The following is a 138,102-nucleotide window of genomic DNA, read 5'->3' on the forward strand; positions in this document are numbered from 1 at the left end:
CTGGCTCATGGTTGTGGGTCACCCACAGGCAGCCCAGTTCCACCTGGGGAAACAATCCAGCTACCTGGATACCACCTGTCTCTGGGAAGGCCTCAAACCCCCCAGGCCTTCCCAGAGACAGCTCACTTGAACAGGTCACGTCCCTCTCTGCCTCAGTTTCCTCATCCATCATGGCGAGTCAGACACTGCCCATAGGGCTGCAAGTCAGCAGTTGAGATGTTTATGCGGAGCCTGAGCTGCCTGCCCGGGGGAGAGTCCTGTGAAGATGCAAAATTCACTTACAAAACCACCCAGCTGTCCCTAGTAATGGCTCTCCAGGTGCCAGTGGCAGGTCCTCAATGGCCACCAGGGGGCAGCACCCCACAGAGCCAGAGCAGGGTGTCCGCATGGCAGGCAGTGTCTGTGCCCACCCTGATCCTTTTCCTCCTCTTTGGCACATCCTTCCAGTCCCTTCCTAAATGTGCACCTGCTTATGGGCATCGTGGAAAATGCATGGTGTGGGTCTCTGTAAGGAGTGGTGAACATTTAAAATTTAGTTTTAATTGACTCATAATAATTGAACATACTTATGGGGTACAGTGTGCTCATTTGGATACATGTATACAGCATGTACTAATGACATGAGTGTAATCAGCATTTCCTTCTCCATAACAACATATCATTTCTAGGCGGGGCATGGTAATCCCAGTGACTCAGGAAGCTGAGACAGGACGATGGCAAGTTCTAGGTCAGACTCAGCAACTTAGTAAAAACCTGTCTCAAAATGAGAAGTAAAGGGGTTGGGTGTAACTCAGTCATAAAGCACCCCTGGGTTCATTCCTGAATACACACACACCCACACACATATATAAACTATATGTACATATGTGTATATATATGTATACGTACACTTGATGATTGGTGTCTTTGAGCTCCTCTCTGCTCCATCCTTATAAAGTCATATTATGGTTATGGTGAACTCAATGCACTGTGAGACACGGAACTCACCCCTCCTGTCTGTGCTTGGGTCCCCTCTTTCCCTACCCTTTCCAGCCTCTGGTAATCACTATTCTGATTTCCGCTTCTACAATCAGGTAGATTTTTTTTTTTAATATTTATTTTTTAGTTGTAGTTGGACACAATACCTTTATTTATTTTTATGTGCTGCTGAGGATCGAACCCAGGGCCTCACGTGTGCTGAGCCACAACCCTGGTCCAAGATCAGGTAGATTTTTATCTAACTTTTTATCCTGAAATAATTTCCAATTTATAGAAAAATGGCAAACAGTACAAAAAATCTGGATGCTCCTTTCCTACATGCCCCAACCTCTAATATTTTCCACATTTGCCTTATTTTTCTTTCTTCCCATTTAACCTTTTTTTCCCACCACCTCAGGATACATTGTAGACTGATGCTTGTGACCCTCCACATCCCCAAGTACTCTGGAAGTAAACAGACTTGCAGAATCAGTCAACATAAGGAAACTGCCACCTGTCCAAGGCCTGCAAGTCTGCAGAACTCCTGCCAAGGTTTCTGCATCTCCAGCAGGAATCCCTCTGGAGTGAGGTCTCTGGAGTGAGGTCTCTCCACTACGTAGCCTATCCCAGGCTCAAGGTGGCTATCTCGGTGGCTCCAGCAATGCTAACTCCTGTTGTCTGGGTGAGGTGGGGGTCCACCAAGTCTCCCCACTGCAAGGTTAGTCAGTAAGCATTTGGCATTCATTATAAAATAAGTAATTCCTGGGAGGTTGAGATCCCTCTGTGAGGTCTGGCCCCTTTCTCCCATATGCATGCATGTTATATACTTTCCATGTCTGAATTTAATTCAGGCTCAAGAGTTGTTCTTCTGCTCTGTAAGGTAGGCTGGTGCTGTGTCCCCTCAGTCTGTCTGTCCACTCTTGAACACTCCTCACTTCCTGGAACACGTTAGTTTACCTGGCTCTGGCCTTGTCTTGGCCCTCCTCCTGGGAGCTGGTGGGGGTTGGAAGCCAAGACCTGGGCTCCAGGTGTGTTGCTGCTAGGGCAGCCATTTCAGAACTTGGAGTATACACGTCTGAACACATGCACATACACATATATGTCTACATCTATATCTAACTATAGTCAAACTGTGGATTTGTATCAATATCTCCAATTTCAATCCAACAGCTGGTCCAGCCTGCCCGTTCCTTATTTGCAGTTCCTTTCTCCAACAGCGAGAGGGCTTGAATTCTTCATCCACACTGTATCTGCTTATTTTTTCAACTCCCAGCAACCTTCAAGATCCTTTCCCTGGCCCCCTAGGCAGGTTAAAGCTGTTTTTCATGAAGAGGTTAGAAAGGAGAAATGGAAGTAGAGATTTTCCCCGCTTATAAGCTCGTAGTCTGTTTTCTGTTGCTATAACATAATATGTGAGCCTGGGTATTATATGAGGAAAAGAGGTTTATTTAGTTCATAGTTTTGGAAGTTCAAGGGCATGGTGCTGGCACTGGCTTGGTTCTGGTAAGGGCCCCATGGCAGATGGCATTACAATGTTGAGAGCATGTGTGAAAAGAGATCACATGGCGAATCAGAGAGCAGGGAGGGCCAGTCTTGCTCTTTACAAAAAAAAAAAAAAAAATTTTTTTTTTAGTTGTCAATGGACCTTTCTTTGTTTATATGTTGATATATGGTGTTGAGGATTGAATCCAGTGTCTCACACTTGCTAGGCACACACTCTGCCACTGAGCTACAATCCCAGCCCAGTCTTGCACCTTTATAACCTTCTCTCTTGGGAACTGAACTGGTACCTCAGAATACCCCTTCCCAGCATGATTTCTCAAGGCCCCACCTCTTAAGGGCCCCACAATCCCCCCAAATCATCGCACTGCAGACCAAGCTCCCAATGCATGAACCCTGGGGACACTGAAACCCTATTCAAACCACAGCTCAGCCAACAGGCTGCCAGTGCTGGGCACATGATGGGAGACTGGAGACTCCTGGGCCTGAGACAAAAGGCTCTGTTACTCATGGCACTGAGGGCACAGTGGGCTTCATATTGTCCTTTGCTCCCCAGGTCCTTCGGGCAACAAGGTGCTTAGATGGCAATAGTGGCAACTGCTAGCTGGTCCTCATCTGGAGCTCAGGACCCGCTCCCAGCTTGTTCCTGTCATGGGTAAGATTTGGCTCCTGTGGTGTAGACCAGAGGTCCCTTTTTTTCTGGTGGCTGCGTCAATGTTCTGAGTCCTTGTAGGGAATTTTTAAAAACATGGCTGTGGTCCTCGTGACCCCCAACCTTGCATTTGGTGTCAGAAGTGAGGGCAGTGCTGTGGACTGTTTTTGAGTCTGTATGTGCATATTTCCCATCCTTTCATCATGAAAGGATGTCAGATCTTATCAGATGCTTTCTTTGTGCTTACTGAGCTTTTCATGCCTTTTTCTCCTTTATTACACTTCTGTGGTGAACTGTGTTGACTCTGGAATGTGAAACCAACCACGCATTCCTGGAGTAAGCCCGACTTGGTTGTGATTGATTATATTTTATCACGCTGGATCTGATTTGGAATCTTAAAGTAAGCTCATGAAAGACTAGCCTGTCCATTTTTCTTGTCCTCTCCAAGTCTCAGCATCAAGGTTTGGCTGACTCTAGTATAACAAACTGGAGACTTGTAGGTGGGCATGGTGGTCAACACTATAGCCCCAACTACTCAGTAGGCCAAGGCAGGAGGATTGCTTAGGCCTAGGAGTTCAAACGCAGCCTGGGCAAACAAGGAAATCTTGCTTCTTAAAAAAGATATTTAGGCAGGTGCAGTCATGCATGCCTGTAATCACAGTGGCTCAGGAGGCTGAGGCAGGAGGATCCAAAGCTTGAGGCCAGCCTCAAAAACTTAGCCAGACCCTCTCTCAAAATAAAAAGGGTTAGGGACGTACCTCAGGGGTGAAGTGTGCCTGGGTTCAATCCCTGGTACAAAAACATAAGAAAGGAGAAAAAAAATAATTAAGATTGATGATGCTATTTCTTCCACCTGGATGGAAGAAAAAAGAAAAAGGAAAAATTTTTTTAAATAGATTCTAGTTTTTGTGGTTAAATTTTCCTGAACACATTAATTACAGTTCCTGAAAACTTGACAACTCTGATATCAGGGTCACACATGTATCTGTTTCTGTTATCTGCCTCTTCTGCCCCCCCCCGCCCCATTTTCCCACCTTTTTTGGTCCTGACATGCCTTGTTAATGTTTTATTGAATATTATTGGACACTGAGTGAAAGCAGAGTCCAGCTGCAGAGAATATTTTTGATCTCTGCAAATTTGGTGGGTGGAAAATGACATACATCACTGCTCCAATTTGCGTTGAACTTCTTGTCACCTGCTTAAGGGTGTGTTATCTCCTTTGCACACTTTCTACTGGTTTGGAGTCTTGTTTTCGTGCACAGGACATCTGCGTATAGGGAACTGCATTTTCTGTGTGGGTCCGGCTACAAGCGTTTGTTTTTTACCGGACGTGGGACATGCAGAGCTTGCAAGTTCTCACAAGCTGGACTGCAGCGACCTGAGCGAGCTGGCTCCTCCACGCTGCGCCTCCCCAAATGTATGCCCAACTGCGATTCTCTGTGGTGAACTGTGTTGACTTCGGAATGTGAAACCAACCACGCATTCCAGCACAATTCAGGTCCTGTCGCTCCTCTGCATCCCGCTGGAGGAAGCTGAGTCCCTCCCGGGGCCACAAGTCCCCCTTCCCCGGAGAGGCGGGCCCCTAGCGCGGGGCACACGGCGCGGCTCGGCTGTCAGAAACAAGGTCCACTCTGGTTTCTCCACGGCGCCGGGCGCACGGCTCTACAGCGAGCCGCCCCCGCCATCACGAAGCCGCCACTGCTCGCTATGCTCACCGCTTCCTTGCTAACGAGCGGGACGGGCGGCACGAGGCACCCGGGCCTCCATACCATAGCCCCGCACGACCTCAGCTACCCTCCACCCGAGAGCTCGCGAGAAGGAGGCGCTGCGCAGACGCGGTCCCAAGCTCGCGCGGAGACTTGGGAGCAGGAGGCGGGCCGGGGCGCGCGGAGACCTGGGAGCAGGAGGGGCGGGGCCGGGCGCGAGGCCGTCTGGGAGCTGGGGCGGGGCCGGGCGTGAGGGCGTCTGGGAGTGGGAGGGCGTACGGCGCGGGGCGGAGTGGCGGAGCACGAGGGCCCAACGGCCACCGCCGCGCGGGAAGCCGTGTCGCCGAAGCCCCGCCCCGCGCGGGTTTGAACGGAGCCCCGCCCAGCGCTCGGCCAATCGGCGGGCGCGCAGCGGCGCCATGGCGACCCTTTGTGGGCGCTGAGCGGCTCCCGGGCTCCGAGCTGAGCGGCGGCCGGCCTGGCGGCGCAGGTGAGAAAGCAGGCGACGGGCTTTGGGGAGCCTCTGCGCGTGCCGAGCGCTCGCGGGGTGGGCGGGTCGCAGAGGGCTTTCCGGCCGCTGCCATGTGCGCGCTCGTCGCACCGCGACCCTTCCGGGAGGGCAGCCGCTTACCGACCGGAGCGACGCCCTGCCGGCGGCCTCCTGCCCACGCGGGCTCCGCGCCCCTCGCCCACCCGCTCTCGGTCCACCCTCCGTCCTCGGCCCCTCTCCGTCGCCCTCCGTCCACCCTCTCCTTCCTCCTCCTGCTCCCACCCTACCTGCGCCTGTGCTGGCCTCTTCCTGCCCGGTTTCCCTCCCGAGGGCGCGTGGGAGCGCTGGGCCTGCCCGGGGTCCTGCTGGCGGAGCAGCCGCGCCGGGGACCCTTCCTCCCCCGGGTGCAGGGCAGGCGTTCTTTGCCTTTGTTTCCCGTGTTATTTAGCGCTCAGGGGGCGTCCCTCCGCCTGCTGCAGTGGACCGTCCTCCCTCTGAGCAGGTCGTGGGCTGCCCTGGACAGTCCTGCCTGTTCTCTTAGGTGGGACCCGAAAAAGCACCAGAGACAATTTCAAAAGCTTCTCTCCCTAAAGTAGGGTCACCAAGGAAAAGGCTTTTCTGAGCACTTTCCGGAGATGCACTGGTCCAGACAGCCTCCGTGTTTTTTCCCCTGCTGGCCTTTGTGTCTGGCCTCTCAGTCCATAGGACTAACCATTCTTTCAAGTGAGCTGATAAAATTAAGATTAACCTCTTAGGAACTTAGTAATATGACTGCTTTGGTCACCATGTTTTTTTAGTGAAAGACTAGAAAGTCAGCCATGACTTTTCTAGGCAGAGCGGCAGGTTTTATCTGGGAAGGAGGCCAGGAAGTTCCCCTCAGTTTGCCCCCGGAACCTGCTTCCAGGCATAAGAAAGTCTTATATCCTCTGAGCATCAAAAGTAATTGCAGTCAACTGGTAGGAGCTGTCAGCAGATGATGGTGGAATGATGAACTCACATGCAGCCTCAGAGACCAGGGGACTCTGCACTTTCCCACCTTGTTACATCCTCCCTGTTTTTTTTTTTTTTAATGATATATTTCACCTGAATCTGATTGTGTGATAGAAATTGACATTTTTAGCATTTAAGCCCAATATCCATAAGAGTGGTTGAGATAAGAGCCAGGACTGTCCCTGACCACCCAGCCCTCCTGATCAGAATATGGGGGTCTGAATTTTCAGCCACCAAGAACTGCTGCTAGAGTACAGTATGCAGCTGGGGGCAGTCCCCGTCTGTCTCCCTTGGGTTGCTCCAGTGGAGTAGTTACAGTCACTCCCCTTGCTCCTGGTTAGCTTCTGCTTTGCCTTGCTGCCATCTCAAGAGTTCCTTTGTTCACCTGGCCCTGTCTTCAGGCTTGTGCTTGGCCTGGAGGAGGCCTGAGGGTGGGGATGGAGGGCTAAATCCTGCTGGTGTTGGCTGTGCTGAAGACACCAGTTGGTGGGATTTGGGTCATTTAACTAGACATGGAAAGACTCTGGCTTCGTTGGAAATAAAGGAGGTGTGAAATAGCTACCGTACTCTATGTACAACTTAGCAGGAAGCCAAGCTCTGCAGCCCACAGGGTTTTGCATTGGAAGGGCTAAGCAACCTCAGTGGATTTCCCAGACCAGGCCAGCTTTAGGGCCAGTCAGAACCATGCTTCATGCAACTTGGTCTCTGACAGAGACTCTGAATAGGGGTTCCTTACAAGTCTCCTGGGCCCACTGTTATCCCCTTATTCTGGATCACAGGTTTTGGGCAATAGCACTTTGGGGTCATGGAATTGTAAAAACTGCCCATGAACTCTTTTTTTGTAGTAGTAAATTTTTTTTTTTTTTTGGAATAACAATATTACCATTTTCTTGGGATTAGGAGGACTTGAAGTGGATGATATTATTAGAGTGCACAGAAGGAGATCTGGCACACCTTACATGCAGAAGAGGCATTTGCCAAAGTGGCTTTCAGTTTTAATGTGGTAGCCCTTTACCACATCCTTAGCTGACTTATTTACTTATTTTCTTTGTAATCAAAGTATAATTTAATACAATAAAATGAATAGATACAGTGCAGTTCAGTGAATATTGACAGATATGTGCCCTATGTTGCTGAGGGGTGTGTCCCCACATCCTAGAGTCCCTCCGACCCTTGCCAGCAGTTGCTACCCGCAGCAGCAGCACTGTCTGCCATGTATTGCTATCTCACCCACTAGGTGTAGACTCAGGTGGGTGGGTCATGTTTCTGTGTATTTCAGCATAGGACCTTTGTGATCCATTCCTGTTGTTAACAGAGGCCTCTATGTTTTTTGTTGCTGAGATGTATTCCATTGTGAGACTACACTGTAGCTTATCCATTAGAGTCATTTTGGGGGGGAGGGTAACTTGGGATTGAACTCAGGGGCACTTGGCCACCGAGCCACACTCCTAGGCCTATTTTGTATTTTTTTTAGAGATGGTTTCACTGAATTGCTTAGCAATTTGCTGAGGCTGGCTTTGAACTCGTGATCTTCCTGCCTCAGCCTCCTGAGCTGTAGACTTGTTTTTTATTTATTTTTGGGGTGCCAGGAATTGAACTCAGGGGCACTCAACCACTGAGTCACATCCCCAGGCCTGTTTTGTATTTTATTTAGAGACAGGGTGTCACTGAGTTGTTGAGCGCTTCACTTTTTGCTGAGGCTGGCTTTGAACTCACTATCCTCCTGTCTCAGCCTCCCAAGCACTGGGATTACAGGCATGCACCACTGCACACAGCAACTTGTTTGTTTTTAATGTTTAAAGAATGTCCTCAAGCTGGGGCTGTAACTGGTGGTAGAACCCTTGCCTGGCATTCTCAGGGCCCTGGGTTCCATCCCCAGTACTGGGATGGGGGAATGTCCTCATCCCAGGGTGGTAAGAGAAGGCTAAGGGCAGAGTGTGAGCCCAGCAGAAGCATGGATGTGGAACAGGGTTACTCTGCATGTAGAGCAGTGAACTTAGAGAACTGGTAAAGCAGTAGGGAGAATTTTCCAGCATATGTGCAATCATTAATGCAGAATAAAATTGGTAGGGTGGTTCAGTCCTCCCAAAAAGCAGCTCGATGTGTTCAACAAGTGCCTTTCAAATGTTTCTGCTCCTGTCCCTGGTACTAATCCAGGAATCAAGGGTTAGGAAACCAAGTGCCAGAACCATTGCAACACCTGAACTTGGAAACCATTATTACCTGTGACAAAAATCTAGGTGTAGGTGAGTGATGTGGCCTGGCCAGGTACAGCTGCTGTGCTCCTGCTGGCTCTGAGTGGGCATCTCCCCACTGTGGGGATCAGCCTTCCATCCAGGCAGAGCTGGCAGTGGACCTGTAGGGAAGGGCTGCCTTGGGAAGGGCTGGGAGGAAGGGATCCAAGGGTGACTGGCTTTCTCTGAGTGCTTAGGATTGTAGGACATTGTGTTTCGTGCTTTTTGATTGTCAGCAAGCTGTCTCAGCAGCCAGGCAGGTGAGAACTGGTGGTGGATGTGTAGGAGCTGCTATAGATAGGGGACAGTTCCACCAGAGACGGAGGCAAGGGTGGGAGGAGGGCTATTTGTTTGCCCCTCTCTGACTAGTCCAACTCTGCAGCAGGGATAGAAACTAGAGCAGCTGTTGTTTTTATGTGTTGGCTGGTGCCTTTGTTAGCAAGTTGCTGTTTAGCTTCCTAGAGAGCCTGTGGACTTCCAGGTTGTCCTGTAGGTCAGCAGCTGGCTTGTGGGCTCCTTGCTGCAGGGTGTGGGTCAGGGTTCTGTTTGAATGTGGTCCAGCTGTTGCTGATGTGCACATTCAAGTTCTAAGAGCACATCCTGTTAAGGGTGCCTTGGCTTGCTTTCTCTGCAGCAGTGCTGTCCTGGCATAGCCTAGGGTCTGCTTACCAGCTGTAGCCTAGCACTGAACTCAGGATTTTTACATTCCCAGGAGGGGTCCTAGGACCACATCTGGCTTCCAGAACTCAGTGTGAGGGTCTTTGTTGAGTGTGCTGCCCAGAGGCTCATGACCAGGAGATAGGGGTGTCAAGGTCATTAGTTCTCAGGATAGTTTTTGGAGCTGTGTCCAGGTTTGAGGGGTGGGTCTTGGTCCTGCCCCATTCTTACTCCTTTTGTGAGTTGCCCCATGTGCCCCTGGTAGGCTGTCCTGACTTCTGGTGGACCTGCCCAGTCATTACTTGGTTTCCAAAGTCAGAGAGGGCAGCCAGAAGTTTTGTAAACTAGGACTTAATTTATGACATTTGAGTCCTACATTAAATCTTGCAGTTGGAATTTTATGGTTGAAAAGAGAAACCCAGAACCAAAAGAGAAAGAGGGACTTGCCACGGAGGAATCTTTGGAGTTTAATTTTTTCCCCCAAACAATTTTTTTTTCTGTGGTTTGACATAATCTTATATTTTCTTGATAAACTTGACAATGTTATACCAGTGATTTAAATGTGATTGGGTTTTTAGAAACAATAATTGTGTAAAAGTTGTATTTGCACCAAGACAAAGAACTTGAATGCTATCATACCAGACGGGATAGAGTGTAATGTGTCTTGGTGGTGAGCTCCTGTTCATTTAAGAACAGGTCCGCTGCTGTGTGCGATGTGCACCTGTGTAGGTGGTCATGCCTCTTTGCTGCTGGGGAAAACCATGGCTCAGGCTTAACTCTTCAGTTTGAAATTCTCTAGACCCACAGCAACTGGCACAGAGGCCCTGTGTGCGTGACCCTGATGCTCCAGGTGGGTGCCAGGGGCGGTGAGGAGTGGGGTCCTCTGCAGTGTAGCACACTTGCCCAGGTGTAGATCCCCTTCACTCCAGGGATTTCTTGTGCCTGCCCTACATAGCCCTCCCACCCCTTAGTTTGCCACTGCATAAATGTCAAGTGAGATCCCACAGGGTGGTGGTCTCTTGGCCTCTTCTTGGCCATCCCCAGCTGAGGGGACTGTTTCCAGCATGGAGCTGTTAGGTGTGAACACTGTGAATGTTCTTGTATACGTTTATACACAAACCTTGGCTTTCATTTCTTTGGGATAAATGCCCAAGGGGTTACTTTAGTTAATAAAATTTAAATTGTTGCAAGCATGGGAGGTGATATCTAGGACTTTGAAAGGATATTCAGAAGGACAGGGGATCTTTTCCTGTCCTTCCCAGGGTAGAGCCAGCAAGAGAGTCACCACCAGGACTGTCCTGGGGAGGGACACTTGGCAGCTGGTTCTTCCACACTGCTTAACTACCGCTTATTCCTGGGCCCTGCGTGGGGGACAGCACATGCCTCCCACATCAGCTCCCCAGAGCCACCTGGCTGCACTCCAACCACAGGGAGTCATTGGATTGAAAAAAAATCCTAAAAGTTTGCATTTTTAAAAGACTCTGTGAATAGTTTGATGAATTTATTCATTTATCTCAAGTTAGTTGAAATAAAAATGTTCAGCTCCTGCACGAGCATGGAAGGAGAGCCCCAGGTAATCACTATGAGCCCCAGCTGTGCTGGGCCACTGTGTTACACAACAGGAGAACAAGGGGGCTTTTCGGGGCCCTGGTCCCTTCTGAACGTGCTGCTGTGGAGCCAGGTAATGCCTGCCCGCTGGAGGACATAGGCCAGCGTTCTGATCTGTGCATCTCTGGAGTACGATTTCCCAGTGAGCCGTCCGCCATAAGGGACCATAATTTTGTTAGTGAGCTCTTGAAGGGAAGGAGCAGCCCTTCTAAAACATGTAGGACTTTATCACTTGTGAGGATCCCATAGCTAATCGGTTTTGGAAGGTGGACAGCATTGTTGATGTGGTCTGCAAGCCCTGTCCTCTCCATGGCCCTGTGTTCTGTGCCTCACCGCAGAGTTCCTCTTCTTTCACAGGCACGAAGGCGTGGATTGTTTCATGCAGATTTTGAGCCTGGCTCTAAGAAATAAAGTTTCTCCTATTTCTGTTCATTTTTCTGTGGGTAGAAAAGTCATGCTACAGCCTTAAGCTTTGTTGTTGCTGACAGTATGGCTATGCGTACATCACAGACACAACACTGCCTTCCAGGACATGCCTTTGTGCCCGTATGCAGATGCCCCTTCTCTCTTTAATGAGTGTCCTGGGGGCACTGTGCCAGGGTGCCAAGATGTGCTAAGTGGCGTCTTCCTTGGTTCCCACAGGGCACAATGTTTGCACGAGGACTGAAGAGGAAATGTGTTGACCAGGAGGAAGATGGGGAGGGTGCCTTGGCTGGCTTTGGCACTGTTCCTGCCTATAGCCTACAGCGGCAGTCGCTCCTGGACATGTCCCTGGTCAAGCTCCAGCTCTGCCACATGCTGGTAGAGCCCAACCTCTGCCGCTCAGTCCTCATTGCCAACACAGTCCGGCAGATCCAGGAGGAGATGAGCCGGGATGGTGCATGGCGAGGGGCAGCACCCCAGAGTGCAGAACGGGTGCCGCTCGACCGCCTTGTGTCCACGGAGATCCTGTGTCGCACAGCAAGGGGGCCAGAGGCAGGGTGCCCTGCTCCTGACCTGGGAGATGACCCCTTGCAAGGTCCAGTTTCTGAACTTTCCACAGTCAGCTCAGCACAGGTGCCGAGGAACACTCAGAGTAGCCTTTGGGATACAGGCAACCCTCGAGAAAACAGAGGAAGCTTTCAGAAGTCTCTAGATCAGATATTTGAGACCCTGGAGAACAAAAGTCCCAGCGCTGTGGAGGAGTTGTTCTCAGATGTGGACAATTCCTACTACGACCTGGACACTGTGCTGACAGGAATGATGGGTGGCACTAAGCCAGGCCTTTGTGATGGGCTCGAGGGCTTTGCCTCGGCAGCCTCACCTCCCGGCTCCAGCTGCAAGTCCGACCTGGCTGAACTGGACCATGTGGTAGAGATCCTAGTGGAAACCTGAGGCCCCAGTGGGCCATGGACAAGGCCACATGCCCCAGAGAGCTTACCTGATATACTGTGGCCCATGTAGAAACGCAGGGCACCAGTCCTGTGCAGAGTTCTCACCACTGCAGCCTGCGTCCTGGCCCTGTGGGGCAGTCTGTTGATTCTGAGAGTGTCCTGGGACAGACTCAATGGCTCCGGCTCCGGCAGCAGAGGCCGGTGCTGGGAGCTGGAGCTCTCTGAAGGCTCCTCAGCCCTGGGCTAGGTGGCATCCCACAGCCCCAGGCCCTCCCTGTGCTGGCTGCACCTCCCACGGAGATGTTGAGCCACAGGCTGCATTCAACCAACCTCATTAAAATCTAGATAGGTGAACTTTTAAAACTCAGTCTTATACGTTTGGGGCAATATTTTGTCTTTTAAGATATATTTTTTAAATGTTTTATACTCTTAGATTTTTGCAGCTATTTTCTTAAAAGTCTATTTTTTGTATAAACATCATTTGCTGCTACATTAGAAACTTGTATAACCTGAATAATTGCAGTTGTGTATTTCATTGTTTGAAGGTTTAAATGGTCATTTCCCACACTCTGATGCAGCAGCGTAAGTGTTCTGTTTTCTACTATGGTTGTTCGCAGGACCCTTATGTCATGTTCTGTGTTACAAAAGAGGATGCTTAAAATGAGAACTGCATGCAGTTAGAACCCTCTTCATTAGACCTGCTCTGAAGCCGTGTCTTTAGACTTAGTGAAAATAATGGAGGGTTCTATTTATGCCTATTTATATATGTAAATGCCACTGGAGGGGAAGGTTGGGTATTTGTGTGAAATCACAGGCACCATTTGATCTCAGCTGTGTCTTCCTTGAGGTGGTCACAGAGGTCGCCTCCCATCTGTTCCCAGCACGGCCCTAGCAGAGCTGCGTGCCCTTTTTAGAGCATACACATGGGCTGCTGTGTGCCAGGCATGTGTGTTTGGAAAGAGCATATGCCTGTGTGCTGTTGGTAGAAATGCTTACACCTGCTCTATTAAATTGGTGCTAGAACAGAATTGTAAGGTTAAATATAAGTCCAGAATGAAAGAACTCTGTAATTCATGTCCTCTCAATCCGAAGGGTCACACAATGAAGGGAGCTGGTGTGGCCCTGTGCCTGGCTGCTACATCTCCAGATCCTTGTTGCCTGCCATGCACGGGTTTCCTCGTGCCTCTTCTGACCTCCCATCTCTGAGCCTGACAGGCATGTGGTTTTCCTTTGTGCATATGACCATATTTTTTTGTATCAACATGACAGTGATGGATGTAAACCTCACTTTATTAAAAATATCCAGCGCACAAAATGGGAATGGTGTGAACTTCACCATGTCATCCTTGTTTTGTTTTCCTCGTTGGTTTCAGCTGTAATGTATGTCTGTCTGTGGTAGGGAAAGAACTTTACTTGAATGCATTAAATAGTCAATGGATGGTTTTTCTTTTCCTAAGCTTGGCGGGGCTTCTGCCAGTCTGCGGTCCAGGGATCAGGCAGCATCACCGTAGCAGGACTGGCCATCTTTGGATCCACGGAGGGCCGCCTCCTGGTGGTGAGAGTGCTGCTTTTCCTGGAAGCAAAAGGGTGCCTGTCGATAGCTGAAGCAGTGTTTGCTTTTTTTTGCAGCATTTCTATTGCAAATCTCATGTGTTCAGTTTCAGAGGTGACTGCAAGGTATTGCTGCCATGGCAGACTGGGAAAAGGTAAGACGGAGTGAGGGAACCGGCTGTCCTCAAGCACGGAGGCCTGGTGCCCTAGCTCTTACACCAGGCGGCTGCCTCCCCTTGTCTACCGGGTGGTGAAGAACCTACGGGACTAGGCAGTGTGGTTGGTGGTGGTGGTGGAGAGCCCCTCAGCCAGTCCCCATTCCCCGGGCTTATAGACCTAGGCCTGGGAAGGTGCCTGCTTCTGCAGTAGTCCCCGTGGCTCATCCATTGTTTTTCAGAAATTTCTGGCTATGTTTTATCATGTATATGTGTTTTTTGAAGATGTAGATATAAGTAATTGACTGGAAGCAGTTTTCCAAACATTTGATAATTTTGCTTACAAAATATCTATATAATAAAAAATATAAATTCCAGTTATCTAAACTCTGTAGTGTTTTGTGGATCTGCCTCCAGTCAAACCCTGACCCCTCTACCCTGAGGGGTCAGGGTATTTGGTTTTCAACTTAGTTGACAGGTTCTCGAATGGCTAGAGTGCATGCTCTAATACACAAGTATCGAGGTGGGGGCCCAAGACCAGGGAGCGTGCTGCAGAAGCCTTGGGAAGCAGCCCTCCTGCAGGGTTTTACACCCTCAGCCTTGGAGCCCCTTTGCCTTGGAAGCTCATTAGGTTTTTAAAGGTTGAAAAGTAAAGCACTGATTTTAAGTATGAGCACCAGTGCACGGCTGCAATCCAGACACTCCGCAGACTGAGAGCTGGGGTGTGCTCCGTGGTGTGCACCAGGGATGAGGAGAACGCGAGAGCCTATAAGTAGATTTTCCACAGTGTACTGTGCCGCATGTCTGCCCAGGTTCTCAGTAGAGGCAAGAACGGCAGGGCTGAGGCGAGTGGTGTCTGTGAGCTTGAGTGTGGCCCCTCAAGGCACTGCAAAGCCCCGCAGGGTCGGCCGTGTGGAGCACTTGCCTGCAGATGGAACTGCACTGTGTAGTCCTCTGTTGAGGTTCAGCCTGGCCACTCCCACGGAGCCCCGCTGCTGCTGAGGGCCCTGCTCCCCTGCAGGTGACCATTTCTGGCCCATACACTTCATCCTGTGCTGCCCAGTAGGCAATAAGCCCCACTACTCCATCTGCCCTCCATGCCTCCCGAGTGAGCTTGTGCTGCCCAGCTGGGATGCCAGGCCATTGGCTAGTGGTTTGCTTCCCAGCATTCCCAGAGCCTGCTGACCAGCCAGGCCCACCTCTTGCTGATGATGTCAATGCCTGAGCAAGAGAATGGAGAACCTGATGGGGGGTGGGGGGCACTGGAAAGCTCAGAAAAAGCCCTAAGAATGAGGTGCTCAGAGCAGCCTCCTAGCACGGCTGCGTAGGGGGGTTGCTGCCGCTGTGGGCTGCACCTCGTCTTTTTTGTAAAAATCCCCCAGATGTGTAAATGACAGCTTATAGCAGCCTTGGGGCTAGACGCTGTGTTCCTGTAGTCAGAATCTGGTTGGACCTGCTGACTTGCTGCTCTGCAGTCAGCAGGGCTGTGGGGGACCCACAGGTGAAGCCCAGAGTGAGCTGAAGATGCCACTGCAGCTGGACTCAGGGCAGAAACTTGGATGGGACTGAAACATGGGTATCCTGCTGCCTCCTGCCCTCTACCTGCCTCCATAAGTGGCTTCATGTGCTCTTGGCACCTGGCGCTCAAGAAAGCTGCCACCCTGCCTGTGTTAAGCTGGGGGACAGGCAGGGCTCAGGCTCCAGGGGAGCAGATGGCCCTGGGCACTGGGTGCCCTGAACTGGAGCAGGCCTGATTCTTGGGAGGCTCTGCCAAGCCCTCACCTCTCCTTCCAGCTCAGGCTGTTGGCCTGGCCCCACTGGGTCAAGGCACCAAGTAGGACAAACAGCGGGAGCATGGGCCCATGGAGGTACCAGGTGCATGACCTGGTACCCTAACACACTCAGCCCGTGTGGTGCCCGTCACCTCTTCTCCAGCCAGGGTGAACAAGGCTGGGGTATGGTGCACTGCCCAAAGCCCAGCCCCTGGTGAGGAATGAGCAGGGAAGGAGCTTTCCCTCTGGGCCAGCCTGCTTTGCTGTGGGCAGCTGTCCAGGGTGGTGTGGGAGAGGGGCATGTGCAGCTGGAGGAAGGGTCAGGCGAGGGCTGGGGACTGGCTGGGGTCACTCGCACCCAGCACCCAGGGTGTCTGAGTGTCTGAGGACCCTTGCTTACCCTGCCCCCACATTCTTGTGGTGCAGCTTCCTAGGGAAGCACCTGGCCTTTCTGTGCTCTTCCCGAGGGCCACAGGGTCACAGCTCCTGCCAACACCTGTCAGGGGCCCCCTTAGCCACAGCCTGCAGTTCCCTGTATTCTCCTGGAAGCACCCAGAAGACGGGCTGTACTTCAAGTAACTGAGGTATGCTGTGCCCGCCGCAAGCCCCTTGTTCCCACTTCACATACTTGACGTAGCAGCTGTATCAGGCCCTTGAGCCTGTTGCCTAGATTGGCCAGTTGTAAATACTGTTTGTCTTTTTTGTTTTTCTGAAATGTGTATATATTTATTTTGGCAGTGCTGCCCAGGGCCTCACACATGTGAGGCAAGTGCTGTGCCTTTGAGCTATTTTCCCAGCCCCCTGAAACAATTTTTAAGCTAATCCAAGCTATAGAGGCCATTTTCACCTTAAAAATCCGGTTAGCCTTAGAAAATAGAGCATGTTTATACATTGACAATTCCATAATCAGAAAATAATTCTTGAATATTCTCTAATACTCAGCTCATGTTCAGACATCTCTGCCCTAAATTTACTCCCCTGTACCACAAAAAAACAAAAACAAAACAGTTAAGAAGGACATTTGGGGCAGTGTTTTTTTGTTTTTTGGTTTTTTTTGGTACTGGGAAATGAACCCAAGGATGCTGTATCACTGAGCTATACCTCCTGTTCTTTTTTAAATTTTTGAGTCAGGACCTTGCTAAGTTGCTGAGGCTAGCTTGGGTCATCCTCTGCCTCAGCCTCCCAAGTCAATGGGATGATGTCAGGCTACCTTTTCAATTTTTTAAGAACAGGTTTCAGGGTTGGGGTTGTAGTCAGGGGTAGAGCACTTGCCTAGCAAGCATGAGATACTGGGTTCGATCCTTAGCACTACATAAAAATAAAATAAAGGTATCATGTCCATGTACGACTTTTATATATATATATAAATTAATTAATTATAAAACGAACAGGTTCCATGCAGTGGAGTTCACAGCATACCCAAATGGCACCCCCTAGGTGATGGTTTATTGGAAAGACTGGTCACACAAGCAGGGTGTGGCCCTCCTTGCCTCACAGCCCCCTTGTGGGCCAATGTGCTGCCGCTGTAGGCAGACAGCCAGGACTCAGCATATCCCCATGCTGTGTGTCCCTGTTCATTACTGGTTCTTCCAGTTAATCTTTAAATAGGAAAATTCGTATCTACAAAGGTATGTGCTGTTTTCTGCATGATGGATGGCTCAGGCCCGTTAGCAGCGTGTCACCTCAAGAGTCATCCTGCTTTGTAGTGGGAACATTTACAATCCAAGAACGTAACTGCTTGTGTGGTGGGTCTCCCTAGGGCTCATCTGGTAGGAGACGGCACCCTTGCCCCTGTAGCCGCATGCCCTTGGCTCCTGTGAGGGTGGCTTCTCTGGTGCACCTGTGCCTGGGGTGTGTCACCCAATGGCGTGCCCAGGGCTACCCCAGGTGGCAGGTTCCGCCTGGCTGGTGGATGGCAGTACTCCCTCATACATGTGTACCACCTGCCTTTACCACTTGTTTGTGGGGGCCACGCGGCCCATTCCTCCCCTGTATTGGGGAGCAGGCTACAAGGAATTGGGCCTGCAGATGCCTTCCACAGCCGGAACTGGCCATCCCCAGTAAGTGCCCAGTAGCAGGGCTGGGATCACACAGGCTGTGTCTTGGGGGCACCTCCATGCTGCTCTCCATGAAGGCTGCACTGCACTGTGCTCCAGCCGAGCGGGCAAGGCCCTTCCTTCTGCCCTCAGCAGCAGGCCTCGGTGTCCCACCCGCACTTCTCTGAGCAGGACTGATCCTTTGGGCCATTTGTGTGTGTGTGTTCAGAGAAGTGTCCCTCCAGGCCCTTTGTCCACCTGTAATTGGTGACACTGCCCCTGCAAGGTCCACACTCTCCCTGCCGCCCGCCTCCCTCTGCTGCGCAGAAACTGCCTTTTCCTTTCTGTGTGCTGGTCCACACGTCCTCTGGTTAAGGGCGAGAGGTCAGAGCAGCTTTCCTGACATCTGGTGCCATGGAAATGATCTGAGCCACCCCTTTGTTGTGGGCCACATGGTATTGATGCACAGCCACCTGGGGTGACCAGGGACAGCCAGCTTCCTTCCTTCTGGCGGGCACAGCAGCTATCACCTGCACCTGTATCAGTGGGTCAGGTAAAGGGAAGCTGGCACCTCCTGAGCAAATTGGTCCTAGAGTGGCCTTGGTACAGAGACAGCAGGGGCTCTACCTGGAGTGCCAGTCCCCAGCATGGTCTCTGTAGCCCCTCCAGCCTCAGGTCTCCCCTTCGGGACAGAATGTTGTCATCAGTCCTTGCAGAGTCAACGAGTCAGCAAAAGCACAGGCTTACTGAGGCCCTTTATTAAGTAAAGCTCTACAAAGTCAGTGCTGCCCGCTTGGCCCTTTCCTGGAAGAAAACTGTTGATGCAGGAGATGACCAGTGAAATACACTTGCCTACTGACCTGGGCCTCCAGGGCTGGTGCAGTGTGGCCTCCCAGCCATCAGAAAGGCCTGTCCCCAAGGCCACCAGTGTGAATGCGGTGGGGAGTGCTCATGGCACTTCCAGGAACAACACAGAAGCTCAGGACCTCCTGGGACCAGGTGCCAATGCTGTTTCTCAAAGTGCAGCTGTCTCCTCGGTGGTATTTCAGTGCATGCCCCACTTTGGGCCAGGTCTGGGATCATCCCTGACACCCTCCACCAGGAGCAGGTGGCATCTGCTGAGCAGGCCGCAGTGCATCCAGAAACCCCTCCCCTCTGCTTGGGGACTGGCTCTGCCCAAGACACCCTGTGCTTCCTGATCAGACCTGAAGCAGGGGTTTTGAAAGATCCTAGGAAACTGATGTGGGCTTGGGAAACAGCTCTACAAAATAGAACCAAATCCAACCAGTGAGACATGTGAAATGCCTACACGACATACTCCTGTTTCTAGCACACATTCCTTTTTAAAAACGCCAGCTTTAGGTGACGTGGAGGGAAAACCTTTTCCTGTGGACTTGTGATGTGCCGCCCGTTTCCATGCAGAGGTGTCTTCAGAAAGAGGCTGTAGGTAATCAGGCTCCCCTGTCTGCTGCCAGGTGTCCCTGAGAGCTGAGAGGAGAGCAGCAGTCAAATACAAGTGCAGGTGACTAGAGGTGCCAGGTTGGCATCTGCCCTGCCCACCTCTGGCCCCTCAACAATCTCTCCTTGGTCACCATGATCCTAAAAACTTCATTGTGCAGTGCAACCAGAGAAGCGCACAGTGCTGATGTACTGGGACCAAGGCCACTAGTGGCCCACCTGTCCCTGGCCTTCTCCCCACTGCAGCGAGCCACTGCTACCTGACTTCCCAAGTGAAAGGCCAGCTTTCTTACCATTAGCACTAGTAACTGAACCCAGGGCATCTACCACTGAGCAACACTCCCAGCCCTTTTTATTTTGAGACAGGGTCTCATTAAATTGCCGAGGCTGGCCTTGAACTTGGAATCCTCCTATTTCAGTGTCCCAAGTGTGGGATTGCAGGTGTGTGCCACGGTGCCAGAAGAGCCGGTCTGTTTCCTAAGTAGGTTCCTGGCCCTTATCCTGGGTCTGGTCCCCCTGCCCTCCATGCTCCCGGCCTTTCAGTTCCCACATCGCAGCTGCTGCTAGGCACTCGACAGGTAACCTGTTGTGCTCAAAGACAAGTAGTGTCTACCTCGAGGCTTCTTCTAAAGAACAGAGGGACCCAGAATCCTCTGGGGCCTGTGACAGACCTGTGTGTGTTCATGCAAAGGCCTTCCTGGGTGCCTGCACACCTGGCACCATGTGCCAACCATCAAGACTGCAGCTGGCATCAGCTGGGTGGCACCACACCTGCCCCAGACTCCCTAGGAACCTGGCTGCAGTGTCCTCCCACAGAGAGCTGTGCCTCACTGCTGGCCCTCCCCTAGCAGATCTGTAACACACACTGCCCAGTGCCACGCTCTCCCACCTCCCTACTCACACACAGAGCCCTGTGGCTGGGCCTGGCCACCTGCCCCTCCTGTAGCACCTGATCCAAGCTGGGCATGAGACGCCACCCCAGATGAAAGAGGGCTTCTGGAACACAACCTTCCACCTGCCCTTCTTCCTGCCTCAAGTCCCACTATGAGGCTGGCAGCAGGTCTCTCGAGGAAAGCTGCTTGGCTGACTTCAGGCGCCCACCCCTGCCCAGGCAGGAGACCCAGGGCTACCCTGCCTGCAGTGCAGCCTTCCTACCCACGCATTCTAAGTGCCTAGGCATCGAAGAAGAACAGAAGCCAGGCTCTGTGAGGACACAGGGAGCTGTGTGCAGACCCAGCCTTGCCTCCCGAGGCTTCTCCTGTGGGGTGCTCACCTTCGTCTGGATCAGGGCTTTGCAGTGGGGCAGGTCGAAGGTGCTGAGTGCTAGCAGCTCTTCAGGACCTTTGAGGTCAGGACCTTCTGAAATGTGACCCTGGTCTCTGGAAGGACTCTGAAGAGACAAACCTCTATGTCACACAGCTGACAGGGTCACCGTTTCCTCTCACCTTCCGTTTTAACCTGAGCCCCTCTACCTTAATTCTGGACAGGCATAGGCCCTGGGAGGGTCAGGTCAGGGCCCTTCCTGCTCGGCGCTGCCACCTGCTGTCTATCACCTGGTTCAGGGGCAGCCAGACCTGCCTGCAGTGGTTCGAGTGTGTCCCCCGGAACTTCTGTACTGAACACACAACCCCAAATTCACAGGGTTGATGGCACTTGGGGTGATCAGGGTGGAAGGAGGCCATGAGGTGGGGCCCTCCTAGCGGCACTAGTGGCTTTATAAGAAGAGAACTGAGCTGGCGTGACTGCTCTGTCGCCTTGTGATGGCTGGCACCAAGTTAAGGTGCAGCAAACAAGGCCCTCACCGTGCCAGCACCATGCTCTCCTGGGCTTCCATACTCCAGAACCATGAGCCAAACAAAATTCTATGCTTTACAATTCCCAGGCATTTTGTTATAAAGAGAAAATGGAGTACGACAGTGTTCAACAGAAACGCCCTCACGGCCACCTGAAGGATGAGCACCCACAGCCTGCCACCATGGTAGCTGTCCTGCCTGAGCCTCCCCTCCAGAACCCCCTGGTTCTGTTTCCCCTGCACCACGAGGCCTCCTGACCAGTCAGCATGGCACACTGGAGCCGTGGCCATCATCCACATGACTATCTTCACTGAGGCCATGAGGCCCGCCTTGTCAGCTCCTTTTTGAGTTCCATTTTAAAAGTTTCCACCTAAGAATGGAGGGCTGCGGCTGGGGCTCAGTGGTGGAGTGCTTGCCTAGCACACGTGAGGCGCTGGGTTCCACCCTCAGAACCACATAAAAATAAATGAATAAAGGTATATTATGTCCATCTACAACTAAAAATCATTTTAAAAATACTCAAGAGTGGAAAAAGATCTGTTCTATGTTGACTGCTGAAAGGTGGCCCTGTCACTGTTTCTTGATGACACAGGCCTGATGTGTGTACCCTGGGCTTGGCTGGCTCTGGGCTGCTCCTGCCTCATGCAGCAGCAGCTCCTGTCTGAGACTACCTCTGCCCATCATGGTGCACACTGGCCATCCTCCACACTCCAAGGGCCTCTCCCTCTCAGCCTCATGCCTGTGCCCATACTGGAACTTGCCCTTGTCCCCCTCAGCAGGCCCTGGCCTAACCCCAGCACCTCCTGCAACACCTGAGGTGCAAGCACACCTTGGTGGCTTGCAGTGCCCTGCAGAGTGCTCCCGCCCATGCTCTGAACTTCATGGTATTCCACCTCCACACATGGCACCTTCCTCCTCTCCCCACCAAGTCCATGTGCACCCTGTCTCCACATCTACACCCACTCCTGCAGGACCCCACACCAGTGTCCAGGTGCTGCCCACGACAGGCACACCCACACCCCTCACCACCAGTGGCCTTCTAAGTAGTCCGTGGCTTCTGACCTCGGGACAGTTGGCCTTCCAGTGTCATTTCCTCCACCACCCTCCCTGTCCTGGGCCCAGTGAAGTTTCCACCCCCTGAACCATGTCACCTTCTGAGCAGCTTCTATGCCAAGAACCAGGAAGAGCTTCTCCTGGCAGTGAGACTGGCTCCAGAGGCATCTCGAAGCAGACATGGTGCTGGTGTTCTGAAGGGCTTGCCAGACTTTTCTAGATTCAGAACTGGAAAATAGATGTAGTCACTAAAGATGAACTTGAAAGCCTTCTGAGCAGGTCGGGAAGCCCAGTCTCACAAGCAGAGGAGCACCTGGCACAGGTGACACTAGATGGCGCCCCTTCAAGGGCCCTGGCCACCTCCTTCACTCAGACACACACCCCTGCGGTCAGTGTTCCTGATGCTGCCCTGCCTCTTCTTTCCACAGTGCATCCGAGCACAGGGAGTGTCTTCAAGGCCAGATGTTTGCTATCTGGTTCACTATTACAGCTGTGCTGGCCACAAAACCCATGTTTGCAAACTAGGAAAACACTGAGGGTTCAGAAGAATGGATGAAGAAACAAACAGGGTATGGTTACCATCACCACCAGGCACTGGGGCAGAGGGGCCTGCTGGTCAGAAGCTTTTGCCCTAGTGAGGACATGGTGGGTATCCGACAACACGGGAGCAGATGGGACATGTTAAATGCCTAAATCATTTCCCAAACATGCCAATGACTTGGAACATGCAAACAGGGTTCTTCTCCAGCTCAACAACATTCACCACCCTCTCCTGCGTGTCAGCCTGCCAAGACTGACTCTAGAACCACTGTGCCTCTAGGGAATGGTCTGCCAGTGCCACCCCGCAACCCTATGGCCTGAGGGGCCACTCTTGAGGCAGGCTCTTCCTGGGGCTGTGCCAGGCAGGAGCAGCACACACAGGGAGCCAGGCATGTGAACAGTGGAGGTCACAGCCTTTCGGGCTCCAGGTGTCCCTCCCCAGACCACTGTAGCAGGCACACTGGGAAGGTGCTGGGTTACTGCACAGCAGTGGTCATGATGGGTCAAGCCAGAGCTCTGAATGGCCTGCAGAGCTGTGATAAAGCCAGGCCTGTCCAGACATGCACAGACCCCCATGGCTTGCTGACCTGGCCTTCCCCACATTACTGAGGGGCAAAGAAGCCTGCTCATCTCACTTTCTCCCCTCCTGGGGTCTTAGGCCAACTCATCTGGAGCATCTCAGCCCTTCACTGTCTCACCCTGGAGCCTGCTTCTGTCAACAGGTGCTGGAAGCATACCCTTTCAAAGCCACTGTCGGCACCCCCTGCCAAGTGCACCTGATCTTTCTGGGAGCCCGCAGCCCTGCAGGCAGTACTGGAAGCACATGGCCACTCGTGGGTTAGTGGACAGCTTGGGGTGTTTTCTACAGCTCTGTGGCTGAGGCTCAACCAAGTACACCAGGGCTGCTCTGGGGCCCACCATCCCTCCCATCCTCTCCTGCACTCGTGCTGAGACACAAGAGGGCTGGCACCTGGGCCAGCTTGCTCCAGGTGTGCAAGGTCAGCACTGCTGGAGCCTCCAGCTGTGCTGCCAGCTCCCCATAGGACACTGTAGCCCACAGGAGGCTACAGGGGCAGGGATGGTCTCCAGAAGGCATGCACAGAACTTTGTGCAGCCATGTTATCAAACAACCGTGCAGGTACAGCGCTGCCATGGGGTTCTTAGCTCTGTTGGTGTTCATTACCACAGTCTATGTGCAGATGCAAAGCCAGGGTCTTCTTCACTGCTTATGTCCAAGAAATGGTCTAAGGTGGGAACATCTTCAGTTGCCTGCTCAACTGTGACTTCTTGAAAAGCAAACCTAAATATGTTCTCATACCTGAGAACAGGCTGGAAAGAAAGGACATTCCAAATCAGGAGAAATACAGGCATTTAGGTGACCATATTCTGAGTAATTAATTTTGATACAAAAGAAACCTGAGCTCAACTGTGCAGACAGTGCCACCATCACTTGACACAGCCTCTCCTAAAACCTCTGTTCTCTATAAAATCACAGTGAAAACCACAGAGCTCACAGGAGGTGGGTGAGGGCACAACTCAGAGCTCATCGGAGATGCAGGGAAAAGGTGGCCTTTCAACACTGGCACAATTTTTCATGTAAGCTGGCTGAGAAGTTCACACATACATTGGAAACAGCCTCACCTTGAAAAGGCCCTGAGGTTTGCAGGCAGTCAGGTGAGGGGTCGGGGACAGTGTCCTAACACCAGGTGGGATGGGGGTGGTAAACCAGGTGCTGGTAGTTATCTGAGGTGTGCAAGTTTTATGTCTATCAACATGCCTCAGCTCTGTGGGGTGCAGGTGTTCCATTTGCCTAGTGTTTCCTGCAAAATTCCCGTATGCTCAAATGTTCCTTAGTGCATCAATTGCATTGGAAAGGAGTCCTGGTTTTAAAACAAGTGTTACAGCAGAACTGACTGTCCCAAGAGCGGGTCTCACCCAGGGCCAAGAAATCGCTGGTGTAGGAGAGTTTGGATTACCAGCAATACCTTTTACTTCCCTCCTGACTATTGAACTTATCTTTTGTTCCCTGTTGTGTGCGGTGAACCATCTGGGAAGAATTGGCAAAGAGAAACAACAGAAGGAGGAGAATGACCAACAGAGAGGAGCCAGAGGAGGCAAGGGTGGGCACTGAGTTCTGAGGAGCAGACAGGATGAGGGGCTGGGGCTCAGCTGGCCAGCTCTAGTTCCAGGGCCTTGCACAAAGCTATATGTGATTGTGTGACTTTAGGACTTGGAACTTTATAAACCAGTAGATTCAGAAAAAGAGCTTCTTCCCCATAGGCTCTGAATGAGGCCACACAAGTGCCACCTCTGCTGATGGGAAGTGGTCATGGAAAGTGGCCCAGCTTGGGTTGCCCCCACCTGGTCTTGCCCAATCCATTTCTGCAGGCTCTGCTGTCAACTGGTTCCTTCTCTGGTCTTGTGAGGACAGGACAGCCAACCCTATGACAAGGGATGAAGGCCAGAGAGAAGAGGCCCCTCAAAGGCTGGTAGCCCCCCAACCCAGTGCCTGATGCCTTTGAGAGGTCTTAGGGCATTTCGCACTCCGTCTGGTGACAAAGACCACAGAAATACCTCTGAAGATGGGTGGGAAGTGATTCCTGTTGCCCCGGATCCACCCTGGTGTGGCAGGTGAGAACCACCTTCCTTTAAGGCAGGAGTTCCTAGTGGCTGAGGATCGGTGGGTCTCTTCAGGAGTTCAAGGGACTGAGGGAGTCCAGACTTGGCTGAAGATTCTCTAAAGCCTTCAAACTCCCCCCACGTGCTGCTGAGCTCCCCGGCGTCGGTACAACTAGTGGTGCAAGTCGGAAGGCTCTCTCCGGTTGGGGAGCTGCTGGCTTTCCCACCTGGCACAGACAGAGGACCCTCACTGTAGATCCTTATCCGTTCCAAATTGTCACCACTCTGTCCTTCAGCTGTGTAGCAGCGGGAAACCTTTGCCCGTTCCCCTGTGAAGTCACTCACGGACTCTCCCCACCACTTCTGCCGGTCTTGCATCTTCGTGCGGCCAGGCCAGCAGACCAGATAAGGAGCTGCGCACGAGGCATACAGTTGCTGGGCTGAAGCTGCCCAGGGCCTGGGATGCCGCGAGCCACGCTGTTGCGGCCGGCGCGGCTTCCGGGCGAGTGCCCACGTGCTGCTGTGGCCGACGCCGCCTGGCCGCTGCTGACCAGTCCAGCACAGGGGCGTGTCCCGCGGCCAACCAAGGTGCCGGACCCGTAAGCCCACGGGCAGGACCGCCGCAGTCTGGAGCGCGTCTTGGGGGCCCCAACGACAAGGCGGGCTCCCGGGCTCTAGCGCCAGGCCCAAAATGGAAGAAATGGCGCGGCGCTCTAGAGCCCCGGAGCGCGTCCCTGGCGGGAGGGCGAAGGGCAGCCCCACGCACTCCTCTGTGGCTGCTGCCCACATCCCCTCGGGCCGCGCCAGTGTTGCCCGGCAACGGCGCGCGTCGGTCCGCTTCCGGTGCCCGCCGCCGTGGCGTCAGCACGCTGCCGTGGGCGTGGTCTGCCCGCCCGGCCCCACCCCTTGCTCGCCCGGCGCGCTGCACCTGCGGTGACCCCAAGAGTGGTGGCGCGGCCTGGTCGGGTCCTACGTGCCAGCCCGCGGGAGAGGTTCTTGCTTGGTGATCGCGCGCCCCGCGTGCCTTTGTGCACCCCGATGCATGCCCACTTGGTTGCACCCACCGGAATAAGCAAACGCGGGCTGCCCGCTCCGCCCACCGCCGCCGCCGGCCCTGGGTCGCACTTTCTGGCCTTGGTCCCCTCATCCTGCTGCGTAGACGCTGTAGGGGCGATTGTGCTTCTGGGGAAGGATTTTTCTACCGAACTGGAGGCTCCCTGAGGACCAGGGACCAAGTCTGTCTTCCCAGAACCTATCCCTAAATGACTCGAGGTTGTAGGAGAATGAGGGTCCACTGCCTGCAGAGCTAGAGGGGCACGATCCCCCCTGTCTGTCACGAGCCAGCTCCCAGAGTAGGACTAGTTGGGGTGGGGGGACAGTCACCCCCTCCTGCTGCCACCTGCCCCAGCTTAAGGGCACTAATGAGTGACTTTTGCCCTCTGCCAACTGCCTCCCTAGGCATTCCTGGTCTTTTCCCGTCTGTCCATATCCCCTGCCCACATCCCTAGGCTCATGAAGTCAACTTGTGCTTCACTCCATGTCCCCTGCAGCGCCCCCCAGACTGGCAGCCATACTGGCAGCCATGTTGGCCTCCTCTGGGAAGGGGAGGGCCACCTCCATGCTCACCCCACCTCCCGCAGCCTTCTTGAGCCCTGCAGAGGTCTGTCCTTGCATGACTTATCCAGCCTCTCCCTGTCCTCAGCCACGCTACTGAAAATTTTGATTTTAAAAATGACAAGATGAGATCATTCTCTGCACCCTGGACCACAGCCTCCTGACACCACCACCCCACACACTTCCTGAGAGGCAGAGCAGCCTGGCAATGCTCAGGGAGCCTTGCAGTCTGACTGCTCGGTACTAGGTCTCTGCAGCACCGCTCTAGCACCCATGGTGGCCCTGCAGGATGGGGGGTCAGACACTGGCTGGGCTTGCAGACAGTGGCTCCACTTGTCTCATTTTCACCCGGGATAGCCTCAGTCAGCAGTCCTGCTGTCTGTCCAACTCCCCTTTCCCACTGGGCTTGCCTCCTTGAAGTCCAGAATTGGAAAGGGGCTGAGGTCTGGGCCCAGATGCCGAGTGAGAAGGGGAGTGGGTCTGGAATGCTTTTCCAGCAGCTTCCAAGTCCTCTGGCCGCAGCTTTCATGTGGGAAGCATAATGGCCTTCAGGTGGTAATAGAGGAAACCACTCAGGCACCAAACAACGGCAGGTTCCAGCAGTCCCTGACCATGGGCTCAGGTGGGGGCCACCTGCACTTCTTGATATGGCAGATGAATGATGTTTTGGGGAACATCACTCAGTATTTCCTAATCCCTGGCAAGCTGGGTCTTCTGAAGTGGAAGGGACCTCACATATGTGATTAAAGCAAGGCTTTCGAGATGAGGAAGTAGTCCTAAATTATGTGGTTGAGCCCCGGATAATCATGGGGTCCTCATAAGGAGAAAAGAGATGGAAGGTGTGGTGGTGCATCAGAAGGCAGAAGCAAGAGGATCACAAGTTCAAGGACAGCCTCGGCAACTTAGCAAGGCTCTGTCTCAAAAGAAAAAATAAAAAGGGCTGGAGGTGTAGCTCAATGGTAGAGCACCCTTGGGTTCCATTCCCAGTACTGCAGAACTAAATAAGTGAAGGGCTGGAGACACAGCTCAGTTGTAAAGTGGCCCTGGGTTCAATCCCTGGCACTGAAAAGGAAAGAAAGAAAGGCGGGGGGGGGGGGGGAGGGAGGAGAAAGACTGGGAGATAGGTCAGGGCTAGAGAGAAAAGATACAAAGGTGCAAGCAGAGGCCGAACAAGCAAGACCACCAGCCACGCAGGACCACAAGCCCCGGAATGCAGGCAGCAGGAGGTCCAAAGGACCAGGAGGCTGAACTCCCCTGCCGCCTCCAGAAGGAACACAGCCTTGCTGCCAGCACTGGGAGGGAGGATGAGCTTGTGCTCTTTCTAACCCAGGCCAGGTGTGGCATTTTGCTGCAGCAGACATTTGGAACCATTATACCTGGATGACCCCTAGTGACCACACTGAAGAAATGCTGTCTTGAGGAAGGGCCAAGGTGACCCTGACATTGGGTGACCAGCCCTGGCTGCAGGAGAGGTGGGGCGGCCCCAGTAGCTGCTAGGTGGCCTCTGCCACTTGGGCCAGCATCTGGGTGGAATTTCCTGCTTCACAGCAGGGGGCATGAGCCTGGGCAGGACCTCCAGGTGCATGGGCAGATCAGGTAGCTGCTCAGATTTAATTAGCTCCATGTGCTGAGAACAGTGGCCCAAGAGGAGTGATTCCTCGCTAAAGTCAGGAGGCCATGACTTCCCCAGGAGGAGACCAGGCTGGTCTCCCAGCCTCCTCTCCCTCTACTTGTGTCTACCCCCAAACCCCAGTCCTTCTTAGAGCCAAGCCTCCCCTATTCCATCCTCAGGAGGAAGGGCCACCCTGGGCCCTGGAGCACCTGGAGCAGGCACCACTCTGCCTAGAGTCTGTAGTCACCCTGGTGGATCCTGGCATCACCAATAGAAAGAATTGGCTGAGCAGGGGTCCCTTGCCCCAGAGATACCCAGGTGTCCTGCTCCTCCAGGATGCCTAGACTCCAGGGAGATGTCCATCCCTGCCTGTGTCAGCCTGTGGTCCTTGGGTAGAAGGACCAGCCCCGGAATTTGCTGTGACCCTGTGTCCTGATCCTAGGCATGTGCTGAGCTGTACAGGCACAGAGGAAGGCTCTCAGCTTTGGGGGAGACTGAGACAATTAGAGTCAGGGCTGCTGTGGTTGTGTGGCCATGTGCCACCTGCTCATGGCCAACGTCCTCAGACCCTGGGCCAGCAGGCCTGGAACCATCCCCAACATCTCTGCAAAGGACGAAGGGGGCTAGGGTAGCTGAGGAGTCCTAGATGCCCCCACTCCCTCTGGCTGGGCTGGGCTGGGTGAGGCTGTGGCGGGAGGAGTAGGGACAAGGCAGAGCTATTTTCGTTATGCTGCTGCAGTTACTGCAAGGAGGCATCAATCATTGATGCTCTGGGCATCCCGGCCTGCCTGGAGAGACGCAGGAGAGCAGGGGAGCATCCAGAGGGGGGCAGGGTGACATGGCCAGCTCCTGGCCCAGGCCCCACCTGGGAAGGAGAGAGAGCAGGGCGAGTTCTGAACTGGCTTTGTGTCCTCATGATGCTGGGGGGTGAGGGGCACTGATTCTGGAGCTGAGCCTTGCTGCAGTGGCCTTCCCCAGCTGGCACATGTCCCCAGAGGGGCATTTGTGTGTGTGATAACAGGAAGTCCTGGCAGTGCAGGGTCCGCAGTGGATGAAGGTCAGGCTTCAGCTGGAGGGAGGGATGGGGATGGGGCAAGACACACTTTGTCCCGGCTTCTGCTTGCTGTGATCCCGAGGTCCAGGCTGGGCGTCTGAGACCTGGCCCTGGGTATCAAGGTCCAGCTTGTGACTGGCCCCATCTGTGGGTAGGCCCTCTCAGAGACAGCCTCAGGGAGACAGAGCCCACAGTTCCACAGGGACACTTGGGGATGAGTCTGGTCCCTGAGGTGGGGAAGCTCTCTGGGCTGACACCTCAAGTTGTCTATTCCTCAAGACACTGGCGTAAGACCTATGAAGGGGATCCCAGGAGGGCAACAGCAGGCAGGCCTGGGTTAGGGCGCTCAGCTCCCTCTGACAGCCAAACAGCAGCTCCAGCACTGGGGGCAGAGCAGAGCCAGACTCTACCTGCTGGGGGAGGCAGCCCTGGGGACCAGGGCTCATGCCACCCTCAGTCTGGAGTCCAGGGCTCTAAGCCAGCCAGAGGCAACCCAGGGCTGCAGATGAGCAGGACTCCTGCAGGACAGTGAGCATATCTTGAGCTTTACCGAAGCCCAGGGTGGAGCCAGCACCCCTAGGCATGCCCTGGCCAGGATCTGGGACCATCTCTGTGCCAGGAGTGGACAGGACCAGTGGACACAGCTCAGGGGATCTTTGCTGACCCAAAGTGGGGGTGGGGCCGGGGCATGGCCCTCTGGGTGTGATGCTCTCCCACTCTCAGGGTGGCACATGGAAAAGCTTGGTCCCACCCATTCAGTCTTGAGGGCTGTCCTGCTTTGCTGAAGGGGAATACAGGTAGGGGGAGCATTAGGTGAGCCCAGGGTCACACCAGGAGGCCACCCCTGCCTCCTCTCCTCCACGAAGTGGACAGGAGCCACTACAGCCCTGTGGTGATCACACCTGATGATCAGGATGTGTCACATGGAGTGAGTCCACTAGAACTGGGCAGGGCCCAGTGGACCACATGTCTTCCCTAACAGCATACACCTAATGGGGTAGGGGTCACAGTTGGGCCTTTTCCATAGGCCCTTGATTCCACAGACTGGCCCTTGTTCCCAGGACCTGTCCAGGGACCCAGAAGCCAGATTCAGACACAGTGGAACAGCAGGCTGGGCAGACACAGGGACACATCTGGGACACAGGGACACAAATACCCAGGCACATGACGGTTCTCTCTTCCTGAACCCAGGGCGGTTCCCCAGAGGAAGGGGTGAGACCCTGTGCCCCTGCCTGAAAGACAGGGCTATGCACCATTGTGCCACTGGAGGAGGCTGCCAGGGCCCTTTCCCAGCAGTGACTCCAGTGTCCATCTGACCTGCTACTGGCAGCCTGCCTGGCAGCTGCAGTCTGGCTAACGGGAACTGCCAGAGTGAGTCATCCCATCAGCTGGCTCACCTGGGCCCTACTGGTTGAGCACGGTCCCCATGTGAGTTTGAGAGCGTGTGCATCTGTGTGTGAATGTGCAGGTGTCTGCACTGTTGTGCATATAAGTGTGTGTGCGCCTTAGTGTGTGCACATGAGTGTGTCTGGGTACGTGTGAATGTCTGCTGGACTGGGATGTATCCGAGGTGGCCTGTGGTCTGTGTACTGGTGTGTGTATGATCTTGCTCACAGCTGTGTCTATGTGGCCCTTCGGTTGCAGCCTGGCCCTTTGGAGCTTCTCAGCCTTCACTGCCCCCCAGGCTGCCCCCTGCACCAGCTTTCAGCCCCAAGAATAGGTGTGTGTGAGTGAGTGTGTGTGTGTGTGCGGCCAGCATGACCAGCACATTGCCAGGAATGTTTTTTTCTTGGTAGTAGCTGTCCTGTCTGGGTTGTACCTGCCTGCAGTGCCTCCAGGGTGGCACATGGGAGGGCTTAGTCCCAGGATTCTGCTTCTGGCCCAAGGTGTCCTCAAGTCTATGCCAAGCCAGGTCTCAGTAATCTCTCTGCTGTTGGGCCCTGCCCTCCATGCCCATCCCCTATGCATGGTGCCTATGGGGAGCCCAAGCAAGCTTCCCAACTTGCCCTACTCCAGGCCTCACCAGGTCCCTTCTGCCAGCCTCTGCAATATATCAAGATCCCCCTCACTCTGTCCCCACCTCACTGCCCTAGTCCATCTACTCTTGACCTACAGCTTTGCCCCCATCCCAGCCACCAGGGTGGCCTTTCCTCAGCTCCCACTGACCTTTGCAGACACAGGGACTGCTTGGAGCCCCCTCTGCAGAGGCACCCTCCACCCTGTCCCAGCCTCAGCAGGTCTAACCTTCAGGTCCCACCTCCAGCCCCCACCCTCTTCACCTACACTGTCTGTCTGCCCTACTGGGAATACTTTCTGCCCTGCGGCTGGCTCACAGCTCACCCCCAAGGTCGCCCCAGCTTAGGTGTCTGCCAGGAACCCTTCCCACCCACAGCCCACTACCACCCAGCACTGCCCTGCAGAGCACCTCAACTTTACAGGCTTGGCTATGCCTTCACCAGCCCTGAGTCCCAGGTTAGGGCCAAGTGGGACGCTTGTCACCCCTGTGTCCCAGCCTCCAGGCTCTTGACAGGAACCTGGGGAAGGATGAATTCTGGGGGTGGTCCTGGGCTCCAGGACCGCCCCCGGCAGGGCACTCGGAATTGCATAGCCCACTGCAGTCCTGCCCAGGCCACCCTGTCCTTCCTGGACCGTCTAGTTCAGTCTTTGTTCCAGGTCCGCCTCCCTCCTTCCTCCCTTGGAGAATTCCATCTTCTCCTGATCAGCCCAGATACAGGCCGTGCTCCCGCTCCCCTACTGTTCCCCGGGTTGGAGGTGACAACGGCAACAAGCGCCAGAGCCCCAGTGCGGGCAGGCGGAGGGTCTGCAGCCAGTTCTGTGGGCCCAGAAAGGCTGGCTGGGGGCGCGAGGCGGGGCCAGCCTCAGGGGCCGGGGGCGGGCCCAGAGCGGGGCGGGGCCAGGGCGGCGCAGCCAATGGGCTGAATGAGGCCAGCGGCACCGCCCAAGCGCTCGCCGCGCAGTGGCCGGCGCGAACGGGGCGGGCCTGGGCGGGTCCAGCGCCGTAGTCGCAAGGCGCGAGCAGTGTCCGCAGTCCGAGGCTGGCCGCCCGCAGCAGCGCAAAGCTGCGAGGCCGAGCGCGGCGCCCGCCCGCCCACCCGCACGCTGGAGCAGGGACGGCAACTGGACACGCCGGGCCGCCGCTGGCCCGCACCTCCCGGCCGCCGCGATGTGCGACTGCTTCCACGTGGTGCTGCCCACCTGGCCCGGAGCCCCAGGCAGCGGTGCGCCTCCTCCCCGCCTGCAGCCCGCTCCCCTCCGGCGGGTGGGCTCCGCGGGCGCGTTGGGGGCGAGCAGCGCCGGCTGGGCTGCCTCAGGCGGGCGGGTGGGCGGGGGGCGCCTCGGGGAGGGCCCGCGGGTCTCGCGCGCTCGGGTCTCAGCCTTTTATCTGCCCCTGTCTCCGGCTTCCCATCTCCGACCCCCGCTCACGTCTCTCTCGGGTCTCCATCACTGTCTCCCTGCTCCTGTCTCTTGGCTCGCTGCTCCCGTCTGCTTCTTCCTCTCCGTCTTCGTTCCTTTATCATCACCCTCGGGAACTCTTGTCTTATTCAGAGAGGCGACTTTGGGCAGCTGCTGCCCAGACCAGAGCATGGCCGCATGTTGACATGGACTGAGAACTCTGGGAACCTGCTCGAGGCCTGCCCTCTGACCTGCTTTGGGGGAAGCAGCCTGGTGGGACCAGTAGTCAGGGCTCTTGGCCTTGATCCAGAGCTGCCATGCTGGCCTGGGCAGGGTCCACAGCGTGGCTACTGCGTGTTTGGATCATCAGTGAGGTGGTGACTGTGGCAGGGCTAGACCTGAGGCTTGGGAAGGGGTCTAGTGGGGCCAGAGATCAAACCACAGGGTCCCTCTGTGTTGGTCACTCCTACCGGGGTGACCCCTTCCTCAAACCTCTGCTGCAAAATGAGTACCTGGTGCTCTTTGTCTTTCTGTTCCTGCCCTGGGCCTGGGGCTGGGTGTCTCAGCATCTTGGAGGGCAGGGTGGAGCAGCAGGGGTTGTCCTTCAGGCTCTGGGTCAGCAATGCAGCCTGCCACACCCAGGGCACCTGGCCAGACCCTGGCACAGGGACTGGGGCAGTGCTGCATTGGCACAGACTGGACCCTACTCCCTGGGGGAAAACAGGTCGGTGAGGCGAATGAAGCAGCTAGTGATGCAGAGGGGTGCCCAGGATGGGCGTGTCCCTTCACCTGCAGTGGAGCTCCCAAGGGCCCTCCTGTAGGACAGGACTGAGGCCAGTGTGGGAGGGTTGATCTGCAGGGCCACCAGAGCAGGGAGCCTGGGCCCCTTCCTGCAATCTCCTCCACTACACTTGACCTCCTGTTTGGGCTTCCCCTGCCTATATGGAAGCCTAAGGTACACTGACTTGCCCTGGACAGCAGAGGGAGAAGGGTCTGGTGGGGGGAATAGATCCCCACCCTCTTCTTCCTTCCCTGTTGCTGTGGATGGGCTTCAATGGAGGGAGAAGGGTGGGGCCCCAAGGGTATGGGTTATCTCTGCCTCCAGCTACCCCTGCCTCCACTGCCTGAGGCTTCCAAGCTGTGGGGGGGGGGGGGGTCTCACAACCATCTCACCTACCTCTGGCTCCACAGAGCTCTGTTCTGGCTGCCCCTCCTAGCTGAAGGCCTTCAGTTCTGCTTTTGGCTTTGTGGTTCCCTGGCCCGTCTGGGTCAGTCCCTCCTCCTTCCAGCCTATAAACTGCCTTCTCTTGAGAATGAGAAGTGGTCCTCGCTGCAGCTTGGTGGGAGACTGCCAGATCAGAACCCATGGGGGTTCCATCCAACATGAAGATCCTCAGGCCCTCTCCAGCCCTTCACAGGGGCCCTGGGACATGCTTAACTGATCAAGAACCTCTGGAGAGTTGGTCCTGGGCCTTTTCCAGCTTCAAACCCCCTCCCCACCAGCAGGCCAGAGTTCAGCAGGCCCTGTCCTACCCTTGTCTTTCTGCCCAGTCCAAAATTGCCTTCCTGTACCTGCCAGGCCCAGTTCCTGAGCCTCCTGGTGCCAGCCCCTCCCAGAGCCTATCTGGCTTCCTGCAACCCTGGAGGTTGTCCCCTAGTGGTCATGCCGGGAACAGGGAGCCTGTGGTCCCTGCATAGGGATCCGCCCAGTCTAGGGACACTTGGGATCCTTCACCCAACACATTCATCTACCCCATGCAGGAGGGTAGAATTTCACTCCCGTGGGGGCTGGAAGTCACACCCACCCCTATCCCTGGGGAAGGCCTGTTCCTTCCCAGAGGCAGAGCTGAGTCCTGGGTAGTTAAAGTGGTGAGGAGACCCCACACACCAAGCCTTGGCCCCTGCCTGGGACCTGCAAGTGCCTGGTGTGGCCTGAGCATGTCCCCCAACTACACCCCAAACACTGCCCCTGCCTCCAGGGAGGCACTGGGTTCAGTGACACCATGACTGGTATTAGGGTGATCTCTCCTCCAGGGAGGGGCCATAGTGTGACTGGGGTCTCTCCAGGATTGTTCTGCAGCTGGCTGTGCCACTGCATGCCATGGGGCTAGGGGCCTGCAGGCTGGATCTTGCCTCTGCCAGTGGTGCCAAGGGCTGCCACACCGAGCTGCAGCTATGTAGCCAGGAAGCTCTGGGCTGGCACCGCACGGTTATTCCTGACCAGGTTGTCCACACTGATGGGGGGCTGGGACCCTGAGGCCAGAGAGGAAGGCCAGGTCCTGCACCATAGTGCCACTCCTGGGTGTCAGTTCTGCCTGCTCTGGACAATGATGTGGGTCTGACAGGTGCAGACTCTGCCCTGTCCCACCAGGAACAGGGCTTCCAAGGCCCCTTCTCAGCCTGGAAGTATCCATGGCCAGGTTGGGCAATGAGGAGGAGGTAGCCATGGTCACCCTGGGATGCCACCCTTCTTGAATGAGGTGGGTTCTCAGAAGCCACACTGGGGGTGCTGTTGCTCCTGGCAACACTCCAAGTTGTTTCCCTGGCCGGGGGTCAAGCTGGGCAGTCTAGGGCTGAGGCTGTGCTGTCTCCTGGCCTCTGGTTCCTGTCCTAAGCCTCAGGCTGTGCTTACCTGGTACAGCCAGGGCAAGGGGTGGGCAGGGCCCAGGAGTGGCAGAAGGGTGGTGGAGCCCCCAGCCTCCGCGTGCCCAAGCAGTTGTGTGCCTGCCCCCACCCAAGGCTGCAGCAGGAAAGCCTTCTCTCTCTCTGCCTAGACATGCTCATCTGTCCTGGGCTAATTGTTGCCTCTTCCGGGAAGCCCCTGGATTGCTGGGCTGACCCAACTCTTCCTGTCTCTGACCCTCTCTGTCTTTCCTCCTATGACTTCCTTTCGGAAGGCCTTTGTGTTTGGGGTTCAGCTGGGGCAGGCTGCCCAGGGCATGGGGGAGGTGTAGGTGTAAGCAGGAAAGAGCCTGAACCCCGGCAGCCAAATGGGACACTGACCACCTGCGGGTCTCTGCCACCTAGTCCAGGAGTGAAAGCCAAGCTCTCCTCAGTGGCTTCCACACCCTGCCCTCGAGGACAATCGGAAAAGTAGAGGATGCCACCCATCTCTGCCTGTCCACCCATCCATCTGGTCTGAGAGCCACCCAGAGCCAGTGTGTCCTAGGGCCCTGGGACACAGGAGGTCACACGTGAGCAGGGCAGGGATTCACCCAGGGTTTGCAGACACAAGGCAAGCTCTGCTGTGGCCATATGGCCTCAGGTAGTGGGGAGTCAGGAGGGCTTCCTGGAGGAAGGCCCACCCAATGGAGACCAGGAGCAGCTCCTAAAGAGAAGGGGTGCAAGAAAGAGGGGCTCCTGCTGAGGCCTGGAGAGCCCGGCAAAGAACCGCAGCAGCAGAACAGGCGGGTCTGGGGGTAAGATGGACAGGTGGCAGGGAGCAACTACTAGGAGGGAAGGAACTCCCCATTTTTTTGGTGTTGGGGTTTGAACCCCAGGGGTGCCTTACCACTGAGCTACCCCCAGCCCTTTTTCAATATTTATTTTTAGGTGTAGTTGGACACAATACCTTTACTTTATTTTCATGTGATGCTGAGGATGGAACCCATGGCCCCACATGTGCTAGGCGAGCGCTCTACCACTGAGCCCCAGCCCCCGCAACCCTTTTTATTCTGAGACAGGGTCTCCCTGAGTTGCCCAGGCTGGCTGTTAAGGTGCAGTCTGCCCGGCCTCCTGGGCAGCTGGGACTACAGGTGTGCGCCACCTTGTCTGGCTCCACATTTGGGGCAGCTCCAGTGGGAAGGGGTGAGGCTGGGTCTGGGAACTGCCCAGGTGTTGGGGGGTGAGCCTCAGGGGGCTTGGCCTGGACAGAGCCTTAGCTAGGGGCGCAGTTAGGACGCCCTGCTCCCTGACCTCTGCCCCTTGGGCGGCTTGGTCTTGAGGGGCGTCTGCCTCGCTGGCCCGTCTCTACCTCCATGTTCCCTTTGTTTTCTTTTTTTGGAAGCCGTGGACAGGGAGCAGGGCCTGCCTTGCTGGGATGAATATTTAATAGTCAGAGCAGTTTCTCAAGCGGAAAATTGGAACGGGGCCCAGGAGGCCTGGGTCGGGAAGCTGCACTCCCCCTCCGGCACCCCAGACACGCCCAAAACACTCGCAGACACCCGCCCCCACTGCCAGGCCCTGTCCTGTGTGCTGCCCTCCGCCCCCCATGGGTGTGCTTGTGAAGTGGGGTGGCATTTAGAGAGCTTCTGGCTGGATTCCTTCTTGCATGAGGCCTTGCTCCATGGTCGAGGTGGATGGTGGAGCTGGAGTTGACTGCTACTGGACAGGAGTTTGGGAAGGGATGCATCGCTGAACATGGGGTTCTGGAAGGACAGCAGGACAGAAAGGCAGTCGGGTGCCAGGGACACACAGCGGACAAGGCAAATGAGGGGCCTCCCTTCCTTTTAGCACAGGGAGGCAGTGGTCAGTGCTGGGCCTGTCTGCAGGCACCGGCAGGCCAAGTGTCAGCTGAGTCAAGGCCTCTTTGTCTACCGCTGAAGCCCTGGTCCTCCCCTGCTCTAGTGGAGTCAGAGCAAGGCTAGCCTCTCCTTGTCTGCTGGACCCCCTGACCTCTCCTTGCTTTCTGAGAGCTGGACCCTCTGTGCACAAGGAAGAATGAGGCCTCCTACAGGGCACCTGGAGACAGGACCCCTGTGGTGGCTTCCTCCCCGCCCAGCCTTGCTCCTGGTGCAGCAGCACCAACAGCTCCCCTGACACGTCCCCTGGGAATGCTCTGCTCCCACCGTGGCATCCATATCAGCTGATTCACCAGGAGCTGCCCACCCCCTCCCTGCCTGCCCCCTGCCAATGCCAGTTCCCATGGTGACGCTAAAATGGGCTGTGGGTCCCGGTGGCTTTGAGCTAGGTCTGCCTATGCAAATGGGCGCCAGGGCACATCTAGGTCCCAGGGTCTGTGACGTGGCTCAGCAGTTACCTGTGGCTCTTCTACAGACAGCCTGGCCACTGAGCCTGTCCACGTGGAACAGGGGTCCAGGAGTGGGGTTCCTGGGAACTGAGGCAGGAGGGCAAGGTCTCCTTGGCTGTCAGGTAAGCTTACTGAGGAAATGGACACTGACCAGGGGCAAGTGGTGGGGGTTGACAGCTGTGCCTCCGTTCCCCTACCCCTCAGGGGACAGTGGTCCTGAGCGCCGAGCCCTGGGCTCCCAGCCTGACCTTAGCCTTTCTGCAAACCTGCTGCCTCTGCCGGCACCTGCTACTCACCAGCTGGCTGCAGAGCAGGTCATCTCGTTTCTGAGCAGGGAGGGCTCCCCAGGCAGAGCAAATGGCTCATGCCCGAGCTTGGGGACTGCAGAGGGCCTGGAGTGGGGTACCGTCAGTGCCTTACGGCAGAGCCTGAGTTGGTGAGGGCTGTGCCAGGAGGGGAGGTCATGGCCTCTGGGCCACCCAGCAGCGGGTGGCTTTGCAGGGCCCTTCCTCCAGCTGCTGTGAAGTGGGCATGTCCCAACTGGGACCCCAACAACCATGTGATAGCCCAGGACCCCAGGCAAGTTGGCTGGGAGTCAGGAGGCCCCGTGCAGCTGCTGGGGTGGGTGGCTAGGTTGGTCAGCACACACAGGCTCAAGGGGACAGTGGCAGCCCGTGCTGCTCAGGGCCAGCATCCCTCACCAGCTGGGCCAGCAGCTGGGCTCCCTCAGACCAGCCTGCATTGCCTGGCGTGCCCTGGGCAATGAGCTGGCTGCCTGTGGGGCAGTGAACAAAGTCCCCAGGCGAGAGCTGGGAGTGGGGCACAGGAGTGGCTGCCAGCCGGCTGTGGCAGTGCGAATAGAGCCATCTCCTTCTGTGACTGTTAGTCTTACATCAGGGCCTGGGGGTGCCTGGGTCTCTCACCCCATTCCCCTCTGCCTTCTCCTTACCTTAGAGCCCTCCGACTCACCTGGGGCCCTTCTCTTGCTGTCCCTCACCTCAGGGTGCCTCGTTCTGGCTCCCTCAGCTGCTCCAGGAAGCCCCCTCTCTGGGCCAACAGGCTGGGCAGGGCTGTGGGTGCAGGCCATTCTGTGCTGACCCCCCGGGGGATGGCCGGACCCCTCCCAGCCCTGGAACCTTGGGCTCGGCTCCTCTGCTGGGAGGGCCTACTCCAGCCTGCCCATGGGAGCAGGTACCCACTTCCACCTGGGCCCTGCCCATTGGGCTTAGGGCACAGGGCGTGGCAGCCCTGGGATCCCTGCATATCTGCGGCCAACACAGCTGCTCTGTCCTGCCCAGGCTTGCTGGATGCCCAGAGGCACGAGCTGGGTGCTGAACCCTGAGGAAAAAGGGGGAGGTGGCAGGAAGGGGCAGGCCAGCAGCTGAGCTCTGGGTGGTGGGTGATTGGGGTCACTGGACTCAGGAAGAGTGTTTCTTGGCCACCATTTGAACGGGAAAGGGTGTGGTTTGCTAAACATGCTGGGGCCCAGCCGCACCAGGCTCACGGGTGCCCTGGAGCTGTGAGGGCTGGGAGCTGTTAAGTCAGGGCTCAAGAACTGGAAGGGTATTTTGGGCCAGGCTGCCCTCACGGGTGGCAGCAGCCACAGCCACTTCCCCAAGGGCCCAGCTTGGCCGCCCTGTGGTCTCCGGCCTGCGCTTGGAAGGTACCTCCCTGCCCCGTCCCTTCGTGCCCAGCCTGGCCAGCTCTGAGCAGAGTCTCCCTGAGGAAACTGAGGCAGGGCTGTCTCACAGCAGTCGTCCGCACAGCAGGGATGCACACGCTGGGCTGCAGCGGTGACTCAGGAGGGCGTTTCCTCTCCAGTCAGCTGCCGGGGCTGGGGGGCACTCAGGGTGGGGCCCCGGCTCCCCAAGCTGAGTTGGGGAGGCTGGCCTAGCTCCTGGCCTGTGCGGGGACCCGCCCAGCCCCTGCCTGAGGAGGAGGCCAGGAGGGAGGGACAGTGGGGGAGGGCTGTGCGGGGGAGGAACCAGGCCGCGCAGTCAGGGAGGCAGCCAGCCCAGGAATCTCTTGTGGGCCAGCTGGGAGAGCGTCTTGGGCCTGGCCTCCTCCGTGAGGCTGCTCCCTGCCCTGGGCAGCCTGTCCCCTTTCAATTTCAGCCCTGCGGCACCTGCCCCCTCACCACTCAGCAGGTCAGTGGGGGCCAGATGGGCTGCCGGCAAGGGGGGATGCAGGGGCAGAGCTGGCCTGGGCATCTCCCTGATCCCCTGTTCTGTCCCCGAACCCACTTCTGGCTAATGTTGGGGGCAGGGCTGTCGGTTCACAACAGCTCCTGCTAGCTGGTGCCAGGGCCAGTCAGGCTGGGAAGCCTGTCGGCAAGGGGCTGACTCAACTCCAAGTGGCCTGAAAACCAAGAGGCCCTGCAGCTCCCAGTTCCTGGACCAGTCTCTGGCCACCACACCCTAGGGTGCGCAAGGTGTACACAGGACTCAGGAGGAGACCCTGGCCCTGGCCAGACGGGGGCGGTGGCTCTCGTTTGAAGGGAGCCTTGGCTAGGGGTATGCTGATGCCAGGGCACTGGCATGGCCATTTGGCAGCAGGACAGTTTCCTAGGGCCAGCTGCATGTCCTGGGACGGTTCTAGGGTAGTGGTCGCTGACCTTGTCTGGCATAGGGGGACCTGGGTTGTGGAGGTGGCTCAGCAAGGCCTGCTTTGCTTTCCTGGAGCTGCCAAGGTGGACTCTTGGGCCTCAGGTGGGGGCCGCCCCTCTTGGTCACAGTGTCCTGGCATCTAGGGTGCTGGCCTTTCTACCCAGACTCAGTTGACGTCGGGGATGGGTGGGCATGGGAGCTGCACTCTGGCTGCTGGATCCTGGGCTCACCTGCTGCCCTCTGGCCCCCGGGACTAATCCGGCTAAAGCTGGGAAGGGCTTAGTCCTCGCCAGGGGTTTTGACCAGCTTCTTCCCTTTCCCTGCCCAGTGCACACCTAACACTAGCATTTATTATGCACCGACTCTGTGCCAGGCTGTGAGTGCTTGGTGAGTATGGTGCTCTGAAGACCAGAACTAAGGAGTGTCCAGAATCAATGGCAGAGTGTCACCCTGTGAGTTCACTGAGGGAGGACACAGCATGTGAAGTCCAGAGGCAGGAGGGGGCGGGGCCCCAGGTGGAAGCAGAGAGGGATTTTAGATGGATGGCAGCAGGAACTACAGAGATTGTTCTGGGAGAGGGTGATGTGAACACCCGGTGGGCGAGGAGCCCTGGCCCAGGGCTGCTGAGGCTGGTTCCCCACTCGGCCTCCAGCGCCTGGCTCCGTCTCCACATTCACAATGATCTCCAGAAACATCAGGGGTGGGGGCAGGCCCCTGACTGCCTGGGGTGTGGCTCATAAGGTCAGAGGGTCTCGTGACAGTCAGCCGAGCTTGGCAGTTTCCCTGAAGTCCAGGATGTGGTGAGGCAGAGCTGCGTGCGCGAGTCCGTGTGGGCGCCCAGTGAGGGCAGGGTGGCGGTCTCCACTGGGTGAGCCTGCTCACTCCACTGCCAGAACCAAATTGGGGGCTGTCCAGGGTGTTGGGCAGGGGTGCTCATGCCTCTGTACACACTCTCTCAAGTGGATGGAGAAAGGAGCACCTCTGCAGTGCCCTGTCCCGAGGACCCTGTTGCCCTGGTGACATGCAAACAGGCCCACCACACTGGCCCAGCCTGGAGCCAGAGCTCACCCTGGGTGGTGGTTTGGATGCAAACTTGAGTTTTGTTTAAGTGAACGCTCCACCTATGTGGCTCTGCTGAAGAGGGCCTGCGGGCCAGGTGTTGTAGGGTCATCTGGGGTGGGATGCCCCTCTCTGCAGTCCCCACTTGTGTCCCTCCCTGTCCCCTGGGCCAGTCCCTACCCTCTCCCAGCCCACGGCTCAGGCCCACTCTGAGATATTCCAGTCCCTGGAATCAGCTTTTCTGGGCCGGGGGCTCCCGGGGCTCAGGAGTGTGAGGGGCGGAGCTGGGTCTCCTCCCAGCTGGGGGACTCCCAGGAAGAGGCCCTGTGGAGGCCACAGGCACCAGCACCCAGGACAGCTGGGCCCAGCCCAGGCGGGTCCCCTCCATAGCCTCCTGTGGAAAGTGGGGCTTTGTGACTGCCAGCCACGTGTCACTGTCCCAGCCACAGTGCTCTCTGATGGGCTGTTTGCAGAGCTTCTGGTGGGCAGGTGGGTGGGATGCCTGTCCTGTGCTCTGGGGCCTGAGGCCATGCAGCTGGTGGAGGTGGGATACAGGGTCCTCCTCTCCCAGGTGGGCAGGGCGCTGGGCAGTCCTCCTGCAGCAGGCAGGATTTCCCCCTTCCTGTTTGTGCGTCCCAGGGCCAGGCCCGCGGCAGCTCCTGGGCACTTGGGCCCCTGGCTCCTGGCTGTGCCGCCTCCTGGCCTCTGCTCGTGGTGCTTACCAGGGTGGCTAGGAGGGAAGACTGGCTACGCGTGGGCCTTCCTGAGGCTGGCAGAGGGCCAGGCCTCCAGGCCAGCTGGGCAGGGCTGGTTGGGCCTCTTCCTTCCCTCCTCCCCCTCCCGGGTTCCCAGCGCAGGGTGTGTCCTGCTCCCAGTTGTCAACACCTTTCCTCACGGCCCACCGCCCACAAGACGCCCCTGAGCAGATTTAGGTGCAGCTTCCCAGGGCCAGGGGTGGGTCCCTGCCTGACCATGAGGGGCCTCACGCGGGGCCCAGGACCCTCTAGCACCCGTGGGTCTGGGCTCCCTGGCTGGAGGTCCTCTTTCCCAAGGAGCTGCCTTGCAGATCCCTGTCCTGTCAGCCACCCACCACCCCGTGCGAGGTGGAGCCTCTCATTGGCTCTGTTTTGTCTGACCAGAAAGCAGCCGGGAGACTCAGAGGGAGAGGGGGTGGCTGGGTCTCTGGGTGTCCTGAGGAGCTTCTCAGGCCAGCCCCCTCCCAGCCCAGGGACCCCAGGCCCACCCAAGACTAGGGGAGTTGCGATGGGCCAGGTAGCCCAGGGAGGCCCAGAGCAGCAGTGCCTAAAGGTGACCTGGGCAGTCAGTGGCCAGCATGGGGTGTGATGGGCCCCCACCGTGGTGAGTCCCAGCTTCTGCCCTGCACTGAGCCTCCCCCAGCCTCAGTTTCCTCACATGTCACACACCAGGCATCAGCCTAACAGCCTGGGGAAGGAGCATTTGGCTCTGGGACAGCAGAACGGGAGCCTAGCTCCTGAGGCTGAGGCTGCCCAGCTGTTGTCCAGCTGCCAGAAAGGGGAGCTGCTCAGAAACCCAGAGCCCCCCACCATACCTGCCCTGTCCTGCAGTCCTGGCCTGTGGCTGTGGCTCAGATGGGTCCTCTGGGGAACTCTGCAGGAATGGGGTGAGGGGCAAAGTGGGGGGCAGGCAGCTGTTTGGGAGGCAGTGACAGGGCATCAAGAATTCCACTGGGAGCATCAGGGGACCCTGGGGGTGGCAGACTGGTGTCTGCCAGTCAAGGCAAATGAGATGGCCCTGGGGAGAGGCCCCATCTGGCCCAGGTCAGAGCTGTGCAGGAGAAGACTGCCCCCCACCTGATTAGGGAGTGAGGGTCTGCGGGGAGACTGGGGGGGTGCCAGGAGTATTGGGGACTTGAGTGGACCCCCTTGCCCAAGGTCAGACTTGCAGAGGGGGAACCAGGGTTGTGGTTCTCCCATGGAGCCCTGGAGGCCAGGGGTCTGGGCCTGGCCACTGGAGCAGTGGGAAGGAGGTGGGGCAGGAAGTAGGGTGGGCCCCAACAACTTCTGGCATGACCCAGAGTATCTGCTCTGCCTTGGCCTCCTCTCCGTCTCTCCCGGGAGAGCCAGTCTCAGAGGCTGTCCCCTGCCCTCCAGAGTCACTTTGTGGAAAGACATGAAGGCCCAAGAGGAAGTAAGGGAGGGCCAGGTGCTGTTGGGGTGCACAGGAGCAGCCCAGATGTGGCTCTGCAGACAGGAGCATCCAGGGCCTGACACTCAGGCGGAGTAAGCAGGCTGGACCCCGGTATCCACGAGGAAATCTGAGCTCAGGGTCACACAGCACATTGGTCAGAGACCAGCAGCCAAACCCAGACTCCTGCCCGAACTGGGCTTCCCCATCTCCTTGGGTCCCAAGGGTAGGGCTCCTCCCTGTGGAACAGGAAGCATAGGGTCCCAGTGTGCTGCACCCCACAGGTCAGATTTGCACAGGGGTCTGCTCTCCCTGATCTGCAAAGTCTGGCCCAGGGTCCTTAGGAAACTCGAGGCCCGTGGGCAGGTGGGCTGGAGAGGCCCTGTTCCTCTCATCACCAGCAAGGTGCCTCAAGAAGGGGGCGGGCCCTGACCATGAGCCTCCCTGCAATATGCACTGAAATCCAAGGGGGGTTGGGCCTGAAATCCTGTTTGTGGGAAGATTTTATTTATTTATTTTTTCTGTCTCAATAAAGCCTTATTCACAAAACCTGTCCGTGGGCCAGATTAGGCCTGTGTAGTTTACCTGATTTTATTTATGTGTGTGTGTGTGTGTGTGTGTGTATTTAGTTGTAGATGAACCTTTCTTTAAAAAAAAAATACTTTTTATTGTAGTTGGACACAAGACCTTGATTTATTTATCTATCTTTATGTGGAGCTGAGGGTGAAACCCAGGGTCTCACACAGGCGAGGCAAGTGCTCACCACTGAGCCCCAGCCCAGCCCGAGAGTCCAGAAGGAGCATGGATGAAGGAGGGAGTCACTGGGCCGGGTGCAAGATGGCAGGTTGGGTTTGGAGGGAGGTGGCTGAAGGTGGACAGTCCTAGTCTCTTTTTTGAGACAGTTTCTCACTAAGTTGCTGAGGCTGGCCTCGAACTTAAACCCTCCTGTCTCAGCCTCCTGAGTCACCAGGATCCCAGGCATGGCCACTGTGCCTGGACAGTCTCTGGGATTCCCAGTGTCCCGTGCGGGCAGTGGTCCCCCGGAGTGGTGCTGTTTGGAATGTCCGCTGCTTGCGCAGCACTGACTGTTTTTACAGTTGATCTGACTCTTCCCATTCGTTGGCATAAAGTTCAGAATTTCCTCATTTTGATTTTATGTGAAATTTTAAAATTTTTATGAGAAAGAACACAGATTATGCAGCTATCCCAATCACAGGAACCCTTTGGGGAGCTGGCTGCCCAGGACCTCCAACGGCAGCGGGACACCTCCCTGGTACCTTCTCTTAGTACATTCTCCCACTCGGCGCCGTGTTTGTGAGCTCCACCGCCCTGCAGGCTGGGAGCAGTCTACTCACCCTCATCCTCGGCGTTTCTCAGTCCACTCTTGACCGACATCTGAGCCTTTCGGGTTCTTGGGTGCTGTCAACGGGACAGCTTTGGCCACACCTCCTTGGCTCTTGAGTGGCTGGGCCGCAGGGAAGGTAGGACATGGTGGCTGTTTGCCAGAGGCTGTACCAGTTTGCCCCCAGGCCTGGGACAGGGCAGGTCATTCTGCGCATCCTCGTCACTATCAGGTGGCCAGGCTTCCCTGGTGGGCTGTGGCTTGAAGTGGCACTGCTCTATGTGGCAAGTGACCAGTCCACTCTGGCCAGTGGCCCTTCCAGCGCTGCTGTTCTATTGGGTTGTTTTGTCTTTTCCTGAGCTGTGAGAGCTTGGTACCGTCTGGAAGGAGGTCCACTTTTTCTTGCGCTAGTTGGCCATTTGCACATCTTTTGTGAAATGCTTGTTCAGATCTTTACCTCATTTTCAATTACAAGTTTTTGGATTAATATATAAACACACATATAAATAGCAATGTGTGTACTAACTGAGTGGTAGAGGCATACTTACGTGTATTTTAGTGTTTCATTTTAATTACATTATTGACATACTGGCTAACCCAGGGGCGCTTAACCACTGAGCCGCATCCCCAGCCCTTTTGTACCTTCTATTTTGAGACAGTCTCACTAAGTAGCTAAAGGTCTTGTTAAGCTGTGAAGGCTGGCTTCAAACTTGTGATCCTCCTGCCTCAGCCTCCTGACTTGCTGGGGTCACTTATGTGCACCACCACAGCTGCCTATATATTTTTTTAAATTTATTTTTTAAATATTTATTTATTTTTTTTAGTTGTAGTTAGACATAATACCTTTATTTTATTTATTTATTTATATGTGGTGCTGAGGATCGAATCCAGGGCCTCGCACGCACTAGGTGAGCACCCTACCGCTGAGCCCCAGCCCCGCCCACTATCTTTTTATTTTTTAAGTGGTTGCTTTATGGATAACGTTAAGTATGTTTAACTCATCACAATTGCCTTCAGTAACATCGGACCACTTCAATGTGAGAACTGACCACCGTAGTGCTACGCTGCCCTGTCCTTTGTGCGAAGTTCTCACTTGCTTTTCCTCTACACCTGGTACGTTTGACAACAAGCTTTATTATTTTGCATAGAGTTCATTGCCCTTTTTCTTTAGAGCTTCATTGAGGTTTGTAAGCAGTGACACTAACTGTCCTAAGTGTGCACTTCAGTCATTTGTGGTGGCCTTGAAGACTTGTACCTACCGTCACCATGAGCCCTTTGCTAGAACGTTGCTGCCATCCCTGGATCCCCTCCACCCTGCTGACGCTGGGTCTCCCCCAACCCCAGCCCCAGGCGACACTGGGTTAATTCTGGTAGAATGAAGCCCCATCCCACTTCCCTCGGCTGCTGTTTGGTCCTCGTGGATTGCGTGGCCTTGGTACAACCCCGTGACGTGGGCGAGGAGCACCGCTCTATCTACGGGGTTCACGGACTACAGCCTGTACCCCAATGAGCCAGCTGCTTCTGTAAGTCAAGTCTGGATGAAGTGCAGTCACGCTGTGCCCACTCAGCGTCCAGGCAGCCGCAGTTGCTGACCTGGAGGTGCCGGCCATCCGGGCTCGCACAAGAAAAGTGCAACTACGCCCTTCACACGGTCCTGTCAAATAAGTTAGTGAGAAGTGCTGCCAGATGTGCACGGGACACTTCTGTCAGTGAGGGGGCCCGGGACAGCTGTGCTGTGAGATCAGGTCACCTCGGGGCGGTGGCCTCCTGCTTGAGGCCACACTATGATGCCCACACGTGTCGAGGCTGGCTCTCGACCGGTTCCCCCGCGTGACGGACGGCCCTGGTCTTTTCTCTTCTGTGTCTCAGCGGCAGCCTCCTTTCTCTCCGGCCGTGCCGCCCCGGAGCTCTCTGAGGTCGGCTGGTTCCCCCCTCTTCTCCGCCTCTTCACCTTGTGCAGTTTCTACTAACCACCAAGTGGACAGCTCTTTCTCTGGGCTCCTCAGACCTGCAGTTGAGCCACCTTGGGAATGTCTGTCCCGAGTCTCCCTGCACTGAGTGCGGCCACACCTGCCCTCCATTCTCCAAGGCACTTCCCTCCAGCTGTGACAGGCATCAAGGCGCCTCCTGTGGCGGTTCAGAGACAGGGTCCGCTGGCCGCCTGCTCCTCGGCTGGGGCTGTGCCCGAGGTCTCTGTGTGTCTTGTCGTTTATCGCTTAGTGCTGGACCTTGAGGTCAGGTGTTGTATCAGCTCTGCATTCTGACTTCACCCCCCTGGAGTGGGCCACTCACTTCTGTAGCTATTTTCTTGACCAAATCTGCCAAGTCTGGTCACAGTGTGGGAGCTCCCCAGCTCCAGCACACTACTGTCCAGCCTCATGCCACGGCCTCCCCACCCAGTGGCTGTGGCTCTCCCCAGGACTCAGTGTCCACCTCCCTGTGTGCCCTCTGGTCCATCCACCAGTGTGTCTCCACCAACAGCCTCTCTTCCCACAGTGTCTGGCCGGCAGCTGCAGCCCGAGGAGCCAGGTGCGGCTACTGAGGAGGACCGCACAGTAAGTGGGACCAGGGAGGGAGTGTGTCCGCCTCGCAGCCTGCCCCCAGGCCTCGGGCCTTGCAGGAGCCTGGGTGCTGACAGGAACTTGACTCTCTCCTCCTGCCAGGTGACTGAAGGGCCTGTGGACGAGGTCATTCGGCCACGGCCACAGGGGTCCTCCCCTGTCTACGAATGCACAGCAGAAGGCACTGGCTTTGGAGTCCAGGTGAGCCCCGGGCAGAGCTCACAGGCCGAGACAAGGCCTGGGCGCAGGGCCCTGCACCGCTCTCCCTCCCGATCACCTGTGTGGGCGGCCCACGTGCATGTCTCTGGACAGCACCCTGTCCTATCTGCTGCCATTAGGCCAAAGCTGTGCCCATCACTGTCCCCTCTGGGTCCCCTGACATGGAGATGCCTGCGGCTACTGAGCTCGTGTGTGGTGGGGCACAGGCCCAGGCTCCCATGTGTGGGGCCATGGTGGGACACGGGACGTGTGCACATGTGCAGCCTTTGGGGAGGACACAGGCCCCCGTGGAGGAGGACAGGAGGGGCCATGGGAGGAGAGGTGTCCTCAACAGATGGCGTCCTGCCTTTGGAGATCCTCCTCCGTACTGAACTCCAGTGCCACAGGGCTTGCCGGGGGAGCTGAGGCTGGCCTCAGGTGGAGGAGGCCCTGCGCTGCCTTTTCCCTGGTGGCCCCCAAGGGACGCAGCTCCCTCTGCACCCAGCTGCACCCCTGCAGCTCCTGAGTCCCTCTGCACTGGGGTCTGCTGCCTGGAGCCTTCTGTTCTCCCTGACCCAGGGCCAGTGGGTGGAACCTTCTCTCCTGCCTGTCCCAGGCTGGGTGGCGGGTAACTCCCAACCCTGTGGCTACAGGAAGACGCCCCTGGCCGGCAAGGCTCCTCAGGGAGGCGGAGGTCCTGGTGGAAGCGGGCCTCGGGGGACTCGCAGGTCTTCTCCAGGATGAGCCACCCAGAGGTTGGTATGCCAGACCCAAGGTGCTGAGGGAGGGTGGCGGGCAGCAAGGAGACTGGCAGCGTCCCTGGGTCCCAGGGAGGGCAGGGCTACGGGAGGCCCCAGTGACGAGGGCCCTGGGTGTGTAGTCCTCATTACGCCCCCATCCAGAGGGTGGTGCCAGGTCGGGCACCTGCACGGGTTGCAACCAGAAGCTTCAGAGCTCTGTGGGTACCCTGAGGGGTGCGGGGGCCTCTGCTGGACACAGAGGCCACCATCATGTCCCTGTGTTGGCCTCAGGTCTGTGGCCCTGCTTGATTTGAGCACTGGGTGTTCTGCACGTGCCCAGTGCGTCATTTGCGAGGGAAGGAGGTTTGACCACAGTGCTTGCAGGGGCCACTCCTCTCTGCTGGGCAGGGACAGCCAGTCCTGGCAGGCTGGGTAAGGCCGTGGGAGGCAGCTCCTACCTGAGGCTCTCTGTAGCTGGCGGCCTCCAGTGCTGGGACAGTGCAGCCTGCGTCCATCTGAAAGGTGCCCCCACCTCTGCCTGTGGTGCCCACGGTGACAGGTGGATGGTGTGGTCCCCTTCTTGGGAGACGCCAGCCCCTAGCACTGATGGCACAGCTCACCGTGGCCCTGATGTGCTTCTACTCCAGGCTGTGCGGGAAGTGACAGAGGTGACACTGGAAACTGAGGTGGAGGCAGGAGCCAGTGGTTACAGTGTCACAGGTGGGGGACACCAGGGGATCTTTGTCAAGCAAGTGCTGAAGGACTCCTCGGCGGCCAAGCTATTCAGTTTGAGAGAAGGTACAATGGCCCATCCATCCCTTTCCCCATCATCTGGGCAAAGATGGCCGGGACATGGAAGGGACCCGGAGGGGGCAGGACCATACCTAGCTTCAGGACCACCCCGTCATGTCTCTACTCGTCTGCCCCAGGCTGGGCCACCCACAGTTCCTCTTGGCCGTGCAATGGAGAGAACCTCCATTTCTCCCTGTTGCCCCAGGGCTGAGGGTCCCAGTACCCCCGACTTGGTGGGAGTGGGAACTAAGCCAGAGCTGTTCCTTTGTCCTCTAGGGGATCAGCTGCTCAGTGCCACCATATTCTTTGACGACATTAAATATGAAGATGCTCTCAAGATACTTCAGTACTCGGAGCCTTACAAGATCCAGTTCAGAATCAAACGGAAACTGCCTGCCCCAGACGGGGAGGAGCTGGCCGCCTCTGGCCCTTGGCAAGAATCCAGGGGCAAGGAGCAGGTAAGGCCCCTTCAGCAGTAAGGAGAGGCTGCAGAGGCTGCCCCTGTGTCCTCGTGCACAGGGCACCAGGCTCTGTGCCAGCTCCAGTGAGTTCCCTCCTCCTGTGTTTCAGGACAAGGATGTGGCTGACGAGTGTACAGAGACCCCTATGAAGACACTGGAGGCAGATGGTGACCGGGAGAGGCTCATCTGCAAGCCCAGGGAGAGCCGTGGCAGGCGCGCCCACGAAAGGCTCTCCTGGCCCAAATTTCAAGCCCTAAAGAGCAAGCGGGGGCCTGGACCTCGGCGTTCACACAGTTCCTCGGAGGCACACGAGCCTGGAGATGCACGAGACGTGTCCCCAACAAGCACAGACACAGAGGCCCAGCTGCAGGAGGAGCTCCGGGCACAGAAGGCAGGGCCAGGCCGCCAGAGGAGGAGGAAGTTCCTGAACTTCAGATTTAAGATGGGTTCAGGACAGGAGCCCTCTGCCGCAGGGCAACTGGACAGAGAGGCCCACGGCAGGCCACATCCTGCTGGGGTGCTGGGGGAAATGGGCCCCTGGGAGCATGGGCCAGGGGCCACAGGGGCTCCCGCGGGAGGCAGGCCCGAGGAGAGAGCACAGTGGCAAGAGGCTGGGCCGCCTATGCAGCAGGAAATGGAACCAGGCCTTCCAGCACACGTCCTCGGTGACAGAGCTCCTGCAGAAGGGGTAGGGATGGCTGCCAGGGGCCAAAGGGAGACACAACCCGTGAGCACCCAGCACAAGGCAGGGGAGCACAGCAAGCCCAGGAGCGGCACTGGCGCAGGCCGCGGGATGAGCTGGGAGCAGGAATGGGAAGAGATTCAGAGCCTGGAAACAGGGATAGCAAGACTGTCCCTGTTGGACACCCAGGACGCAGGCAGCTCACAGACACACGGACCAGAAACACAGGTCCAAGTACGTGAAATAAAGACACCCAAATTTGGAATTTCCAAAGAAAAAATATCAGAGACAGGAAAAGGTGGCAAAGGACTTGAAAAGAAGAAGGGAAAGCAGACATCACCAGGAGAGGACGAGGGGGGCAGGACGGAGGCCACCGCAGAAGAAGACACACCAGTAGGCACAGGGCCCCAGGCAGACGCTGCAAGGAGGAAAGAACAAAAAGAGAAGACACCAAAGACACCGCAGGACAAGGGGGAGACACAGAAAGATGAGGACCCAGAGAGCAGGGAGGCCAAGGCAAAGATGCCCAGGGCCCCAAGGAGCTCCACAGGACGGTCACCAAGTCGGGAAGGGAGAGCAAGCCCACCTAGAGCAGGAGGGGAAGGGAAACGGGAGACGGCCCGCGAAGACAGGAGGGCGACGAGGGGACCTCACGCGGTGGGCCTAGAAGACGCCCTGCCAGGGGAAGAGCAGGAGCAGAGACAAGTGGGAGCGACACAAAAGAGAGACGCGACGACCACAGAGGAGAACATCAGGAAGGGACACAGGGACCAGGACGCAGGAGAGGGCCAGCTCAGAAGGCCCACGTTCAAGATGCCCTCCTTCAGTGGGTCCGCCATCGGCAGGGCCTGGGACGCGTCTGTGGAGGTGAGGGCACCCGAGGCGGAGGCCGATGTGGCCTTGCCTTCCACACAGGGTGACCTCAAGAGCTCTGACCTCAGCATCCAGCTGCCTGCCACCAACCTGGACACCAGGGATGGCCAGGTGGACGTGACCCTCCCCGAGGCCACCTTGCCTGAGGGAGAGCTTCTGGCAGAACCTGACTTTGGAGCCAGCCCGAAGGGGCACCTACCCAAGATGCAGATGCCCAGCATCAAGATGACCAAGGTGGACCTTAAGGGCCCCCAGGTGACCATCAAGGGCCCCAAGCTGGATGTGAAAGGGCGCAAGGGTGAGGTGAGTGCCCCCAGCCTGGATCTGGAGCTGTCTGCTGGGCAGATGGACATACAGGTCTCCAGTGCCAAGATGGAGGGGGACCTGGCCCTGGCAGACAAGGAAATGGCCACCAGAGATAGCAAGTTCAAAAGGCCCAAGTTCAAGATGCCCTCTTTTGGCATCTCTGCCCTCAGCAAGACCTTGGACACCTCTGTGGAGGTGAACTTGCCCAAAGTGGAAGCCGATGTGACCTTGCCCTCCATCCAGAGTGACCTCAAAGACCCTGACCTCCGCATGCAGCTGCCTGAAGCCAATGTGGACATCAGGGCTGTCCAGATGGACATGACCCTGCCCGAGGCCACCCTGCCCAAGAAAGAGCTACTGGCAGCCCCTGATGCTGAAGCTGGCATTAAGGGGCACAAGCCCAAGGTGCAGATGCCCAGCATCAAGATGTCCAAGGTGGACATCAAGGGCCCTGAGGTAGATGTCAAGGGCCCCAAGCTGAACGTGAAAGGCAAGAAGTGCGAGGTGAATGCCCCTGACCTGGACATGGAGTTGCCATCAGTGCAGGTGGACACAAAGGTTCCTGGTGAAAAGCTGGAAGGGGACCTGGCCCTGGCAGACAAGGAAGTGGCCACCAAAGACAGCAAGTTCAAAATGCCCAAGTTCAAGATGCCCTCCTTCGGCCTGTCGGCCCCCATCAAGACCTTGGACACATCCATGGAGGTGAAGGTGCCCAAGGTGGAGGTCGATGTGGCCTTGCCCTCCATCCAGGGTGACCTCAAAACCTCTGACATCAGCATCCAGCTGCCAACTGCTGACCTGGAAACCAGGGCTCGCCAGGTGGAAGTGACCCACCCCGAGGCCACCGTGCCTGAGGGAGAATTTCAGGTGGCCCCTGCTGCTGGAGCCAGCCTGAAGGGGCACACGCCCAAGATGCAGATGTCCAGCATCAAGATGGCCAAGGTGGACCTCAAGGGCCCCCAGGTGGACATAAAGGGCCCCAAGCTGGAGGTGAAAGGCCCCAAGGTTGAGGTAAGTGCCCCCGACCTGGACATGGAGCGGCCCTCTGGGGAGGTGGACATGCAGGCCCCCAGTGCCAAGCTGGAGGGGGATCTGACCCTGGAAGACAAGGAAGTGGACATCAAAGGCAGCAAGTTCAAAATGCCCAAGTTCAAGATGCCCTCCTTCAGTGTGTCTACCCCCAGCAAGACCTTGGACACGTCCATGGAGGTGAAGGCGGCCAAGGTGGAGGCCGATGTGGCCCTGCCTTCCATCCAGAGTGACCTCAAAACCTCTGAACTCAGCATCCAGATGCCCACTGCCGACCTAGAGGCTGGGACTGGACAGGTGGACTTGACCCTACCCAAGGCCACCCTGCTCAAGGGAGAGCTGCCAGCGGCCCCTCCTGCTGGAGCCAGCCTGAAGGGACACTTGCCCAAGGTGCAGATGCCAGGCACCAAGATGCCCAAGGTGGACCTCAAAGGCCCCCAGGTAGATGTCAAGGGCCCCAAGCTGGACGTGAAAGACAACAAGGGCGAGGTGAACACCACTGACCTGAACGTGGAGCAGCCATCAGTGCAGGTGGACATACAGGCCCCTGGTGCCAAAGTGGAAGGGGCCCTGGCCCTTACAGTCAAGGACTTGGCCACTAAAGAGGGCAAGTTCAAAATGCCCAAGTTCAAGATGCCCTCATTTGGCCTATCTGCCCCTATCAAGACCTTGGACACGTCCATGGAGGTGAAGGCACCCAAGGTGGAGGCCGATGTGGCGCTGCCCTCCATCCAGAGTGACCTCAAAACCTCTGAACTCAGCATCCAGATGCCCACTGCCGACCTAGAGGCTAGGACTGGACAGGTGGACTTGACCCTACCCAAGGCCACCCTGCCTGAGGGAGAGCTGCCGGCAGCCCCTCCTGCTGGAGCCAGTCTGAAGGGCCACTTGCCCAAGGTGCAGATACCTAGCATCAAGATGCCCAAGGTGGACCTCAAGGGCCCCCAGGTAGATGTCAAGGGCCCCAAGCTGGACGTGAAAGACAACAAGGGCGAGGTGAATGCTGCTGACCTGGACGTGGAGCAGCCATCAGTGCAGGTGGACATACAGGCCCCTGGTGCCAAGGTGGAAGGGGCCCTGGCCTTTACAGACAAGGACTTGGCCACTAAAGAGGGCAAGTTCAAAATGCCCAAGTTCAAGATGCCCTCCTTCAGCCTATCTGCCCCTAGCAAGACATTGGACACGACTGTGGAGGTGAAGGTGCCCAAGGTGGAGGCTGATGTGGTGCTGCCCTCCATCCAGAGTGACCTCAAAACCTCTGACATCAGCATCCAGCTGCCTACAGCCAACCTGGAGGCTGGGGATAGCCAGGGGGACGTGACCCTCCCCAAGACCACCCTGCCCGAGGGAGAGCAGCCACCAGCCCCTCCTGCTGGAGCCAGCCTGAAGGGACACCTGCCCAAGGTGCAGATGTCCAGCATCAAGATGCCCAAGGTGGACCTCAAGGGCCCCCAGGTGGACATCAAGGGCCCCAAACTGGACATAAAAGGGCCCAAGGTCGAGGTGAGTGGCCCCGACTTTGACATGGAGCTGCCCTCTGGGCAGGTGGACATAGAGGCCCCTGGTGCCAAGCTGGAGGGGGACCTGGCTCTGGCAGACAAGGAAGTGGCCACCAGAGACAGCAAGTTCAAAAGGCCCAAGTTCAAGATGCCCTCTTTTGGCATCTCTGCCCCTGGCAAGACCTTGGACACGTCCATGGAGGTGAAAGGGCCCAAGGAGGAGGCCCACGTGGCCTTGCCCTCCATCCAGGGTGACCTCAAACCCTCTGATCTCAGCATCCAGCTGCCCGCCACTGGCCTGGAGGCTGGGACTGGCAAGGTGGACGTGACCCTCCCCGAGGCCACCCTGTCTGAGGGAGAGATTTCAGCATCCCCTTCTGCTGGAGCCAAGCTGAAGGGGCACCTGCCCAAGATGCAGATGCCCAGCATCAAGATGCCTAAGGTGGACCTCAAGGGGCCCCAGGTGGACATCAAGGGCCCCAAGCTGGAGGTGAAAGGCACCAAGGGCGAAGTGAGCACCCCTGTCATGGATGTGGAGCAGCCATCAGTGCAGGTGGACATACAGGCTCCTGGCGCCACGGTGGAGGGGGACCTGGCCCTGGCAGACAAGGATGTGGCCACCAAAGAGGGCAAGTTCAAAGTGCCCAAATTCAAGATGCCCTCCTTAGGCGTGTCTGCCCCAGGAAAGGCCTTGGACACATCGGTGGAGGTGAAGGTGGCCAAGGTGGAAGCCGATGTGACCTTGCCTTCCATACATGGTGACCTCAAGAGCTCTGACCTCAGCATCCAACCGCCCACCGCAGCCCTAAACACCAGGGATGGCCAGGAGGATGTGACTCTCTATGAGGCCACCCTGCCTGAGGGAGAGCTCCTGGCAGCCCCTGACTCAGGTCCCAGCCTGAAGGGGCATCTGCCCAAGGTGCAGATGCCCAGCATCAAGATGCCCAAGGTGGACCTCAAGGGCCCCAAACTGGATGTGAAAGGCCCCAAGAGCGGGGTGAGTGGCCTTGACTTGGAGATGCAGCTGCCATTAGGACAGGTGGACATACAGGCCCCCACCACCAAGATGGAGGAGGACCTGACCCCGGAAGACAAGGAAGTGGCCACCAAAGACAGCAAGTTCAAAAGGCCCAAGTTCAAGATGCCCTCTTTTGGCATCTCTGTCCCCAGCAAGACCTTGGATGCGTCTGTGGAGGTGAAGGCACCCAAGGAGGTGGCCAGTGTGGTACTGCCCTCCATCCAAGGTGACCTCAAAACCTCTGACATCAGCATCCAGCTGCCCCCCGCCGACATGGGGGACAAGGCTGGCCAGGTGGACGTGACCCTCCCCGAGGCCACCCTGCCTAAGGGAGAGCTGCCAGCAGCCCCTGCTGATGGAGCCAGCCAGAAGGGGCAACTGCCCAAGGGGCAGATGCCCAGCATCAAGATGCCCAAGTTGGACCTCCAGGGCCCCCATGTGACTATCATGGGCACTGAGCTGGTTGTGAAAGGCCACAAGGCCGAAATGAGTGCCCCTGACCTGGACATGGAGCAGCCCTCTGGGCAGGTGAACATACAGGTGGCCACCACAAAGCTGGAGGGGGATCTGACCCTGGCAGACAAGGAACTGGCCACTAAAGACAGTAAGTTCAAAATGCCCAAGTTCAAGATGCCCTCCTTCGGTATGTCGGCCCCTGGCAAGACCTTGAACGCATCCGTGGAGGTGAAGTTGCCCAAGGAGGAGGCCAATGTGGCGCTGCCCTCCATCCAGAGTGACCTCAAAACTTCGGAACTCAGCATCCAGATGCCCACTGCTGACCTAGAGGCTGGGACTGGACAGGTGGACGTGACCCTCCCCGAGGCCACCCTGCCCAAGGGAGAGCTGCCGGCGGCCCCTCCTGCTGGAGCCAGCCTGAAGGGACACCTGCCCAAGGTGCAGATGCCCAGCACCAAGATGCCCAAGGTGGACCTCAAGGGCCCCCAGGTGGACATAAAGGGCCCCAAGCTGGAGGTGAAAGACCCCAAGGTCAAGGTGAGTGCCCCCGACCTGGACATGGAGTTGCCCTCTGGGCACATGGACATACAGGCCCCCAGTGCCAAGCTGGAGGGGGACCTGGCTCTGGAAGACAAGGAAGAGGCCATTAAAGACAGTAAGTTCAAAATGCCCAAGTTCAGGATGCCTTCCTTTGGTGTGTCTGCTCCCGGCAAGACATTGGACACGTCCATGGAGGTGAAGGTGCCCAAGGTGGAGGCCGATGTGGCGCTGCCCTCCATCCAGGGTGACCTCAAAACCTCTGACATCAGCATCCAGCTGCCTACAGCCAACCTGGAGGCTGGGGATAGCCATGGGGACGTGACCCTCCCCAAGACCACCCTGCCCGAGGGAGAGCAGCCACCAGCCCCTCCTGCTGGAGCCAGCCTGAAGGGACACCTGCCCAAGGTGCAGATGCCCAGCATCAAGATGCCCAAGGTGGACCTCAAGGGCCCCCAGGTGGACATCAAGGGCCCCAAGCTGGACGTGAAAGGCTCTAGGGGTGAGGTGAGTGGCCCCGACCTGGACATGGAGCTGCCCTCTGGGCAGGTGGACATACAGGCCCCCAGTGCCAAGCTGGAGGGGGACCTGGCCCTGGAAGACAAGGAAGTGGACATCAAAGACAGCAAGTTCAAAATGCCCAAGTTCAAGATGCCCTCCTTCGGTATGTCGGCCCCTGGCAAGACCTTGGACATGACTGTGGAGGTGAAGGCACCCAAGGTGGAGGTCGATGTGGCCCTGCCCTCCATCCAGAGTGACCTCAAAACCTCTGACATCAGCATCCAGCTGCCAAATGCTGACCTGGACACCAGGGCTCACCAGGTGGAAGTGACTCTCCCCGAAGCCACCGTGCCTGAGGGAGAGCTTCAGGCAGTGCCTGCTGCTGGAGCCAGCCTGAAGGGACACCTGCCCAAGGTGCAGATGCCCAGCATCAAGATGCCCAAGGTGGACCTCAAGGGCCCCCAGGTGGACATCAAGGGCCCCAAGCTGGAGGTGAAAGGCCCCAAGAGCGGGGTGAGTGCCCCCGACCTGGACATGAAGCTGTCCTCTGGGCAGGTGGACATACAGGCCCCCAGTGCCAAGCTGGAGGGGGACCTGGCCCTGGAAGACAAGGAAGTGGACATCAAAGACAGCAAGTTCAAAATGCCCAAGTTCAAGATGCCCTCCTTCGGTATGTCAGCCCCTGGCAAGACCTTGGACACGTCCATGGAGGTGAAGGCACCCAAGGAGGAGGCCAATGTGGCTCTGCCCTCCAACCAGAGTGACCTCAAAACCTCTGAACTCAACATCCAGATGCCCACTGCCGACCTAGAGGCTGGGACTGGACAGGTGGACTTGAGCCTACTCAAGGCCACCCTGCCCAAGGGAGAGCTGCCGGTGGCCCCTCCTGCTGGAGCCAGTCTGAAGGGGCACTTGCCCAAGGTGCAGATGGTCAGCATCAAGATGCCCAAGGTGGACCTCAAGGGCCCCCAGGTGGACATCAAGGGCCCCAAGCTGGACGTGAAAGGCTCTAGGGGCGAGGTGAGTGGCCCCGACCTGGACATGGAGCTGCCCTCTGGGCAGATAGACATACAGGCCCCCAGTGCCAAGCTGGAGGAGGACCTGGCTCTGGAAGACAAGGAAGTGGACATCAAAGACAGCAAGTTCAAAATGCCCAAGTTCAAGATGCCCTCCTTCGGTATGTCAGCCCCTGGCAAGACCTTGGACACGACTGTGGAGGTGAAGGCACCCAAGGTGGAGGTCGATGTGGCCTTGCCCTCCATCCAGAGTGACCTCAAAACCACTGACATCAGCATCCAGCTGCCAACTGCTGACCTGGACACCAGGGCTCACCAGGTGGAAGTGACTCTCCCCGAAGCCACCGTGCCTGAGGGAGAGCTTCAGGCGGTGCCTGCTGCTGGAGCCAGCCTGAAGGGACACCTGCCCAAGGTGCAGATGCCCAGCATCAAGATGCCCAAGGTGGACCTCAAGGGCCCCCAGGTGGACATCAAGGGCCCCAAGCTGGAGGTGAAAGGCCCCAAGAGCGGGGTGAGTGCCCCCGACCTGGACATGAAGCTGTCCTCTGGGCAGGTGGACATACAGGTCCCCAGTGCCAAGCTGGAGGAGGACCTGGCCCTGGAAGACAAGGAAGTGGACATCAAAGACAGCAAGTTCAAAATGCCCAAGTTCAAGATGCCCTCCTTCGGTATGTCGGCCCCTGGCAAGACCTTGGACACAACTGTGGAGGTGAAGGCACCCAAGGTGGAGGTCGATGTGGCCCTGTCTTCCATCCAGAGTGACCTCAAAACCTCTGAACTCAGCATCCAGATGCCCACTGCCGACCTAGAGGCTGGGACTGGACAGGTGGACTTGACCCTACCCAAGGCCACCCTGCCCAAGGGAGAGCTGCCAGCGGCCCCTCCTGCTGGAGCCAGTCTGAAGGGCCACTTGCCCAAGGTGCAGATACCTAGCATCAAGATGCCCAAGGTGGACCTCAAGGGCCCCCAGGTGGACATCAAGGGCCCCAAGCTGGACGTGAAATGCTCTAGGGGTGAGGTGAGTGGCCCTGACCTGGACATGGAGCTGCCCTCTGGGCAGGTGGACATACAGGCCCCCAGTGCCAAGCTGGAGGGGGACCTGGCCCTGGAAGACAAGGAAGTGGACATCAAAGACAGCAAGTTCAAAATGCCCAAGTTCAAGATGCCCTCCTTCGGTATGTCGGCCCCTGGCAAGACCTTGGACATGACTGTGGAGGTGAAGGTGCCCAAGGTGGAGGTCGATGTGGCCCTGCCCTCCATCCAGAGTGACCTCAAAACCTCTGACATCAACAACCATCTGCCAACTGCTGATCTGGACACCAGAGCTCACCAGGTGGAAGTGACTCTCCCCGAAGCCACCGTGCCTGAGGGAGAGCTTCAGGCGGTGCCTGCTGCTGGAGCCAGCCTGAAGGGACACCTGCCCAAGGTGCAGATGCCCAGCATCAAGATGCCCAAGGTGGACCTCAAGGGCCCCCAGGTGGACATCAAGGGCCCCAAGCTGGAGGTGAAAGGCCCCAAGAGCGGGGTGAGTGCCCCCGACCTGGACATGAAGCTGTCCTCTGGGCAGGTGGACATACAGGTCCCCAGTGCCAAGCTGGAGGGGGACCTGGCCCTGGAAGACAAGGAAGTGGACATCAAAGACAGCAAGTTCAAAATGCCCAAGTTCAAGATGCCCTCCTTCAGTGTGTCTACCCCCAGCAAGACCTTGGACACGTCCATGGAGGTGAAGGCGCCCAAGGTGGAGGCTGATGTGGCCCTGCCTTCCATCCAGAGTGACCTCAAAACTTCTGAACTCAGCATCCAGATGCCCACTGCCGACCTAGAGGCTGGGACTGGACAGGTGGACTTGACCCTACCCAAGGCCACCCTGCCCAAGGGAGAGCTGCCGGTGGCCCCTCCTGCTGGAGCCAGTCTGAAGGGCCACTTGCCCAAGGTGCAGATACCTAGCATCAAGATGCCCAAGGTGGACCTCAAGGGCCCCCAGGTGGACATAAAAGGGTCCAAGGTCGACGAAAGTACCCCCAACTTCGACATGGAGTTGCCCTCCATACAGGTGGACATAGAGACCCCCAGTGCCAAGCTAGAGGGGGACCTGGCCCTGGCAGACAAGGATGTGGCCACCAGAGACAGCAAGTTCAAAAGGCCCAAGTTCAAGATGCCCTCTTTTGGCATCTCTGCCCCTGGCAAGACCTTGGACACGTCCATGGAGGTGAAAGGGCCCAAGGAGGAGGCCCACGTGGCCTTGCCCTCCATCCAGGGTGACCTCAAACCCTCTGATCTCAGCATCCAGCTGCCCGCCACTGGCCTGGAGGCTGGGACTGGCAAGGTGGACGTGACCCTCCCCGAGGCCACCCTGTCTGAGGGAGAGATTTCAGCATCCCCTTCTGCTGGAGCCAAGCTGAAGGGGCACCTGCCCAAGATGCAGATGCCCAGCATCAAGATGCCTAAGGTGGACCTCAAGGGGCCCCAGTTGGACATCAGGGGCCCCAAGCTGGAGGTGAAAGGCACCAAGGGCGAAGTGAGCACCCCTGTCATGGATGTGGAGCAGCCATCAGTGCAGGTGGACATACAGGCTCCTGGCGCCACGGTGGAGGGGGACCTGGCCCTGGCAGACAAGGATGTGGCCACCAAAGAGGGCAAGTTCAAAGTGCCCAAATTCAAGATGCCCTCCTTAGGCGTGTCTGCCCCAGGAAAGGCCTTGGACACATCGGTGGAGGTGAAGGTGGCCAAGGTGGAAGCCGATGTGACCTTGCCTTCCATACATGGTGACCTCAAGAGCTCTGACCTCAGCATCCAACCGCCCACCGCAGCCCTAAACACCAGGGATGGCCAGGAGGATGTGACTCTCTATGAGGCCACCCTGCCTGAGGGAGAGCTCCTGGCAGCCCCTGACTCAGGTCCCAGCCTGAAGGGGCATCTGCCCAAGGTGCAGATGCCCAGCATCAAGATGCCCAAGGTGGACCTCAAGGGCCCCAAACTGGATGTGAAAGGCCCCAAGAGCGGGGTGAGTGGCCTTGACTTGGAGATGCAGCTGCCATTAGGACAGGTGGACATACAGGCCCCCACCACCAAGATGGAGGAGGACCTGACCCCGGAAGACAAGGAAGTGGCCACCAAAGACAGCAAGTTCAAAAGGCCCAAGTTCAAGATGCCCTCCTTAGGTGTGTCCACCCCAGGAAAGGGCTTGGAAGCATCTGTTGAGGTGAAGGTGGCTAAGGTGGAGGATGATGTGGCCTTGCCGTCCACACAGGGTGACCTCACAAGCTCCGTCCTCAGCGTCCAGCTGCCCACCGCTGACCTGAACTCTAGGGATGGCCAAGTGTATGTGACTCTCCATGAGGTCCCCCTGCCTGAGGGAGAGCTTCCAGTGGCACCTGACACTAAGTCCAGCCTAAAGGGGCACCAGCCCAAGGGGCAGATGCCCAGCATCAAGATGCCTAAGGTGGACCTCAAGGGCCCCCAGATAGATATCAAGGGCCCCAAGCTGGACGTGAAAGGCTCTAGAGGCGAGGTGAGTGGCCCCGACCTGGACATGGAGCTGCCCTCTGGGCAGGTAGACATACAGGCCCCCAGTGCCAAGCTGGAGGGGGACCTGGCTCTGGTAGACAAGGAAGTGGCCACCAAAGACAGCAAGTTCAAAAGGCCCAAGTTCAAGATGCCCTCTTTTGGCATCTCTGCCCCTGGCAAGACCTTGGACGCGTCCATGGAGGTGAAAGGGCTCAAGGAGGAGGCCGATCTGGTCCTGCCCTCCAACCAGAGTGACCTCAAAAGCTCTGACCTCAGCATCCAGCTGGCCACTGCCAGGACTGAACAGATAGACGTGAACCTCCTCAAGGAAGGCCTGCCCAAGGGAGAGCTGCCGCTGGCCCTTCCTGCTGGAGCCAGCCTGAAGGGGCACCTGCCCAAGGTGCAGATGCCCAGCATCAAGATGCCCAAGGTGGACCTCAAGGGGCCCCAAGTGGACATAAAGGGCCCCAAGGTGGACATGAAAGGCCCCAAGGTCGAGGTGAGTGTCCCAGACCTGGACGTGGAGCTGCCCTCTGGGCAGGTAGACATACAGGCCCCCAACACCAAGCTGGAGGGGGACCTGGCCCTGGAAGAAAAGGACGAGGCCACCAAAGACAGCAAGTTCAAAAGGCCCAAGTTCAAGATGCCATCCTTCAGCATCTCTGTCCCCGGCAAGACCTTGGACACGACTGTGGAGGTGAAGGCGCCCAAAGTGGAGGTCGATGTGCCCTCTATCCAGGGTGACCTTGAAGCCTCTGACCTCAGCATCCAGCTGCCCGCCACCCACCCTGACACCAGGGCTGGCCAGGGGGACATGACATTCCCTGATGCCACCCGGCCCAATGGAGAGCTTCCGGCTACCCCTGCTGCTGGAGCCAGCCTGAAGGGGCATCTGCCCAAGGTGCAGATGCCCAGCATCAAGATGCCCAAGGTGGACCTCAAGGGGCCCCAGGTAGATGTCAAAGGATCCAAGCTGGTCGTGAAAGGCACCAAAGGTGGGGTGAGCACCCCCGACCTGATGGAGGAGCAGCCATCAGTGCAGGTGGACATACAGGCTCCTGGCGCCAAGGTGGAGGGGGACCTGGCCCTGGCAGACAAGGATGTGGCCACCAAAGAGGGCAAGTTCAAAGTGCCCAAGTTCAAGATGCCCTCCTTAGGTGTGTCTGCCCCTGGAAAGGCCTTGGACACATCTGTGGAGGAGAAGGCACCCAAGGTGGAGGCTGATGTGACCTTGTCTTCCATACATGGTGACCTCAAGAGCTCTGACCTCAGCATCCAGCTGCCTACTGCTGACCTGGACAGGAGGGATGGCCATGTGGATATGACCCTCCATGAGACTGCCCAGCCTGAGGGAGAGCTCCTAGCAACCCCTGACTCAGGAGCCAGCCTGAAGGGGCACCTGCCCAAGGTGCACTTGCCCACCATCAAGATGTCCAAGGTGGACCTCAAGGGCTCCAAGCTAGAAGTGAAAGGTTCCAAGGGCGAGGTGAGTGTCCCAGACCTGGAGATGGAGCTGCCCTCCATGCAGGTGGACATACAGACCCCCAGTGCCAATTTGGAGGGGGACCTGGCCCTATTAGAGAGGGATATGACCACCAAAGAGGGCAAGTTCAAAATGCCCAAGTTCAAGATGCCCTCCGTAGGCTTGTCTGCCCCAGGAAAGGCCTTGGACACGTTGGTGGAGGTGAAGGTGCCCAAGATGAAGGCTGATGTGGACATGCCCTCCATTGAGGGCGACCTCAAAGGCTCTGACCTCTGCATACAGCTGCCCGACACCGACTTGGACTCCAGGGCTCTGCAGGTGGACGTGACCCTCCCCGAGGCCACCTTGCCAGAGGAAGAGCTTCTGGTGGCCTCTGCTGCTGTATCCAGCCTGAAGGGGCACCTGCCCAAGGTGCAGATGCCCAGCATCAAGATGCCCAAGGTGGACCTCAAAGAGCCCCAGGTGGACGTCAAGGGCCCCAAGCTGGACATAAAAGGCTCCAAGGGCAAGGTGAGCACCCCCGACCTGGAGCTGCCTTCTGTGCAAGTGGATATTCAAGCCCCTGGTGCCCAGCTTGAGGGGGACCTGGCCCTGGCAGACAAGGAGGTGGCCACCAAAGAGGGCAAGTTCAAAATGCCCAAGTTCAAGATGCCCTTCTTTGGCGTATCTGCCCCAGGAAAGGCCTTGGACATGTCTGTGGAGGTGAAGAGGCCCAAGGTGGAGGCCGATGTGGCCTTGCCCTCCATTCAGGGTGACCTCAAGGGCTCTGATCTCAGCAGCCAGCTGTCTGCCACTGACTTGGAGGCTGGGGCTGGCCAGGTAGACGTGACCCTCCCCAAGCCCACCCTGCTCGAGGGAGAGCTGCAGGCGGCCCCTGACTCCGGAATAGGCCTGAAGGGGCATCTGCCCAAGATGCAGATGACCAGCATCAAGATTCCCAAAGTGGACCTCAAGGGGCCCCTGGTGGATGTCAAAGGCCCCAAGGGTGAGGAGAGCACCCCAAACCTGGACATGGAGCTGCCCTCCATGGAGGTGGACATACAGGCCCCCAGTGCCAAGCTAGAGGGGGACCAGGCCCTGGCAGACAAGGAAGTGACCACCAAAGACAGCAAATTCAAAATGCCCAAGTTCAAGATGCCCTCGTTCAGCCTGTCTGCCCAAGGAAAGACTTTGGATGCATCTGTGGAGGTGAAGGTGCCCAAGGTGGAGGCCAATGTGACCCTGCCGTCCATTCAGGGTGACATCAAAAGATCTGAGCTCAGCATCCAGCTGCCCACCGACCACCTGCAGGCTGGGCCTGGTGAGGTGGATGTGACCCTCTCTGAGGCTGCCCTGCCCGAGGGAGAGCTGCCAGTGGCCATGGTCTCTGGAGTTGACCTGAAGGGGCACGTGCCCAGCATCAAGATGCCCAAGGTGGATGTCAAGGGCCCCCAGGTGGACACAAAGGGCCCCAAGCTGGAGGTGAAGAGCCCCAAGGGTGAGGTGATCCCCTCTGAACTTGATGTGGAGCAGCCCTCCGTGCAGGTGGACACCCAGGCCCCCGGCACTAAGCTGGAGGGGGACCTGGCTGTGGCAGAGGACCTGGCCCCTGAAGACATCAAGTTGGAAAGTGGTGATGTAAACGCGTCTTTTTCAAAAAGAGAATCAGAATTGACATTTCATAGACCCCATTTTAAATTTTCTAAATTGTTCAGTCCTCATAAGAAATCCCCTCGGGGTACTGCTGGCGGGGAAGAGGCCTCCGGGGCCTGCCTCCTCCGCGTGTGCCCAACATCGTCCTCACAGGTCCCCGGGGTGGAATCGGAGGAGCACAAGGTGTCTGGGGTCACTTCCTCTGTGGAGAGTCCCAGTTTTCTCACGCCTGACCTTCCTTTTGCTAGAGCTGACGGTGCTGCGGGGCGCGCTGGGCCCCCTGTTGTCCCGGGGAGTGAGCCTCCCTCGCTGAGCCAGCCCCTGGAGGCCTGTTTTCCTCCGGGTTCCAGCACCGAGTGCCCGCAGGCCTCCGGCTCTCCACCATGGGGCGCTCCTTCTGCTGGTTCTGAGAGCTCTGTTGTTTGTGTGTCCTCCCCTGAGCATCAGTCAGGCCCAGAGGACCCCGAGCCTCCTGCATTCCATGCCCGGGTGACTTTTCCTAAATTCCACAAGCCAAAATTTGGGTTTTCCAGTGCTGCTGCAGCTGTTGCTGAGGCAGATTCACGTGCTGCCGAGGATAGCCCAGGCCTGTCTCTTCTCTGCCCTGTTGAGGGAGTGGACTCGTTAGGTGAGGGTGCCGCTCAGCCCCTGTCCTCAGGTGTCCCTGCGTCCCCAGGGAGGGAGGAGCACTGGGGTCTGGCTGTCGTTGGAGGCCCAGCTGAAGCTGCTGACCGTGATGGGAAGGGCAGTCCCTGTAAGGTGCCTCGCCTCAAGCTCCCGTCTTTTAGCTGGTCTCCGAAAAAGCAGGCAGTGGTAACAGGGGACCCTGGGGGCCACCCAGAGGACGCCACACTCAGCCTGGTTCTGGAAACAGACGAAATGCAGACCCAGCACACGGCCCAGGTGCCCCCGATGGGAGCGCAAATGCATCTGCCTTCAGAGAAGGAAGGAGAGAAAGGGAGGCCGAGGAAGCCTGCCCTGGCCATGCCCAGACTTCCACTTCCCAGACGGAAGGCTTCCAAGGCACCGGAGAGCTTGCCTCCAGGAGACACAGACGCTGCATGGTCCAGTACCACAGATGGACCTGACTCCGAAGCCACAGAGAGGGCCAGCTGTGATGGTGGTCAGGGAGACACTGGCGTGACGGCTGGCCCCCTGGAAGGAGATGGGGGGCATGTCCAGCTGCTACAGGCCCATCCTCCCAGTTTGGGTTTTGACAAACCCAAGGTGGAGGTGAGTCTGTCGAAGGCTGACCTGCGCCTTCCCAAACATGACCCGGCTATCAGAGGTGACAGCAAAGAAAGCCGGCTCGGGGACCTCTCCATGAGCCAGTCCCGTGGGGAGAGGATGGCACAGCCCGAGGATGTCCCCACTGTGGAAAGCCCAGAAGGGGGCACTGCCACCAGAGCAGCACCGGCAGACTCGCAGGCACACTGGTTCAGGATGCCCGCATTGCGCGTGCCTGGCTTCAGGCGCTCTTCCGCCAAGGAGCCAGGGGAACCCTGGGAGCAGGACACAGCCGAGATATGCAGGCTGGCTGCCCCCACACCAGCAGAGGCAGCCCCCGACCCTGGGTCAATGGCAGAGGCAAGTGTGTCCCCACGGCCCCTAGAAGCCCAGATGGAAGGGGCCGCTCCTGAGAGTGAATCCTACGCAGATGTCCCAAGGCGTCATCTTGAGAGCCCCAGCTTAAAGCTGCACTTCCCCACTGCCCCAGTGTCCGAGTCGGGCCTGTCCAGCCCTGGGGGCAGGACCCGTCCAGCCATAGACCCCCTTCCCCTTCAGATCCCTGGAGTGAGGCCTTCTGAACCCTTGGCTCCACCAGGAGAAGCATGTGGGGAGCCTCTTTCCCAGCCAGGAGGACGTGACCTTGCCAAGGCAGAGGTGAGAGCAGAGATGTGGTCCTCCGAGCCCAAAGGTCCTCTGAAACTGAAGGCCTCCAGCACTGACGTGCCGTCCCAGGTTTCCGTGGTGAACGTGAACCAGCTCTGGGAAGATTCTGTGCTCACAGTCACATTCCCCAAACTGAAGGTGCCCAGGTTCTCCTTCCCTGTGCCCAGCTCCGAGGCGGATGTGTTCTTTCCTGTGGTGAGGGCAGTGCCCTGCACGGAGGCAGGCACAGAGGTGGCCCTTCTCCAGGACAGTCCTGGGCTCTGGGGAGCCAGCCTCCTGAGGGCCTCTGGCACTGTGGTGCCCGGGGAGCAGCCTGAGGGCCCTGACCTCTCCTCAGAGGTGTCCCCAGTTTCTAAGGTCAGAGTGCACATTCAGGAGTCCCAGGGTGAGAGTCAAGGGGTCACCATTTGTAGCAATGTGCAAGGAGAGTGCTCTGATATGGCAGCACCCGAGGCCTCTTCCACTCAGATTGTGCGGGAATCTGAGATCCCCACGTCCACAGTTCAGATGCCTTCCTATGGGTTCTCCTTGCTGAAGGTGAAAATCCCAGAGCTCCCTGCACAGGCTAGCACGTACACCATAGCTCAAGACTCCGCAGCAGGGGAGCACTCGGGGGGGTCCCCAGGAGGAGACACTGTTCCTGGAGACCCGCAGCCTGACACTGGAGAGCCATTTGAGATGATCTCCGGCAGTGCCCACCCGCTGGGGCCACCAACATTCCCGAGTGAGGCTTGCTCTGGCCTCCAGCTTGCAGACAGTGGCTCTGATGAGGAGCCAGCAGAAATTCTCGAGTTTCCCCCTGACGACCGCCCGGAGGCAACGACCCCGCTGGCAGGTGAAGACAGGGCTCCCAAAGAGAAGCCAGAAGGTAAAAAGTCTTCTGGGCTGTTGTGGTCTTGGCTTCCAAACATCGGGTTCTCTTCCACCAGCGAGACCAGTGCCGATGCCAGGGATGACGCCCAGAGGTCTGCTCCCATCCAGACGCAGCCTGGGGCACAGCCAGACCCAGAGCCCGAGAAGAAGCAGGACAGGGCAGGCTGGTTCCGGCTTCCCAGACTAGGGTTCTCCTCTTCCCCTGCCAAGAAGGGCAAAAGCTCGGAGGAGGAGGCAGGTCTGCCCGGGCAAAAGCTGCAGGAAGAAACAGTCACCTTCTTTGATGCCCGAGAAAGTTTTTCCCCTGAAGAGGAGGATGATGAGGTGGCAGCAGGGGCTGCAGGTGCCAGGCTGGGGTCCAGAGTGATGGTGGCATCCTCAGCAAGAACAGAGCTGATCCTGTTGGAGGACAGCAAAAGTGCTGGCGAAGGGCCTGTGCCCAGGCCCACAACTGAATGAGGGTCAGAGAGGTGCGGCCAGTCAGCAGGAGAGAGATGCAGAGGGCCGGGGTGGAGCGCCTGGGGGCGCTGGGCTGGCTGCACACGCATCCACCTGGATAACAGACCGGAGAACCAAGCAGAAATGAACATGAACATCTGTGTCACATCACCCAGCCTTCCTAAAATGGAACCAAAAACGTGACCAGCTCCCTCCAAGCTTTGGGAGCACAGAGGTGCCCAGACTCCCACCTGTATGGATTCGCCCAGCATCGTGGGGCCACCGGAGGCACAGCTGGAGAAGCCTGCTGGTCTGCATGCATGAGCTCCAAGTGGCCTGCAGGAACGCCCAGAGGGGCCGTGCTCCTGACGGCAGGGTTCTTGTGCCCACGGGTGTCGAGGCGGTTGGCGTAACCTGTGCCCTGCGTTGCCATCTTGTGGTGAAGCCAGTTCTCTGGCTCCAGGCGGAGCACGCGGTGTTCTTGGAAGCCTGTTACTGGCTCACAAACAAGCTGGCTCCTTTGTCAACATCCTCCTCGTGGCCAGCTTCAGGATGCCTTGTGATGATGCACACATGCTGGGCACACAGGAGATGGCCAACGGTTGCCTGGTGGGAACAAAGTGGCAACTGTGGGCCAGGCAAGCAACAGATGTTAGGACACCTGAGGGTCATCGCGAGACATTGATGTGTTCTCCTCACAGTTTCTCCAGTGTGCACAGCCCCACGCTGTCGCCCCCGCACCCCTTGATGTACACACTGTAGCCAGGCTCAGCTGCCCCTGAATAGGCAATAAAGCGCTGTATTCCATGGTAAAGGCTTCCGCGTCCTGTGTTCCAAACCCCCAGTGCTGTTGCCTGTCCTGCGCACGCTCAGGCCTGCTCTCCACAGGCTGCTCCAGAAAGCAGATCCTGGGTGCACAATGGGTGGCCATCCTGCTCCTGTCCAGATCGAGACGAGGAGGGAGACAGGGGCCCTGAGTCCATGTGGCTGGGGACCCAACACACACCCCTCTCACCAGCTGGAAGCAGGACTGGCATGGAAGACAACATGCAGAGCAGGACAGCAGAGCGGTTCTGGCTGGAGGCCCAGCTGTCCCTGGCAATGCTGGCCTGTCCTCACAAGCTGCTTCCACCACAGTGGCCTTCAAGGCAGCCCACAGGAAGGGAGTCCACGGGGGGCTGAGCAAAGCTGAAGGTTTCCTGCATCCTCCCTGCTGCCCTGGCGCGTTCCTGGCTTTGGCCTGGGTTTGCAGTGTCCTGAGGGGCAGCTGGAGCCTGTAGCAGGCCTCTGCTGGCCCCAGCAGGCTCCTGCGACAGGTGCTCCTTGCTCTGGAGGGAGGACAGTTCTCTCCTGTTCTGGAGGACTGTGGCTGGGGCGCCCACGGCTCCCGAGGATGCCCACTCCCTGAACCGCCCTGTGGGGGCCAAGGTGTGTGGGAGCACGCTGGGTGCTTTTCCCTGTGCCACTGTGACCCGCCATGTCTGTCCTTGTGGATGGCTAGGAGGGTCACCCACGTCAGGGGACACAGAGGCTCTTAGAAAGGGAAGCAGGCTTCTGTCCCACACTCTAGTGGGGCTGTTGCATTCTCCACCCAGGGTGCTCCGCTTCCCTCTGCCCAGCTTCCCGGGGTGCTCTGCTTCCCTCTGCCCAGCTTCCCGGGGTGCTCCGCTTCCCTCTGCCTAGCTTCCCGGGGTGCTCCACTTCCCTCTGCTCAACTTCCCGGGGTGCTCCGCTTCCCTCTGCCCAGCTTCCCGGGGTGCTCCACTTCCCTCTGCTCAACTTCCCGGGGTGCTCCGCTTCCCTCTGCCCAGCTTCCCGGGGTGCTCCGCTTCCCTCTGCCCAGCTTCCCGGGGTGCTCCGCTTCCCTCTGCCCAGCTTCCCGGGGTGCTCTGCTTTCCTGTGCCCCAAATGTACCAGATGGCTTGGCACAGTCCCGGGGAGCTCACGGGGTCTACCTCGCTCCAAAGGCTTCTGCCCTCTGAACCTGGAGCAAGGCCTGAGGAGTGGGATGCCAGGGCTGGAGGCCAGGAAGGAGGTGGCTGTACAGAGGCCCCACAGGATTTTCCAGGACCTTGGTTCCCTGTGTGTGAGTCATCTATGCTACAAAAGGACACCATCTCCACTTAGCACCTAAGACAAGACACGTTTATGATCCCATTTCTGACGGTCAGGAGTCCAAGTGTGGCTCAGTGGGTCATGTGTTCAGGGCCCCACACAGCTGCCACCAAGATGTCAGCAGGCTGGGTCTACCTTGACTCGTGTTCATTCCCTGAGTGCTAGGTGAGTGAGGGCCTTGGCTTCTGGCTGGCTGGAGGCCACCTGGTACTCGGTCACCTGGACCTCCCCATAGCACAACTCTCTTCATCAAAGTTAGCAGGGGACAGACTCCCAACAAGACAACAGTGCAGTCTATGTCATGTAACCAAGGAGATGACAGCCTCCATCACCTTTGTGTGTCCTGTTAGTGACAAGCAAGGCACAGGTCCTGACCCTGAGCAAGGAGATGAGATTCACAGGGGCAGAGACCAAGGAGGCTGGTTTCCAGTCTGCCTACCCCATTCAGGGAAAGCCACATCACGGCGCCCCATCCCCAGGTCTCCCAAGCCGTGTCAATCTGGGTCGGCTGTGGAGAATCGGTGTCTGCTTTGGAGCAGGCCTTTTAGGATGTCACTGAGATGTGGCCACAGGACCCCCATGTGTGGAAGCAGGCCTTTCCAGACTGAGGGCCACCAAAGCAGCCCAGAACACCGAGTGTCCCTTGGGCATTGCTTCTAGGCCTGGACAGCGGGGGCCAGAGACCAAGCCCACACATGCAGCCCTGAAGGGCAGAGGTGGGCGAGATGTGTCTGCTCCAGAGTGGGTGCTGCTCCAGCTCCTCGGCCAGAGGGAGATCTGGGTGGTGGGTAGGGAAGTACCTTGCAGGGAGCGGCCACAGCAGCCTCTGGGTTTGGCTCTGCCACGTGCAGCGCACACGTGGACCAGGAGCTCCAGGGGGCTCACAGGGCTTGTGGATTCCCAGGCCTCCCACAGACACACACTCTCCAGATCCTCACAAAGCAGGCAGGAGGCGGGCTGGGTTTAGGGGACCTTCAGCACGAACCAGAGGGTGAGGTGAACAAGTGCAAGGACAAGGAGGAAACGGAACTTGCAGCTGCCTGTGCAGACTGGGTTTGCCCTCCAAGAGCACAGAGGACCAGAGAGGGCAGGGAGACGACCAAGTGCAACACCAGCAGCCTGGCGTCCATTCACTATCGGGCAAGCCAAGCTGCAGTTTGTGTGGCCTCTGGGCCTCGGCAGGCCAAGTGGGCCCCGATTCTTGGTCAGAAGCCACCATGTGAGCAAGGGTAAGTGCTGAAACAGGCTTCTGACTCAGTACACAGAAGAGAAAAGTCAGAACTCAGTCTCCAAAATGGGCTAACCTCCTGCTTCTGCATCAAGGACAGGAGCTCCAGTGAGGTCCTTTCGACTCCCTATCCCAGCGTTGTGTCCTCTTCCTCCCGGAAGCTCAAGTCCAGGTTCTCTGGAACCCACACTCCAGCTCTGCGACCAGGGCCCTGCAGCCTGGCCCAGTTCTAACCCAAATCCTGGGCCCACCCTCAGACCCCAGGCCGGCGCCACAAAGCCCTAGGTCTACCCGCACATACTAGCCCCACCCACACAGCCCCAGGACCCACCCCAAACGCCAGCCACGCCCACACGATCCCAGTCCTGCAAGAGTCCTGCATCTTCCAGTGACACCCTGCGGTTGCAGTTTGTGTTGCTGTGAGCCAGCCCCGGATCTCACTCTCTCTAAGTGGAGCCAGTGTTGGGGCTTCGGATTAGGAGAGGGTAAGTTGATCCTTGGCGCCAAGGACCCCTTCCAATCCCTAACTCTGCCCCTAGGCTCCCAAGGCTCTGCTGACCCCATGGACAAGTAGCAGGGCTGGAGTGACCACGTAGACACCGACCCTTTGCGGGGTCCCTGGGGCAAGGGGTGGGACACTGGCTTGCAGGCCTCACTTGTGGGCTGGGATTACTCCCTAATCCACTGAGATGTCAGCAGTTTGCACCCACCCAGAAGGTTAGCACGCCCCCCTCTGGAGAATCTGGGTAGGAAGGAGCCGCAGAGCCTGGACAGAGGCTGTTATGAATCGCAGCCCTGATAAAGAGCGCTTCAACGGGAAGCCGAGGCCATCGGCTCCGGGTACACCTGACGGGGCGAGACCTGCAAACCGTCGGCATCTCTTATTGGGGGTTGTACTTGGGCAGTGCTCAGCAATGCCCACAAGCCGTATGCCTGGGTCTGGCCCAGCCCTCACGGGTGGGTGGCCAGTGAGACACAGCTGGGGCTGGTCCTCTGGCAGTCGAGGCCTTTCCACGTAAGGGCTGCAGACCCTCCTCCCTGAGAAGCCAGTGCCACCTGAGGGTCTGCGGAGCTTAATTCCAAATTGTCAGAATCTGTGTTCATCTGAATTGCAATTCTCTGGCCCCAGGTAACATTCTTTTGCATTTATAATTTCTGAGCTTCAACAGCCTGGTGGACAGCGGTGTTCACTGGGGGCTGTGGACCAGGAGCCCAGGGGTTGGGTCTCAGCCCTGCCAGACACAGTCCTGGCCTGGGGCTTGTCCGTCCAGACCCACAGCATAGCGGGAACTCCAGTCACGCTCGAAGAGTTGCCGTAATTGTTCCTGTGCGGGCTGCACCCCTGCCTGGGCACCGGGGGCCCTCTGGCTGACCACCAGACCCACGCCTGAGGTGCTGCTGAAGTAATCCTCTGACCAGTTGGAGGTGCCTGGGGAGGAGGTCCAGAAGAGAGGCTGGGGTGCTGGGCTCAGCCCCTGCCACAGGCCCTGGACTGTGGCCCCAGCTGTAGGTGGGGACAGTGGGCACACTGGCTGCTCTGCTTTCAGTCCAGCCAGGGCAGGTGCAGGAACTCCACCAGGTCACCGTGGGATGGACATCCTGGGCCCTGCAGCTCAGGATTTCTCTGCCTGCCCCTGTGACAGATGCCTGGTCCCCAGAACTCCACTGGAGACCCTGACCGCCTTCAGCAGTACCCAGGTGTCCCAGGTGCTCACCTATGTAGGCTGCCTTCTCTGTGACCATGAATTTGTTGTGGTTCACCCGGCTGAAGGGGATGTTGGAGTGATTCCCCACAGGCACGATGAAGACTTTCTTTGGAACAGAGAAGGGGCATGGGAGGGGAGGGGAAGGGAGAGGAAGGCCCGCCTCCCCCAACCTCTCCTGGGAGCAGAGCCTCACCACATCCACTGAGATGCCAGCAGAGGGGTTGCTGATCGCCTGCAGGGACCGCAGGTAGGGGAACATGGTGGGGTCCGTGCCGAGCCCGCAGCTGACCAGCAGACGCACACGTACATGCCGGCCAAAGGCGGCTTCCCGCAGTGCATTGTCCAGCACTGGCCAGTACCTGAGGAAGGCAGGGTCCTGCCTAAGGGCCCTGGGATGAACAGGGGTCCTGGCAGAAGGGGAGACCTGCGAACCCAGGAACTGCCCATCGGGGGGCTGTGCCCTCCAGGGCCTGGCTTTCCAGTGGTCACCTGGCAGGGTGGCTGAAGCGCGTGGTGGGGAAGTACTCCATCACTGAGGCGAAGATGAACTCCCGGGCACCCTCCATCACTGCCAGCACCGCATCCAGGTCCTGGGTGCGGCCTCTGGGGCAGAGGGCTGGTGGCGAAGCCTGTGGTGGAGAAGCAGCCTGCAGCACTGCCAGGGCCCCACCTGGGCCCCACGTACCCCCAGGGGGCCTTGTGGTGGGGGAGGGGAGCCGCACTGCCTGGGAAGAGGGCTCTCAGCAGGGCCCTGGGCCCGGCCTGAACCCAGCCAACGGGCAGCCTCTGGGGCTCTGGGCTGCACTGACTCTTCGCGGACTGCTCCTGCCCCAGGGACCTTCTCCGCTGTCTCCAGAGTGGGACCCCCTTATCCAGGGTCTCTCCTCGTTCTGACCTAGTCTTGGCTGCAGACCAGTCACAGGGTAGCTGGGGGCTCAGAGGGTCGGTGCTCTGATAGAGGGGAGCCGTGGGCATCCCCTTCCCGCCGCAGAGTGTCTGATGCCTGGCGTCCCTAGCCCCCACAGCCTCTGAGCCCGCCCACACTCAGCAGTCTGTTTGAGACCCCAAGGGCCACAGACCCCGCTGCCTCTCTGGCCAACTGTCTCCCACAGATGGCGCTGACCTGGCATCCTTTCCAGGAGCTGGGCCTGCCAGTGCCAGCCTGCTTGTCCCTGGCACTGGTCTCTGAGGACCCAGAAGCTGCTGGTGGTGCTGAGGACTAGGCCCAGGGTGTGGCAGGGCCCTTGCTGGTCTGGCCAGATAGGGGAGAGGAGGGTCCTGATGGCCTCTCTCCCCACCTTACCGAGAAGTAGGCCATGGTGGGCATTCCATCAAAGTGGCACCGGAGGGGCTGGAAGCGGTTGATGTGGGATGAGAAGTTCTGAGGCCAGGTTTTGGGGAGGACAGCCTGGGGTGCCCCCAGTACCCAGTACGTCTGGAAAGTTTTCTCCAGGTCCTGGGCCAGGCGGCTGCAGTTGTAGATAATGGCTCCAAGTTCCTTCACCTGCAGGAACCAGGTAGCCACAGGGAGCAAGGCCTACCCGGGGAACCTGGGGCCCATCACTTGGCGCTGGGCAGGGTGCAGCCCTTCCCCCTGGCAGCAGCTCTGCAGTGTCACCTGCAGGACCTGTGACAGTGCACCCAGGTGGAGGGCCTCTGCTCCCTGGGTCCCTGTTTTTCCTGAGCAGTGTTTTCCAGTGCTGAAAGCAATGTTTGTTGGACACCCCAAAATTGCATAAAACACAAGGAAATAAAATTGCTCTAAATTGCACTGTTAAGGGATAACAACCGCTACCATGATCACATTTATTCCTCGCCCCTCTCTCTCACACACACACACATGGTCTCTTTAGTGAAATGAAAGTACACTCCATGGAGAACTTGGGGCCACTCATCCCAAGAGAGGAAGCTGCTCACTTTGGTCTTTGACATGTGGTGTGTGTGGTGCTGTGGGTTGAACCCAGCCTCCAGCATGTGCCAAGCACACACTCTCACACTCTGCCACCGGCTTCAGCTCCAGCCCTCGGACACATTTTGTTTTTTAATATTTTTTAGTTGTCAATGGATCTTTTGTTCATTTCTATGTGGTGCTGAGGATCGAACCCAGGGCCCCACACATGCCAGGCAAGCACTGGACCACTGAGCCATGGCTCCAGTCCCCCTTGGACATGTTTTTAATGCACTGCTTCTTCTAAAAAGCCTCTTGCTTTGTAATCTGCATCTTTTTCTGATGGCTGTGGTCTAAGCAACTTCCTGTCCTTAAAAGTAACTCCCTGGCATGAGAGCGGAATTCCATAACTGGTGGAGCCTGTGTCTGATCATTTCCTCTACAGAAAGGTGATGGCATGGCTCTGTGACCCAGGATTCCATCTGCTGACTTCTCGTGCCACTGACTTCCTCTGATCAATGGGGACATCAGGCAAAGCTCTTGGGAGTTGGAGGGGGAGGAACTCCAGATGGGCCTCCTGTCCATGAGTCCTGGGACTTACCTGCGTCAGGGACCGCCAGTCCATGTTGGCACTGCCCACGTAGATGTGCCGCCCATCCACAACCCAGAATTTGGAGTGCAAGACACCCCCAGTGAACTGCCTCATGGGCACCTGTCGCACCTGGGCACCTGTGATGGGACACGGGGCTCTTTGTGTGTGCTAGCTGCATGGTGAGCCTGATTCTGATGTGTTGATCCTCAAAACAGCAGGCCACCTCAATGTGGACGCTCTCCTCACTTGACTGGTGAGGAAATGGAGGCACAGCTGCCCTGGGTCTCTCTGGGCAGCCCAGCTCCAGAGCATTTGAAATGACTGAGCTTGCTGTCACCTGCCACCTGGCCTCAGCCTCGTCCTCAGGGCCAAGCAGCAGGGCACCCAGGCCAGCACTCTGCCCTGTGGAATGTGCCACTCTGGCTTCCGGGAGCCTGCCTGAGTCCAGGTGACATCAGCTCAAGGGAGCTCAGAGTCCTGGGCTTCTCCCTGTAGGGTCGAGGGGAGCAGTGGGGGCCTCCCCCACCCTGCCCAGCAGTTCTGTGGCTCTCTGCCTTTGTCCCGTGGCGTCGGCAAGGCAGGGCCGCAGGGCCAGGGTGGAGAAAGCGCCTACCGTGGGCTGCCAGGACTTGCAGGTCGGTGGAATTCCTGGACAGGGATGGGCTATTGGTGGCCACCATCAGGACGATGTCCTTGTCCAGCAGCTGCTGCAGCTTCTGCAGAATAGCCTCTCCCTGTGAGGCCACGCTGGCCATGAGAGGTGGCCCCCAGCTGGGCCCTCTGTCCCTCCCCCGAGGACCTGCGGCTGCCCATGGCTTAGGGCTGGGCCAAGGGTCTGGATGACCTTGGTTGGGAGCAGAATTGCCCTTAGGCCAATCTAAGTGCTCCGACCCCCAGGGGCCTCCCCTCTACCCTGCCCAGAGCTCCCAAGAAAGGGCTTTACCCTGCCCTTTCCCAGTCCCCGCCATAGCACTGGCCCTGGGCCTGGGCCCCAAAGCTCCACACAGATGGGTGCCCTGACTTTCTGTGTGCCCATCCCTGGGGCAGGTTGGGGAAGCCTTTAGTCTCAGGGACAGGGGTGGGGGCCAGGGATGCACCGGCTGGGAAGACGAGTCATTGACCCCGATGTCAGGCCCTGTGAGGGACCAGTAGTATGAGGCCACATGGATGCTCTCCTGGGCAGTGTCCAGCAGCTGCAGCCAGGCCTGGGCCAGTGGCTGGGCGGATGGGCTGCCAGCTGCAGATGGCAGGTCCTGAGGGATGCTTTCCACAAGGACAAGCCTGGAGAGAGAGGTAGGAGGGGGCCGGGTGTGGCTGCCGGAGCCACCAGTCTGCCTTGGCCATCTGCTCCCTCCCTGCTGCCCAGCGGGAGGTCCTACCGCCCATGTGGTCTGGGGCCCAAGCCGCCAAGCTGAGGATCCAGGAAGGGGCAGCTAGACTGAACTGGGCAGAGGAGGCCTGAGCCCCACAAGCTGTGGCAGCAGTGTGTCCACCAAGGAACCTGAGGGGACGGGGCTGCCTGGCCTGCAGCCAGGCTCCACCCCAACCTGATGGGGAGCAGTCGTTTCCATAGTGAGGTGAATGGGGGAGGCTCTGGGGTCTGGGACCCCGACAGCAGGGAGCTGCCTGGGGGCAACAGCACCAAACCCCGTGGGATGAGAGGACCTGAGGTGCCAAGACTCACTCAACAGTGGACAGCCTTCACCAGCCTTGCCAGAGCCCCGGGCAGCCCTGTTTTCTGCCAAGAGACCCCAGCCCAACTTGAGCCCGACACTCCAGGCCCTTCCCGTGACCCATGTCCCCTGCAGGTGCTGGTGGAGGGTGGTGCTCGGCCCAGAGGAGGACCCGGTGGTGGAAAGCAGGCACTGCCCAGCAGACCTGCCCCCACCGCAGGCCCTGTGGGGTCACTCACTGGCAGGAGTCCCTCTGCTGCCCAGCCTCTCCTTCCAGGGCCTCCCAGGACTCAGGGGACACTTCTTCGGGGTGCTGGTGCCAGGCGCGAGGAAGGGGCACTTGCCACAGGAGGTAGGTGAGAGTCACCAGGCCCAACCCCAGCACAGCCAGCATCCCCAGCACCTGCAGGAGACACTGTCTCTGCAGGGTCCTGGGAGGGCCATGACCGCCCCCCAGTACCGGAACAGACTGCCAGGCGCTCCAGAGGCCCTGCTGCAGCTGGGCTAGGCCTGGCGGGGGAGGAGAGGAGGACAGAGGGAAGCCAGGCCCTCTAGGTTGGGGTTGGTGGTCTGCAGCCCACTGTGTGGCACTGTGGTCAGTGGTAACTGGCTGCCCCAGCTTCCCTGGCCGTGAGATGCAGGCAAGGTCTCCAGCAACCCCGGGCCTTGCCTTCCCCGCTGGCTTGCCCTCCCGCCCAGGGCTGGTTTTCTCTTCTGTACTTGGGCCCGGGTTCTAAGATTCTATTTAAAATTGACTTTTAAAGTAATTAGAATTGGGAATTAGGCTAAAACTTGTCCTAGGCTGTGGAGTCCCTGGTAAACCCTCCCTCGAGACCCCGGGTCCTACCGTGCTGGTTCTGCTGCATGGGCTGCGGCGTGGTCTGGAGCAGGGCCACTCGGGGTCCTCTGCTGTTCTGCATAGTGGTGCCAGCAGCTGCAGGAGGCAGTCTGGGCTCACAGGCAGCTCTGGCACCCGGTTTCAGCCCTTTGTGGGGTCCCTGCAGACACATGCTCAACCCCCGGAGTGGGTCTCAGCCTGGGCAGGGCCGGGCTCCGCTGCACACCCGCCACGGGCAGCCTGTGTGTGGACCCGGAGCTGGCTGCCCGTGGCTTTCCTGGGGCCTTGGGCCTGTCTAGCCTATGCCCTGCCGGCTGTGCTCCCCTCCCGGTGCCCCCGTGGCGGGGTCTTTACGTCTGTGTCTCGGTTCCTTGTTTCAGCCCAGCTGCAGCTGAGTCTGAAAGCACTCTTTCTGCTTTTTCGGCTTGGTTCCTCCTGACTGGCCCCAGCAGGTGCCCCGCTTCCAGGGTTGCCTGGTCTTGGCCCCTGGATGTGTGACCGCTGCTGGTGGAGGCCAGACCTGGTGGGGCACGCAGGCAGCCTGAAGCCTCCAGCAGACCGCGTTGTGTCTAGGGTAGGGCCTCCCCTGGCAGCAGGGAGTCTGCAGTTCTGGGATGGACTCACCTGTGCCCACAGAGCAGTCCCTCCATGAGGAGCTGTGAGCCCGGCTGGCACCGCTGCCCTGAGGGCACCAGGGAGCAAGTGCCTGGGAGCTGTGTCCACCCTTCCCGGGTACAGGGAAGGGCCTGTGCACAGGATGGGGCCACCGTGCCCTCCAGCCCCCGACTGAAACACCACAAAGGCCCTGGTGACGCGGGGGGTCTGAGGTTCAGGGCCCAGCGGGCACTGGGTGGAGTGTGGGGCTGGGACGAAGGGGCCCCTGGGGCTTCTCCCTGCTGTCCTTCCCAGTTGGGGCTCAGAGAACTTGGCCACCTCAGCCTGGGAGGGTGCCCAGGGCCTGGGGCTCTGTGCGGCCACAGCCAGAGCGCCGCAGGGTGGTAGGACCCGAAACCATAGCTTGAAGCATGGGGGACATTGGCTCAGGCAAAGTTACCAGGCCAGGATCCCTCTGCCCAGGTGTCCCTGAGGAGGGGAGTAAGGGCGACACCCCAGTAAGGCCACCTGGGCTTGGGTCCTGTCAGGGGCGGCTCAGGCACCACAGACCCTCGGACCTCCTCAGCCATGGACTGCACTGGGGCTAGGGGACGGGCCTCCTAGGGCCTGAGCAGCCGAAGCTCTGTCCTCCCACAGGGGCCCTGGGGACCCTGTGTGGCCCTGGGGACCCTGTGTGGCCCTGGGGGGGGCTGGCTACCTGATGGAGGGAGACATCTCAGGGCTGAGCTGGGCTGGGGACGGGCCCTGAGCCTCCCCAGCCCCATGGTGGAGGCATCAGAGGCCACAGCCGAGGTATGGGGATGTGCCCTGCAGGGCGTGTGGCTCACTGCCAGCCCCAGGATGGGGCAGAGAGCCTGGGTGTCCCAGCTGTCCTGGCTGCACAGACGGGGCCAGGACCCGGTAGTGCAGGGCCGTGGAGGCTGTGTGAGCCCCTGGGCCTGGGGTGGCTGGGAGCAGGAGCCGTGGGCGGGGAGCAGCTCTCCCCAGGGCTTTTGGCCTTCCCCACCCAGCTCAGGCCTCCGGGCACCTACCTCCGGGGGCCCTGCCTTGGCATCCATCCGGCTCCAGTCGCAGACTGCAGCCCAGGCTCAGGGCAGGCCTCCTGCCTCCTCTCCAGCCCACCGCTTCCCTCCCGGCCACTTCCTCTTTTCTCTGCCTCCCCACCCCCACCCCCCCCCCCAGTTAGGAGCAGACGCTAGAGCTGTGTGGGCCACGAGGGGTGGGGCTGAGGACTGTCACCACCCCTCAGCCCTCCCAGGGGTCACATATAGGGTTCACCTTGTCCACGGCCACAGAGACCTGAGCAACCAGACTGACCACGTCTAAGAGCAGGTGGGCTAGAGGCTCTGACGGCTCCTCAGCCACTGGGGGTGGGTCCTGTGGGCTCCCAGTCCCCAACCCCTAGGATCCCTAGCTTCATGGTCCCACGGCTGCTGCTGGAGCTCAGCCATTGCTCCATGTTCCTAGCAGAGGGGGGCCGCTGCACTTGATTTTCTGTACTTTGCCCTCCGCCCTTTTGAAAAGAGAGTAAGGGACATCCCAGAGGAGGCTCCCCAGAGCTCCCACGGCACTTTCTCTTATCTGTGATCTAGAAGTTGATGGAGATTTGGTCGCAGGCCTGCACCTAGCTGCACAGGAAGCTGGGAGGTGGAGGCCGCTGGGGCCTCTGTACCTGAGAATGCAGAGGCCTGGCTACAGGTCAGCCTCACCCATACCGCCGTGGCCGGGGTCTCCTGAGTACAATCCCTCTGGTTCTTCAGACTGGGCCTTGGGAGTAGCCCTCTGCTTGAGGTCAGTGCTTCTGTCCAGGGTGCTGACCTCAGAGTGTCCACAGGGAAGGACATCGGCTCACTGAGGCGGTGGTGTTCCCCAGAAAGGGCGGGAGTCCTCGTCTTCAGCCAGCAGGGGTGTCCACGGCCGCGGAGGAGAGTGTCATGGAGCGGTCTGCTGTGGCGGGAGCAACACGTGAGCCTACAGCCCCACGCAGCCTGGCTGCCACACCCACAGCGTCCTTCCCTGCCTCTTGCGTGGCCAGGCAGTCACCCATGCAGACCCTTATTGGCCACCTGAGCAGGGGAGTTTGTCCACCTGGGGGCCACGAGGAACATAACCACACAAGATGAAACCACGTGCAGAGACACAGGAGGACCAGGAGTTAGGTGGACACCAGGGGCTGGGGCGGGCGCCACCGGTCTGCCGACTGACGCGGGTTCCCAGGCTGGAGGCGCTCCCACCATGACCGAGGAGCCCCCAGCTCCCTCCACACCACATGCCACCCACTCCCGGGCCTGCGCTGCGCTGTAGGCCCTGGGCTCCCACGCAGGCACCGTGGCAAGGTGGTTGTCCTCCCTCTGCGCAGTGAGGGGGGTCCTGAAGCCTCGCTGCAGCTGATTTTCTGTACTTTGCCCCCCATGCTTTTAAAAACTTCTCTCTTGTCCACTGTGGAAATCACTGAGTCTGTGTTTTCTTTATGCTTTTTACCACATCCCAATGGTTTGAAAAGTACGTACTTTCCCTTCAAAAATAATTATTTTATGTGCACCTGAAAATACATGAGATGCACATGGTGACAGTGACGTCAGTGATACTAAAGCAGGCATTTGTGCCAGCACGGGCTGTGTTAGAGCCACAGCCACGCTCTGAGCCCCAGCGGTCCACTCCCTGGGCCCGTGCCCAGCGGAGACTGTGCTGGTCACCGCCTCCGGCTCCTGGCAGGATGTGGCTCACCCCCGGCTGCACTTGACCTGGAGATTCTCCTGGAGGCACTTTTCTGATGCAGATGTCCCGTGGACCTTTGGGAAGGAACCTCATGCAGAAGAGAAGAGATCACAGTATGCCGTGCTCCACGTGTGGCCTGTCCACAGTGGCTGAGTGGAGGGCGGGGTGAGGACCTGGGGTTCGCCTCTGGGTCCGGTGTGCTCTCCCTCTGGCCTCGGGAGCTGGGCCCGGGCAGGCGTGGTCAGCTTTAGTAGATGCTGCCACTTCTCCCAGGACACTTGAGCTGGGCTTGCAGGGCCGGCCAGGGCTCTCGGTTCAGCTGTGCGGTAGGACGGTTGGGCCCGCCATGGTTCCAACCTGCCAAGTCTCTGCTGGCCACTGGTGTGCAGCCTCTTCTAGTCACTGACCACAGAGCCTCTTGGACGGTGCCTGTCGGAGTCTCATGCCCATCCTTCACCTCCTGGCTTCTTGTTTGTTTGACGCCTTGGATACAAATTCCTGGCAGGACTTTGAGGGCGTGACGTCTTTCCTCTTCCTTCAAGGTGAATTTGGATGAGTGGACGCTCTGAGTTTAAGGAAGTTTAACTTATGTTCTGGTAGCTTCAGTTATTTAAAATGTTTCCTTTGTGGGGAAGGCTTTTTATGTCCTATGAAGAAACCGTTGTCACTCAAGTCACCTTCGGGTGACTGGTTGTCACAGCGTCCCCTCTGGGTTGGAAGCGGGCTCTCGTTCTCACCCCGCCCTCTGTGCGTCCTGAGCCATTTCCGTTGCTCTGCATCGAATCTCAGCAACGTGCTGGTGAGACGCCTTAGGGATCACCTGTCTATTTTTCTCCGTGGTCATTGGGTGTTTGGGATCCGAGGGCTCTTAACTCTCCTGACCGCTGGACCACCTTGTGCCCCTGCTTCTTTGAGGATGTTTTCTATCCTGCCCTGTGGATTGCTCCGCACCCCACAAAGTCGGGCCTGTGCTGGTGTTTTGTTTGTTTGTTCTTCTTTCCCTTTTGTCTGTGATTCATTTTAAGTGGTGTCTATCATTGCATCTTCCAGATGCTGAAAGACTAGGGCTGGGATTGTAGCTCAGCGGTGGAGCACTCCCTTAGCACGGGCGGGACCCGGGTTCCATCCTCAGCACCACATAAAAATAAAGGCATTGTGTTGTGTCCATCTACACCTAAAAAAAAAAAAAAAAAAAAAAAGATGCAGAAAGGCTTTAAAAAATGCTGTTTTCCTTAGCCTGCCCGTCACTGTGTGCTGGGTGTTTTCTTGCCTCCAGATATGCCTGCTCTTTGAAGTCTGGTCATTTTTTAAAATATATATATATATATATATATATATATATATATATATATATATATATATATATTTTGGCTGTCAATGGACCTTTATTTTATTTATTTTTATGTGGTGCTGAGGGTCCAACCCCAGGCCTCACACATGCTAGGCAAGCGCTCCAGCACTGAGCCACAGCCCGGCCCAAGCCTGGTCATTTTTGATTGGACATTATGTGGGTGCTGGGTTTCCTTGTGTTCCTTTAATGAATGCTGGACTTTGTTCGGGCAAAGATCCTTTCATCTTGGGACTCGCCCTTAAGCATTGCTGGGGCACAGAGAGGACCACGGCTGGCTCAGTCCTGCTCGCGCTGCCAGGTCTCGTCACGAGTTCAGTCCTCTGGAGCACAACGCGCCCGGCTAGGTCGGGTTCAGGACCTGTCTGGTGGCCATTCCCAGCCTCCTGGGGCTCCTGTCGTGTGTGTAGGCCGTGACCTCTCTCCTCTGCCACTGACTTGGTGCTGTCCCCTCCCCCCTGCCGTCTTGCTTGCTGAGCTCTGGCCACCTTGGCACCCCCACCAACTCAGCCACCTTGCCACCTCTTTGGAGGACCCTCTCTGTGTGATTACAGCCACCATCAGTCAGTAAGTGGCGACTGTGGCTCATCTGGCTCGTCCCCCTGTGAGGGGACAGTCCGGGGCCACCACCGCCCAGTGTCTGGAAACTGCAGTTTGGTATTCCCCACAGTTCCAGGAGAGGGACGGGGCCCCCCCTGACTTCTTGTTAAAGCTGGTTTTTTTATTCTATCTATTTTTGAGGTGCTGGGAGGGAACAGGGGCCTTGTGCATGCTAGGCAAACGCTCTACCCTGAGCCACACCCTCAGCCGTTAAACTTCATTTTGAGCAGAATTAAAGTTTACTGTCATTTGGGGGCATATTTTGAATGTTGGGCAATTATTTCTTTTTTTTTTTCCTTTTTTATTTCATAGCTTTATTGAGGTAAAATTTAACAATAAAATGCACACATTTGAAGTATGCGATTTGATCAGTTTTGACTTTACACATATATAACCCATACAATTGTTGTGGGCCAGGCTGTATGGGCAATGACCAAACAGACTCCATTTCCCACGCTTCTCCAGTGGGAAAGCCCCGCCTCTGACCCGTGAACATACCGGCACAGCACTAGGCAACACGGAACAGCAATTCTTAGACAATGTGAAATTGTTCTTTGGTTTCCATTTTTCTTGGGTGACTACCGTGTCAGAGATTGATTGTCTGGATGCTAGTGACCACTCTCTAACTTGTAGTCAGCTGGAGGTCCCCTTCCCTTCTGCTTGCTCGCTGCTCTGCCAACCTGGAAAGGCCTGTGGGAAATATCAGTGGACCCACTGCATTGTCTCACTGGCTGCCCAGTTCAGCTCTGTACCTGCTTGTCTACAGCTATGTCCGCCCAGATGTGGTTTTTGCAGTTTTTGCCCTTGAATATCCTAAATGCTCAGGCTCGGGGCTGTTCCTTGCAGAGACAGTTATGGGTTCTGTGGGGAGCAGTCACTGGCCGGCAGGTTGAATAAAGGCTCTTCAATTTGGACAAAACTGGGACTTGGTTGTTTTCTGAGCAACCTGCCCCACAATACAATCAATATAAAAAGCATTTCCATTACTCTTTTAAAATTTGAAATCATACAGACCGTGTTTCCTGCATGATTTATTACATTACAATCAATCATCATAAGACACATAGAACCCCACCCCCATATCACAACTACTTCAAAATTAAATGGTGCACCTATAAATATCTCACAGGTCAAGGAAGAAAGCACAGAAAGGTAAATAAAAAGTGCTCCGTACTAAGTTATAATAAATGCTTAAAACCCCAAATCTCTGGGATGAAACAGTACTCAGAAAAACATTTATAATTTAAAGTACTTGTATCAGAAAGAAGCTAGAATAACAATCAGATTACTTTTAAATTAGGGAGTAGGATGGAAAAAGTAAGAGTGGGAGCAGAAATACATGAAATAGAAAAGAAAGAATACAGCTAAAATTGATAAAGATCAAGTAAGTCTAATCAAGGAAAAAAAAAGCAAGAACACAGAATTGATATCAGTGGAAAGGGAGCTATCAAAGTACCCCTTCAGATGCTAAAATATATTAAGGTCATATTACAATTGTACACCAACTTATGTGAGAGAGAGAGAATTTTTTTAAATATTAATATTAATATTTTTTAATATTAACATCTTTATTTTATTTTATGTGGTGCTGAGGATCAAACCCAGAGCCCCACGCATGCCAGGCGAGCGTGTTACCGCATGAGTCACATCCCCAGCCCTTGAGCCACGTCCCCAGCCCGATTGACTATTCTTCTAGCATAGTTCCTCCCTTTGCTGGTTTTCACTTTTATTTTTCATCATGAAATGTCTTATTGAGTATGTTTTGTAGTGCAGGTTTTCTACTTGTGAATTCTTTTAACTTTTTTTTTTATCATGGAAGGTTTTTATTTCATTGTCAATACTGAAGCTTAATTTTTCAAGGCATAGTATTCTTGGTTGACATTCATTTTCTTTCAGAAGTTAGTATACATTATTCCAGGACCTCCTAGCTCTGAGGATCTGGGCTGAGAAATCAGCTGAGATCCAGATTGATTTCCCCCTATATGTAATCTGATATTTTTCTCTGGAAGACTTTAAAATCCTTATTCTGTATATTAGGCATTTTCATTATAATGTGCCTTGGTGTAGGTCTGATGAAGTTTTGTACATTTGAGGTCCTGTAAGCCTCTTGTATTTGATTTTCCATTGCATTCTTTAGGTTTGGAAAACTTTCTGATATTATTTCATTGAAAAGATTGTGCATTCCTTTTGTTTATATCTCTTATAAATCTTAAAATTTGGTATTTTCATGCTATCTCATATTTCCTGAGAGTTCTGTTCATGGTCTCTTAACATCTTTTCTCCATAGTCAGCTGTTTACAACATTATACATTTTGTCTCCATTGTCCAAAACTCTGTCTTCCAAGTGGTCTAGTCTGTTGGTGATGCTTTCCATTGATTTTTAAATTTGGTTTATTGATTCCTTCACTTCCAGGATTTCTGCTTGATTCTTTTTCAGAATCTGTACCTCTTTTTTGATCTTTCACTTCCTGTATTTTCTTTCTGATTTCACTCCTTACATCATCCTTTACCTTACAGATCAGTTTGACTATATATACTTTCTAAATTCCTTCTCTGACATTTCTTCCACCATGGTGTCATTAGATTCTCTTATTGAAGTATCTTGGTTTGTTTGGGGTGATTTGTTCCCTTGCTCTCTCATATTATTTGTGTGTCTACCCATCTAGAGTCAGATACATACTCTAGATGGGTAGACACACAAATAATAAATAATAAAAGAGTTTCTACCCTGTGGACTTGAGGTGTCCCTGAAGGTTTCCAGGACCTCACAGCATAGGGACAAATAATAACAACCAATGCAAACAACATACAGCATTGACCCAAATAGTTCCTACTATGACATCTACAGTGCTAATTGTCACAGAAACGATATGTTCAGTATTGCCCACAGTAAAAACAGCTAAGTTTGCATGGTTGCCTGGGAGAGAAGAGAAGTGATGCAGCATGTGATGATTATGAAGGAGGAGGAGTTTTTTGTTGTTGTTGTTGTTTGTTTGGTGGTGTTGGGGATTGAACCTAGGACCTTGTCCTGTGAGGCAAGCACTCTACCCACTGAACTATATCCTCACCCCCAAGAGAGGAAGAGGGAAGATAGAAGAAAAAAACTAAAGGAAGAGTGAAAGAACAATAGAGATTGGCTGTTAGCAGAAGAAAAGAGAGAAAGAAATAGAAGAGTGAAATATATATGTATATAGATTAAAAATTAGAAAAATAAAAAATATAAAATTTAAATATACTACCAAATATCCTAGTGCTCAAAATATTGACTTGTGAAAAATAATTGGCTTCAGAAATGCTAGAAATGGGGGGAAAACAAACATGAATCTGTATAAATGTCCATGAACCATTAAGGTCACAATTAAACAGAGAAAATAGAAAAGAAAAAAGAGATCTCCATGAAAAGTTAAAGAATTGAGTCCTTTGGAGTTCAGAACATTCTGTTTCCCCTCTCAGCAGTGTTGGTGGGTGGCTGGGGTGAGAAAGGGGATCTTGGAGGCAGGACTCCCAGAGACGGAACTTAGGCTTAGGAGGGCTCAGGCTCTTTGCTAGGTGCTCACTGGTCTGGAGATTTTAAATCAGTGCCCCTCCATAGTTGGGCCATTATTTCTTACAATATATTTTTCTGAAAGTTTTCTCTGAGAAAGAGAGGTCACTAGTTTTTGCGTGGAAAACCACAGGCCTGGTGCTTTCTGGAGATGAGTTTCCTTAGAACAGGGAAATCAGTGGCAGGTGCCAGCGTGCAGGTACACGTTGGGGGCTTTTATTCATTTCTGCAAAATGAACTGAAGCCCACACAGGCTCAGAGCCACTGACCTTCCACCTCTGTCCCTACTGGGGTCTTGCCCAACCCCACACCTAGCTCCCCAAGTGCGTCCCCAGCCAGTGGGAGCTCACCTCACCACTTGGGCTGCTGCTGTCCAGCCACGCACCTCTAGGCCAGGTGATCCAGAAGGTTGAGCACCGTGGCCCCCTGCCCCCAGCCCTGGCCTACTGCAGGCCCCCGCCTCCCCTCCCCAATTCCTCTCCTATACCCCCAACTCACTCCCCACCAGGCCAGGCCACCTCCTCACCACCCTGAGTTCAGCCACCCATCCGGGAGGATGAGGAAGACAAGCCCTGGCTCCCTAGGACAGGGACCTGAGTGTCAGCCCCCTGGCCCCCACCTCCTGCAGCCACTGGTCGCTAGGTGGTCTGCTCAGGCCTCCAGGAAGGCTTGCTGACTGCAGGGCCCACACGATCCACTCCGATGAAGACCTCGGGGCCCCAGCTGGCCTAGCTTCCTCCTCCGTGAAGGTGCCAGGCTGGGGTGTCTGCCACAGAAGTGGGGCCTGTTCCTGAGCCACTATGGGCGGCTGCCAATGGGGACTGTCTCAAGATTCAGGAGACGGGCCTGGCAGCTGGGCAGGTGCCAGTGAAGGGGGTAGGCTTGATGGGGGCCACAGCATGTGCTTGGCACCAAGAAGCCTGACCACTGACCGCTGCCTTGGCTACTCCCCAGGCTCCCAGGCTGCATCCTGCAGATGCCCAGCCAGCAGCCACTTGCACAGCAAGGTGGTGGGGACAGTGATACCCTCAGGCTTGAAGACCCAGAGCTGCAGGCACCCAGTGACGTAGGTCAGGGAAAGAACTGTGGTGGCAGGCACTCCTGGCACAGGGTGCTGGCACCTGCTGCCCATTTCTACACAGCTCAGGCATACTGTTGAAGAGTGTTTTTGAATGCCATATCACTGACAGCTAAAATAGGAAGGACCATCTGCCTGGCTTTCTTGCCTACGCCGCCACCTGGTGGCAACACCTCTGAATCGCAGCCACAGGGTCTGGGGGTCAAAAGGAATGTTTGACCCCATGAGGAAACTAGCTGGGTCCCAGGCAGCACCCCACCCCAAGACCGTGAATGGAGGAGCAGACCAAGGCAGCAGACACTGGTGTGCTGCCACGTGATACAAGAATGATTTATTAGAACTGCATGACAAATCATATAAAATAACCATTTTCTGAAAGACACCCACGAGACCACCTGAGAACAGTGTACAGCCATACCTCCAAGAAGCCAGGCAGGTAGGTACTAATCCCAGGTCAGAGGCTGGAGGGGAGGAACACAGGGACTCGCGTGGGGGTGGGGACACCAGTTTGTGCATAAAAAGAATTGTACAGCAGTGAGCAGGGGTGAGGGTGGATAAGTCTTGGACAAGGCAAGTGGCCACGGCTTGATTCCAGGAAACAGGATGTGGGCAGCTGGGAGGGGCATGCAGGGGTGGGCGGCACCCGGGCAGGCTGGACTAGCACCTCCTCCAAATGAACAGTGGGCTCTGGGGACAGGGCCAGGCGGGATCCCCCAGCCTCCCTGCGCGCACACACACACACACAGTGTACACACACATGTACACACACGTAAACATGAGGTGGGCCGGGGCACAGGTGTGCAGGGCCCTGCACTGGACTCCACGCCAGCTATCTGTAAACAGGGAGCCCATAACTGTCGCCTGCAGCCACCTCCCACAGTGGAGGGCCCACCAGGGTCCCACGCCTGCACTGACACCAGGAGCAGCGCAGGCACAGCCACCATCTGATCCCCGGGCATGCCCCACCCTACCACAGCCAACAGGCTCTTTGGCTTGGTGGCCCCAGAAACGGCCACCGCTGCAGCAGGGGAGCAGGTTCTGCTCCCCCGCATGCTCCCAGCTGAAGGATCCTGAGAAAGCACAACCTTCCTGGGCCCGCCCCTGCTCCCCACCCCGGGTCAGGCCGCAGGAGCCTGCTACGGAGGACTGACTTAATGCCACAGCACAGGGAGGCCAGGGGGCGCGAGAGGCAGCCACGTTGTCCAGACCACCAACCAGGGAGCTTCGGGGAACCTGCTTCCCAGCCCCTTTGGTCATGGGCTCACCTCACCCGGGGGCTGTGCGCCCATGTGCCCACCCCCAGGCCCCCTAGAAGTCCAGGTCCCTGGCTGGGATGACCTCTGCCGCTCTTTGCAGTCAGCGTGCCGGCGGACCCGGGCTGGCTCTAAACGGACATTGTCTCCACAACTCTGCACCCGGGTCCACAGGCAGCTTATGCCACCTGCCCACACGTGGGCCGTCTCCCGGGGCAGCCTGAAGCTCCGTGGGTTTGGCAGTTGTGTTGGCACCAGAGGCTTAGAGTTGTGGGCTTTCTGCCTCAAACACCTCCAGGGTCGCTCACCTGCCCAGGCTGCTGACTGGGGCAGGTAGAGCCACCAGGGCAAGTCCTCTCCCTCCTGGACAGGAGTGGGAACATGCCCGAGCCCTCCCCAGCTCCACGTCTGGCACTGAACGACCCATGCCCAGCACACAGGGTGGCAGCAGGGGCTGAGGGTAGCATCGTGGTCACCTGGTGGGACCTCCCTGCAATGGCACAAACTACATTTTTCTTTAAAGCTAAGAACAAAAAAAACAGTGATGAGGGGTGGGTATGTGTCCTGCAGGGCTTGCTCTTGGCAGTGGCCACACCAGACACTGGGCCAGGAGGCTTGTGGGGGTAGGGGCAGCCACTGGAGGCTGGATGAGGTTGGGGTGCTGGCTGGGGCTGAGGAGGGGACCTGGGCGTGGGAGGTGCTTGCCCATGGGGTTATGGCACATGTGGGGTTTTTCACAGAGAACTGCCTGAGGTCGGGCAGGTGGGACAAGAGGTGGGTGGGCAGGTACAGGACACATGCGCACAGGGAGGCTGGCCTGGCCCTCCTGGCCTTGGCCTAGATCAGGAACCTCTCTGCATCGGGGAGGAAGGCAGGCTCCGGGAGGCCGGGGGGCCCACAGTTGGCCCGCTGTGGGAAGCTCCTTAGGGGCAGGGCTGGCATCAAGGTCTCCACTGAGGTGGGCGTGGACGGGCTCTGGGCTGCTGTCCAGCCCTTCCCGAGCCCGGGCTGCCCCGAGCTTGTGCAAATCCTGTTTCCCGTGAGCAGGTCCAGGTTCCCACTAGGGTCCACGATGGCATTGATGACTGCAGGTTGGAGGTCAGAAGGGTCAGGCCACAGAGGGTCCAGCAGCAGGGTGGCCCAGCAGCCTCCCCCTCACCTGCCCCAGGGCTGGGCCACACCTACCTTCCAGCTGCTTCTGCACTCTCCGCAGTTCCTTCAGGATGGAGCTGATCTCCTGGGGAAGAAACAGTGGGTGGGTGGAGCAGGACCACTGCGGCATCCCCTGCCAGGCCTAGGGGGGCGGGACCCTGCCTGACCCTGCCCACCCAGCCTCACCTTGTTTGACGTCTTCAAGATGGGCACCTCATTCTCGGCGTTGATCCTGGCCTCCAGGTCCTCCCATGCCCGGCCCGTGTTCTGGAACAGGATCCTTCCAGGGGAGGGACAGGACAGAATGAGGAGGCAGGGGACCTGGGCGTGACACCTCCCAGACCTCTCCTGCTCACGTGACCCATTCCTGGGCCCCAGGGCATAAGGAGGGCCAGGCTGCTGGCGCTGTGGTCCCCATCTTCGTGCAGAACACTGAGGGACTAGGGAGGGAGGAGGTGGGGTTCTCCGAGCCCAGGTTCTGCTTGCCACGTGGGGCCGGGTTCAGGTGAGCAAGAGCACCATGTGGCCCCGCGGGCCACGGCTCAACAGGGTCTCGCCCACCTACCACATCAGCACCTGCCTGAGGGCCGGACTCACTTCATCTTCTCAGCAAGATGCTCCGTGTTCTCACGGATGGCATGTGACAGCTGGGACACAGGATTCAGCATCAGGTTATCGAAGATCACCTGGGAAGACCTGGGCATTAGCATGGCCCAGCAGTGCCCAGGTGGCCCTGCTCACTCCTTGCACCCAGACAGCCGGCCGAGACCCCGCGAGCATGGCGGTGGGGCAGGAGGGGACCCGCACCTCCTCGCGGCTCCGAGGCCGCGTCTTGTTGGCCAGGGCACCCTCTCGGTTGTCGTTCATGTTCTGGTCGAAGTCCCGAGAGTTCATGGAGCCAGGTGGCACCTTCTGGAAGTTGAGGCTGGCCTCTGGGATGCGCTGCACCAGCTGCAGAGGGGCAGGGCGGGCAGCATTGGCATGCCTGGCGGAGGGCAACCACCAAGGGGTGGAAGGAGCGGCCCCTCTGCTACAACAGGCAGAGAGCATGAGGGGCTCTGCCCGCCCAGTGCCCCCGGCGCCTGCTCCCTCAGATGGGGGCAGCTGAGCTTCAGGTGTGTTGGCCTCCCCAGGCCATGGCCTCTTGGGGGGTGGTGGCAGGGGGTCAGCCCAGAGGGTCTGAGCTCAGGGTGTGCAGGACTGGGGCGGGACAACGGCCTTCTGCCTTGGTAGCAGGTACTGTCCCTGGCACAGGCACCCAGGAAGCCAGGGCTTACCTCCTCACGCGCGGAGATGGTTGAGGCGGGGGTGCTGGGCACATTCCCAAGAGAAGGGCTGCGGGTGGGCCCTGGTGAGCCCAGCGAGTCACCGTCTCCAGCTACGTCATGGATCTCCTGGGCCAAAATAGCCACGTCCTTCACCAGGGTCTGGCTTAGCCTGCAGCCGGCAGGAAGGACAGGTCTGTGGAGGTCCTCATGGAAACTCCCGCCATGGGGAAGGGGCAGCAGGAGCCCACGAGCCTCGAGGTTGCCCCCACTTGGTAGTGCACTTCCTCCAGGCACAGGTGGGACCCTGCCATGTTGACGTGGCACTGGATGGGGGACAGGGGCCTGGGAAATGCAACCCCCAACTCTGGCCCCAAGCCATGTCCAACTAGCCATGGCAGCAATGGAATGGGCCAGAGCCCCACCAGGAGGTTCCACTCACCACTGCCCTGGGGAGGGACAGGGTGGGTCTGCCAAGAGGAGGGCAGTGCCCCCCCCACTCCTGGGCAGGACTGGGCATGGTGGCTGCTGGGTGTGGGGCACAGGACCACCCCTGCAGGCAGGAGAGCTGAGGCAGGGAAAGGGTGGACCACCATGGCAACTAGAACCTGGGTTCTTAACATCCTGGGGGAGAGCGGGGCAGAGGGTGGGGGCAGAGCCTGGAGGCCAGGGGCCTTTCTGCAGGCAGCGGCCAGGGAGCAGGGCATCTCCCCGTGCCCTGGCGAGGGCAACAGGCATGCCCCAGCAAGGCACCTAGGCAGCTGGAGGGGGCAGAGACCTGCTGGGGGTGGACGTGTTCCCTGGCCCTACCACCCACATGGCCTTAGCTGGGGCCACACCCTGGTCCTGGGGCCCATGGAGGACCAGGTCTCTGTCCCCAGCTGTCACAGGGTGTCCACTACCTGCCCCTCTGTGACCAGCAGTGCCTCTGGCCCATGCCCCAAGGTGGGCTCTGTCTGATCAGCCTCCCCATGCTGCCCACCGGGACTGGGACCCCTCACTGGTCCCACCCCCTACATTACAAGAACATAGAAGGACGTCCCTCTGACATGGGGGATGTGCCTTGTCTGCTGCTGTGGGCCCTCTCTGCCCAGGGCACACTGGCACTCAGGATCCGCCGCCCCTTCGCCTCGCCCAGGTACAGTGCCTCCGTCCAGGGACCACGCCTCTCTTCTGGGTGGCCAGACAGCCCCCATGCTTGCTCAGGTGGCATCACCCGCACACCTTGGGTATCCAAGGGACAGCTCTGCCCCAGCCCTCCTCTCTCCCAGCCCCCACAGTGGCTTCAGTTGCCATCCCTGCCAACATGCCTGTGTCCCCCATCTTCTCGTGGGTCACTCTCTGGAGGCCACCTGCCTCTCGTCAACTTTCGGGTGCCTCAGGAGCTCTCAGGCTGAGCGTCAACAAAATACGTGGCATCCACCTAGGTCCAGGACCTCACCTGTCCCAGCCTTTGTGGCACTGACCACTGCTCAAGGGAGACCATGTTCACTCCACTATCTCCCCGCACCGTCCTCCCATCATCTGGGCCGGAGACGACAGCTGCTGAATGTCCACGTGAGGAAGCTCATTTCTAATAAAAACACTGGGGTGCCCTCCTTGTTCCTGGGGTCCCTGATCCTCATGGGCAGATCTCATTCATCCACTGCCCGCCCAAGCATTCTCCACATCTACCTGGGGCCAGGAGGAGAGCCCCAGCCCAGCCCCTGCCGGCTCTTGGCCACTCACCTGGCTATCTCCGCGATCTCTGCTGTCTGCACAATGAAACCATAGGGGTCAGGCTCCTCCTCGTCATCAGTGTCCCGGAGGCCGGGGGCCCGGGGGCGAGCACGGCCAGCGCCGCTGGCCCGGGGGGTCTGCGTGGCTGTTGAGGCGTGGGAGCGCGAGTGTCTGGGGGAGCCGTGGTGGGAGCCGTACTCCTCCTCGGAGGTGGACGTGTAGTCCGAGCCCTGCTGCCGGCGACGCGCGTCTTGGGTGAGTGGGTTGGTTCAGGAGCAAGAACAGAACAGAGCAAGCTCAGCACCCATGCACCCCTGGGGCCCTTGAGGTCCCCAGACGGACTGCAGCTGGCACCCTACCCAGAAGCTCTTCAGCAGAGCACCAGCAGTCGCTGAACTGCGGGGACCACAGGCCACCACCAGCCACCACCTGCCCAGAGAACACGTGGGCTGAGTGGCCAGGTACTCCCAAGTCCACCTCAGTGACCCAGGTGACATCTATCCCTGATGAGACAGGAACCAGTCCAGGACAGCAGGGAAAGGTGCTGAGCCGACAGGGAAGATGGGGGTGGACCTCCCCTGAGGGTCAGTCACACAAGGGGTTAGGGCACAGGTGAGCCCAGGCACGCCCCTGGGCAGGGTCCTGGCTCTTGATCCAGCCCTGAGCTGAGGCTCTGAAGCAGCTTCCAACACGCAGGCTCCGTGGCTGGGCCGGGCGCCTGAATGCCTGGGAGCATGGAGGTATGGCATGCAGTGACAGTGGGTTCTGCCAAGCAGACTTCCTGCCAGTGCACCCAGCAGCCATGGGTGGGCGGCAGGTAGTGGGGGCAGGTGGGCCAGCCCTGGGCAGGGCAGTGAGGCCAGAGCAAGGGCAGAGCTGCAGCTCCTCAGCCTCAAACCAATCTACTCCATGAGCACAGCTCCCTTGGCAGGTCAGGAGAGGGCAGGCTATGTGTGTGAGGACCCTGTCAGGGCAGGTGGACAGCAGCTCCAGCGGCCACTGTCGCCTGTCGCTGGACACATGGGCCTCGAGTGCAGGGTGGGTCTCTCATGGGGTCTGACCCAGCCTTCCCTGGCGGAGAGGTCTGTGGGCTCGGAAGGCTGTCAGAGAGCCTCCCACCGACAGCACAGGCACCCAGCGCTCTCCCCTGGGCTTCAGCCACCGCAGCACGGGGAGCAGAGGACCACGAGGGCCCCCCCAGGTCCCCAGGCCCTGTGGTGGGTGGCTCAGGAGTCACAGGAGGACTCAGCTAGAGTGTAAGAGTGGCAGGGCCAGCCCCTGGGCCCAGTGGGGAGTGGGATGTGCCCCTGTCCCCAGGGAGGTCAGAGTCATCTGCCTGCACGGGGTGGGGGTGTGTGGGGGTGTGGGGGGGCAGCAGCAACACAACCTCCAGCTCTGGGAGCAAGGACTCCCCTGGCTGCCACAGGGCAGGCAGAGGTGCAGGAGGCGCGCAGGCGCTGGAGACCGCCCTGGTCCCGGCCCGCTCGCCAGCCCACCAGCCCGCCACCCAACACTCACTGGAAGAGTATCTGGCGCTGCCTGGGCGAGCCCGGCTGAAGGGCTGGCGGGAGCCCGCAGGGGTGGCGGTGGCAGTGGCGGCGGCGGCGGCCTTCCTGGCAGCGGCGCGGGCTTCGGCCATGGTGGGCTTGCGGCTGGTGGAGTACAGCTCGACACTGCGGCCGGAAAAGCCTGCGCGGGCCGGGGCTGTCTCAGAGTCGCTGGGCCCTGTGAAGGAGCCTGCCCGCTTCCGGGGCATGGCCAGGATGTCCAAGCGCGACAGCTTCTTGGTCTGCTCAGGAGCTGGCCGGCCGGACGGCTCAGGATTGGCCGGGGGCCCCCGTTCACTGTCCATGGCCTCAGTGTCTGAGGTGTCCCCCAGTCGGGCTCGTCTCAGGCGGGAGGCCCGAGTGGGCCGGGGGGTGGACAGGCTGTTGGAGCGGGTCAGTGCCTGATGTACCTTCTGGGCACTGGTGGAGCTGCGGTTCTGCTCTTCCCGAGCAGCAGGCGATGGCGGGGGGGCCACTGGCTTCCGACGAGGTCCTGGCCGACCTGCCCCAGTGGCCTCCAGGGTCTCATGGTTGGAGATGACCAAGTCTGAGCTGGGTGGGTGGGTGAGGCCAGAGCCCCGCTCATCATCAGGCCAGTCCAGGGACCCTCGGGGCCCAAGGCCCCGCCGTGCAGCCAGGCGTCTTGGGGGCTCCCCGCAGCCCAGGTCTGCTGGGCCTGGGGGGTGCTGCTGCTTCTCGGACAGCTGTTCCCAGGTGCTGCTCTGGGTGGCACCCCCAGGGTCTGGCGCTGCTGGTGGGGAAGGCAGCTTCTCCTGTCGCCCTCGGGGCTGGGGGGTTGTTGGACTGGGTCCATTCTTGCCACTGAGCAGGCTGACGGTGCTGGCCGTGTCCACATCTGAGTCCCCAGACAAGGAGTCCTCTGGGGGCCTGGGGGTGCTGTCCCCCTCCCCCTCTTCCTCTGCAGACTTGGAGAGCAATCGTGCCTCCAGGGCTGCCAGGGCTGACTCGGTCTCCTTCAAGATCAGGTGGGTGTCCTGCGAGTGGCAGTCCATGCGTGAGGCCCGGGCTGCAGCCAGGTCCTGCAGGAGGGGGTGACTGGAGATGTGCGGGAGCTTGCCAGGTGCAGGGCAGCTGCTGGCCGGCTCCTTGGTGAAGCTTTCCTGCCGCACAAAGGCCACAGCTTCCTTGGGAGGGGGCAGGCAGGGGCTGTGGGGCTCTGGGGACGGCCCAGTGCGCAGCTGGATGACCATCCTCCCGCTGGTACTGACATAGAGGCCATCGCTGGCTGGGGGGCTGGTCTGGGCTGCCCGACCCAGGCCCTGCACCTCCCCAGGAGCCACGTACGGCTTCTGGGAGGAAGTGGCCTCCCTGCTCTGGCCTCCAATGAAGAAAGACGTGGGGGCCGGCTCCCCAGGAGTCCTGGGAGAGCGCCGTGCCCCAGCTGGCCCCTCCCGGGGGCCTCTGCGTCTCCCCCCCAGCGGCTCCGCGCCTGGCTCTGGGACCCCGTCCGAGCCGCTGGCATCACTCAGGCTGTCAGGCTCCAGGTCCTCCTGTCCCACGGGGTGGCTGGCCGGCTCTCTGCCCAGGTCGGGTGGCCCGGGCCCACTCCTTCTGGCAGCCTCGTGACCTGCAGGACTGGCAGCCCTGTTGCCCGGTAGCCGTGGGAGCAGTCGCCGTGTGCGTGCAGGCAGGGGCCCCTCGGCTTCTCCAGCCCTGGGCCCAGGGCCGTCGTCTGCAAGGCACAAGGACAGCGGGTTAGAGCGCCTGCAGGTCTGCAGCCCTGAGCACGCAGCCCACCCTGCTCTAGCCCAGGACCAGGCAAGCCAAGAATGTGGCCGGTGGCCTGAGGCTGTCCTGGCCTGGCCTCCACCCCCATGGCCTCCCTGGATCACGTACCTGGCAGACCTGGGTCTGAGTAGCTGTCGGCCAGGCTGGCCCAGCGAGACACCCACTTCTGAGCCCCAGGGGAGCCCGGAACCAGGAGGCCCTGCAGAAAGAAGGGCAGGAGTACGTGTCCACACCATGGGCAGCACACATCTGGAGGCCAAGAGCCAGGAGAGTATTCACTTGTGCTACCTGCACCTGCCACATGCACCCCCAGGCACAGACAGCAAGGTGACCCCACATGATGGCCTGTGTGAGCCCATCATGAATACCCACTGGGCAAGCTCTGCCAGAGGGGCAGAGTCGGGAGTCAGGGCTCAGCTCTGGTCAGTAGCTGTGGCTGTGCCCTGACCCTTGGCTCCATCAGTCCAGTCTAGGGCAGCCCATGCCCCTGGTACCCAACTCAGCTTGGCCTCAGCACCTGGCCCTGAGTCCTCCATGCCAGAGCCCAGCCCAACTGCCCTGGGAGCCTGCTCTAATCAGAGGCCTGCTGACCTCGGGCCCCAGGCCCTCTCTGGAGGGCCACTTGGGCTCACACCTGGTGCTCCACCTGGGGTGCCAAGCCTGGTGGCCGGGAGGCAAACTCCTGCAGCAATGCCATGCGCTGGGCCACACCCTCATCACTGGACTCCTCTCTGTCCCCTTTGATGACTGGGCGAAAGGTGGCCGCTGACACCCTGGAGAGTTCGGGAGACTCGAATACCCCAAATACCTGCAAGGAGACAGCACTGAGGGTCAGAGGTGCCTGGTCCCACTCCTACTGGAGGGGACAGGGCAGGATATAGCTGGACATGTCAAGTGGGAAATGGGCCCAGCTCCAGCCAGGTAAGAGGCTGGGACAGGGCTGCTATGAGGCCTCCTGGAGCCCCTCCACCCAGCTGGACCAGGCATGGGGCCAGAGGCCTGGAGCAGACCAGTGGGAGTGCCCTCCCCCCGCGCCCCATGGCTCTCTCCTAGCTGCTATGGCACCTGGTCAATCATTTTGCGGGCCTCCTCCACCTCCCTGTCCTGGGCGTCTGTCTCGATGGTGTAGGTGCCCGCATCGCTGAGGCTGTCCTCCTCCTCCTGTCTGCGTGCCTTGGTGAGCTGGGGATCTGTGGGAGGCGGTGGGGGTGTTGGGGGTCCCACGGGGCTGGCCCCTCGGGGTGTCAGGGGGCCAGGCAGCACTGGGGGCACCTTCTCGGGGCCAGGCCTGGTGGATGGGGAGCTCTCCCGCAGACACTGGGCCATGAAGTCCTGGGCCAGGCGGGAGCGGCGCCCCACACTGCCGAAGGGGCGGGCAGGTGCCCGGGGGGCGGGCGAGGTGCTGCCCAGACGCTCCTCAGTCTTCTCCCGTTTGAGTGAGCTGGCCCTCTGTGGTCCAGAGCCGCCGCCTGCCGTGCGGGTGGGAGCACCCGGGCGCTCCCTGTCGGCAGTGCCCGGGCCTCGGCGCCTGTCGGGCTTGGGCTCCCCAGCAGGCGTGTGTGTGAAGGACTGAGAGCGCTTCTTGCGGGGCGTGTCCTCGTCAAAGAACTCGATGACAAAGGCCTGCTGGTTGTGCAGCAGTTCCTGCGGGTCCCGCTTGATCTGCCTCTGCAGCCGCACCTGCTCCCCAGAGCCCTCGGCGGTGGCCCCGGCCCCCGTGGCTGCCTTCCCCAAGGGGTCCTCGGAGTCGCTCTGTGTGCCGTCCTCATGCTTGTGGCCTGGGGGGGCCAATTCATCAGGAGACAGCACTCAGCCCAGAGGCCTCGCTGCCCTGGACAGAGGTGAGCCATCACACGTGGTCTCACGCGGGGAAGGGCAGGGCAGGGCACCCCACATGCAGGACCCTGCCCCTCAGGCCCGTGGTTCTCGGGACTCATCAGTGAAACCGACCAAGCTGATGGGGCCCATCGCTGGCATGGTGGACGTGCGGCCACCCACAGCCCCCACCCGCTAGCCCCTGGGCAGCACTCACCCTTCAGGGTGCGGGTGTGGATGGGCAGGTCACTCTTGGTGCTGTGGCGGTCATCCCCGGGGCCGGGCCGGCGCAGTAGGCTGGGGTCATTCTGCACCAGCCAGTCGGCCACCTTGGTCTCCGCTGAGACGGCCTCCACAGGCGTGGGCTCCTTGCTGGGCAGCCTCCGCTGCCGCAGGGAGAACTTGGTGATGTGATCCTTGATCTTCAGCTTGCCGGGGCTGCCGGCGTCGAACTCAATGGTGAAGGAGGCGTGGCTCTGCACCACAGGGGCCGCGCCCCCACCCCCCTCCTCGTCCTTCGTGGGCACCTCGTGCACAGGCGTCTCTGGGGGCCGTGTGGGCTGCGGGGCCTCCTTCGTGGGGATCTCGAAGTAGCTGGGCTCCCGCCGGAGCGAGTAGCCCTGGGGCTCCACAGGCGCACGGAAGCCATCCAGCTCTCCATCCCGCTGGGCCGCCTCCTTGGGACGCTCTGGGGGGCAATGTTCTCAGACCAGGCCTGGGGCAGCCGCCCTCTGCCACCATGCCCGGCTCCCCGCAGGGCCCAGCCGTCCCCACCCCGCACCCCTGGGAGTGGGGGGGCGTGTGCCGGTGTGGGGCCCACCTGGGCAGGGTTCCTCCTGGCGCCGGTCCTCAGGTGTCGTGCCACTGTCGTCCTCACCCCACCAGGAGGGCTGCCCATAGAGAGGCGTGCGGTAGGCCACTGCCTCTGTGGGGGGAGTTGAAAACTCTGGGACTGGAGCTGGGGGGCAGGCGGGGCTCTGGAGCGGGCCCTGGCATCACCTCCTGGCTCAGGCTGTGCTACTGAAGACCCTGCTGGCAGCTCCCTGCTCTGAGCCACATGCCTGGGGAGGGACAACTGCCTGCAGGGCCTTATCCCTGCCTGAGCCTCCTTGGGAGTGGCCATGCAGGAACTATCCCTAGGGGTAGAGTCCTCCACAGCCCATCCCTGGGGAAGGCAATCTGGTCAGCCCTGGCTGGCCCTCTGCTCCTGGAGCCTGCCCGACACCCCCTTCTGGCCACAAATGCTCTGTAGATGGCTTGTCACCCAGGCCCACGTGGCACCTGGGTGCTTTGGAGCACTGTTTTTGTCTGAACACTGGCCTCCGAGGTTAAAGTCACAGCCCATGTGAACTCTGGTTTTCTAATTCCTGCTTGCACTGGTCCCGCCAGTCAGCATGGTGGCTGCGAGGTAGCAGAGGGTCTGGAGGCCAGGCCACCGTCCAGTACCCCGTGCTCCTGTGGTGAACCTCCCTGGACAAGCGCCCCTCCCCAGGACCTTCCTTGACCCAGCACAGCAGCACACATCTGCTTCAGGGCAGCCCTTCCCTGGTATCTGGCCCAGACCCTCTACTGCCCCTCGGGGCTGAACCACCTTCCTGCCCAGCTGACTGCTCTGAGCCACTGTCACCAGCTGTGTGTATTCACAGCCTGGACGTGGACAGGTACTCCAGGCGGCTCAGATGACTTTCTGGAAACCTTCCCAGTTCCAAAAGACAAGCTTGGGCTGGGCTCCAGAAAGCAAAAGGTATGCAGCTGCCCCCCCAGCCGGACACTGGCTGCTCACAGCTCCTTGCTGCAGATGTGCAGGCCGAGGCTGGGGGGAGGACAGGTGGAGTTCCTGGACACACCCCCTTCCATCTCCACCCCGCACACCCCACACACCCAGCCAGGTGCTCTCTCAGGCCTCCCAGAGCTACGCCCTCCCCCTGTGCCCACCCAGAGCTGGGTGGCAGCTATCGTCCCACGCAAGACACAACCAGGTTTTGTGGTGGAGGCCCCCAGCCCCCGGTGGCTCTGTGGTGCAGAACTGTGTCCAGATGTCTGATGCTGGGCAGTTTAGCCTCCAGCATCCACATTCTGTCTGCCTCTGACCTGCTTGAGACCACATGGGTGGCCAGTTGGTGGCCCACCAACTGCAGACTCTGGGATGTGGTGTGCCTGGGCAGGTGTGTACAGAGTGAGGGTGCAGGTATGTACAGGCACCTGAGCCTGTGCACAAGCAGGCAAGGTGTGCCCTAAGTGTGCAAGCTGGGGTGCAGGGTCATGCAGGGAGGGGAGGAGGTACAATTTGGGGGAGATGGGTTTCAGTGGGGAAGGACAGGGCATGATGGGGGGAGCTGTGGGAGAGGAACATGGTGTGAGGATAGTCACTAGGTGGAGGAAATATTGTGGGTGCATGGTGGATGAGACATGAGGATGGTCCACCCTGTCCCTATTCATCACCAGCCCAAGGCCTACCTGCTCCAGGTCTCCGGTCCCCCTTCTCCGGCCTGGGATGCAAGGACTCACAGTAGGGTGTGTGCTCAGGCAGTGCCTCGCCTTTCTTGGGTGCTGGGCCCTTGACGCTCACCTGCAGCTGGCTGGTGTACTTCTCATGCTACGGGCAGGCCGGCAGGGGTGAGGGGTGGACCCAGGGTGGACCCAGCCTCTCCCTCCCACTTGGATGGAGCATGAGACCTGCCCATTTGGGCAGCTCAGGATCCACACCTCAGGCCACAGAGCTTTGAGGGGCAGCTGAGGTTTGCTCTGGTGGGAGGTGGCAGGCAGGGACACCAGCACAGAGTGTCTGGACACTGCCATCTCCAGGCCCCACCAGAAACAGGTCCAGGTGGCAGGGTTTTAAGCACAGGAGTCCTCAAGGTTGGGGACCAGAGACACATGCATACTGGCAGAGTGGGCTCACAGGCCCTGCTGCTCTGGCTGTGCGACCCCATGCTGCCCACGGTCATTTGAAAAACAGGCTGAGGATGGTCCACCCACTGGGCTCCTGGCTGAGCTCTAAGCAGGTTCCCACACACCTGTGCTCCCACACAAACAAGCAAAGGCAGAGGGGACACCTGCCTCCTGTGGCTCCCCAGGTCCCAAGGAGGGCTCTGCACACATGACCCAGCATACTCAAGGGCACCCCTCAGAAGGTGCTCCTGTGGCCTCCACACATGTGCCTCCTCTTGCCCTCCTGCTCCTGGCCTCCACAGGACTTTTCTCATACCCAAGATGCTGGTGGGCCCTGGGTGGCCACAGGGGTCCAGCTTCTTGCCCCACCGTTGGTGTACTCTGCTCCCAGTGAGACTTCTGTTCCAACAGGTGACCTCAGCACCCCCTGCCTGGGCTCTTGGCCACCTACCCAGCCTTAGAGGTCTGTCCTCTGAGCCACAGAGCCAAGCATCATAAGGACCCACAGCCTCCGTCCTCGCAGTGGTCCTGATGGCTCAGCCTTACCCCACCACTCCCTCTTCAGCTGCCCCACCATCTGCCACTGCACACACCTGGAGAGTAATGGCTACTTCCTCACCTGCCAGACTGGGCTCTCTGGCAGGGCAGGACAGGTCAGACTGATTCATGGGACCCACAGCCAGGATCTGGGCCTGGGGAATGTATGCCAGGGAGATAAGGCAGAGGAGGCAGAGACGGGGGGAGGGGGTTAAGGTCTCATGGCCAAGGAGTCCAGGACTGGACCTGCTCAGTCCCGGGCTCACGGCACTAACCTTGAGTGCCTCCTCAGGAACGCGGTGCTGCACACGCTCTAGCACGTACATGTTGGAGTGTGGACTTACGTTAAAGAGAACACAGAGCAGGGAGAGCAGGGGGCCAGTGTGGGGATGCATGCCAGGGTGCATGGGCCAACTCAAGCCCAGCCAGAGCTCCCTAGCCGTGTCCCACATGCTCAGAGCACAGGACATCCAGCCTGAAGAGCTTGCGGTCAAGCCAGGACCCTGGTTCCAGGGAGTGGTCACTTGATCCCCAGCCCTATGTGACCTCGGGCTCAGCAAGTAGGCTGGCATAGGCCTAGACAGGTTCGGGAGCTCCCTGGGTCCCCAGTAGGAGGTGGAGCCCAGCCGTGGGCACAGTGCTCTTGAGTCCCCAGGCCCTGGCTGTGAATGCTAAGGCCCCTACACAGTTCCGGGACGAACTGTGATCCTGGTTCTGGAAGGAGAAGTCCAGAGTAGGGGAGTTTCTCAGGAAAAGGATATCGTAGCCAAAGCGGATGACATCATTGAGCTTCAGCGTGACATACTTCTGATCTGGGATGCGCACATCATTCACAAATGTCTGTGGAGGAACGGGGCAGTGCTCTGAGCTGTGGGGTCAGCCAGGGACAGCTGCCGAGGCTCTGCAGACCCTCCCTGCTGACTTGTGTCCCTGGCTGACCTCAGGGTGCCACAAACAGCCTACAGCTCTGTGACATTAGAGCCCAGTCAGGTAGCTGGCCCTCCAGGGCCCAGGAGTGCAAATCAGGTAGGGCTCCCCGGGGGCCCTCTCAAGCCCATGCAGGTAACAGAGGAACACCTGTTATTCATGCAGCCCTGTACAGGTGGGCTGCCCCGTCTGATGAGTGGGCTTAAGGGGAGGGGCTCGAGGCAGACCCCAGTTGGGCCTGAGGCCCCCTTGCTGGGAGCATGTTGAGAGGCTGCAGAGGGTAGGACCCGTGCTTGTAGGAGGCTCACAGTGTAGGTAGGGCCTGAGGCTATGGTGGGACCCCGATTCACAACTGCATGGGTGGGAAAAGGATGCACCCTGATGGCTTGTTTCCTTATTGAAATAGCATCCTAGGATGGTCCACGTCCACCAGAGATCCCAACAGGTACCTCCAGGATCGATACCTGCGGCCCTGTTTTCCATTCCACACACCGGCTCCTCTCAGCCAACCTCCCGACTCCTGCAACCAGGGCCTCCCTCCTGGCCACCTCCCTGCTCCTGCCAGTGACAACTCACAGAAGGGAAGGCCACAGAACTCCCACACCCAGAGAGGGCATTGGGCACGGGTCCTTCTCCTCTATCACCTGAGGTGTCCACTCACCGGGAAAAAGCCACGCCACCCCTGGAGGTCAAGTCCTAGCCAGTGAAGGCCCTTCTGGCCTCTAGCAGAGAGGAGGATTGCTCCCTAGGGGAGCAGGAGGCTGGGAGTAGACTGGGGAAGGCAGGCACCCAGGGGAGGGACCAAGCTAGGAAATGAAGGAAGGGGGCAGAGCTGAGGGGAGGGGCCAAGGACAGGAGATGAGGTAGGGCCAGATATGAAGGGAGAGGCCAGAACTGAAGAGTGGGGCCAAGGAAGAGGGGAGGGGCTAGAGCTGAAGTGCATGGTCAGAGCAGGAGTAGGGGTGGTGCTAGGGCTACGGGGAGCGTCACTGCAGAGTCCACCACACTTACCCCATTGAGGCTGCCCAGGTCCTTCACCCAGTGCTCGTCGCGGTCCTGGTCATAGTTGATGACGGCATGCTGCTTGTCCACGCTGCGTGACTGGGGAGACATAGAGACAGCCTCAGATGCCTCATCTCAAGAGGAGAGGCACCCCTGCGGGCCCACCCAGGGGGAGCACCCCATGCTGCCTGCACTCTTTGGCAATACCAACATTAGCCCCTGAGCCCCCAAACCCTGGCAGAGGACACCTCTTAATGCCACCAGGACAGGCCACAGGGCATTAGGGCAAGATGCCTAGGCCACTTCTCCCATCCTCTGCTGCCCCCTGGCCCTACTTCCAGGAACGCCCTCTCCAATGCCCCCTCCCATTCAGCAGTGGGAGCCCATGGGAACCCTGTGATCATCTGGGACAGGCTGTTCTTCCAAGGGCAGGCAGGGGCGTCCAGTAGAACCCAGAGGAAAGCAGAGCAGGAGACTTGTCTTAGGGAGGGATCTCCTCCTCCTCCTGGCCTTGCCCCACAGGGCACACAGCTTCTCAGGGTGATAGACACATATGCGTGTGAGTCTCAGGTTCACTCCTACGCTGAGAGTCACCCAATTCCACCTCTAGCTGCCACCCACCCTCCACACCCTGGCAGGCCAGGGCCTGGAACCTGCCCACAAACCCCTCAACATACACATGGTACTTCCACCTGAGTCTCAGTTTCCCTGGCCACCAGCCTACCCAGGACACCCCCCCCCTCTCTTTTTTAGAGAGAAAAAGAGAGAATTTTAGTTTATTATTATTTATTTTTTAGTTTTCGGTGGACACAACATCTTTATTTTATTTGTATGTGGTGCTGAGGATTGAAACCAGCACCCCATGCGTGCCAGGCGAGCACGCCACCGCTTGAGCCACATCCCCAGCCCCCAAGACCTCTCTTAAGGACAGTCACCCCAGCTCTCTCATGCTGTCAGCCTTGACTGTCAGCCCCCATGCCCTTCCAGGACAGAAGCAGAGACAGGTCACATTCTATTTACTTAGGGTCTGCCAGTAGGGGCCATGTCACCCGGTCCACAAGGTCATGTGTCTCAAGTCTCAGGTCTCAGCACCCAGCATCCCCACACCCCCACACCACAAATCACGCTGCACAGCTTGGGGCTGTGGGTGTCCGGGTAGTGGCTGCATCCCTGCTGACCCTCTCCCCCACGTGAGAAGCCACAGGCCTGGGGCCCAGCCAGCAGGACCAGCCAACCCTGGGAAACCATCAAGGACGGTGTGTGCTCCAGGCTGCACCCCCGCAGGACACTGAGGTCAGCCTGCAGAGCCCTGTGGTGAGATGAAGGGCTGCTCCCTCCTCCCCTCAGGATGGCCCCCAGCCACAAAGGTGGGCCAGGACCTGTGTTCCAGTGGGACCCCCCGCAAGCTGGTCATTCACACCTATGGCCACTTCAGAGCCCCTCCTCCCTGATCCTGGCCACCTGCCCTGCTCCATCAGTAGATAAGCACTAGAGGCCCCTAGGACACAGCCTCCTTCCTTGTCAGAGTCCAGGGAACACAGCAGGGCTGGGGCGGGGACACAGGCAATGTCACATGGCTTGGCCCGGGTTAATGTCTAGCCCCGCAGGTATGCCAGCGCAGACCCTAGACAGCACTGCAGCTGGACAGACTGGCCTCCATGCTCCCATAAACACTGCCACTGAGGAGGGAGCACCCGGAAGCCCAAGGTGTCCAATTTGCCCACAAGGATGGTGCTGAGTAGAGACCTGGGGAGCCACACTCTGCACTCCGCCCTCTGTCTTCTCAGGATGTGGGCAGGGGGTGGGGGACAACAACCCAGGAGCATGGATCCTCGGGCCGCCGTCTCTGAGTTACCTCCCTTGGCACAGCCCACATCATCCATGGGAAATAGAGGTTGGTGGCTCTGCCAGCTAGTGGCCTCACTGAGAGGCCTCAGGACCAGTCCTGGTCCAACTCACCCACCCCCAGAGTAGCAGGACTCTGGCACAGGGGGTCAGACCTTGAGCCCCTGAGCCCCACTTCTTCCCGTCCCAGACTCTTCATCCAAAGCTGGCCCCCAGCACCAGTCTCTGCCCTAGAGAGGACAGGCCTGAAGGCCATTCCCAACACTGCTCCTCCACTGGCCTCAGCCTGTTCCCCAAGGCCTTGGACGCTCCTAGTACTTCCTCCTCCTACGGGCCCTGGTGGCCAGCAAAGAGCAGGGGAGGCACTGGCTGGGGGACACTGGCACTCCTTCCTCTGGACATTCCTCCCTCAGGGAGCAGGGCCATAGGGTGGAGGGCCTCACAGCCCTCTAGGGGAAAGTGGATACCTGACATGCAGGCCATTTGACTGCCCCTCTGGGCAGCCCTGAAAGACAGGCACAGTTCCTACTCGGAGCCCACTCCAGCAGCCAGAGGCCTAGGGCTCTGGGATGGGCTGGAGGCTCACCTCTGCCTGCCACCCCGCCATCTATACAGGCCCGCTCTCTAGACATTCAGAAGGAACCCACCGCCTCAGAAAAGCAGAGCCTGAGCCTGAGAGCTGGGCTCTGGCCCCTCTTTGGGGGAAGAGTATGGCCTGGGGGCTTCTGAGGCCACCTGCTCACACCTGAAGGGTGCCCAGGACAGTTCCGGGCTCTGCTGGCCTGAGGTGAATAGGATGGGCAGCTGAAGACTGAGCCCTGGAAGGGCTTCCACCTGAACTTCCCAACCTGTGACCCCATGGGCCTGCTGTCCACAAGCCAGCCTCCCTGGACACCTTCCAGGACCCTCCCAGGAGCACCGGCCCAACATACCCCTTGCCACTCCCAGGCACACACACCACACTGGTCTTCATCCTTGGTCCTCAAGCTGTGGCCATACCATGGCCACTCCCCCCGTCTGCCCCACCCCCACCTGGCCCTTGCCCGCATTCTGATCTTGTTACTCTGCTGCTGAAACTTTCTGGGACTGTCCCTGGCCTGGAGGAACAGTGGCCTTGCCTGAGAGCCACAGGCCCTGGCGACCTCTCCTTGCCCTCTCCCTGCCAGTCCACCATCTGGCTTTGGTCACACCATGCTGGGGACTCTGAAAGCGTCATCATTGAGACCCTCGCCTGGCCCTGGTCTTAGCCCACATAATACTCTCTCTGTCCAGGCTCACCACCTCCCCTGTCCTCAACACCTCCCCTCTCCCAGAAAGATACTTCCCCCACCTCCGATTCCCGGTTTCTGGACTCAACACAGGTGTCCCACCAGCCCCCAATCACACCTGGGCCTGGGCTACCCACGTACTCCCAGGTCTGACCTTCTCCTGCTGGCCAGGGCCTTGTCCCAGACACCCTTCTGCCATGCCCCTCTCAGATCACAGAGGTTCCAGGAACTCGTGTCCCTCTTCCAGAAACCTCCCTCCCAGCCGCGACGCCTCAGACCAGAAGCAGACCCCCACCCTGCCAAGCCCACATGCTCAGGGGCTAGAAGCCAGCCCACCCATGAGAGGCAGCTCCTGGCCCAGGGCTCAGACCCGAAGCACCCAAACCAGGCCTGCAGGGAGGGAGGCCTCTGACGGCGGAGACCAGAGTGCGGGCCACCAGGGGCTCCGGAGCTGGAGAAAAGGTCTGACAATTTGTACTCACTTTAAAATGGAATAAAGCTATGTCTCCCAAGTTTATGTCTGATGTTCCCCGTAGAGGAGAGCCCTGAACTGGCTGTGCTGACCCTGGTAGTGGTCACAACCCGAAGTTCAGGCACACCCTCCTGCCAGCTCATCCCAAGGGTCACCACAGTGGGCCCGCAGCAGGCTGGCTGGACTTGCTGCCAGCAGGGGCTCCCAAGGCTACTCTGATTGTGGTTTCTGGTTCAGGAGGCAATTGTCCGAGTCCCAGCTGTCCTACTTGCCCATGGACAGCATGGTGGAGGCCAAGAGGACAGAAGACACTTCCCCACGAACTGGCAACACATACACACACACGCGCGCGCGCGTGCGTGTGACATACGAGTACTCACACACACAGACACATGTGCGCAGGCCTCCCAGCCCCCATGCTCATCCTCTTCCCCTGAAGGGGCCCTCCTGCCTGGCCCCTCTGCCACTCTTGCTGATCCTCCCTGCTCACACTGTGGGCCTGGTCAGCCCTGGAGCCCCAGTCCTGCCCACAGTCCTGCCTTCTTTGCACCTCTCCTCATAGGGGGGTGAGCCGGGACATCTCACTGATGGGTGACATGTTTGTGCCCAGCTCCTGCCTGGAGAGGACAGCACGGGAGCACTTTCTGGGCCCAGAGAGGAGGCCTAGGGCACTCTGGGAGCCAACGGGAAGGCGCTGGCTAGTGGGCTGGGGTGGGAACTGATAGAGTCCACATGGGGAGGTAAAAGTGGAACCAGGTCCCCTGGGAAGCCAGGGCAGGTGTGAGGGCTGGGACTCCTGTCTGTGAATGGGGTGGGAGGAGCACTCGGGGGCTCGAAGTGTGGGGTGAGGGGCAGGAAACAGTGGAAGAGAAGGGGCCAGGCTGAGCCTAGGTGCGGGCCTCTGAGAGCGCTGGTGCAGCCGTGGAGTAGGGCCAGAAACTAGAGCCAGGGAGGCTGCGGGACAGCATGTGATCGCCTGCCACAAGCAGGAGCAGAGGGGCCTGAGGGCCCTCAAGTGCAGGTCCCAGAAAGCCACTGAGAAGGGGACAGCCACACGTACCCAGCTCCTGAGGGCCCAGAGGGGTGGTCAAGGGAAGGCAGCTGGGGAGCTGCAGCCAGCTGGGATGGGGGCAAGGGCTCAGGTGGGGGTCTGGCCGGGTGGGAGAAACACTGGGTGGGCTGCTCGTGGAGGAAAGAAATTCTCAGCAGAGGTGGCTCCACGGGGTGTGAGGAGGAAGGGAGGCTGGCCCGACCCAGGCCCAAATGGCATGAGGAAGGGTGACCAAGCAAGGGCCACAGGGGTGAAGACAGGGAAGGGGCAGCTGCCAGGGTACCGAGGGCTGCCGCCTGCACTCACCCTGTGCCTACACCAACTCCTCAAGCTGTCTCCCATGCAAGACGTCACATGGCCACACCACCCAGGACATGGAGCGGCAGAAACGCAGGCAACCCAGGAGGGGCCACCTGGCAAGGAGACCTGACAAGCCACCACTGTCCTGCCCTGCTCAGGGCTCTGCCACTCCCAAGCTGAGAAGCAGGACTTGAGCCTCAGCCCTGTCTGGGCACCCCAGCACCTAAGAAGAACAGCAAGCAGCGCCAGGGCAGGGCCACCGAGTGCCTAGGCTAGATCCCCCGAACCCCAGGCTCCCTGTGGCTCCTCTCAGAGCCCTCCTGGCCACCAGGGGGAATGGCAGGGCACACCTGCCATTCATCACACCTGCATCAGGGCCATGCAGCTCCACGCCACACTGTGGAGCAACCCGCAGGTCAGGCTGGGGCTACTCTCCAAGGCTGGGGACACAGCCTGAGCCCCCACATCTTACACAGTCTTGGTGCCTTTCAATGAGTAAAGTCATCACCAGATGGCTTCATAGCACAAGAAAATGATTCAAGGTGAGTGTTCCACACACGACCTTGCCTGTCCCTGTGGCTGTCTTTGAGCGACACACCCCTGCGGGGGCAGTGGGAAACATTGGCCTGCTGCTCCTGCACACAGCTGCTGACATGGTCTGACCACCTACAGAGGCACCAAGAGGGTAAAGGGCAGAGAATAGTCTGGGCCCAAGGAACAACCTGAGGCATGCCAGGTGCAGACCCAGGCACACGGGAGGACGTTTGTTGAGAAGCCAGGGTCTGGCTCAGCCCTCTCTGCCCTAGGACAAGACACCGCAGACTGGCATTTGTAAGCTACGGAGACATCACTCACGATGCCAGAGGCGGGGGAGCCAAGATCACGGTGCCTGAGACCAAGGGCCCTGGCTGCCTCAGTCCTTTCTTGGCAAGCCCCTATGGGCTTTCTTAAGGACCCCCATCCCACTCATAAGGACCATCAAGTCCTGATCCACCAAGGTCCTGCCTCTCAATACCATCACCCTGGGGACATGTTTCTATATGTGAATTCAGAGGGACACAAACTCAGACACAGCACAGACACAAATGGAGTGTCACTGGGACAGTGCTTTCCCCAGATGGAGGTCAGCAAATATTTGCTGCCCAGGTAAATGTGCTTGTGAGGGTACCCTGCCACAGTCCCGGCCCTGCCCACCTGACAGAGCCGGGTGCACCCAGGGAGTGCAGTGGCAGCCAGGGCTGCACATGGGAGGCCACGCCAAACCGAAATGTCCTGGGGGGTGGCAAACAACCCCTCAGCAGCCCCTCAGCTGGACAGACAGGTTGCCCAATAGGATGTTCTTCTCCTTCTGAGGGTCCCAGGAGGGGCCAGGGCCCGTGTGCCATGCTGAAAGGTGGGGTGCAGGTAGGCTACAGGGAAAGGATATCCCAGGCCAGGATGGCAACACTGCCCTTCCTTCCCAAACAGGCACATGCAGAAGCCCCAAGAAGCCAACCCAGACTCTGAGACCCAGGGCATCCAGAGAAGAATTTCTGATTGCCCAGCACTCCTCCCTACTAAGCCCTTCCCACCTGGGGCACCATTAGGAAGCCCCCAGCTTTCACCTGGACACAGACAGGAACAAGACCACCAGGACCATCCTCAGATAGTTCTGATGGCCGGACAACGAGGACATGGAATACCCTCTTTCCAGCAGCTTCTGCGGTGAGCCCTCGGCCCTCTGCCTGCACAGGGCAGAATCACCTTCCTGGCCCTGATGCTTTGAGGATCCAATGGAAGCCCAGGCACTTTCCCGTAAGAAATGGGCCTGACACACAGAAGTCTGTGCCCACATCACACTCATGCCCCCCCCCATACCTGCCCACAAGAGGCCCCAGAACCCTCCTGTGGGTCCAAGGACCCAGGCAAAGAGGCCTCAAGCCCCCACTCACCTGCAACATGAGCTCACATTCATCGCGTCCCACAAAGATCAGCTCGCGTGGTAGCCGGTGGCGGGTGCCGCTGCTGCTCACCAGAAACCACGACGTGACGCTCATCTTGGTGCTGACGAGGCCTATCTGGCCCTGGAGGGAGGTGGTCATAAGAGTGGGGCTCCCTGGTCTGGGCCTTGGACCCCTGACACCTGAGGCCCACCAAAGATCTGCCCATCTAAGCTCAAACTGGTTGATTCCAGAACTGCTGGGCTTCCGCATAGCAGGCCACCCACCCCTCCCAGGCGTGCCTTCAGTCCCACTGCTTTGTCTTGTGTGACCTGCCTCTCCTTGAAGGCCTACCTGTGGACCCCCCAAGGTCCTCCCCATCCCCCAGGCCCCACCTATTCCCCTTCTCTCTAGGTGCCAGGGGACAAGGTCCATGGAATTCTGGCTACACTGCCTATATGTGAACCCACATGTCCACCTGATGCACCAGGAGCACCTCACAGTGACCCCTCAGGGTTCCCAGGACATGAAACCTGAGCCAGAGGGCCCACTTCTCCAGCAGAACTCTCTGAAAGCCCTGACACAAGAAGGCCTCGGGCGCAAGACTGGCTCCATCATGGCTCAGTGCAAAATGTAAGTGCGGTGGCCTCGTCTAGGCTGACGGAGAACTTGTGGCTCTGAGAGCAGAGCATGCACTCAAAGGTGGGGTCTGGGCAGGAGCTTGTACCCAGTGTACAGGTTCCTTGCCCAGGAGGCCAGCCCTGGGGCTCTGAGTCCTGCACCTCACAATCTGCTTCATGTAGAGAACAGGTGAAATTAGGAGACAAGTCCAAGGTGATCTGGAGACTGGTCAAGAAGTGAGGGCAACAACCCAGGACAGAAGTGACAGTGTTGGGACCCTGGTGAGTGCACAGGTGAAGATAAAGGCAGGGCCACTGCAAGTAGAGGTGTGAGGTGGACATGAGGGTGGGACAGAGGAGCTGGGAAGGATTGGCGGTTCTGGACAGAGCTAGACAGGTGGGGGCCATCGCTAAGCTGGGAACAGTCACACAGGGTCCCCCACATACCTCCCAGGAAGTGCACACAGTCTACACATACGAGGTGACACCAGTCACCCCGGCCCTTGGGGCCCAGGCCTTATACGCAAAGCCCAACTCCCACACCAGAGGCTAAGCCCAGCTCTTCACTGAGTTCTCAGCTGCATGCCAGGTGGGCAGTGCAAGACCAACACCATGCTCCACCCATCTGAATGCCCAAGGGGCCATGCATTCCATGTATACTGTCACCTTGCCCAGCAGGCAGGAAGAGGGAGAACCGTCTGCACCAGGAGGAGGCAGTTCCAGTTCACCAGCACGCCCCTCATTCTGGGACCCCTGCCCTTTTTTAGGGCCCAGCCTCCAGAGAGGAAACCACTGGAGACCTCAGGGTGAAACTTCAGAGTCTCCAGAGCCCAGACAGCAGATACAAGGCCTCCACAACCCTACCACCCAGAAAGCCCTAATCCTGCTGGGGGAGATGACAGGGCTCTCCAGAGAGCCCCCACCCAGCCTCAGGTCTCATTCTCTGCTGTCACCTGCTGCTGGTTCCCTGTGGCCAGCAGACTGGGCCTCTCCCAGAGGAGGCCACAGCCTCTGCCTAAAGCAAAGGGAAGTCAAGCCCCCAGAGCCTGGTCAGGCGGCTCTGCGGGAGCCAGGCTACACCCTGTCACCACCAGCCCATCCTGAAAAGGCCCGGGAGTCACCAGAGGTTCCCAGCAGCCTGCCGCGGGTTTGGGGCTGGGCTGGCCTGGCCATGGTTGCCAGGAGGGAGAATAATAAACACCCCAAACTTGTCCCCTCAGCTATCCCAGCCAGAAGGGCCACAGCCCAGAGGGGAGGAGGAGAGGAGGCAGCGATGCGGAGAGGCTGGGGACAGCAACGAAGTAGGCTGGCGGCTGGAAGGAGCAGGCAGGCTGGAGACAGGCCGAGAGGTGGCAGGGACAGCGAGGAGACGGCGGCGGCGAAGGGAAATGAGGAGAGGAGGAAGACAGAGGGAGGGACAGAGGGAGGAGGCCGGGAGGCGGCCCGGCGGGAGCGCCAGGCCTGGAGGGGGAGGGAGCGGCGCCTTCTCCTGAATCAGCGCTGGTCGGGGGCGGCCAAGGCCCTGCCGGTGCCAGGGCGGGGACCCGGGTCCGGGCCTGCCCCCTCCACAGGCCGCGTAGACGCGCACCGGGCCAGGCCGCGGAGACACGCGCCGGGCAGCCCCTCCCTGCCTGGCGTAGACCTGGGCCGCCTCCGCGGCGGCGGGGACCGGCCTGGCCAGGTGCGCCGGCTGCCCCCACCCCCGCGCCTTTGTCGGGGCCGCACGGGGACCTCGCTCCCCTCCGTCCCTTCCCCGCGCCGGGTGCGGCCCGAAGGCGCGCAGGTGCCGGCGACTGGAGGCCCCGCCGCGGCGAGCGCGGGCTGGCGCGTCCTACCTGCGGTTCCGGCTCGGCCCCGGCTCCGGCCCGGCTCGGCCCCCGGCTCAGCCCGGCTCGGCCCGGCTCGGCTCGGCCCGGCCCTCCCGCCCGGCCGGCCGAGCGCTGGGCGGGGCCGCAGCCTAAGACATGCCCGGCGCGGCCCGCACGCTCGCCGCAGCCCCGGCCGAGCCCACGGGCAGAGCGGCGGCCGGCGACCTCGCGCGGCGGGTCCCTGACGTCTGCGGGAGGCACGCCCCGCCCCCGCCCCGCCCCGCGGCCCCGCCCCCGGGCCGCCCCGCCCCGCCCCCGCCGGAAACCAGGTTAGGGCGGGGCGGCCGCCCGCAGGTGAGTGAGCCCCCGTGGGCGCCGCCCAGAGGCTCCGCGGGCCCCGCCCCCGCCCCGCCCCGCGCCCGGCTGCCCCGGGCCCCCAGCCCCGCGGCCCCCAGTCCGCGGCCCCGGGCTCCCTCACCCCGCCCCCGCCCACCTGCCCACCTACCCCGTGGGCTGCTGCCAGCCCCACTCCCCTCGGGTCTCCGCCCCACCCCGAGCCTCAGCCGCGGGACCGGTCCCTGCGTCCTGGGCGGAACCCGGTTTGCAGAGCAGCTCAGCGTGCTGGCCCTGGGCCTGCGGGTTAACGCTTAACCTCGCTTCTGGAGCCCAGCCGCATCCCCAGCCCCCAACCTTTGGCCCCAGCTGTCCAAACGAGGGGTAGGGGGTGAAGGAAGCCGGGTGAATCCCAGAGGCCTACTCAGCCCGATCGGGAGCTTTCCTCCCTGCTCACCGCGCCTGGCGGATGGGGCGTGGGTCCAGTGGCCTCAACAGTGACCGCGTCTCTCCAGCCGGCTGGGGGTGGGCTGGTAGGCACGGACGCGGCCCTCCCTGGACGCCCTCTGGGGGCCAGACCTTCCGGGGGCCGGGGCGGGGCTAGGGCTGGGAACTCCAGGGCACTCCCGGTTCCTAGAGTAAGTTCTCACGGGCTGCGCTCTGTGCCAGGTGCTACTGTAGAGTATCCAGTGTCCCTGGAGCGGAGCAGGGGAAGGGATTAACGCTGGGGGCAGGGCGTCTTTGGAGGGCATTCCTGCATTCCAGGTGGGGAAACGGTGAGCGAAGGCGTGGAGGTGAGGAACCCAAGTGGGGCTTTATCCTAAAGGTGCTGGAGCTGCGGGGCCTGCCCCCGCCTCGCACCAGGGCCTACTGGCCATCCGTGGTGCCTGTCCACAGCCTGTTTGACTGACAATCGCTGGGCCCGATCTGGGGGCGGGAGCACTGAGGGGATCGGATGTACCCCCAAGGGAGTGTGCCAGGTGGTGGACACTATGAGTACGCCAGGGAAGTACCCGCATGGAGAAGGTGAGATTGTGGGGGAAAGGGAGGGCCCTGTAGCCTGGTGTTCAGGCATTTGGACGCCATCCCAAGGACAATGTGGCGCCAAAGTTTTGATGCCAGACTTGTTCAGACGAAGGCTTTAGAGAGTACTCTGGTGTCCACGTGGGTGGGTGGTAGAACTTGGTAGGGGTGGGCCTTGTGTCCAACCAGAGGCCCTGGGCTGGAGAGGTAGGGCAGAGGAAGACCAGAGGAGGGCAGATCTAGTGGGAACCAGGAGGAAGAGGGACTGTTGGTCACCTGTTTCCCAAAGAGTGTCACAGGCCTGCTCTCCCAGAAACTCCACCTACTTCCCTCTGCCCTCTGCCCTTGGGGCTCTGGGGAATTCCCTTCCACAGGACTTCATCCCCCTCCTGATTTTGCCTTGGTCCACATCGTGGCAAGTGACCCTTTATAAAAGTCATTTTTTCTATTTTTTCCTTTCTTCTGCCAGGACCTGGCCTTCCTCCAAGGGGAGGGGGAGACAGGGATGATGCCCCCAGTTCTTCCTGGGCCTCCAGAGCCAGCTGTGTGGAGGTCCTGGGCTGAGGTACCGGGGCCAGGAGAGCAGGTGTGGAGTCAGCAGTGGGGCCTTGGACAGGAGCTGGAGGCCTGAGCCGGCCAGTGGCATTTGGTCTCTCCAGCCAGGGAGCAGTGTTAGTACTACCCAAGCACCGTGATGCTGGAAGCCCACAGGAATGGATCCTGGCTCTCTTGGGTGTACACCGAGAATCCACTGGGAGACCAGGAAAGGAAACGAGGGAGGGGGGGAGGCTCCAGTTCGCCTAAGTTGATCCAGACCTTACATGCAACCCCAGTAAAATTAGCTTCAGTTAGTTTTATAAATACACAAAAATTTGCAGTGGCACATGCCTGTAATCTCAGCAGCTTGAGAGGCTGAGGCAAGTTCAAAGCCAGCCTCAGCAGTATCGAGGGACTGAGCAACTCAGTGAGACCCTGTCTCTAAATAAAATACAAAGTAGGGCTGGAGATGTGGGTCATGGTCAGTGCCCCTGAGTTCAATCCCCTGTATCTTCCCCAAAATTAAAAAAAAAAAAAAAATGTATTCAAAAATTCTAAACTTCATGAAGAAATAAAGATGCAAAGATGACTGGTCTTGAAAGGACTGGAGTAGAGTTTCTCCAAAGAAGATACACAAACCACCAATAAGCACATGGAAATAATCTGACACCACTAATCATTAGGGAAATGCAAATCAAAACTACAAGGAGAAGGGCTGGGATTGTGGCTCAGCGGCAGTGCACTTGCCTGGCAGGTGTGAGGCACTGGGTTCGATTACCAGTACCACATATAAATAAATAAAGGTCTATCAACAACTAAAATAAATAAAGGTTAAATAAAAAACTACAAGGAGATACTATCTCACACCCAATAGCTACTACCTGAGCAAATCAAGTGTTGGCGCAAGTACAGAAGAACTGGAGCCCACTGCATATGGGCACAGAAAATGGTTCAGTTGCTACAGAAAGCAGTGAGACAGTTCCTAAAAAATTAAAAATTACCACATGATCCAGCAATCCCATTTCTAGGCAAAATTGAAAGTGGGTACCTGAGCAGATGTCTGTGCACCCATGTTCATATCAGCAGTGTTCACAGCATTCCCAAGGTGGCAGCAACCCAGTGTCCACAACAGAACAAAATATGTGTGTGTGTATAAACTGTGACTAAACCTTGCAAAGAAAGTGGGACACAGGAGCAGCGTTGATGATCCTCCATGCTGCACTGGGTGGAATGAGCCAGTCACCAGGGGCCCAGTAGTGCACGTTGCACTCACGCGAGGCCCCTGGAGTGATCAGAGTCACAGACAGAGGGTGGCGTGGTGGGTGCCAGGGGAGGGGCAAGGGAGATGGCGAACTGGTGTCTAATGAGGACAAAGTTTCAGTTTGGGGAGATGGAAAGGTTCTGGAGCTGGAGGGAGGCAATGGCCCCCTGGCAGTGGGTCCTTAATGCCACTGGGTTGTTGCCTAGAAATGGTTCCTGAGTCAATGGTGTGTTTTGTACATTCTACTACAATAAAAAGGGATGAAGAACCCATAAAACTTAGAAAAGGAAAGAACACTGGTACACTGTCCCAGGACCAACCAGGACATTGTTTTCTTTTTTCTTTTTCTTTTTTTTTTAGTTGTTGATAGACCTTTATTTTATTTATTTATTTATATGTGGTGCTGAGAATCAAACCCAGTGCCTCACACATGCCAGGCAAGTGTGCTGCCACTGAGCCCCAGCCCCCGCCCCAACAACCAGGACATTTTGATAGCAGCTTACTGGATACAGGCCTGAGGTCATGGCCACTTAGAGTGATTTTTTTGTGCATGTTAAAATCCACGAGGAACAGGGATTGATCATGGAATTAGGGTGTTGAGACAAGAGGGTGGCCATCTAGGGAAAATGTGCCCTTGGATCCCTATCCTCCTCCTGTGTAAGAACTCCATAAACCAGAAGTTTAAATGCAAAAAACAAAACCACAAAGGCATTAGAAGGAAATACAGGAGTTTATTTCATAGTCCAAGGTTTTTCTAAGCATGACACAAAAGCAAAAGCCACAAACACATTCCTGAAAAGCGTAACTAAATTACCAATGGAAACAATCGCACCGACACAGTTTTAGAACCCAAGGACTGCAGCATGCTGGGGACGCAGGTCAGAACTCACAGGCCCGGCCAGAGACGGCTCAGTAAGCCAAGGACCCCGCACCCGGAGGGTGCCAGTGGCTGTTGCCATGGGATGCTTAACTTCACCCACAATTAGAAATGGAAGGATGGAAGGGCTGCAGGGCAGGTGGGCAGCCCAACTACCAGCAGGAGTGTGAGTACGTCGGGGCGCAGGTACAGGCACAGGGCTTCCGCCTCCCCTGGGGCACTGCCAGAATTGTTTTGATGAGGATGCTACATTAGTGGGAATTTTCCTGTACTTTTTTTCTATTTTGGGAAGGGGTCTTACTTTGTTGCCTAGGCTATTTTATTTTTATTTTTGTGGTGCTGGGGGTTGAACCCAGTGCATGTGAGGCAAGCGCTCTACCAACTCAGCAATATCCCCAGCCCTGCCAGGCTATTTTATTGCAACCTTTAGGGGACAGGGTGAGGAGGTAGGAATCCCTAAGGAATGTTTCAGAGTCAAGAAGTCATGTGGATTGGGGTCAAGGACACCATGACCTCAGGGCCAGACAGGACCCAGCTGGTGCCTGGGGCTAGAGGCAGTATGTAGGTATCCCTTAGGAGTCACAGTGGGGGTCAGTGGCCACCCCAGCCCTACACAGCCAGCCCTGCCTGTGGGCCTTGCTCACCCACACTACCTGCCCCCACCCCACTCATGCCTCCACACCCCTGCATTCCCACCCCAGTGCTGCTGGCCTTCCGGCCTCCTGCATTAGCACCCCACTGCTCCCTGACATTCACCCCCAAACTCCCTGCCCCAATTGCCCCTGCATACACGTCTCCATTGCCCCCCGTGTCCACTCCATTGCCCCTGCATCCACGTCCCCATTGCTCCCCTATGTCCATACCCCCTGTCTACTCTCCATCGCCCCATGTCCACTGTCCATCTCCCCTTGTGTCCGCTCTCCATCATCCCTGTGTCCCCATTGCCTTCTGCATTCATGGCTCCATCTCTGGCTCTGGGCTTCTGAGGCCAGTCTGGATGGGACACTGATGATGTTAGGGAGAGACGTGGGGGATCCCCGAGTTCCTGTCTAAGCATCTGATGGACACAAAGCCAGCTCTCCTCCTGGCCAGGCTCCTTCCCAGCCTTCACCCTCCACACACATAACTCCATGGTTCCCCTGGTGGACAAGACCAGAGAAGTCGCAGAGCTACTTCCTTCCTGTGGGAAGCCTTTCTCAAGTGTCCAGCAGAGGAGAAGAATGGCCCTGGTCACCTTTAGCAGATTCCTGCTTCCAACCGCTACTGTTTAGGCCCAATGGTCACCTGCCCTGCAGCCCTTCCATTCTTCCAACACAGCCGGCTCTCCTAGCTATCCGGGGTGAGCTCTTGATCTGGGGAGGCGCCAGGTCCAGGCCTGGGCATGGGGACGTGACTGGCTTTTAGTGGAGGAGATGTGAGAAGAAGCATGCTGGTTTGTTGTGTGTGTGTGTGTGTTTTTTTTTTTTTGGGTGTGGGGAGTGTTTCTGAGAATGCTGTTCCTCCTATTAAAGAAATAAGGCCGGCTGAGTTTGTGATCTAGTGGTTGAGTGTTTGCCTGGCATGCATGAGGCCTGGGGTTTGGTCTCCAGCACTTCGAAATAAATAAGTAAATTAATAATAAATTAATAAGGGGCTGGGGATGTGGCTCAAGTGGTAGCGCGCTCGCCTGGCATGCGTGCGGCCCGGGTTCGATCCTCAACACCACATACAAAGATGTTGTGTCCGCCGAAAACTAAAAAATAAATATTGGAAATTCTCTCTCTCTCTCTCTCTCTCTCTCTCTCTCTCTCTCTCTCTCCCTCTCTCACTCTCTCTTTAAAAAAAAAAAAAATTAATAGGGATGCGGTAAGGTAAAACACTCTGCCTTGCATTTGCTGCATTTTCTGCGAGAGTTTGTGATGCTGCAGGGGCCATCTTGTGACCAAGAAGAGACTACCTGGAGCACAGCAGAGGCGATTCCAGGTCTCGCGCAGCTGAGCTGGGCCCAGCTGCAGAAACTCTTTATTCTCATTAAATGAAAGAAGCACAAAACCCCCTGTTGTTGAAGCAATTGTCTTTGGAGTTTCTTTTAATTGAAATGAAACATGCATTTAGTGTAGTGTGGTTAGCTTGGCTCCTTCCAAACTCTCTTCCTTGAATACTGGTGAGACATATTTCTAAGAAATACATGTCCATTTTGGTGATATTTGCACAGATAATTTTTTAATAAAAATGTGTTAGCTCTGCCTTCCACCTCCATTCCCCGATCTCCATAACTACTGACTTGGAGCCAGAAACTACCATGAACTCTCTTTCTGGGGAAAGTGACATTGGGAGGAAGATCCTTTAACTCTCCCCTACTAGGCCGTGAATTCTTCCATCTTGCATTCCTATAAGGAAATCCCTGAGGCAGACCACTTTATAGAGAAAGGATTCCCACTGCGGAGGGTAGTGGCTCTCAGACCCTCTCTGGGCCTAGTCCCCCAAGGTAATTGCAGGGTTATGTGTGTGGACGAGTGGAGGTTGGGAATGAGCCTCCACCTAGAGGGGAGCTGGGCTCTGTGCCCCTGAGGCAGGTCAATTAGGCTCCCATTTCTGGAGGCCAAGGTCCAGGGCTGCGTCTGGTGGTAGCCCTCTTGCTGGCAGAGTTCCTGGTGGTGCAGGGCATCACATGATGAGACAGGGAGCACACGTGTGCGAGTGTGTGCTTGCACACTGGTCTCTGAAGCCAATGCAGCCCTGGGCTTCACCTGTGACCTTCACTAATCCTAATCTGCTCCGGAGTTCTTCCTGACACTGTAGTCAGATTAGGTCTCCTCCCTTTAGACCTGACGAGGGGGGCTCGATTCTGCCACACGAACCCTGGGGGCACTGAAACCAGGCCAGAAACCCAGGAGCACGTGCCCTGGCTGCCCCACACGCTGGCCAGGCGCGAGCCCTGGGAAGGAGGGCCCCGGAGGCAGCTCTGAGGTGGGCGCCTGGTGTTAAGAAGGTCTCAACGAATTTGAAGATCAGAATAATGGAGTAATAATGGAGTCTTCTGGTCACAGTGAAATCGGGCCAAAACATCACAGGCGGCAAGGTGGCAGTCCTGGAAAGTGAGCGTGGACACCTGCCTATCGTCTCTAGGAGTGGCAGCTCCTTGAGTTCCTTTGCCTTCTGGGAAGGCCCCTGTCTGCCCAGACTCCTGCAGGAACCGGTCCCCACCCCAGGCTCACTTTGGGCTGCCCACCTGTCTCGAACTGACCACTGCCTTCTTGCCCCAGCTGCTGCGCTACCTGTGGCCAGTCCCCACCAGGGCGGCCGCCCCCAGAGTGCCCTCACCTCTGTTTCCTTGGGCAAGCACTGGTCATCCTCCCAAGCCTCCCAAGGAGGCCTGCAGGACAGTCAGCCACACGTCTGCTGGAGTGGGAGGCGCGGAACTAGGTGGGCCAAGACTTCCACCCTGGGACTGTTAAAATGAGCCCGTGGCCCGGGTGGACCTAGCCGCACCAGTCCAGGGAGCAGCTGTCCAGAGGGGCGGGAGCTCCTGGCCCCTAGTGGAGATGCTGACTTGTGTGTTCTGCAGGTGCCCTGTGGAAAGCAAGAAGGGGGCCAGAAGTTGTGAGCAGGGACTCTCACAGGCAAGGACCCCCTCAGGGAGCCCAGGAGGCAGAGGCCGAGGGCGAGCGGTGGCTTGAGGCAGGACTTCCATTTGCTTCACTGGCTTTTAGGATGGGGAGCCTGCAGTGGTGGAGCCAGCAGCGGGTGGAGGTGCTGGGGCACTGGGAGCTTGGTGGGGATGGCTGGAGGGGTCACAGGCCACCAGCAGAGAAAGGCAGCACTCTCCAGAGCAAGTGGAGGGAGGCTGCAGTGATCGAGCACCACTGTGTGCTGCCCCCAAGCCCTGGCCTGGCCTTCACACCACCTCCACTTGCAGGTGAACACAGGCAGCTCCTGTGCTGAGCTGGGCATGAATGGTGGCAGCAGGTGTGCACCCAGAGTGGCTGGCACGGCTCCTAAACAGGCCTCTGGGCATCATCCCCCAGACCCAGGACTTGGGGCCTCCCACCTACATGCATCAGCCAACGCGGCTGGACTTTCTGAAGATCTTGGTGCTTCTCTTCCCAGGACCTCCCCTCCCAGCAGGCAGGGACCAGCCATCGACCCCCCACCCTTGGAGGGAGTAGCTGGTGTGTCCACAGGGACAAACCCAGGGTAAGCAAAGACACAGGGTGTAGAGGGCACTGCCCACCTGTGGGGGGTCAGACAGTCCAACCCCTGTGACTCCAGTCTCCACTCCAGTGGGGCCACGTGACAGTGGGTACAGGACAGCCACCAGCCTGTGAACACAACAGAGGTGCAGACATTTGAAAAAAAGGGTACCAAGCCACCTCATGTGCATGAACACAGGAGGCCTGTAAACCATGGCCTCAGCAAAACAAGCTGGTAAGTCGTCCAGAAGAGAATATTCAGTGATCAATGGTTTTTTCTGTGTTAATAATGAGCTACTAGCAATGGAAATGGAAAATCTATCTTTGTAAGAGTGAAAAAATAGAACATGCTTAAGAAAATCACTAAGGAGGCACAGAACCTAAATGAAAAAAAAAAAAATGGAATGAATGATATAAAGCAGGATCTACACAAAGGAAGTGCACTACCAGCTAGAAGCCAGGAAGGTCGGCATGGTGGTAAGATGACCCAGCTCTTATATGGAAGTGTAAGTGGCCAAGAACAGCCAAGCCCAGAATGAGGAAGAACAGTGAGGGATGATACCTTCCAGATAGCAGCTGGAAGTCTCTAAGGCTACTTCAGCCCAACATGCATGGTGTTGATTTAGGACTAGCAAGTAGATTAATGGATCAGAATTGAAATCCTCTAAACAGACACATTTGACAGAGAGAAAGGTAAACTCAGAGGGAAAGGATAGGTCTGTTGTTCAATGAATAACACTGTGCCAGCACAATGAGATCACCTCTCTAAGAAAAATTCACATAGCAGGCAAATATTAAAACCAGATCTTACAAATACTGGAATACAGAAGTAAAAAAAGGTGGGGAAAAACAGATTAGCACGAATGCACATGCTGTAGGAAGAACTGGTGCAAGCCAGGAGCCTGGAGCTCCGCAGGCGTGCCAGACCCTGGTGTGGAGAAAGACACCCAGACAGGCTCCTTGAGGAAGTGGAAGGCCGGGAAGGCACGTCTGCAGAGAGACGACAGACGAAGAAAGCACAGCACAACAGAAAGGGTCTCTTGGAAATTCATGGGAAATCAGAAAAATGGACCAAGGGCAGTTAGTGATTCACTGAAAGGCAAAGATGAGCGGTTGACAAACATGTGAAGATGTTCAGATCCACCAGCCATCGGGGAAGTGTGGATTGAAGCACCCACCAACACTGTGGCTCTATCCCAGGTCCCAGAATGCAGTCAGGCTAACCAAGAGTGCCAGGGCTGGGGACCAGCACGTGCCCACGGCAGAACAGAATCATATGGCCTCCTTGGAAGCAGGCTGTCAGCCGTCTTTTTAATACAATTAAAAAGACCCAGGGATATGACCCAGCAATCCCCTGAGAATTTCTGCCATAGAAATAAAACAGGGCTGGGGTTGTGGCTCAGGGGTAGAGCACTTGCCTCAAATACGTGAGGCACTGGGTTTGATTCTCAGTACCACATATAAATAAAAAATAAAGGTCCATCAACAACTAAAATAAATAAATGAAATTTAAAACACAGAAAGAATACATGTTCACAGCTGTCTGGTACAGCATTGTTCACAGTGGCAAAACAAAACAAAACTATGGGAAATAATGTGAGTAGAAACATATGTAACTGATTCCTTCATTCACTAGTGCACTTACCAATTACATACGTACCCTGTTCCATGTTTTTAAGATTCCAGGCTGAAACAACAAGCAAACCAAAGCTCTAGCCCTTAGGGAAGGTTCTTTTTTTTTTTTAAGTCAAGTAAATAGAAATAAGTAAGCATAATTAAAATTTAAAAATTTAGGTATTGATGAGTCATAAGTAAAAAAATAATCCAAGAAATAAAAGGAAATTTAGAAAGCAACAGCATCTAAAATAATTAAATACTTAGGAATAAACCTCCAAAGAGGCAATTCTACAAGAAGATGAAAGATTGATATGCCCCAAACCACAAAACACTGTTGAGAGAAATTCAAGAAGAGCTAAATGAATGGAGAGAAATCCCATGTTCAAGGACAGAAAGATTTCCACCCCATGTTCATGGGATGGAGCCGTATCCCAGCCTCACAGAAAGGAAGGTACTGGCCCTGCTCGAGGACAGGAAGACTGAACATGGCTCAGATGCCAACGCCTTTCAGAGACGGCCACATGGCGTCCAGTCTCCATCACAGTCCCAGTGGCATTTTTTCCCCACAGAAATAGAAGAGCCAAATCCTCAGATTCAAAGACTCCAAATAGTAAAAATTGTTGTTAAAAAGAAAAATAACGCTGGAGGACTCACATTTCTCAACTTCAAACTTACTACAAAGCCATGATGATTAAAGCAGTGTGGTGTGGCATAGACAGACTAGAGGGACAGAACAGCAAATCAAGAAAGCCCCCCCCCCCATATATGGTGAAAAAAGCCTTTTTTTTTTTTTTTAGGTACTGGGTATTGAAACAATTTACCACTGAGCCACATCCCCAATATTTATTTTTATAAAATAAATTCTGCACCGAGGACTTGCAGGGCACTCCTCTGAAACAGAGGTACAAGTGTCCAGCTGGCCAGGCACACCCGTCAGCAGGAGGCAGAACCGCAGACTCCCCAGGGCGTTTTCTAAAGGAAACAAGGAACTTGGGCGAGGGCGTGGAGACATCGGGACCCTCCGGATTCACAGTGGGAATGCAAAACCTTGTGGCCACGACGGAGGACGGCCCAGCGGCTCCTCAAAAACCAAACAGAAATGCCAGTTCGACCCCGCGATTCCACGCTCCTCACACGGAGGAGAAGCACGGCGCCCGCGGGTGGATGGAGAGACCCAGGGCGGCCCATGCCCACCAACCGGACGGGCTCCACCTCGGAGGGTCCTGCACAGGAGGACGGGAGGGCCCCGAAAGCGTGGCCAGAGAAACGGGTCAAAGGCAGGGCCCACGTGCGGCAGCATCCCGAGTGGGCACTCGCAGCGACTCCCAGCAGAGAAGGGTCAGCAGGGCTGGGCAGAGGGAGGGGAGGACCTTATTCCTTAGTAAGGGGCACAGAGTCAGGGATGATGGGAAAGTTCTGGAGACAGGTAAGGGTGAGCATCCCACGACGCTGCAAGATATTTGACACGGCTGAACTGGACACTGAAAATGCTCAGGATGAATTTCATAGTACATACTTTTGCCATGACAAAAAAGAATTTGGCCTGTGTGTGTGGCACACACCTGCAGTCCCACCTACCAGGAGGCTGGGGCGGGAGCATTGCTCAGGCTGGGAGTTCAGCATCAGCCTGGGAAATGCAGTATCTCTTAAAAATAATAAATTCAAATCAATGTAGATGTATGTTTCAGAAATGGGAAGGGAAGTAAGGGTGCTCTAGAAAACCCCTATTCAACAAAGGAGGGCAGTCTGAGGCCGCCTATGTGAGAGGGGAGAAGAAAGGAAATGCCTGAGTAAGCCTGCCTTAGCGGCCACACGTTAAACCCGAGGGCATTAAGGACTGATTGAAAGGCAGAGACTGGCAGGGCAGAGTTAGAAACACGACACAGGGTCTGCTAGAGACACACTTAGACACACAGCACAAAATATTGAAAGCACTGTGGTAGGAAAAGATAAAACACAAACCAAAATCAGTTAGAGCCTTTATACTAATATTAGAAAACAGAGCATTAAGATAAAAACTGTCACTAGAGACAAAGAAGGGTGTGTTATGATGATGAAAGGAAGCTGTGGCAGTCAGAAACACACTCTCAACAGAGCCCTTGGTACAGGGGGACAAATAGGACAAAATCAGAGGAACAAGTAGAAGATTCAGCCACCTGGTGGAGATCTCAGCCACCTGGAGAGATTTCAGCACTCCACTTTCAGTAACGGCCGGAGCCCCTGACAGAGGGGTCTGGACATCATCGACCCACCACCTAACAGACCGTGGGGACGTGTTCCACTCAACCACATCAGTACACGCACTCTCGTCCAGCGCACAGGAACTCACTCTGGAACAACCAGTCAGGCCACAAAGCAAGTCTCAATAACTGAAAAGCTCTGGAATATAGAAAGTACATTGTCATTGTGCTCCAAAGAGACAGAGCCACTAGGGGAGAGAGAGAGACAGAGCAGGCAAGGGGGACTATGGGGAGGGGCTCACATGAGGCCACAGGTCGAGCCATCCTACCCTAGGCCATCTGAAACGCAAGACCCTGGGGTGCCAACGTCCAAGCTCAGCCCAAATTGGAGAGTCTTGGAACCTAAGAAGCTCCTGGCAAAACTCTCAGTCTGAGGCTGAAGGCCCAGGACCCCAGGAGGCTGCTGGCACAAGTCCCCGTGAGCCTGGAATTCTGGTGTCCAAGGGAGAGAAGGGAAATCCTTGCTGTTCTGTTCCATCTGGACTGAGGGAGGGTGCCTCACACGGAGGGCAGCCCCTCACTTGCCAGCCTCCTCTGAAAACACCCTCACAGACACCCAGAAACAATGCTGCCAAGACACTGCACCACCAAGTCTTTTTAGTTAACATCTAAAATCAACCATCACACAAAGCGTACTCTCCAATCACAGTGGAAAAGCTAGAAATCGATAACAGAAGGAAGTGTGAGAAACTCACCCACATGTAGATATTAAACAGCACAATTCTAAATAACCAAAGAATGATAACAATGAAATTCTAAGTACTTTGATATGAACGAACATGAAGACATGACATTCCATGTAGCTAAAGCAGTTTTAGAGGGGAATCTACAGCTGCCAATGCCTTTATTAAATACAGACATCTGAGAAAAACCTCAGATCAATACCCTAAACTTCCCACTGAGGAAACTGGAAAAAGAGCAAACCAAACAAACCCAAAGCAAGACAAAGGAGGTGGATGATGAAAAGTGGAAATAAATGAAATAGAGAAAACATGAATGATAGAGAAAAATCAATAGAACCAAAGGTTGGTTCTTTGATAAACAAAATCAACAAGTCTTAAATTAAACTGACCTACAGAGAAAAAATATATATAGATTGATAAAATCAGGAATGAAAGTGAGTACTTTATTATCAACCTTAGAGAAATGAAATGGAGCCAGGCATGGTGGCACACACCTGTAATCCCAGTGGCTCGGGAGGCTGAGGCAGGAGAATGGAGAGTTCAAAGCCAGCCTTAGCAAAAGCGAGGTGCTAAGCAACTCAGTGAGACCCTGTTTCTAAATAAAATCCAAAATAGGGCTGGGGATGTGGCTCAGTGGTCGAGTGCCCCTGAGTTCAATCCCTGCTGCCCCCAACAACAACAACAACAACAAACACCTACAAAAACTAGGTTAGGAGTGGAAGTTCCCTTCATCTAGTGAAGGGCATCTATGAAGACCCTGCTACCATCATGCCTGATGATGATCAGTTGAGTGTCTTCCCTGCCCCAAGACCAACACATGTGCCACTTCCACTGGAAACTCTAGTCTTAGCAAGGAAAATAAACAAAGGACATCCAGATTGGAAAACAAGAGACAAAACTACCTCTATTTGCAAATAACACAATCTTGAATATAGAAAGTCCTAAGGTTACCACTCACTACACACCTATTTGAACTAAAAAGTCATGCAAAGTCAACATACAAAAAGAAATAGCTTTCTAATACACCAATGATTAATTGGGTGGAAAAGAAATCAGGAAAACAATTCTATTCACAGTAGTCTCAGAACAACAACAACAAACTAGGATAAATCTAACCAAGGAAGTGAAGGACCTCGACAATGAAAATTACCGGAAAATGCTGAAAAAAGAATTAGAGAAGACGCTAGAAGATGAAAGGATGAGCAGAGTCAGCCATGTTAAAATGACCACATCACCAAGAGTGAGCCAGAGATCCAGAGCAAGTCTCATCAAAGTATCAATGATGCTCTTCACAGAACTAGAAAAAAAGAGTCCTAAAACTCAATCGGAGGAATAAAAGACCCAGAGTAGCCAGAGCAATTCTAAGTCAAAAAAGCAATGAGGCCTCACAATACCTGACTTCAGATTATACTGCAGAGCTACGGTCACAAGACTGCGGGGTCCGAACGTGAAGACACACAGACCAGGGGACAGAGCAGAAGACACAAGGACAACCCACACAGACACGGTCATCTGATCCCTGACAAAAGCACCCAAAACATGTTTTGGAGAAAGACAGTCTCCTTCACAAACGGTGCCGGAAAAACTGGATGTCCACATGCAGAAGAAGAAACTAGATCCCTATCTCTCACCCTGCACGCAAGTTAACTCAAGTGGATCAAAGGCCTCGGGAACCAGTTACACCAGACCAGGATCCACACTGGGAATACAGGCACAGGCAGTGGCTTTCCCCAAGGGACCCCTGAAGCTCAGGGAATAAGTCCAATTCATTTTTGTGAATTCTGACTCAGAAATGGATGGCACCAAATAAAAACTTCTGCAAAGCAAAGGAAACAAGACCATTGAAGAGAGAACCTACATAATGGGAGAAAATATTTGTCTACTACTTCTCTGATAGCGGATTAGTATCCAGAATTATATAAAGAATTCAAAATACTTCATGCCCATCCCCCAACCCACAAATAATTCAATCAACAAATGAGGAAAAGAGATAAACGGACACTTCTCAAAAGAAGTTCAATGGCCAGGAAATACATGAAAAGGTGTGTCCTGGAAGAGTGCATCTCCCCTGCAGCCCCTTCCAACACCCCTTTTTTTTTGGTACTAGCAAAAAAGTTTGTTAAGTTGTTGAAGCTGGCTTTGAACTTGCCATCGTCCTCCCCAGCCTCCGGAGCTGCTGGGACTACAGCGTGCACCACCGCACACAGCGCTTTCTCTCACTTACCCTTTGCTGAGTGGCTTTCCTCTGCTGGTCCTTCCACCATGAGGTGCTGCCTCACCTTGAGCCCAGGGCAATGGAGTTGGCCATCTCTAGACTGAAACCTCTGAAACTGTGAGCCTCAAATAAATTTTCTCTCCTCTAAATTGTTCTTATTGGGTGTTTTGGTCTCAGAGATGAAAAAGCTAACTAAAATGGAATTTTACAATGTTGGTGGGACTGTGTATTAGTGAAACTACTATGGAAATCAGTATAGAGGTTCCTCAAAAGGCTAGGAGTGGACTGGGCGTGGTGGCACATGCCTGTGATCCCAGCAGCTTGGGAAGCTGAGGCAGGAGGATCTCGAGTTCAAAGCCAGCCTCAGCAAAATGAAGGCACTAAGCAACTCAGTGAGACCCTGTCTCTGAATCAAATACAAAATAGGGATGGGGATGGGGCTCAGTGGTTGAATCCCTGTGAGTTCAATCCCCAGTACCCTCTCCCCATAAAAAAGAAAGCTAGGGGGCTGGGGATGTGGCTCAAGCGGTAGCGCGCTCGCCTGGCATGTGTGCGGCCCGGGTTCGATCCTTGGCACCACATACAAACAAAGATGTTGTGTCCCCGATAACTAAAAAAAATATATATATATTAAAATTAAAAAAAAAAAAGAAAGCTAGGAGTGGAACCACCCTACGACCCAGCTATACCACTCCTTGGTATTTATCCTAAAGAATTAAAGTCAGCATACTATAGTGACACATGCATACCCATGTTTATAGCTGCACAATTCACAATACCCAAATTATGGAACTAGCCTAGGTATCCATCAGTGGATGAATGGATAAAGAAAATATGGTATATATACACAATGGAGTTTTATTCACTTATAAAAAGTGAAATGATGTCATTTGATGGTTAATGGATAAAACCAGACAACACCAAGCTAAGTGAAACAAGCCAGACTCAGAAAATCAAAGGCCATATATTGTTTTTTTTTTTTTCTTTCTCTACTTTTCTTTTTTTGGTATTGGGGACCACTAAGCCACACCCCCAGCCCTGTTTTGTATTTTATTTAGAAACAGGGTCTCACTGAGTTGCTTAGCACCTCAATTTTGCTGAGGCTGCCATCCTCCTGCCTCAGCCTCTGAGCTGCTGGGATACAGGCATGTGCCACTGTGGCTGGCGTTTTTTTTTCTTATATGTGGATGCTGGAAAGAAAAAAAAAAGAAGAAAAAAGTGGGGGATCTCTTGAAAACACTTGCAACTCAAAAATAATTTTAAAAACTGACCTAATAAAAACATGGGCAAATGGTGTGAACGGACATTTCTCCAAAGAAGCATATAAAAAGCACATGAAAAATAGGCAACATCAATGCTCACTTGGGAAATGCAAATTAAAGCCACAGTAAGACACCCGTCACACTAGCAGGCTGGCTACCATGAAAACTCACCCAGGACACGCATCGAGGCTGTGGACCCTGGGTCTCAGGCTGCTGGGAGTGAGACTGTTGGCACACAGCAGGTACCACAGGATTACCACTGACCCAGAGACCACACTCTCAGGGGTGAGCAAGAGAACTGGAAACGTGTCACCGCAGACGCTGGCACCCAGGTGCTCACAAAAGCACTGTTCAGCAGGCTGCGGGAATTGCCCGGATGTCCATCACCAGGACTGGACTAGCAGAGCATGGTCCATCCACACCAAGGAGCATTCTTCAGCATGAAAGGGAATGAAGTGCCGATGCATGTCCCAACACGAGCCTGGAAGCCCTGCCCTGAGCCAGCCTCTCACAAGGCTGGATTCCACTCGATTCCATCTTATCTATAAAGCCCAGAGCAGGCTGATCCACAGAGACAGAAAGCAAATCAGTGTTTTCTCGGCCTGAGGAGGGTTGGGAGTGACTGATAATGAGAGATGATGGGAATGTTCTGGAATTAGATAGTGGGGATGTTTGCACAAATCCAAATACCGTGAGAAATCCCAGATCATACATGACATAGCTGTGAGCTTTGTGTCACGTGAATTTTATCTCAGTTTTGAAAGTCTTTTACAAGAGAGGAGCCAGAGACATCCTTTCAGGCTATTCTACGAGAACCTTGCAGGCAAGCCCTGCACCTTCCACTGTATGTGAATCATCCTTCACCAGACAATAAAGGGAGCATGCTCACAGCCACAGTGGTGCCCAGGGTGTCCTTGAACCCCTGGGCTCCAGCGATCCTCAGCCTCAGAGTGGGGGACATGGGTGTGCATCCCAGTGCCCTGTGTGACTTCAGGTTGGAGCCCAGTACTTCCCGCAAGTTAGTTCTCAGTCAAAATGTGCTAAGACAGCAGCAGCAGGGTGAACGCACGTCTTTATTCAGGTGGGTGTAAGACACAGGTCTTGGTCCACCCCTGCTGCTGTGACTAAATGCCACAGATGGGCATTTATAAATTGGACACTGATTTCTCACAGTTCTGGAGGCTGGAATCCAGGGTCAAGGGTATCTGTTGAGTGTTGGGGCTTGTGCCTTCTCACAGTGTCCTCACATCGGGGAAGGGATGACTTTGTTCCCTCGCCCCCATGAGCATGGAGCCCTCAAGGTTGATCACTGCTCCAAACGCCTCACCTCTTAACATCATCTCCTTGGGTTTGTGGTCCAACACATGGATCTTGGAGAGGCATGTTCATTCACCCATAACCCACAAAACACAATTTTTTAAAAAACAAACATAAACATACATCCCAGGACTTTGCCAACTGCTGGTGTGCTGGGCAAACCGCTGGCCAGGAGAGGACGTGGGCAGCGGAGACTCAGAGATCAGATCAGCTGTGGCTCAGGAAGCCTCCTCGAGCTCCTGGGTCCAGGAGTCCTGGGGGCAGGTGGGGCCCTCCTCCTTCCTGACCACCCACATCTTCTCTGCAGATACTGTCCCCCGGGGCAGCCATCCCGACAATGCAGAGGCGCTTGTCCATCTTCAACCTTCCTGGCCTGGCCCCACACGGTGCAGACAGCACCTACCTCCTCAGGCCCCGGCCCTCCCACTCTGCTCTGGCTGGCTGTCCTCCATTCCTTCTAGCCTCAGCCTCCACCATGGCTCCCTCAGGAGCTGCGTGCACAGCTCCAGGCCATCTTCCACCCTATGGTCACACCTCCAGCCTGCAGTACCCGGCAGTTCCCAGCCCCCAGCCCCACCCAGGCCTTTCTCTGCTCCTTAGGTTACAATGTCACCCAAAGTGCCAGAGCAAGATCATGGTCCTGCCCTGCTGATCTGCCCCACTCTGTCCCCAATCCACTCGTTCAGTGGACACTCAGCCCTGGAACCCTCCTACTGTCCCTTCCCTGGACACCAGGTCCAGACCAAACAAGGCCCTGTGTTCCACCCTCCCTGTTCCTGTCCCCTCACTCTCCATTTAGTAGACAAAGCCATCTACCCCAGTGAAAATCCTACTGGGTCCCATTGCAGCTTAAACCCTCCAAGGAACCCACCCCACCCCATTCAGCCCCTCCTTAGGCCCCTTCCTCTGATCTCTGGCTGCTAGTCAGGTCTTGGCACGGCTGTCACCTCCCCTGGGGCACCTTCCCCTTTCCCGAAGGACCCTCACCTTCCGGAGCCCCACAGAGCCTCGCAGGCAGCTGGGACCCCTCCAGCTCAGCACAGACGGAGCCGGGGCGCCCGGGGTCTCTGCGCTCTGCCCTGCCCAGGACAAGGCGGGAACTCAGCAATCCAAGGACGCTGCAATTGTACCAGCGCCCGCTGGGTAGAAGGCAGCACTAGCCCTCGGGTTCCGCACTAGGAAGCCTCTGGGTGAGAGCCCAGCGTCCACTCCTGATGCGGAAAGAGGGAATCCTCCCGCGAGGCGCCATAGCGCCACGTTGCCACCAGGGGGCGCGCTGGTCCCGGGGACCCGGGGCTGGCCTCTCCCAGGCCGCGCTTCTCCGATGCTGAGGGCGAGGAGAGCGGCTCTTGGGTCAGTACGCCGGTCCCCGGCTGCCGCCGCTCGCCACCGAGCGAGAGTTCGGGGCTGGTCACGGTGTGGCCTGAGGATGACCTGGGAACCCCTACCCCAGATGTCCCCAGGGCAGAGCTCCTCGGATAGAGCGAATCTTTTGCTCCTGGAGCCTCATTTACCTTGCAGGGCCGAAAGGGGCAAACCTTGGCCACGTCTGCCGAGGGCGGTGCCACTCCGGCCTGAGGGGTTCTGCAGCCTGGGCAGAGCCTGGACAGAGCACCCACCCGCATCTGCCCCTGCGCCACGGTCCTGCAGTGTGGCAGTGGTAGCCAGCACGCGGCCCTGCCCCCGCCTCCTGGCAGAGCGCCTTCCATCCAACAGCCAGGCTGTGGTCAGAACGCAGATGCGATCCTGTCTTCCAGATCCCTACGACAGCCCCTCAGGCCTGTGCCACTGTGCCCCGCCCCCACCGGACACCCTGGCCTCCTTGCTGAGTCCCCCTCAGGCTTCTCTTCCTGTGGTCCCTCTGCCCAGAGATCGCCAGGTGAGCCAGGTTGTCCTGCCATCACACCTGTCAGCCCAAGATGTCCTTTGCCTGCTGGGCCAAGGGAGACTGCGCCTGCCTTCAAGAGTCTGCACTGGACGACCCAGAGCCTTTTAGAATCATCCAGAGCCCTCAGGTGAGCTTCTGCAGCAGACCCCAGAAACCCCTGGAAGAGCAACTGCATCCCTTCCCTACCTGGGCCTCTGTCTCTGTCCCCACAGCAACCACTGCCCCTAACCCAGCCAGGACAAAACCTCAGTGGCTCATCCGTGCAAGTCCGTCAGGCCCCTGTGATGAGGGTTTCCAAGCCTCCCAGAGTGAGCACTCAGGCAACATCCCTGGCCCGTTGGCCATGCGACTGGTCAACTTCCTACCCGCCTGCCCCAAACAGCCTCTGTCCTTCCATCTATGCACGGTCCTTATCCCCATCCCCCACCTGATTCATCCTACCCCCCATCCATCCATCCATTCCTGATTCACTCTTCCACCTATGTCCTTCCCTCCTTCCCCCTATCTACTCCTGATCCAACTAGTCATCTATCTGTACCTGCTTTTTAAGGCATCTCAAATCCTCGGGGTGTGAACTTATTATCTGACCAACTCCTCTCTCCCATCCTCTAAAGACTTCTTCGCCAGGATCCACCCTGTTCAAATATTCAAATGGTCCAGGTAGTTTAACATACCTCCCCTCTCAGGGATCAGGGTGATGGAGGACCCGAGAGTGAGGGAGATGGAGAGTGAAATTAGTCCAATTATGTTTTTAATGCACAAATATGCCACGACGAAACTCACAATTCTGTATAATTAATTTGCATCAGTAAAAAACAAATGGACAGGGGGATTCAAGATGGCAGGTTAGAGAAAGCCTGCATCCCTCGTTGCTCCATGGCTCAGGATTTGACCAGTGGGAATACAACTCCTCAGTGAGCAAATGGACATTTGTGACAATTTTTCTTTTAAATATAGGAATACATAAGAATACCAAAAATGGACATAAACAAAAATAAAACTGATATTTTTTTTAATATTTATTTTTTAGTTTTAGGTGGACACAATATCTTTATTTTTTTTACTTTTACGTGGTGCTGAGAATTGAACCCATGCCTCACGCATGCTAGGCAAGCACGCTACCACTTGAGCCACATCCCCAGCCCCGTTATGCTTTTTAAAAATTTTTTCTTTTTAAAATTTTTGTTTTTGGGTACCAGGGATTAAACTCAGGGCGCCAAGCCACATCCCTAGCCCTATTTTGTATTTTATTAGAGATAGGGTCTCACTGAGTTGCTTAGCACCTCAAGAAATTGCTGAGGCTGGCTTTGAACTCGAAATCTTCCTGCCTTCGCCTCCTGAGCTGCTTGGATTACAGGCGTGCCCCACTGCCCCAGCCAAAACTGATATTCTTTCATTGCTGGCGCTGTGGCGCATGCTTGTAATACCAGCAGCTTGGGAAGCGGAGGCAGGAGGATTGTGAGTTCAAAGCCAGCCTCTGCAAAAGCGAGATGCTAAGCAACTCAGTGAGACCTGGTCTCTAAATAAAATACAAAATAGGGCTGGGGATGTGGCTCGGTGGTGAGTGCCCCTGAGTTCAAGCCCAGGACCAAAAAATTTAAAAAATAAAATAAAAACCTCACATCCAATTTAATGTCCCTGTTCCCACCGATTCCCCACCAATCCCCTGTGGCTGGCTGTATGTGACCTAGGGGACCTGCCCAGGCAGGGAGGTGCTCTGCTCCTCTATGCCAGTTCCTTGGACTGAGAACCTGAGACCCCCTCCTCCCTCCCTTCTCTGAAATCAGGTCCTTCCTAGTTGGGGGTGACAGGAGGGAGAGAGGGTGACATGGCCCCTCCTGCTGTGGCCTGCTCTCCCTCCCCACAGCTCAGCAGTCTCCACAAAGTGGAGGCCATGTTCTTCTTAGCACAGAAGTCAGCCTCAGTTGGGGGCCCCTCCCTGAGACTCCCAGAGGGCAGCTGCATGTCCCTGGGGCTCCACCAGCAGCTCCTGGCTCTGGGCCCTTCTTCACCATCTTCGTCCTCCAGCTGGCCTAGCCACTGCCTGCAGGTGGGGGTGCTTAGTTTCCAGCCATCCCCTACTCCCTTGCTGCTCCTCCTGAAGCCTCTGGCCACTCTGAGCCCTGGAAGACTGGCTGCTGTGGATGGCCCCACATGGGCTCCCGGGCCAGCTGACTTCTGGCCCCAAAGTTAACATTTTTAAAAGATAATTTTGTTGTTGTTGTCCATGGACCTTTATTTTATTTCTTTATTTATGTGGTGCTGAGAATCGAACTCAGTGCCTCACACATGCCAGGCAAGCACTGTGCCACTGACCCCACAACCCCAGCCCTGTTAGCCAACTTTTAAAAGGAACAGCTAGCTGGGTATGGTGGCTCATACTGGTAAGCCCATAGCTTGGGAGCCTGAGGCCAGTCTCAGTAAGTTAGCAAGGCCCTGAGCAACTTAGTGAGACCCTGTCTCCAAATGAGAAGTAAAAAGAGCTGGGGGGTTGCTGGGGTTGTGGCTCAGTAATGAGCACGTGCCTTGACACATGAGGCCTGGGGTCTCTCCTCAGCACTACATGAAAATGAATTTTTAAAAAATATTTATTTTAGTTTTCGGCGGACACAACATCTTTGTTGGTATGTGGTGCTGAGGATCGAACCCGGGCCGCACGCATGCCAGGCAAGCGCACTACTGCTTGAGCCACATCCCCAGCCCCGAAAATAAATTAACAAAATAAAGATGTTGTGCCCATCTACGACTAAAAAAATATGAAACAAACCAACAAACAAAAAAGAGCCAGCCACTTGGCTCAGTAGTAAAGCTCCCCTGGGTTCAAGCTCCCATACCTAGATAATTAAATAAAACAGAAAAGGCCCAGTTCACTTTGGCTCACCATTTCATATCTGTCATGGTCACCCACCTTCCTTGCTCCTGGACCTGTGGAGAAGCAGCACAGCGTGGCACAGTGTGGCAGGAGGAACACAATGCCTTACCTGGGACACAAAGGACAGGAAGGCAGCACCCATGTGCCCTCCAGGGCCCAGGGACCCAGACCTCCCCCAGGCACCACACTGGCCACACCCCAGGGACCCAGACTCCCCCAGGCACCACACTGGCCACACCCCATGGACCCCAGACCTCCCCCAGGCACCACCCCAGCACACCCCAGGGACCCAGACCTCCCCCAGGCACCACACTGGCCACACCCCAGGGACCCAGACTCCCCCAGGCACCACACTGGCCACACCCCAGGGACCCCAGACCTCCCAGCAGGCACAACCTTGGGCACACCTGAGGGATCCAGACCTCCCCCAGGCACCACCTCCTCTGGCTCCATCACCTCCCCACAGCACCACGTTTGGAGACGTGGCCTTCAGTCCTGGGCCTTTGAGGGACTCTCCAGATCCACCTGCAGCAGGAGAGGTCAGCAAGCGGCTGGGGAGTTAGCAGCTGACTTAGGGCCTTTCTGAGCTCCTCCCAGCGTAGGTGCCGTCCCTGCCCACTCCAGGCAGCACCCCGGGGCAGCGTGCCTTCCTGGCCCGGCTCCTCATGGGCTCTGGAAGCACCCTGCTCCCTTGTCTTTCAGCCGTAAGCCTGTAGTGGTCTTCTGGTTTTGAGGGCCCTTTAACACCTCACTGCCCCTCATTTGCACCCCAGGTGTGCTCACACCTCCACAAAGTGCACCTTTGATGACATTCTGTATTTGAATTGTCTGGGAGGGACCCTGCTTCCCAACAGCACCTGACTGTGCAGCCCCAGGGTGCAGGAGTGGCCTGTCCCTGCCTGTCTGGTAGAAGCCCGAGGACCTCCCTGAAGGGGCAGTGGCACGCGGATAGCCCACCGGGTGGTGCCATTGCAGGTGCGTGGACCTCTCCTGAGGTGCCAGAGCATGGTGGAAGGCAAGGTTTGAGAATCCGTGGACTAATGCCAAGGCAACAAGGTCACTGCTTCCCACTACTCTGTGGTGGCCTTAGCAAGCCCGTGTTTCCCGTCCAAGGGAAGGAGGTGAATGAGGTCCAGGCACTGGATCTAACTGGGCAGGCTGAAGAACTGCAGAGCTGGCTGCATGTGTGGCCACTACAAGCCCTCAGGCTGCGGACAGGACTGCTCGGGAAGGATGGGGACATCCACACTGGACCTCCCTCTTGGTTGCCCAGTAGGGGCCCGCCTGCCTTCTCAGACCCCTCCTCCCCTCCGCTGCTGCCCTCTGCTCTGGGCCCCACCTGTGCCGAGCGGTCATGCAGACTGGCTGCTGCTAGGAGGGTTACACCAGGAAAGGCAGTGGGAGATGGGGTCAGGTCCCGCTGCTCAGGGGAGCACTCATGCAGAGGTGGATTTAACCTTGCCCGGGGGCAGCAAGGAGTGACCCAAGAGTTAGCTTGGCTGGTGGGTGGAGCGGAAGCTCGACCTTTGACCCCAGGTAGGTAATGGAATACCCTCACCCAGTTCCCCCGAGTCAGCTCATAGACCCAGAGCCTCACGGGCAGGGAGGCTGGGCCCTGGAGAAGGGGAGCTGCAGAGGGGTTCAAGTGTCCACTGTGAAGCTCTCTCCAAGCCTGCAGGGACCAGCAGCCGCTGGCCAGGGTGACTGTGAACTGGGGAATAATTGCAGGCTCCCTAGGGTGGTTATGTGCTGACCCCGAACAGACACTAATCTCTGGGGACTCAGTGGGCTGCCGCGGGCAGAGTGGAGGATTCCGGGGGTCAGGTGACAGGGAGCGCTTTGGCCCATATCCATCCCCCGTGGATCCATGGCCCTGGACCTGTCCTGTGGTTGTCCCTCCGACTCCTGACCATACTGAGCTTAGAGGAGCATGGCAATTGGCATGGGGTCCACACGGTTCCATCGTCTAGCGAGTGAGAGCAGAGAGGGCAGGAAGGGAGCTGAGCTCAATGTCACTGCTGAAGACCCCGAAAACACAGAACTGGTGATTCTCACTGCATCCTGGGGTGGCTCAATGATGGCCCCAAAGAGGTCTGCATCATCCTCCTCCCTAGAAACTGTGAGCACATCACCTTAATAGGGTATTTTGGGGAGGGGGGCTACTGGGGATTGAACTCAGGGGCACTTAACCACTGAGCCTCACCCCAGCCCTGTTTTGTATTTTATTTAAAGACAGGGCCTCACAGTGCCCCACCATTGCTGAGGCTGGCTCTGAACTCCCAATCCTCCTGTCTCAGCCTTCTGAGATGCTGGGATCATCAAATAGGATCTCGAGGTGCAGAGGTGACCTTGGATCATCCAGGGGACCCAATGTCATCTGGAAGGTCTCTGTGAGAGGGAGGCAGAGTCAGAAGAGAGGATGTCAAGCAGAACCAGATGTTAGAGGGATCTGCTTTGAGAATGGAGGAAGGGGCCACAAGCCAAAGGGTGCAGAAACCTCTAGAAACCACACAGGCAAGAAGAAGAGTCTACACTGGAGCCCCTAGAAGAACCAGCCCTGCCAGCACACTGACTTTAGACTTTTCACCTCCAGGACTGTCAGAGAATAAAGTCAAGCTATTTTAAGCCACTGCATCTGTGAGAATTTGTTATAGCAGCTGTTGGAAACTGACAGGCAACCTCCTTCATTTCCCTTATTTTGCCTGTGCAATATAGGTGGGACTGGAAGTGTGGTGATGGACTGTAAATTTAACCTGGTGGTGACATTTTCCCCACCCCCATTCCCCGTCAGCTTAGGCAGTCAGGGAATGCCTTCCCTGGGAGGGGCACCTGCACCACCTCTGACCTTCTTGAGACCAGGTAGGCTGTCCTGCCTTCTGTTTACATGGCTGGCTCCCAGAGCGTCACATGGTGCCTTTACTCAGTTGTAGTGTGTGGTCTGGGTCTTGCTCTTGGAGGTCCTGGAGGTGCTAAATGCCTTGGTAAGACAAATGTGTGCCAGCAGGGAGGAGTCTCCAGGCCTTTCAGGAGGTGATGTCCCCAGGGGTCCTGTGATCCGGAGGCTGGCCGGTTGTCCCTCTCCCCAGAGTGAAAGGCAAGTGGCTATGAAGCATGTCACCTACTGTGGAAACTGAGGCACCACCCTGGAGCGCCACATGGGAGGGGCCGGCACCATCTGTCTATTGAGCAGCACACAAGGCTTGGGGTTGCACACCAGGGCGAACCCTCCCGTGGGTCTTGTCCTGC

At 57.3% G+C, this 138,102-nt stretch overlaps 5 protein-coding genes across 5 annotated transcripts; 2 read left to right on the forward strand and 3 right to left on the reverse strand.

Annotated features, from left to right (window-relative positions):
• Positions 1-5,222: 5,222 nt before the first annotated feature.
• Positions 5,223-14,024, forward strand: Cdca4 (cell division cycle associated 4). The gene is made up of 2 exons (XM_076847929.2): positions 5,223-5,305; positions 11,437-14,024. Exon 2 carries the CDS (start codon positions 11,443-11,445, stop codon positions 12,166-12,168), a length of 726 nt encoding a protein of 241 aa, XP_076704044.1. The 5' UTR covers positions 5,223-5,305; positions 11,437-11,442; the 3' UTR covers positions 12,169-14,024.
• Positions 14,025-19,005: 4,981 nt separating this feature from the next.
• On the reverse strand, positions 19,006-25,525 carry Clba1 (clathrin binding box of aftiphilin containing 1). The gene is made up of 5 exons (XM_076847930.2): positions 25,100-25,525; positions 23,709-23,854; positions 22,084-22,213; positions 20,413-20,529; positions 19,006-19,169 (listed from the first exon to the last, which is right to left on the reverse strand). Exons 1-5 carry the CDS (start codon positions 25,520-25,522, stop codon positions 19,008-19,010), a joined length of 978 nt encoding a protein of 325 aa, XP_076704045.2. The 5' UTR covers positions 25,523-25,525; the 3' UTR covers positions 19,006-19,007.
• A 7,083-nt stretch (positions 25,526-32,608) lies between these two features.
• Ahnak2 (AHNAK nucleoprotein 2) lies at positions 32,609-68,223 on the forward strand. The gene is made up of 9 exons (XM_076847897.2): positions 32,609-32,663; positions 47,477-47,535; positions 47,644-47,742; positions 48,393-48,498; positions 49,140-49,277; positions 49,548-49,729; positions 49,842-60,605; positions 61,092-62,108; positions 62,595-68,223. Exons 1-9 carry the CDS (start codon positions 32,609-32,611, stop codon positions 67,494-67,496), a joined length of 17,322 nt encoding a protein of 5,773 aa, XP_076704012.2. The 3' UTR covers positions 67,497-68,223.
• A 3,725-nt stretch (positions 68,224-71,948) lies between these two features.
• On the reverse strand, positions 71,949-79,236 carry Pld4 (phospholipase D family member 4). Its single transcript, XM_076847931.2, has 11 exons — positions 79,162-79,236; positions 77,525-77,611; positions 76,917-77,080; positions 76,102-76,285; positions 75,618-75,738; positions 75,014-75,141; positions 73,828-74,028; positions 73,014-73,153; positions 72,718-72,883; positions 72,534-72,630; positions 71,949-72,247 (listed from the first exon to the last, which is right to left on the reverse strand). The coding sequence occupies exons 1-11, from the start codon at positions 79,186-79,188 to the stop codon at positions 72,045-72,047; spliced, it is 1,518 nt and encodes a 505-aa protein (XP_076704046.1). The 5' UTR covers positions 79,189-79,236; the 3' UTR covers positions 71,949-72,044.
• Positions 79,237-87,742: 8,506 nt separating this feature from the next.
• Cep170b (centrosomal protein 170B) lies at positions 87,743-112,668 on the reverse strand. The gene is made up of 19 exons (XM_076849538.2): positions 112,587-112,668; positions 110,144-110,275; positions 103,286-103,375; positions 102,108-102,187; positions 101,623-101,680; positions 100,376-100,514; positions 98,739-98,843; positions 98,136-98,606; positions 97,169-97,881; positions 96,738-96,911; positions 96,212-96,302; positions 94,326-96,047; positions 92,817-93,057; positions 91,101-91,260; positions 90,631-90,774; positions 90,421-90,509; positions 90,010-90,103; positions 89,857-89,908; positions 87,743-89,756 (listed from the first exon to the last, which is right to left on the reverse strand). The coding sequence occupies exons 2-19, from the start codon at positions 110,246-110,248 to the stop codon at positions 89,509-89,511; spliced, it is 4,776 nt and encodes a 1,591-aa protein (XP_076705653.2). The 5' UTR covers positions 110,249-110,275; positions 112,587-112,668; the 3' UTR covers positions 87,743-89,508.
• Between the last annotated feature and the right edge of the window lie 25,434 nt (positions 112,669-138,102).

This window comes from Callospermophilus lateralis, chromosome 3 (assembly GCF_048772815.1).
Source record: "Callospermophilus lateralis isolate mCalLat2 chromosome 3, mCalLat2.hap1, whole genome shotgun sequence".
NCBI classification, from domain to species: domain Eukaryota; kingdom Metazoa; phylum Chordata; class Mammalia; order Rodentia; family Sciuridae; genus Callospermophilus; species Callospermophilus lateralis.

Bases quoted from the DNA above. Each gene is read 5' to 3' on its own strand.
- Cdca4 (XM_076847929.2), top strand. From the start codon at position 11,443: ATGTTTGCACGAGGACTGAAGAGGAAATGTGTTGACCAGGAGGAAGAT.
- Ahnak2 (XM_076847897.2), top strand. From the start codon at position 32,609: ATGTGCGACTGCTTCCACGTGGTGCTGCCCACCTGGCCCGGAGCCCCA. The intron at 47,743-48,392 runs GTGAGCCCCGGG...CTGTGGCTACAG, and splicing joins GCACTGGCTTTGGAGTCCAG to GAAGACGCCCCTGGCCGGCA. The intron at 49,730-49,841 runs GTAAGGCCCCTT...CCTGTGTTTCAG, and splicing joins AATCCAGGGGCAAGGAGCAG to GACAAGGATGTGGCTGACGA.
- Cep170b (XM_076849538.2), bottom strand. From the start codon at position 110,248: ATGAGCGTCACGTCGTGGTTTCTGGTGAGCAGCAGCGGCACCCGCCAC. The intron at 98,607-98,738 runs GTGGGCCCCACA...ATTGCCCCCCAG, and splicing joins CCAGGAGGAACCCTGCCCAG to AGCGTCCCAAGGAGGCGGCC. The intron at 91,261-92,816 runs GTGAGTGGCCAA...TGCCGGCTGCAG, and splicing joins GAGATCGCGGAGATAGCCAG to GCTAAGCCAGACCCTGGTGA.
- Clba1 (XM_076847930.2), bottom strand. From the start codon at position 25,522: ATGCAAGACCGGCAGAAGTGGTGGGGAGAGTCCGTGAGTGACTTCACA. The intron at 22,214-23,708 runs GTAATGAACACC...TCTATTTTCCAG, and splicing joins GCATCTGCACATAGACTGTG to TTCTGAATCTAGAAAAGTCT. The intron at 20,530-22,083 runs GTGACATGGTTC...TTGTCTCTTCAG, and splicing joins GCATAGAAGCTGCTCAGAAG to AGTCCTTCCAGAGACCAGGG.
- Pld4 (XM_076847931.2), bottom strand. From the start codon at position 79,188: ATGGATGCCAAGGCAGGGCCCCCGGAG. The intron at 75,739-76,101 runs GTGCATCCCTGG...GTGGCCTCACAG, and splicing joins ATGACTCGTCTTCCCAGCCG to GGAGAGGCTATTCTGCAGAA. The intron at 74,029-75,013 runs GTAAGTCCCAGG...TGGTTCCTGCAG, and splicing joins ACTGGCGGTCCCTGACGCAG to GTGAAGGAACTTGGAGCCAT.